This window comes from Megascapheus bottae, chromosome 7, assembly GCF_031878675.1.
Source record: "Megascapheus bottae isolate mThoBot1 chromosome 7, mThoBot2.hap1, whole genome shotgun sequence".
Classification (NCBI taxonomy): domain Eukaryota; kingdom Metazoa; phylum Chordata; class Mammalia; order Rodentia; family Geomyidae; genus Megascapheus; species Megascapheus bottae.
The window spans coordinates 59561182-59705360 of NC_143515.1; the positions used below are offsets into that span (position 1 = coordinate 59561182).

A 144179-nucleotide genomic window follows, 5' to 3' on the forward strand; every position below is an offset into this window, starting at 1 on the left:
GAAAACTTCACTGTGGAGAATTCTAGACCTGGAGACCAAAAGCAACACATTACAAAGACCTCTTGGTTTTGAAAGATTCATAGCCTGAATGAGTTTATGTGATTTTATTTAGAAATTGCCGTAGAAAAGGAATCAAATTAAAGTAAAATGAATTTTCTCCATTCCTAATATTTTCCAGAAAATAGAGATCTGTTTCACAGGATATAGAAACGAGGCTATATTCAGAAAGCAAAGCTAAAAGTATGTCCCTCCATGTGCTGCCTCAGGTGCTGCCTGGTGGGAATAGCTATCCAAGTGACACTAGCTTCTATGATCTGGAATTCCATGTGGCAGGATGCAAAACAGATCCAGCGAAACCTTAAAGTGTGTGGAGTTGAAGAGATGGTTCTCCATGGTGTGACTGAAAAGATGGAAGCCAGGGAAAGAGAGGAACTGAGGGTGAAGACGAGGGGAGGGAATGGCAGAAAATAGCCAGGTTGCCGTTCTGTACAGAATCTGCAGTCAGGAAGCCTGGGTTCATGGCAAAACTTTCCTTTCTACAGATTGTGTGAACTGGGCAACTCCCTGACCTCTCTGCATCACACTGACCTCGGCAAACAGGGAATACTAACTGAGGATGGAATAAGTGATAAACTGCATTTGACACACAGGAGACTCATGATAGTTGATGGCCGTGCAAGACCAGCCTCACTCCCAAAAGAGCATGGGAGAAGGTTGGTCCAAAGAGGCACATTGTATTCAACCCCACGGGCTTTATATACAGGGACTTCATACCGGAGGTCAATCATTGTTTATTGTTTGTTTGTTTACCGTGGTCACCAACCTTTCCCCAAATCTCTCCAACCTATAAATACCGTGTCGACTCAGTCCTATGGGCTTGTCCTCACCAGAATCCTGCAGGACTGGGCTTTGGGCCTTTCCTCACGGATTCTCCAGCTCTGCTGAGGACCAAGACTGTGGGCCCTGTCAGGTCAGTCTCGGCTGTTTCCTAGGTAGGCAGCTCTCCCGAGGCCCCGTGGAACTACCAGTGTTTGGTTTGTGGAGATCTTTGCTGTGGGCTCTGGAGGACTGTAAGTCTCCAGGAAGAAAGATGGCCTTCCCACTGCGAGGGGATGCCCCTGGCTGCGGGCAGAAGCAGCGCTCTGGATGTTTCCAGGCCTGGCACTTGGACCTTACACACTGGAAAGGTCCCATCTGTTTCCATGCTGATGATGTCTGCAGTTCAACACGAGTATTCTCTTAGGAGAAAACAAATTACACTGCCATGTTGTCTTTTGGTGAACTCTGTGTGCTGATTTCTTTTGCTTGCTGCATATCTTAGTTATTACCACGGTGGTGCGCAACTTTTTCAACTTGTCCCTGTTTAGTCTTTGGCTTTAAAATGCTACACAACCTTCCTATTGAGACTGTGAAAGAAACACTCTTACACTGAGGTTCCAACGAGAACTGGCAGGACATTCAAGCAATGAAACAAAAATCAGTATCATATCCGAATACAGGTTTACAGATGTCTTGGGGGTGTCAGACCAACAACAATTAAATTGATTTTGGGTTATGCTTGCATGTTGGCACAGTTCCTATGGTTTCTGCTGGGCCATCATGTAAAGGCTCCTTGTGGAGAATCTAGAATCCAATTTGCCACTAACCTAAATATACCCTGCTCACCTTAAGCGAGTGTGAGACTGGAGGAGTCATAGAAAGGAGCTATTCAGCAGAAATTATCTTTTTTTTTTTTTAAAGCGAATTCTGGGCTGCCCAGCTGAGTATAACATTTGCTTATTTGGGCAGCTCCCTGCCTCTGGGCCCAGTTTGTATAAAAGAAATGGCAAGAGAGAAAGTTCAGCTCAGTATTTTGCAATTAAAAGACATTTTAAAAAGCAGGCAATGTCGGCTTTGAAATGATGGTCTTTCAACCTTGTTTTCCATGTGGATGACGATGATGTAAGTAGAACTTTTCTCCTCAGTGAGACCTTCCCAGAGGAACAGAAGTAGATCACGTCCTTGTCCTTGTAATAGATAGTCTGCCTCCCTGACCATCCGAGGAGCTTCTCACCAGCCAATGGTGTGTCACAAGCAACATCTGGCTGTCACGGGGAATCTTACAGGAAGGCACTGGCTTTCTTAGACAAAAGCTTCCAAACCCAATGAAGGAAGACTACACAGAGCTGGATGGATATCATTCAGCCCAAACTCAGGAACTTGAGAACACATATCCATTGAAGAAACCTGAAGCTTCAAGAACTTCAAAAGCATGTGTTCCTGCTTCTGTCTTCATTCCATTTCTGAGGCTCTCCTATTTCCCCAGACTTGGGGTTCATAAGTGACTGAAGTTTCCCACCCTCAAGTTCCCCTTTGCTTGAGCTCCTACAAAGTTACTTACAAATGAGGTTTCTCTTCCTTTCATGCTAGGAAACCTTCATCAATACAGCCTCCCTTGGCCTGGTCCCAGTCTGGCCTGGTCTCCAGTTTTGCTTCTGGCTACTCTTGTTCACACTGTTTTGACTCCTTATCTCTGCTCCTACCCTTCCCTCTGCTACGCTTTTCTTTACCCAGATGAAATGGATTCATCTCTGAAAACCCAGCCCAGAAAGCCTTCAGTGACTGTCACTTTAGCAAAACATTGTCCGTGCATGTATTTCTCTCACACTAGTCTGAAAGCATGTCCCATGGGGCTTATGTCACATTCATCTCTGTACCCTGATGTATCCCAACGCTTGACCTCACACAGACTTAATAATGTTTGTTAAATCAAACTCAGGAGAGTAAATGGAAAAAAAAAAAAAGAATGTTCATTTCTGTGGGAGAAATGAGAAGGAGAGGACCAGAGGAGAGAACTCTCGTCCTAGACAGACAATGATTAGAAGTACAGTGGAGAGAGTGGTACAACCTGCATGAAATGAATTCTCTCCTGTCACCACTTCCTGCTTCTCCCCAAACTTATCTACCCTTCATTCCATCGGTGGGACTGTATCAGGGCTGCTATTATCAGGTAAATTCAAGTCAAATCTTTTATTTTTCTGGACTCCAAATTTTGATCGTGTATGAAAGTTTGTGTCCCTGAAGGAGAAACAACTAAGATTTCTGGAAACTAGATGGGAATTCTATAGCCAGAGAGCCTAAATTTATCTGGGTAAGTCAGAGAAGGGTCCAAAGAGGAGACGGCATTTGGTCTGAGACTTGAGGATGACTAGATTACCAGCACAGTTGGAGGGGCTGCATATGTTGAGGAATCCATGGGGTTGATGGAGTGTAGACGAGCATCATCTGTTCTTAATGACAGTGAGATAGCTGTCCAGGGAATCAGAGCGAGTCTTGGGGAATGTGCAGTTTACACTGGATATCTCCCAAGCTCTGTTCAGATTATATGTTAATTGTATTAACAGATGCTGGGCATACTTTGTGGAATGTGTATTTTAAGTGTTCAAGCTTACCAGATGATTCCCTAGACAACCATTTTGGTTATCTTGTGTAGCCCTTTTATGAGAAGCAAAGTGGATTAGTATGTAGACCCTGGGATTGATTTTCAGAGCAGTCTCTCACTAGCTCGATGGCCCTGGGCAAGTTAACCTTTGCCCTAATGCCTTCAGATGCATGTTCGGTGACATGGGATCTTAAAGATAATCTCAGCAAATCATGGAGGTGAGTCAATATGCGGGAAACTTTATGGCAGTGTCCAATCTTAGACAAACACTCAGAGTTAGGCATAATTACTGTTCTATTTCCCCTGATGATGTTTTCAATGACAAGTTATGCACTTTGGGCATACTCTCATGATAGTGACCATTTTAATTCTTCATTTCTTGTGATTTCCCACCAGTCTGTGAATTCCTAAAAGGCAATGTCTTTCTCCAAAGCAAATCATATTTTCAAGCATATTTCTACTTTTACCAGCTTTTATGTATTGAAATCTAAGGGGAGATCTTTTCTTAGGATTTTGGTTGGAAATAGCATATTATTATGATTATTTTAGGTTGAAAACTCCTTCGACATAGGAGCACTGTCTCTAAATTCATGCTGCCCCCTGAGACAATGGGTGGGACAGTTGCTTTATTCAGATTTTGTACTGTTCAAAAAGGACTATTAAAGAGTCCCAGAGAAATAAGAAATATTTGAACTTTGTCATATTGGCCAGAATTTTTTATTTTTTATTTTTTTTTGCCAGTCCTGTTTTTGAGCTCACAGCCTGAGCACTGTCCTTGGGCTTTTTCAAGGCTAGAGCTCTATGACTTGAGTCATGGCACCACTTTTGGCTTTTTCTATGTATGTAATATTGAGGAATCGAACCCCGGTCTTTGTGCATACTAAGCAAGCACCCTACCACTAGGCCAAACTCCTTACCCCAGAATTTTTTTTAAATGATATCCTTTATTGCAAAACTTTGACCCGAAGAGACAAAGTGGGAGAAATTGAGAATGTACTCATTACCTTACAAATATAACTGTAACCCCTCTATATATCACCCTGACAATAAAATTAAAAAAAAATAAACAGAAATTAAAAAAAAACTTTGACCCTTAGCATAGAAATTTCTGTCAAAGGGCCTTAATTTATGAGATGTGGGGAAATGAAGCTGAGTGGAGTTTGAAGAGTGTAGGTCTCTGGAGATGATGGCTCCCCATTCCTTGTCTACTTTGAGAAGAAAGGGTATTGGAGTGATATTTCTATTGAGACCACAGAGCGAAAGATAGGATTTCCTTAGGAGATTTGGTCTAGAATCTGCAGTACTCAGAGAACTCTGCCAAGGCCAGACCAATGCCCAGCGGTGTGCAGAACAAGATAGGGTGGGGAAAGGTTGGGGTGGATATTCCTACCACTACAAAAAGTGATCAAGAGCCACTTGGACACATCATTTGGCCCTCCTTGTCTGTGTAGCCGTCTGGCCTGTGGCTCCTCTTTTGCTGGTGGAGAGGTTGACAGTCTCTAAGGATGGATATAAGCAGCCCTGAGCAGAGCTTAGGTTGCTGAGCAGTAGTGGAAGCCCAGACTTCGACGCCATCCATCAGGACCTGCAGGTCCAAAAGGCTCTGTGCAAACTCAGGTTCCATAACCCTGCCTTTCACCCCAGCCCACCCCCCATCCACCAGAGTGGACTCAGGGGGTGCTTCTCTCTCAGCAGCAAGGTCCCAGAAACACCAGCACCTTTACCTTCTTACTTATCAAGCCGAAGACTGGTACCAGGCTACTGGTGTCTTGCTGAAGAATTTCCCTTTTAAAAAGTTTTCATAATTGGACACACTTTGAAACAAAAATGATTGCAATGGCCTTCAAAGTGAAAGTTGGCTGCTTTAATTGAGTCTTTCCTACAGATCATACATTATAAACTGGTAATGTATTCTCTCTCCAGGTCCTCAGAGCTTAGGTAGGCTCTGATCAAGTTCTGTTTGATGACACCCTCCAATGTATTTCATGCAAATAGCTGGTCCCAGGAATAGACATGGCCTCTATTTTTTTTTTGTTCTTCAACACACATCTTTATAAGGCATAACAACGAAGTTGTCTCTGTCTATAGCATTCTGTTGAATGGTCCCCTTTGGACATGCATTTTATATGCTGAAACAGATGTGTCCTTGGGCAGAGGAAGTGAAGGTTAATCAAATTCCTCCCAGCTTATTTTAATACAAAAGGAAAAAAATGAGAGTACTTAGCTACTATTGACAAATCTAGAACCCGTGTTATAAACTAGATAGCCCCAGGACAGCAGACACAGAGCTTCTCTCAGGAAACTGCTGCATCTCTAGCTTCTCAGGCAGAGTGGGTACTTTTTCCTTCTGGCTACACAGAAGGGCCAGGAAGCTGTTCAAAACCTGCTCAGGTTGCAATTCCAGAGAGTCAGATTTCACTGGGAAGGGTGAACCTGGAACGTGATTGCAATGAGTAGCCAATGTACTGCGTCTGCTGGACACAGTTTGTTTCAGGGTCTTGAGGATTCAGGCAACTCTTGTGCTGTAAGGCATCTCTCTACTTCCTGGTGAAAGTGCTGTCACCCTAGGCTGAGAAGAGCCCCAGGCCGCCCTCACACAAACCCCGGGAGCACCCCACATCACTCAATCAAAAACGCTGCATCCTTCTATCCTTTTAATTAAGCAACAACTCTTACATTATTGTGACCAAACTGAGGGTTACAGAATTCTAATGAAAATGAAAACTTCTCACCAAAGCTCCACTTTAAGACTATCCTAAGGGCCGCACTCTCAATCTGTGTTTTGCAAACAATCGTTAGAATATCAACTTCTTCACATCCTCAAATGGCCTGTGGTTTCAGTTCACTCTACACATGGCTGGTCATCTTTCTAACTCCAACTATGAACACCATACCAGCACCACAATGGCCAAGGGGAAAAAGAGAGAGTAACAACACGTTTTGTTTTCTCAAGGCGTCCCTGTGCCTGGGAAGAGAGGGAGATGGGCCCAGAATCAACCGGGGAGACAGTACCATCCCTGAACTCAGTTCCGAGGCTGTGAGTTGAACTCGGTGCAAATGTTCCTGATGATCTTGGGAACTGAAGTGTAGAGGTGATCAAACTCGTCCACAAAGAAGGCGTGGTCCCTGGCGGGGCGGGTGGCTATGATCTCCAGCTCTTCGGGGACAGCCCACGCCACGCCTATGGCGTAGGTGATCACTCCTGAGGGGGACGGAGAGCAGGTGAAGCCTAAGGAAAGGCATCCTGAAGGCGCCTTCCCCTCATGTCTCCTGGTCCAGAACCCAAACCAGAACTGCTCCAAAGCACACGATGCTCTGGGCCTGTCAGTTTGAGAATTCAATTTACTCTGCTCAGTCATTGAGCTAGCTGACCTCAGCGTACCTGGCATTACAGTCTTGAGACCCCATGCCCTGCTTGTTTACCTTTATTCTTATTACTATCTGCCCCTTCCAGAACCCCCCCGGGGTCCTCCCCTGAGCCCCCCGGTGCCCCCCACAGCCCCCGGAGCCCCGGTGCTCCCTGGTGCCCCCCAGAGCCCCCTGGTTCCCCAGGGCCCCCCAGAATCCCCCAGGGTCATCCCTGGAGCCCCCGGTGCCCCCCGTGACCCCCAGAGCCCTCCGGTGCCCCCGGGACCCCCAAAGCCCCCGGGTGCCCCCCATAGCCCTCCAGAACCCCCTCGGGGTCCTCCCCGGAGCCCCCCGGTGCCCCCAGTGACCCCCAGAGCCCCCCGATGCCCCCCAGAGTCCCCCGGTAACCCCCGGTGCCCCCCAGAACCCCCTGGGTCCTCCCTGGAGCCCCCCGGTGCCCCCTAGTAACCCCCAGAGCCCCCTGGGTCCTCCCTGGAGCCCCCCGGTGCCCCCTAGTGACCCCCAGAGCCCCCTGGGTCCTCCCTGAAGCCCCCCCGGGCCCCCCCGCCCTCCCCGGAGCCCTCCCCAGAGCCCCCCGGAGCCGCGGCGTCCACTCACCCTTCTGATGGGCGGTCATGGCCGGGATGCGCACGTCGTCGTAGGACCTGCCGTCGGTGATGAGGATCATCACCTTCCTCTTGCTGGGCTTGGACTTGTGGAAGAGGCGCTCCAGGGCGTACCGGATGGCAGCCCCGGTGCTGGTGCCGCCGCTCCAGTACCCGACCCTCGCGATGGCGCGGAGGAGGTCGGCCTTGGTGCTGTAGGCGTCGAAGCCGAACTCCAGGCGCTGCTCGTAGGTGTACTGGACGGCCCCGACGCGCGTGTCCGTGTCCGAGACCTCGAAGGCCCGGCTGATGTTGGCCACGAACTGCAGCACGGTGCGGAAGTTGCCGGTGCCCACGCTGCTGGAGCCGTCGATGACGAAGCCCAGGTCGGCCGAGTTGAGGCAGGTCTTGCTGCAGGCCAGGCGTCGCGCCGCGCACACGCGCCTCGCCAGCGGCCGCACCGCCGCGCGCAGGCCCGGCCAGCTGGGCACCGCCAGCGCGTAGAAGCCGTCGGGCCTGCACACCGCCTGGATGGCAAGGCGCGGGGAGCGCATCGGATGGGGCGCCGGTCCTCCCGCGGACCCCCCCGCACCCCAGCTCCTGGGCGCCCGGGCGCGGCAGCCTCGAGGACCCCCTCCATCCCCGCGTCCCTGGGCACCCGAAACGAAGCTTTGGCTAAGGATTGCTGGCCAGGGAAACCATGGAGCCTGTGTTTCTTTGGGTCTGGCTTATTTCATGGAACATGATTTCTTTTCCCAAGTCTTTCTCTCCCTCCCCACCCCGAATAAACAGGGCGGTGTCATCCTTTCTGATGGAAACGTGGAATTCCATGACGCCTGTGCACCATATTTTCTCCACCCATTTGGTATCGGTCTAGGAGCAACCTAGCAGAGGATCATAACAGCTCAACAGCTGTGCACATATGACCATTAAAAAAAAAAAAGGTGTTAATCGAAATGAGCTTCAAAATGTGGAAATAAGAGGGGTTTTTTTTTTTTGTTGTTTTTTTTTATGTACTGTGTGAAATCAATGCTTCTTTCCTTCCTGCCCCACCCTTTGGTTTATCCACTGTTGTCACTGTGTATTGCTTTGGTACCCTGTGTCTTGTGTATATGTTTGTCTGATTGGAAGGGGAAAAACAAAATGCTGAGACAAAGGACAAAGGGTGAAACAATGTAACGGCGACACTCACAAGAAACTACGTCAGAAATGACCTATACAGCGTGGGGGGCGGGGAGGGTTAGTGGGAGGCGGAGGGGGAGAAAAACAAGAGGGGGTTCAACATTTCTTGTTACTACCTGACTTATGCAACTGTAACCCTTCCGTACATCCCTTTTACAATAAAATAAAATACATTTTAAAGCTTTTTCATTCAAAAGGAGAAAGCAGAATGCATGTGTGCATGCACACTTGACAAAAAACAACAGAAGTGACGTTTCCACAGCAGCCATGCACCTTGTGGAAAGACTCACAGCTTCCCACTAGAAGCTCTTGGGGGAGATTTTCACATCAAATCCCCCCTGACCCTACAAGGTAGAATTATACCTTACTCTCTCAAGGGAAGGCTGACTGCAAAAGGACAATCTGAGCCTCTGAGCCTGGAAGACAAATCTGTTGGCCTTCCAACCCCAAGCTCTACTCTCCACTTAGCCCTGCTTCCAAACAAATGAATATTTATTTAGTTGTGCCTATGCACATTCCAGAGAAAATTGAAGGCAACTACAAATAAATATTAAACAGATTGGTTGGCATTTTCTTGGAAGTGAGTGGACTAGACTCCATAAGGTGAGGGTTTCTTCATTGTCTCTGCCTCTTGGTAGGGAGTGGGAATCATAGACCACATGACTGCAGATGAACTTACAGAATTAGAAAAGTTGTTTTGAAACACAAACTAGCCAGACATTTTTCAGAGTGGCTTATGAAAATTTAAACGGGGCATGCTGCGTGCACAGGTCCAGCCAGTGGATGGAGAAGTCCACGCAAAGCCATGGAAGGAGAAGGAGGTCATGCTGGCTGAGGACAGGGGACCAGTTGGCCAGGGCTTGTGTGTGTCAGGAAGCTGTGCTGATATCCCACTCCAGAAGGCCTCATTGGCAATGGGGATCAGTAGAGATTTGGCACCAGCACCTCACAAGATTATGGGAATGCTTTGTAAACTCAAGATGGGCCTCACTGTGAAATCTACAGAAAACTAGGCATATCCAGGAGGGAAACAGATGGGGAGGCAGCCCTGGGGATGGAAGGAGCAGGTGAGGGCAATGAGTCCTCAAGGAATTGGGGGCTGCCATGGCCTGGGGATGAGTGTGAAATAGTTCAGATAAAAGGAGGCAGTTTGGATAGAGAAGGCAATGAAGTTGGCTCTTTGTTGGATTTAAAGTTCTTACAGGACATCAAAAAGGGAGGAGAGGGGCCGGGAGTTTGGCCTAGTGGTAGACTGCTTGCCTAGCATGCACGAAGACCGGGGTACCTCGGTACCACATACATAGAAAAAAACCAGAAGTGGTGCTGAGGCTCAAGTGGTAGAGCTCTAGCCTTGAGAAAATCCAAGGACAGTGCTCAGGCCCTGAGCTCAAGCCCAGGACTGGCAAAAAAAAAAAAAAAAAAAAAAAAAAGGAGGGCAGGAGGAGAATCAGTCACCTAGGCAGAGATGTTATAGAGCTCAAGAGATGAAGGGAAAATGGATCCTGGACTCTGGAGGGAGAAAACTTCATAAGAAAGGAGACACGGGTTTAGGGTACTAGACAAAAAAAATGAACACAGAAAGGATTGGAAACAGAACAAGAATTTCAGGGATCCAGAAATGGTCAGCAGTTTAGTATACAGTACCCTGTTAGCTCTGAACACATAGAATATTAGAGTCAGAAGAGCACCAAAGACAGAGCCTCTCCAGGTCAAGCTGGCTGGCCTCCTTTCCTCCCTCCTTTCTCCCTCCCCCTTTCCCATCTCCCTTTCTCCTTTCCTTCTAGTTTGAGGAACGTTTCCATGGAGTCCACTGGATGCCACCCTAAGATGACCTAGGAGGAATGCGAGCAGGAGGCCCAAGGTCCCCCCCGTCTGTCCTGGCACATCTCCCAGGACCCCGAGCCCCCTGGAAGCATCACCTCCAGGAGCTACTAACCTCTCCTCTCATTGATCAGGTGGATTCATTCATAGTCAGTGTGTGTGAGGCAGTGTACATGTGTTTGTGTAGGTGTGCATACACGTGTGCCTGCTTGTGTGCTTGTGTTGAAGCCTCCCTGGTCAGAATTCCCTGGATCTGTAGAAAGAGAAAGAAGGGCCTCAAATGAGACGTTAGGGGTGTTGCTCTTCCTCTCTGTCCCCAAGTTCCTGGCCTAGGGATGGACTTAGGGCTTGCTTGAGGAAGTAATTCAAGGTTCCAAAGGGCATCATAACTTTGGAGAGTACAGGGGCCCTGTGTTGGGGCTCAGGCTACTTATCTACCTTGTTTGCAAAGTTGGGCTCCACAACATACTGCTTCTCATTTTCACCAGGGCCTTCGACAGTGATGAAGAAGATGTTGATTCCTGTCTCTCTTGCAAATCTGGATGTCTCCTCCACCTTGTCTGTGGGCCAGCCATCCACCATCACCACCACCACGTTCGGAGCACCACCTCTGTTTCCATTAGCTTTAGAAAAGAAGTTCTTGGTCACAAAGGAGATGGCCCGACCTGGAAGAAAAAGAATACCAGTACATAGAATGATGGTGGCAATTATAAATACAAGAATAGATCATAGCAGCACAAAGAGGTGCAAAAAAATATCATGCTTCTTCCCCCGCCCCCGCCCATCACTGCTTTCTATTTTTTTTAATCATCATAACTATTTTTAGATGGATAATTCAGTGGCATTTTCAGGAGAACAATTCAATGGCATTTGGCACAGTCAGAATGTCGTGCACCTAGTTTCATGTTAAACTTGTAGTTTCCAATTGTCTTGATTTGGGAAAAAAAAAGTTGTAGGGATTAGCAAGTAGTGGAGAAAAACTTTTACCTAAATGGTCCCCTAGGAATGAAAGGCTGAATTTCCATCAAAGGAACAGGAAACATTGTCCATGCTCCCTGGCATCTAAATTCCCAGTTTTGTTTTAGCTTCATGATTTTTTTAAAAAATGGGATTTAGAAGATGAAAGCGAGGCAGAGGCTCTGCTTCTGTTGTTGCTATTTCTGCTGACAAGGCTTTGTCAGGGGCACTGTTAACAGAGGTGCTGTGCTGAGCTGCTAGTTTTGATGGTGTTGAGATGGATGGAGGTGAAGATCCCTTTTGAGGGTGTAAATGGAGTGTGGAGCGGGGCACATAGATCTGGAGCTATAAGCTGTAGAAGCAGCTTTCTGATCATGGCAGCTTCCTGCATGGGGCAGGTTCCTGCAGAAGCTGTGAGCAGTGTTCAGAAAATGGATTCTTGATCTTGAAAGAGTTGGAGGCTGGTTTAAAAAAAATGCCTAGAAAATGGGGCCGGGAGTTTGGCCTAGTGGTAGAGTGCTTGCCTAGCATGCACAAAGACACAGGTTTGATTCCTCGGTACCACATACATAGAAAAAAGCCGGAAATGGTGCTGAGGCTCAAGTGGTAGAGCTTTAGCCGTGAGAAAGCCCAAGGCCCTGAGCTCAAGCTCAGGACTGGAAAAAAAAAAAAGCCTAGAAAAGTCAGCTCTGAAAGCTCATCCAGTAGCTGAGCTGCTTCCTTCAGAAATAAATCACTTAGTGCTTCAGTCAGTTAGCTGGACTGTTGTCTCTGAACTCAAGCCCCGAGTGATACAGAGCCAGATTTAGAACATATCACCAGCGGGAAAAAAAGGTATACCAGTTGGTCAGATACCTCTCTGCTCTTATCAGGAAAATAGGTTACCTTCTGACATTTTCTTTTCTCATTGGAATTTTGTAAATGTAAGTATTAAGTTGAAAACAAATCAGAAATCAACTCTGTCATGCTTGTGTGAAAGTCCATAGATTCAGAGGCACTAGCTGTTAGTATTTACTTAGCATAAAAGGCTCTGTATTTGCCAAATACTAATGCTTGTGGCATTAGAAAGATGTTCATAGGGTGGAGATATTCCAAGGACATGCCTTTAAAGGACATGCCTCCTGAACCTATAATACTTCAGAAAATAGTATGTGAGTCATTTCTTAATGGATTCTTTTTTCCTCTTACTTCTACCTAGAATGATAGAAGATAACCAAGGAGAAAGAAAGTCATGGTAACAAAATAGAAATGATCTGAATCTGGGTCACATACCTACATTAGAAAGTCCTCCCCTCTGAGTAATTTTCTCTATCGCTATCTTCAGATCTTGAGAATTCATGTGAGTTTTCAGGTTGAACTGGGTGGCGGGATTGTCTCTGAAGAGTAAGAACAGGAAAGAAAAGCAATGTGTTGGAAAGTTATTCCTTTTGGGAGAAGACAGAAATCAAGGTGGGTCCTTTGGCATGGAAGCTGTATCAAAGATGTCCATTAGGTTCATCAAACACCCCACTGTGGAGAGATGATGCAAGGTAGTAGGATGGCATCCTTATAGTACATTGGAAGCAAATTAGGCTGTTTTAGAACTCAGAAAGAACAAACTCTACTTTTTACTGATCCATTGCCCGGCTGTTGAATCTTGAGAAATCACCTAACCATTCCCAGACTTTGCCTTCCTTATAGAGACTAAAAACCTTACCATGGAATGCACGTTGCTAATGAACAGAAGTACTGTCAAGAGGAATCCTGGGAAAAGAAGGATCTCATCTATAGGGCAGCTGGTTCCCAGGCTACCCTACACCCTCCTCTCCAGGAAGAGAGTGCCTGCTGCTAGCTGCTCCCAGTGGGCCAGCCCCAAAACTGCAGAGCAGTAGTGCAATCAAGAAGGCCACTCTACCCTTCTTACCTCATGGCTCCAGTAACCCATTCCAGTAACAGGATGCTCAGTGGGCAGCAGGATGAGGCTCCTTCTCAAGAGATGAAACTCAGCCTGTAACCCTAGCTACTCAGGAGGTTGAGATCTGAGGATCAAGGTTCAAAGCCCGGGCACAAAAGGATCTGAGACTCTTATCTCCAATTAACCCTGAGAAAATAGGAAGTGGGGCTTGGCTCAACGGTAGGGTGGTAGTCTTGAGCTGAAGAGCTCAGGGACAGCACCCAGGCTGAGTTCAAGTCCCATGACGCTCCCCCCCCCACCCCCAAAGCTGAAACTCTGTGCAGAAGCCATGAGAACAGGCTTGGAAACTGTTGAGCAGAGGGCATAGAAGACTTTTTACGTAGTGATGTGCTAGAGGAATGAGAACTGATGGGGATGTCTGTACTCAGCCAGGCTCCAGCGGGTCTGGGTGGAGAGGGGATGTCTCATGAAATGCTCACAGTGAGTGAGTACGCCCATGTCCTCTTGTCTCATCTCCAGTGAAGATGAGTCCTGCCTCCAAGCTCCCCCCCCAAACCCCTCCCCTCACAGCTTGCGAACAAATGCATCTTCACGGGCATATAGTCGAGATATTGATACATCAATTGAAAGGGTCCTTTTCATGTCACTTCATGTCATTTCTTTCTGTTTATTTTTTTTTTGCCAGTCCTGGGCCTTGAACTCAGGGCCTGGGCACTGTCCTTGGGCTTTCTCTAGGCTAGAGCTCTACCACTTGAGCCACAGCACCATTTCTGGCTTTTTTCTATGTAAGTGGTACTGAAGAATCAAACCTGGATCCTCGGGCATGCTAGGCAAGCACGCTACCACTGGGCCAAACTCCTGGACCCTCATGTCATTTCTTTTTTTTTTTGCCAGTCCTGGGCTTGAGCTCAGGGCCTGAGCACTGTCCTTGGACTTTCTCAAGGCTAGAGCTCTACCACTTGAGCCTCAGCACCACTTCTGGCTTTTTTAATCTATGTATGTGGTACCGAGGAATCGAACCCGGGTCTTCATGCATGCTAGGCAAGCACTTTAACCACTAGGCCAAACTCCCGGCCCCCCTCATGTCATTTCTTTAAGAAAATTTTGCCTCCTTAACTGGCTTGTGAAATCCTGAGGAACTGAACTTATTTATGGACTGAGCAGACCGAGAAGGGGTGTTTTAGGGGATCTCTGAAACCCTTCCTAATGGCTAAATTGGCGGTAATTATGATTATGGGCAAAAGCACAGAGCTCATCTTTGATGAGGGTCTTATAGGCAAATGTAACCAAACTATGTGGATGGATTTTTCCATCAGTAGCCACTACAGTCAATACAGTGCAAAAATGCCTTAGACTGTGCCAAGTGTTTCATAAATCTTTGTTTAATCCATGCAAAGTAAATTGTGGGGCTGCATAAGTAGTTAACCGGCAGAGTGGGAGAGTTCTTTAAAACAGGACACAGTAGCAATCCTAGAGGACAGTAATTAGGTTGTGAGGTCTCTGTCTCAGGAAGGGATTAATGCAGGTATTGTGGGACTGGACTCGTTCCTTCAAGACTGGGTTGTTATAAGGCTATGTGGCCTCCCTTGAGACCTTTTTGCTGTTATTGTTGTCATTGGTTGTGGGTCTTACACTCAGGGTCTGGGCACTGTCCCTGAGCCTCTTTGTGCTCAAGGCTAGCGCTCTACCACTTCTGGTTTTTGAGTAGTTAAATGGAAAGAGGAGTCTCTTGGGGATTTTCCTGCTGAGACTGGCTTTAAACCTTGATTCTCCAATTTCAGCCTCCTGAGTAGTTAAGATTATAGGTGTGAGCCACCACACCTGGAGAGATCTTTTAAATGTATCGTGCATGCTCTTCCTGTGTTCATGAAGGACTTTCTACTTCTGTGATACCAACTGCTATGAGATCCGCACCAAAGCTAAACAGAAGCTTGTACTATGTGTTTGAACCTTCAGAACTGTGTGTGAGCTAAATAAATTCTTTTCTTTATGAATATCCAACCTCAGGTGTTTTGTTACAGCAACCCAAACCAGAATAACATGGAGACGATTTAGAAGTTTAAAGAGATTTGCCACTAATTTTTTTATGTAAGCAATTTTTGGAAAGAAAATGCATTTCCCTTTGGGCAGTATTTAAGATTTCTTTTGAAAATAAGAAGAAAATAGTTTTATAAGTCCTATGAAAAACTATAAAATTGGTCTATGTTGGGAAGAACTAGGATTCATGAAAAGAAATGAGAGGGAGCTAGAAGTTGGCTATACCTAGAAATGGGTAATACATGTGAGAGGAAATGTTTTTGTGTTTTTAAAAAAACAAGGACACCTGCCAGAGATGGGCAGAGATAAACATGGGGCAGAAGGTTTAGAAGTAGGGTAGGCAACAGCATTTCCAGATCTCCTGGGTGGCACATTCACCAGGGCACAAATTAAACTGTGTAGGTTACCAGGCTTCTGTCTGAAGAAACCCAGTGGGTTTCTGGGATTTTTGTTTTGCTTTGTTTTCAATGATTCTTCATCACTCTTTCTCAGCTTTCCAATTACCTTCCCAAGCCAATCTCTACAAGCTTCACTGTTTCATTTTCATACATGAACATGAAGTATTTTGACCCTACTCACCTCCTTTACCCTTTCCTACTAGTATCTATACCCTCAGAGACGTGCTTCAGAGTCCTATCTTTCTTATTTGTTTAATGTATGCTGATTATTCAATGGTTTCATGTATGCATGTACAGCATTTTAATCAGACTGGCTTCCTCACCTCCTTCCCATCCTCCCCCCTCTATTATTCAACAGTCTTCAGTGAATTTCCTTCATTCACAGATGTAGGGCATTTCAGGGGGCCCAGGAAATTCTGAGATAAGGAATACAGATAATTCTTATTTCCAGGAAGTTTGATGAGTCCTGGATTCTAAAGGACCTCTGAACCCATTTTGGTCTTTACAGTATGATTCTGCTAATGCCCCTATTTCTACTGGCTTACTAGTAACCCTTTTGTCTTGTGAAATGAGGCTCTCAAAAAAATTTTTTTTGTCAGTAATGTTAATTAATAGAAGGCATTACCTATGAGTTTTAATAAAATAATTTATATTTAATCAGCTCATTTTTGATACTGGCTAAAATATGATTTACAGATGAGGCATGCTGGCACCCTCAGATGAGGCACCAGGGGACATTCCATTGGCTGCAGGGGACTTAGATTTGTCCCCTGAGGACATACACTGGCTTAGACTGAAAAGGCATCTCTCAGTCCATCTGCTAGAACAGCTGTGACCAGTTGTATGTCCTAGGCCTACCTGTTAGGGGATACTGAATGATCCCCTGTGAATGGACACTGGCCTTTTACACATTTCCTGGCATCAGAGAAGGAGAGAAAGGAACTTTTTTTTGGGGGGGGAGAAGGGAGTAGTTTTGTAATTAGCAGCAATAGTCCTACCTATCCATCAAAAAAAAAATAGGGCCGGGAGTTTGGCCTAGTGGTAGAGTATTTGCCTAGCATGCATGAAGACCCGGGTTCAATTCCTTGGTACCACATACATAGCAAAAAGCCAGAAGTGGTGCTGTGGCTCAAGTGGTAGAGCCCTAGCCTTGAGAAAAAATCCAGGGAGAGTGCTCAGGCCCTGAGCCCAAGCGCAGGGCTGGCAAAAAAAAAAAAAAAAATAGAAAAGGAACCCATGTTCACCTGTCCCTGCTGGAGCATGAATGATCATTCTGCTGATCTGAGCTCTGCTCCAGAACCAGCTGGTTCACCAGCTGCTAATCTCCTGCTGTGGTACTGGGCTCTGATGTCTTCAAAATGGAGTCTGCCAAGCTGAGATGTTCATCGAGTCACCTATGGGTCCATACGATGTAGATTCCACTGTTGTAGGACCAGAATGCCATCTGAGGCTCTGGCTCTCTTAACAGCCTCCCAGAGGACTCTGTAGATCCTGGTTATGGTAGCAATGTTTTAAAAACTAAGAAGAAGCAAGAGGAATAAGATGTGTAGAGAAGGAAGACACAGAGGAAGGGGAGTAGGGAATGGAGTGATTGGTTTTCTGATTGGTTACTTGAGCAGAGGTAGTAGGGGGAGGAGCATGGGATTCAATGGCAGCCCAGGTCTCTGGCTGTATTCATGCTTTAACTCTGGCTGCATAGTAGAATTACCTAGGGAGCTCTAAAAAAATATTAGAATGATTTGAGATTTGGTCGGGACTTTGGGATTTTTAAGAGCTCCCTGGGCAGTTCTAATACACATTGGGCTGAACATTGGATTCTCAATGGGGAGAATTATCTCAGGGAAGCCCTACATAGCCCAGCAAGTATGTGCTGGAAGGTCAAGAATAATAGCTGGTTGGAGTCAAATGAGGCCATTTTGTATGTATCTCTAGAGAAATGCATGGGATGGAAAAAGCCACGGCCCGTGTACATGGTGTGCATGCTGTATTAACAGATCATGTTGTCTTTCTCAGGTACATGCTTGCCTACTGTCTCTTAGACAGGGTGGGATCTTTGCAAGGATCCAAACACCCAGGAGGATAAGTCCAGACAGGTGAAGGGAGGGTGGCTGTGTGAAATCCCGTTAGTTTCTGGAAAATCACCAACATAGAGGGGGGATAAAAGAGCAGGGGGCAGAGCTGGAGCGCTGAGCTCTGACAGGCTGCTGTAACTCTGTACTTGGAAGCTGAGCTCTGCCCTCTCTCCTTGAGGAGAAGATGAATCTCCACCTTGCAGGCAGATTGGAGTAAGATATTACCACACCATAGGTCTAGGGTGTAGCCCAGGTAGTAGAATGTTTGAAAAGCTGCTTGCTTTTGTGGAATCAAGACTCAAGTGGTTCTCTCCTGCTCTGAAGCCCCTGGGGTGCTGTGATCCCCTCTGCAGCCCCATGTGAATTGTGTCTCTTGTCCTACCCCCTTCCATCCCTTCCTTCAGGATCAGGAGATGCAGCAGAGAGGCCCTCCTGCATAGTGGAATTAGTTTCCTGTTGCTGCTATAACCCATGATCACAAAGGAAGTGTTAGAATGGGAAGTCTGAAGTCTGATGCAAGTCTTCATGGAATTATCCCAGAAAGACCTTTTGGCAGGGCTATGTGGCTTTAAGAAGCATCCAGGGAGGAACTGTCCCCTCCACTTTTTTTTGGTGCCTGCTTGGGGCTTGAACTCAGGGTTTGGATGCTGATCCTGAGCATTTGTGCTCAAGGATTGAGCTCTACCATTTGATCCACAGCTCTACTTGTAGGTTCTTGGTGGTTAGAGATGAGACTCTTATAGACTTTCCTGACCAGGCTGGCTTTGAACTGTGATCCTTCAGATCTCAGCCTTTTGGGTAGCTAGTAGCCATGAGGCCAGCACCTGGTTTGAAATGATTTCTTTTTGCCGGCTTCTTGGGATGTCTGAATCCTTTGCTTATAGTCCCTTCTTTCATCTCGCTATCTATTCTTGGGAAACGTTGTCTACTTATATAGACAGGTGATTAGATGGGGACAGGAAGATGACAACCTGGTCGTCTTAGGGCAACTTTCATGAATTACTTCAGTAAGTCTTCTTTCATTCACAGATACATGGATTTGGACATGAACAGTTTTCTGGGCCATGATTCTGCCAGACACACTTCCACCTTGTAATCCAGGGCCTGGGGATGGAGGGCTGAGAAATTAGAACATGTAAGAGATGCAGCTCTGGTCAGTGACATTCCCTAAAACAGAAGGCAATAGTCACAGGTCCAGGAACAGTCTATGAAGAAAACCCCACATTATGGCTTATACCAAAACCTTTTCCTGTTTTTGATATCCTATTGCAACTGATGTGATTCAAGAGAATGTATTTGATTCTCTTCCGTTTATATTGAAATTGGGGCATAAAACCAAATCATATGGAAGCTCAAGAGGGTGTTTGGCACACATGGATCTAGGCTGTTTCCATTCCATTTGTTAGAGGTTGGTCACCCAACAGTTTCTATCTCCAGCTGCTTTCAGTGTTCCCGCTGGTTTGAGGTGCAGTTACAAGCTTGTTAGTTACATAATTTTTATTTAATATGCATGAGGAATATAGAGGCTTGATCCTTGGTACCTTGTGTCAGTCTCTGGGCTGGTGGAAACGTCAATTATCAGCAATTTTCCTGGCAGGTGAGCAACGTGTTCCCTCTGAAGTCAATTTGGCTTGCCATTTTAAGGATTAACCCAAGATTCACCTAGGGTTGTACATTTTGCTGGAGTTCTTGGGAAAGTCAGTTGATGTCTCTGAGTCGGAACTGCTCTTATTACAGAGGTGCAGTGATTGTGGTAAGATTGATGGTGGCTGACAGGGCTTCATGAGGGTGGGTTGAGGGCGGGAGTGTGCGAGAGGGTGTGGCTGAGACCTTCTCTGGGAACTCAACCAGAATTGTAAGCAGAGCTACAGAGGTCAGCCAGTGCAAGGAGAAATACTGGAGGATCCTGGCCTGTCTGCTGGTCTGCTGAAGGGCAAATCGAATAGATGAACTGGAGTCAAAGAAGATGCCGGAGAGGAAGGCCAGGACTGATGACTTGTCAGTCCTGAGCATACTCCTTGTCCCTCCTTTTGTAGGGCCTTTTGTCTACCCTCTACAATGAGGTGTCAGTGACGATGCTCTCTGAATTCTAAGGCTCTGTGATGTCAGGATACCTCATGATGCTGAGGTAGGGATACGGGGGAGTGCATGCGAGCACTCTTACCACTAGGTCAGAGTGCTTGCCTAGCATGCACGAAGACCCAAGTTCGAGTCCTTGGTACCATATACATAGAAAAAGCCAGAAGGGGTGCTGTGGCTCAAGTGATAGAGCACTAGGCCTTGAGAAAGCCCAAGGACAGTACTCGGGCCCTGAGTTTAAGCCCTGGGACTGGAAAAAAAAGAAAAGAAAAAGAGAATCAGAAAATAGATTTCTGGAGGTATCTAGGGAAAAAGTTTCCAGTGAATGGTGTGTGGGTCATTGAATTGATTGGAGAAGACTCACTCTGAATCTAGACTAGATTCTAGAATAGACTAGAAGGTCAGATGGGTCATTGAATTGATTGGAGAAGACTCACTCTGAATCTAGGCATCACTATTCAATAGGTCAGATGGAACGAGAAGACCGAAGGAGAAAATGTGCTATACTCTCCTTGAACAGCGGTTTCTCATGGGCCTCCAGCTTCCTCAGCTATTGTAGAAACTTGCACCAGCAGCTCCCAGAAGCATTTAGGCCTTAAGCCTCGGTCACTGGGTTGGAGCTGCATCAGCAGTTCTCTTGTTAGGAGACTCTCCCTCAGCTGCCCTGGCCATTCAGCCTGCAGCGGCCATTGTGGTCTTAGCCAGTCTCAGATTTCATCAGTCAGTCCTAACCAGTCCCCTCATCATCACACCTATTCTGCTGGTTCAGTTCCTTTGCAGATTCCTGACCAATACAGAGTATGATCAAGTGTGGTGAGAATCTAAGATGCTGTGAGAGGATTCAGATTCCTGACAGGCCTAGCTTTCCCTTTCCCAGGAACAGTTCCTAGGTCTGCTTCTTCCTTCTACCCCTTCCTGCCCTAGGCCTTCCTTTGTACATGCTAATACTGTTTGATGGAGAAAGGCTGGAGGGAGCTGCCTCCCTGTGAAATGGGGGCACCTGAAGTCAAAAGCAATTTCAGCTGGCTAAGCATGCTTCCCTCCTGCCTCATGGAGCAGACTTCCCCCTTGTCTGATTCCACAGATGAAAGGGAAGCTCCCCATGGATACTCCCTCCAGTCAGGGCCTGAACTGGAAGGAAGAAGGGAGAAGCTCACTCAGCAAGTTAGTCCAGTATTCACTTATTCAGTATCTTTTGATTACAGAGCCAGGCCCTGCATTATAGAATGCCAGAGCTGGCAGAGCCTTAATAAATCATCGGCTGACCCCCAGCGCTTATAAGTGGCAGCACTTCCACGGAGAGGTTAAGTGACTTGCGGAGGTCACACAGCGGGACTAAGGTCAGGATTCAGATGGCTCATCAGCAGCTCTTTGTGCTTTCCTCTTCACCTCCTTGCTAAAGCAAGGTGAAGATGATGGATTACAGTATGTGGGCATAAAACGGAGGGAAATGAGCATCTTCTCCTAAAGGCCTGCAAATTAAGACTTAACCCTGGCTAGACAAAAGGCAGATAACCAGAAATGTTTAGGAAGCAAATGTGAAAAGCAAGGAGGTCAACTCTTTTCCCATTAGGAAAACAAAGGAGGAATTTTTGGAGGGCTCTCATACTTCAATCTGCATTACTCTACCGGGGGACTGGGTCATTATTGGGGGCAAAATGCTTCCGGTTCTGGAAGTCAGGTCTAATGTTGAGAAGCCCATATCTGGTGAGATGTATCTGTCATCACGGCAAAAGCAAGGAGGGGCCAAACTCACTATAACAAACCTGACTTCTTGGTATCGAACCCACTTCTTAGTAACTATGCTATTCCTAATCGCCTCTTCTAGATCCCACATTCCAACACTGCTGAATTGGAAAATAAATTTCCAGTACATGAATTTGGGGGGACACATCGAAGTCACAGCTGGAAGTAGGACTCTTTTACTAGTTTTCCTTTCCTGCCACATTTATTCTTCAATGCACATCAGCGCACACTATTATTCTTATGCCATTTTTCTTTTACTAGACATACTCATCACCTTATTATCATATTGTCCTATAAACCTTGGTACACATGAGCTTTTAAAGCAGCTATTTTTAATGCAACATAACACACCAAGCTTTGAATCCTCCAATAAAAATTGATTGGAGGACATCTAGCACTAAAATACTTACATTTTCTTCCTGTGGAAAGCCTGCTATCTATTTGTTATCTTAAAAAGCAACTCAGGAATGAAAATGGGTTGACATTTTGCAGACAAGAAAACAAATAACCAAAAAGAATTTTTTTCTTATTTTGAGTAAAAGCCTTCAAGATGGATTATTTGGTGTTCAGAGATGGCATTTGTGATAACTAGTGTTTTTTTTTAACATATTTGACTTTGACTAATGTATGTTACAGTTAACTAATAATTTACACTTTTTTTCCTCATAGGAAGAGAAGCTAGAACTAAACATACCATTGAAATCTAATTCTAAACACACAAATGTGATAAGTTCTTTTGGAGATAAAATATTTTTATTTACTTATCTTGATAACTCAAAAATGGATTTCTAGTGTCTTTGGCATAACAACCTGGTTTAAATTCTATTTTAACTGCTGCTATGGAAGCTGGGTGCTGGCATGCACATCCACAATTCTAGCTACTCAAGAGGCCAACCAGGGCAGCAAAGTCTGTGAGATTCATCCCCAACTAACCACCAAAAAGCTAGAAGTGGTGACATGGCTCAAGTTTTAAGTAGAGCATTAGTCTTGAGCAGAAGAGCTCAAACAAACAAACAAACAAATGTTATCTTGGGAAGCTCAGAGGGAATGGAGTACTGTTGTGAATGAAACATATTATTTATATTATTTATTATGTTATTGCTTTGGAGCAAGAGGTATTAATGTCTCTGTTGGTTGCCATTTTCAAGGGCTAATCCATGGCTTCATGTGGGGGGGTGGCCTTTGTCTGCTGATGAATGTCCATCTGAACATGATATTGTAATGCTCCTGCCCCTAATATTTATTGAACAAAAGCTCACCTACTTATATATATATGCATAAATACAAGACTTATACATGCTTTCTCTTTTGACTATTATCTGGCACCTTCTATGAACTTTTCTTTGAGTGTGTAAGTTCCATTCCTGTATCTAGAATATAATTTATCTCACTACAAATAAGAGAAAAGAAGGTTTAATTTGGAATGTTAATTTTCATCCTAAGTAAAACAATAAAATGGTTTGAAGAGAGTCATTTCAATACTCAGCTGACTGATGGGGCTATCTCTCTCTATGCCTGCCTTTCCCCACTACCAGGTAAGACGTCTCTAGTAACCATGCAGAGGCCCAGTGGTATTCAGAGGAAAGAGAAAGCACTCTCTGAGGCACAGTGCAGTGTAGGCTTCTCACCTGTGTGGGTAACTTATAGCTCAGAGTGGAGCCCTTCAAACAAGTGAACAGCCAAGGTTGAAAGGGGACTTGGCCCTTGTTTTCAGATAACAGAACTGGCAATAAGACTGAAGAAAGCCTAGAACAAGGCCAGACTATTAGTATCTGAGCTAAGGCATGTGCCCCATGTCCATGCTAATCAGGGTTGCAAATGCAGTTTCCTTACAGGTGCGGATTAATCTACCCTTGACTTCAGGAGGGCTCAGTCAACTTGCTTGCATTTCATTTACATTGAACGTGGACTGCACTTACCCATACTGTACGACTCCCATCAGGGGACCGTCAGGGCCAATGTCAAGAGCCTCGGCAACATCAACCAGGAACTGCTTCTGGATTCGAAATCGACGTTTGCCAATGCTGGAACTCCCGTCGATCAAGAAGGACAAATCAACCTTACAGTCTGAGGAGTAGGAAAACCTTGTTATTCTGGTTATCTTTCACTGCGTGCCCTGGGCAGCTTGCTCCCTGCCTTCTTTCCTGTCCTCTGAGATTCCAGCAAGAAGCAAGTAAAAAACAGAAGCTGGGTATAGCTGGGTACACCCATCTACTTATAGCCCAACAGAGTTTCCCAAGGCGCTGGACACTTGGGCACCATCTTGTTTCTACAACTGTCTTAGAACTCTATGAATCTGGCCACAGTGATAGACTTCTTCAAAGGCAGTAAGTAATATCAGTCCAGCCTGAGGAGATTCCCAAGCTCTCACATGTGGAAATTCACCAAGACTGAGTCTTAAGAAATTGTGAGCCTTTTGTTCTCTTCCTTCGTAGAAATATAGGCTAGGAAACACTTGCAAGGCCATTTCTGAGAGTAGGGCAAGAATTGGAGAATAAGAACTTGATACCAATTGTCTTCGCTTCCCTGAGTGTGACAACTCTGTGTGTCTATCTGGTATCAGTGCTTGTTTGTGACTGTGTTAGCTTGCTTCCCCACGCCTTCAGTTATGAAAAGACTAGTATCATTGTTCTGTTCCCTTAGGATATCTAAGGGAATAGAAATACCCTTGCGAATAGGGAATGCATTCCAAGACCCAAATCCTAAAGCCCAACAAATAAGACCCAAGGCCTAAAACCATAGATAGAACCAGACACTCTCTGTACTGTGTATTTTTCCCTAGCTGCCCATCCCTATCATAAAGTTCAGTTTACAAATTAGACATGGCAAGAGATTAAACCTTGTTATCAGTTTGTAAACTAATAACAACGTAGAACAATCGCAACAATATAAGGCAAAAATTATTTAAAAACGTGGGCCAGGAGTTTGGCCTAGTGTTAAGGTGCTTGCCTAGCATGCATAGAGACCTGGGTTTGAATCCTTGGTACCACATACGTAGTAAAATCCTAAAGTGGTGTGGTGGCTCAAGTGCTAACCTTGAGAAAGCCCAAGGACAGTGCTCAGGCCCTGAATTCGAACCCAAGGACTAGCAAAAAAATTATTTAAAAACTCATAAAGTCTTTGTTTCTAGAGTTTTCCACTTGATATTTTCAGATCATAGATGATGCTGGGTAATTGAAACTGTGGAAAACCACAGAAGAGAGAGGGATGGTGATTGTTAAATTCCTTTCAACTTTCCAAACACTAGTTAGTGAGAAACCATCCAGACGGACAGAAATGGATGTCTCCTTCACGTTCTATACAATAGGATCATCTCGGTAGGATAAAGCTGATCGTTCAGTGCCAATCATAGGATCTTCTTGAGAGCAAGATATCCTTGAGATTAATAAAATATGAAGAATAAATTATTAAACCATTTGTATGTTGGGAGATAAGAATGATGATTTCCATGCAGAATAAGAGAAAGGCAAGTAAGGAACCCTGGGGCTGGGGTATTTAAGAAGACTCTTGGGGACGGTACTGTCCTTGTGAGTAGGGGAAGAGTACACAGGCAAGCCCCCATCTCCCTCATCTGTTCTTAATCAACATGTTCTCTACGTGGCATTACTTCCCGGGGGAAGGAGTTTGGCTGCCTCAGGAGACAGGCTCTGTAGGCAAGGAGAGTTGCTGCTGCTGCTGCTGCTGTTTTTAGTAAAAATAATAACTAGACATGAGTTGAAAAAGTTCTAAGCAGGGGAATTGGTGGGAGCTACTTGCTAATGAGTGACTCTGAACAATTGGTGGATGAAGCAGCGAAGTTGTGTGGGAGAATATGCTGTATTACCTAGTAGCCATGCATGGTGTTTAAAGCAGAGGAGAGAGTTTTGAGGAGATGAAAGGAGCCTCTTGGGTCTATCAGCCTCTGCTCCATATGGAAGCCTGGTACTGGATTGTGCCCCAGGCTCTTCAGTGAACCTCAAAGCGTTGTTTTTTTTATTACTTTTTAAAAATTAATTATTATCTTTAAAATAGTTGTACAAATGAGTGGCCATTTAACAAAGCAGTTTATGAATATGTATATACTCATTTTTTTTTGTTCAGTCATTGGGCTTGAACTAAGGGCCTGGGTACTATCCCTCAGGTTTTGTTTTGCTCAAGGTTAATGCTCTACCAATTTGAGCCATAGTGCTACTTTTGGTTTTCTGGTGGTTAATTGGAGATGAGTCTCACAGACTCTCCTGCTGGGGCTGGCTTTGATCTGAGATCCTCAGATCTCAGCTGCCTGAGTAGCTAAGATTACAGGCATGAGTCACTGGTGCCCAGCTACAATATATCGATCAAAGCCTTTACATCTAGTGTCTAGTGAATATCACTGCTGGATTGGTTCATCCTTCGTCCTGCTGTTTCTGTGATTTCCCTTCCCTTCCTCAGATTAAGTAAACTTATATACAAGACAAAGGGTACAGAATTAAAAAAGCAGTGACAACAGGGAATAAAGGAGATAAGAGGAAGGAAAAGAAATAACTAAAAACAGTACAATTAAAAAAAATTCTTGTTTACAACCCTTGGGGTTCATTTTGATAAGTATCATGTTATAAGGTCATAACTCTTGAGCCACTGTGAGCCTCTCCTAAGAATATCCTCCCTTGTTCTCACTGTGTGATACTTAGAGTGCTGTTGAATTAATCATATCCAAGTATTATTATTTGTCTTTTACTCTGTTGGATTAACTAGTAGATTTATATTCTAGTTATTACAAACAAGGGAAACCATACAGCCTGTATTTCTTTGGGTCTTGCTCACTTTGATTAATATAATTTTTCCAAGTCTTTCCATTTCCTTATGAATGGGGCCTCTAGTCCTTTTCTAGACTGCATGTTTAGTCTAACCCTTCTTATTCGTTTAGTGGTATGCAAGAATTACCCTTAGATAAAAGTTGAAGAGAGAAAATAAAATCCATAGGTGGAGTTGAAAGAGACAACGAAAGCCTAAAATATAGCAGAAGATGGGTAGAACTGCCCTCTGGCTTCTCTTGTGGTTTTTGTCCCCAAACAGGGCCAACTCATGTTTTTCTAGGTCTGGCCTTGCAATGTGAATTGTTTCCAGCAGGTGGCAATCATGTGCTTCACAGCTTTCCACCCACCAACACCTACAGTTTGCTGGAAGTATGGACAAAAATCACAAGAAACAGGTTATGAAAGTGAGGAGCTTCTGTTTCCTTAGTCCTCTTCACCCTGCTGGTGTGTGGCAGATATGCCTTTTCATTACGTAATAATAACGATACTTCCAGCTTTTTGTGTGTCTTTTGCACTGAAATGAAAACATGATGATCTGAAGATGGCTTCAACACTTGTAGATAAAATCGGGCTGTGAAATGTCCAGTGTGAGTGATCTATTATGGCCACAAGACAGAGGCTGGAAGATGAAGAAAAGAAGATTAGATATAGGGTCAATTTTTTCTTTCTTTTTTTTTTTTTTGTCTGTCCTGGGCTTGGCCTCAGGGCCTGAGCACTGTCCTTGGACTTTCTCAAGGCTAGAGCTCTACCCCTTGAGCCTCAGCACCACTTCCAGCCTTTTTTCTATGTGTGTGGTACGGAGGAATTGAACCCAGGCCTTCATGCATGCTAGGCAAACACTCCACCACTAGGCCAAACTCCCGGTCCAGGGCCAATTTTCTTAAGATGCTGCGGTTCTATGGAGTGTACTCTGTGTTGTCTAACACATTGTGATCAGCGTTTCTGCACCCTGGATACCTCTAAGAGTTATGCACCTATTGGGGTGCTTCAGTGACTTCCACAAATAAAGATGCTGACGAATCACTCTGGGCAGTGATTCATCCTCAAAGGTTCATACACAAAGAATCAGTAGTTCTGGGGTAGATCCTCAGATGCTCCATCTGTGGCAAGATCCTAGGAGAGGCTGATGTTGATGTCCAGGCCATACTCAGATTCTCAAGGCGCAGGGAGAGTTTGATATAGTCAGTGTGAAGCAGGAAGTAGGCGTCTTTGTTGTAAAAATGTCTTCTGGTGATTCTCCCATGAAGAAGAGCCAAGACTCACAGCTCACTGGTGGCTGGCCGGGAGCATCTTCCTAAGGGAATTTCCGTGACTTCTTCCTGTAGCTTGAAGAACGTGAAACTGTTCTGAGTTTCTTTGCTTTCTGTAGTATTCTCTCCTTTCTGGTACTCTCAAATTGACTTTTCCTCTACCTAGTGTGTTTCTTCAGGTTTCACGCCTCCATTTCTTTTTATTCCATCTTATTCCTGGCATCACATTTTTATGTTCCAGATCCTCAGCTTTCGTTATCTTTCAGCTCCAATTGTATTACTATTTTTAAGAATTCTCTTGTGTTTTCATACCTATTTACTTTATTATTTTTTTGGTGAAAGGACAGGACAATTGTGTGGCAGGCAACCTGATTTCCTCAGCCACTGTGAAAGCAGAGTGTGTGTGTGTGTGTGTGTGTGTGCATATGTGTGTGTGTATGTATATGTGTGTGTATGTGTGTGTGTATGAATGTATGTGTGAGTGTGTGTGTGTATGAATGTATGTGTGTGAGTGTGCATATGTGTGAGTGTGTATGTATATGTGTGTGAGTGTGTGTATGTGTATGTGTGTGTATGAATATATGTGTGTGTATGTATATGTGTGTGAGTGTGTGTATGTGTGTGTGTATGAATGTATGTGTGTGTGTGAGTGTGCATATGTGTGTGAGTGTGTATGTATATGTGTGTGAGTATGTATCTGTATGTGTGTGTATGAATGTGTGTGTGTGTGTGTGTGTGTGTGTGTGTGTGTGTGTGTGTGTGTAGTGCTTGCTGTGTCCATAGGAATATGACCATCAAAGCTTCTTAACTGTCATCTTGCAACTCCCCAACTCTATACTTCTGACTTTGTTTGGCCATCTAATATCAGACCTAAGGGAGGAAGTGGCCACCTTATTAGACACAGTGTCTTATGGGAGATGATAGACACATGTAGTCTTTCTGACCCCCCCCCCCGCCTGCAGTACCACCAAGCTGCACAAAAACCGTTTTTAATTGTTCCTCCCCTCCAGAGATCCCCGCTTCTCTATAGCTCTGAATCTACTCATTTCTCTCCACCTTTACTTCTAATCTCAAGCTCTGGCTACCATCACCTGTATGGCAGGTTGACCAGCCTCTTATCCACCCATGTCTCCCCATCTTCTTCTGTTCTTCACCCTATTGCCACAGTGATATTTAAAAAAAAATCTGATCCTTTCCCCCTCATACATGCCACTTAAATCCTTCAAAAGCTCCCCTTTCTCCTTAGAACAAAGTGACAAGAGAGAGGAGATGAGTAGATCCCGAGTTGGGTTTAGGTGGGAGTTGAGTGGGTAGCAAAGGCTGAGAACAGATCTGATGTCAAAACCTCCATGAGATTCTAGTTGTCGATTAACTTACTTGAGTCTCCCAGGGAGACTGGCTCCAAAGACGGTGTGCTCAATTCTTCTTTTGGAACAAATCCTGGAAAGAGCAGTAAAACTTGTGGTGACTGGTAAGCACAGGATGCATCTGGCCTTTACCCAGGGAGAAGGCCAGAGAGATTCACACCCAGCACAGGGACTTGGCTGGGAGCTAATGCTGATCCACACCACCTTCCTCCACAAGGAACAGACACAAGAATAAATGAATACATACCACAGTACTAACCAAAGTACTCCTGAAAGGGTGCTCAGGAAGATTTGAAATCAGATTTGTGTGCTGTTCCTCATTTGAACTTATTTTAACTAAGCCTGACTTTCCTCAGCTGAAAACATGAAGAACTTAGCCTGTGTGCGTTGTCCTGTTAATCTTGACATGGGGAAATGGTACCTAGCTGGTGTGAGCTATCCATGTCTGGTGATTAAGGCCATGGACAGAGGAGTAAAGACACTTACTTGGAGAGGATTCAAAAGAGGGCTAGAGGTAGACAGGGAGGTGGGGAGAGCTCAGACAGAAATGGTCCAGGGTCCTAGGCTGGATGGTCACACCTGTCCTAGCTACGTAGGGGGCTGAGATATGAGGTAGAAACATCCATAGACTCATCATTCCCTATAAGGTAGCAAAAAGCCAGAAGTGAAGGTAAACATCTGTTGACTCATCATCTCCAGTTAACAGCAAAAAGCTACAAGTGGATGTGTGGCTCAAGTGATAGGGTGCTAGCCTTGAATGACAAAAACAACAACGAAAAAACAAGCAAGAACACCTTGTCCTGAATTCAAGTAACTCAAGTAGAAGGGTAGAGAGTAGTTTCTTCCAGGTAGTTTGAGATTCGAGGCAAACAATCTGAAAACACTCATGCTGGGCGGGGTGGTGTGTGAGGTGTGTTTTAGTGTGGCAGACATGGGGGTGGTTCACTCTTAGAACAAGTTTTCCGAGAACTACTTCAAGAATGAATGCAATCATTTTTAAAAATAATTATTTTTTTTTTTGCCAGTCCTGGGGCTTGAACTCAGGGCCTGGGCACTGTTCCTGGGCCTCTCTCTGCTTCACGCTAGAAGTCTACCACATGAGCCACAGCATGACGTCTGGCTTTTTCTGTTTATGTGGGACTGAGGAATTGAACCTAGGGCTTCATGCACAGGAGACAAGCACTCTACCATTAAGCCACATTCCCAGCTCTAATTTAAATTTTTTTTTGTTTTTTGTTTTTTTTTGTGAGTCATGGGGCTTGAACTTCATCTGGGCGCTGTCCCTGAGCTCTTCAGCTCAAGGCCTACCTTGAGCCAAGCCCCACTTCCCATTTTCTAGAGGTTAATTGGAGATGATAAGATTCTCAAGTGCTCGGGGCTGGCTTTAAACCTTGATCCTCAGATCTCAGCCTTCTGAGTAGCTAGGATTACAGGTGTGAGCCACCATGCCCTGGCTAACTTGTAAATTATTTTTTCTGCAATAATTTTTTAAATGTGTGTACAATGGCACTGGGACTGGAACTCGGGCCTGCAGATTGTCTCTTGGCTTTTTTTTCACACCTCTATTTCTAGTTTTTTGGTGGCTAATTAGAGACAAGGATCTCAAGGAATTCCATGCTGGCTTTGAACTGTGATCTTTGGTCCTCAGCCACTAGAATACCTAGAATTATAGGCATGGGCCATCAGCACCTGACTAATCAATGAGAACTTTTAAAACTCTATAAGACCAAGAAATGCAGAACAAAAAATGTAGCACTGCCCATGAATACTTCCCTGTAAGTTTCTGGACTTTTGAATGCTGGGTGGTAGAGAAAGACGCAGGCGTTTATTCTTCCTTAGCTGCAGTCAGCTGTTTCCTGCCTTGTTATTTTTTCCAGTTTGCAAAGCACATGATTTCATCTTCCCACTAAAGGTCAGATCGCTCGTCCCACTTCCTTACATCATTAAAAAAAAATTGCTTTGGGTCTTTAACAGCTTTTCTCAGTCAGAAGTCTCTCAGGAAAATACCCCAAAGCTCCAGTTAGTTGAAGAGGAGGGGAACATAACAAAGTTTAGGGGTCCTTTCCTCCTGTACTACATGTTTTCCCCACCTGTAAAATCTTTTTTTGTACCAAGGGCTGGAAGGCTTTGTTGTTGGAGTTTCAAACATTCAATTTCAAAACAAAGATCCAGTGGTTGGCATAAAGGGGTGCAGGAATACCACTTTTGAAAAGAAGGACGGGGGAAAAGAGCATGTCTAAGTGTGCTTACAGAGTGAGGGTTGAGAGCTAGCTTCCTTCATGCTTTTTTCCTCCCTGTCATTAATTCAATGTTGCCCCTAGGAAAGTTTCAAGGTGTCTTCTTCAGGTTGGGAGTGTGTCTGTAGGACATCTTACAAAAGGCCATGCAAGTATCCAGGTTATTCTGATCCCCCTAATTCTGCAAGGCCTGTGTGTATCCTTGTGCTTACCACTGAGAATCTGGGCTGTATAATTACCTGCATCTGAAAGGACGGATCCAGGCTTCCACAAATCCGGTTCTCCTGCTTTTCAAAATCAAAAAGAAACAAATGGGTTACTTCAATGCAAACAGGCCAAAGCTCCCCAGAGAACCGCCAGGATGAGGTTTCTTGATGGTGGCAGGAAGTTCAGGAAAGGAGTAGGAGACCAAAATTTGGACTGAAGCAATATGGAAGCTGTGTTATTTCCCATCTAAAGCTCTTCAGTTCTGATGCATAGGCATTTGTGCTTGCTCTTTCCATCAGCATCAAGCATCATATGTAATTTAAAGCAATAATATGTATTTAAAAAGTCTTAAAAGACTCATATTGTACAAAGTACCACCAACCTTCCTCTTCTGTCTCCTTGCCAAATAAATAAAAACTTCAGAGACAGAGTATTACGTATATAGCCAGAGTAGCATGTATGTTCTTCTTCTCCCTCACTTTTTTTTGGGTTATTAAAACTGTCAGAAAATTTCTTTGTAAGGATATGGAAAAAAAAGGTTTTTTTTTTTTTGTTTTTTTTTTTTTTTTGCCAGTCCTGGGGCTTGAACTCAGGGGCTAGGCATTGTCCTTGGACACTTTTTGCTCAAGGCTAGTGCTCTGCCACTTGGGGCACTGTGCCATTTCTGGCTTTTTTCTGAGTATGTGGTACCAGGGAATTGAACCCAGGGTTTTGTACATTCTAGGCAAACACTCTACCACTAGGCTAAGCTCCCATCCCTGGGATATGAAATTTTTAGACCTAAATTTTCATCCATCCATCCATTCATCCATCCATCCATCCATCCATCTATCCATGTTTCCACCCACCTATCCATTCGTATTTATTAAGAACTCAGTATGGCATAGTAGGTATAGTAAGCATTCTAGGTAAATTTGTCCCTCTTATTTGTTTGAATAATCTTTGCTGCAACTGTTCAGGACAAATCTGTCCCTTTCAAGAAGGGTAGATTTGTTCACTCTTTTTCCTAAGGTCCTGCTTCTTATACTGTGCCTTAAGAAAGAAAACAATGAGGTCCCTGAAGAGGGTTGTGGGGAAGGGAGACCCTGGCACAATAACCCCTGATCTCTCTGGGAAACTCACCACTGAAAGGGACTCAAAGGTCTCATAACACAGAAAGATGTTTCTTTCTCTCTCTGTCTGTCTCGCTGTCTCTGTCTGTCTCTCTCTCCGTTTTTATTCCCTCTCAGAATGCTGACAGCAGGGTCAACTATTTCATTTTCTGAAGGCTATTTGCCTTGTTGCTTGCTGAAATCATTAGCATATTCAAGTGGTTTTTTTTTTTTTTTCTTTCTGTACTTGATTAAGTCACTGCATCCTTTGAAAAGGCCGTTCAGGCGCTCCCACATTCTGGTGTAATGGCAACACTGACTTGACTCAGCTTTTACTGAAGTGTGTGACCTTGAGCAAGTCCTTCAGAGGGCCTTGTCATCCTAATAACACTGGGAGGTTGAGCCAGGTAGGTACCTCATTCGAAATAGTTACATTTTTGAATCATTTAACCATCTGCTTGTCTAACTTTATTCTACTGCCACCTACTGGTGAATGTAAGCCCTTCATTCGTTTCCTAGAAAAAAAAATGCTGCTGCTGATTTATCTCAGTTCTTGCCCCCAAAGCCTCCTCTCCCAGCACCGACCCCAGCAGGGAACACCGAGTGTCCTTGACATCGTGTAGGTCATTGTCTTACAGGACATAAACAGTTCCCTGAAATCAGAGATTTCCAAGCCTGTCTTATTGTCACTTGACAAGTTTGGACCAATTCATATTTATCTAAGAACCAAAGGCTTGAAAATGTTTGGATTCCTAGGACTTTGTGTCTTGGTTGTCATGAGGCCTGAATTTGTGAAGATGTTTATGTTCTGGAGTCAGAGAGGAAGCTGGAGGCACAGGGAAAAGCCAGGAGGGTCCTGTGGCCACCAAGCAGGGCCCTCCTTCCAGGAGGCAGAGGTACCTGAGTCTACATTTATGGAGGAAAGAGCAAGGAATGATTTGTGTGGCAGTCTTTGCCCGGCTGTCTCACAGATGAGTCAGCCAGCTCCAGTACAAAATGGTCTTGGAGTGACTTCCTTGTAGAAAGGATTACCATGTATCTAGAGTTCGCTCAATGTCAGGTGTCAGCGCTTCGAGACACTGGGTCACAACAATTCAGAGCTCAGACCAGAGATGACCCCATTTTATAGCTAAGAAAATCCATACACCAGGGTGGCAGACCAGAGCTTCCCTTCACCACCATCTCAAGGCACTCAGGCCATGCCAGAACTTGGCCAAGCACAGATATCCATAACTTGTGCTCATGTGGAAGCATGGCTGCCCCTTAGACCTCAGCGACAGTCTTTCCACTGCTTTCAAATCCTTCTGTTCTACTGCACCTCTGCAAGTTACCACCCGCACAGGATCCAAGCAGATGCTGTGACACTTGACCCTTAAGGCCGCAGATTTTAGTTTTCCAGCGGGGGTGGGGGGAAGCCTGAGTAACAGTCAGTTCCCAGGTTCCCTTGAGGGGAAAGTGACATTCTGAAAGTGTACCAGGCCTCCAGGTGCCGGGGGGGACGGGGCCAGTCTCCAGCCTCCCTCCCTTCTCCTGGCTCCAAGTCCCAAAGGCAGTACACTTTCCTTTAAAGAACTTCCTTTGCTCAACAGAGACAAGACACAGGAAGAACGGAGCCCTGCAGCTGTGCCTGAGGCATGGGCTAGCAGCTGCTGCCTGCACTGGCTGGGCTGGAGCCATGACACCAGCATTGGATCGCCAGCTCCAGGTTTATATTTGAGTTTCCCTTTACAACTCTGTGTAGGATGTTTATTTGGAACCTGGCAGCCTTTATTCATGGAAATATCCTTACTTCCATGCTTGAGTTACCACGCCTATGAAAGTTAGGTGACTCAGGCACTGCTTGTGGTATTGTGTGTGGTATTCCTGTGTGGGTCCCTCAACTCACACACCTAGGTGGGGTTGGAGTGGCCTGCTACCTGCATAGCAGGGGGGACAGGGGAAGGATCCTGGGGATAATGAGCCCATGGTGAGATCGAGCTTTCCTCGGCTTGTGTCAGGATGTTCTTGGGGTGCTGTTCCATGCACATGCTTGGAAGTGCAGCTAGATTATACACAGCTAAGCCATGGAGAGGGTCTATTGGAGGGATAGGAGCAGTTCATTCTGGGAAAGATATAACATAAAAGTGGACACAGAGTTCAGATACACAGACTGAAAAAGTCCTCAAATCTGAGAGTCTCTCAGGGTCTCAGCCTTCTTATGTTCTTAAAAGGATATTTATTATTAAAATTATTATGTTATTAGCATTATTGAAGAGCTTCTCCGTGCATGGGCTCAATGCTCTTGATGATAGTTATTTGGAGTGGAGAAGTGTGACGTTGGATGTGGTGGTATATGCCTGTAACTCTTGTACTTGGGATGTGGAGGCAGGGGGATTTTGAATTCGCCAATCTGGGCTACATAGAAAGTTTCCAGAAAACCTGAACTTATATAGTAAGACCTTAGCTTAAAAATCCATCAGACAAACAAGTAAGACTAGAATTCAAATGGGGAAGGCTTGGGGAGAAGGATGGAAGCAATGGCGTTGATCAAGATGCATTGTACTTGTAAGAGCCAGGTGTCAATAGCTCGTGCCTATGATCATAACTACCCAGGAAGCTGAGATCTGAGGATCATGGTTTGAAGTCATCCCTAAGAGGGAAGTGGAGCTGTGGCTCAAGTGTTAGCCTTGGCAAAAAATAGATCAGGGACAGCACCCAGACCCTAGGACCAGCACACACACACACACACACACACACACACTCAAAAAATTAAGCATTTTCTCATGTGAAACCTTACCAACTAGCACTTAACTGGTCGTTCATTTAAAATAATATACCTAATATGCTTTAACACATACTTTTATTTATTTACTTTTACTTTCTTAAACAGAAGATTGCTTAGGCAGCAAAGGTTGTGATCTGTTTTGTTGTTGAAGGACATGAAGAGGATCTGGCCCACGCTGCTGTACTCTACGGATGACCCCACAGAATTTTTGTAAAAGAAGGATCCTTGGACCCACTGGTCCAGACAGCTTAGGGACAATAATGGGAATTGCTAGTAATTATGTCTTACAATGCCATCCTCCAGGAAAAGCGGCTAGGGCACTTCCACAACATGAAGTTTTTGGATAGAGGGGAAGGGCTTTTGTCTTGCATTCCAGAACAGATTTATTTAATTCATTTATTTTATTTTTATTTTTATTTTTTTTTTGTTTTGGTAGGAAAGTGGACCAGATGTGTGCTATACAATCCTTTTGCAGTTCAAAGCCAGCCTGAGCAGGGAAGTTTGTGAGACTCATAGCTCTATTCAGGTCCCCCAAAAGTTGGAAGTGGAGCTGTAGCTCAAGTGGTTCCTCTGAGAGAATCTTCTTTCAGGTTTGTAAGAGTCTGGTTGCAGAATCCTTAGGAATGTCTACCGCAACCTGCAAAAAGAGTCACCTCAAGGGACCAGATAGTGGGCGAGGCTTTTCTTATTTACTGATTTCTACTTTCCTAACAAGTTTCCTTATACACGTGGGTAGTGTCTTCTGTTGGCCTATCTGGTTTAGTGTTCTATTCAGTTATAAGTCAAAAAGCACAAACTTCATATAGGAGGCAATAAAAAAGACAGCTCCAGTTCTTACCTGGACTGGCACTGGAGCTGCTATGGCTAACTATGTAGGTGACTACCTGGACTAGGGATCTGAAATCACCTTGGACTGGTCAGAGCATGAACTGTAATCTAACTGTTCATATTCTTCCCATGATCTAACCTAGTAAGACATTATCAAGGTTGGAATGAGGTACAGCTTTGTCTCTGGGCCGTCTGAACCTGCCCTGGAGAAGGTATTGAAACGGGTGTGTGTGTGTGTGTGTGTGTTTGGGGGTGGGGGTGGGGAAGAATTGATTTCATAACCCTGACTGGAAAATTCCAGGTACTAATCACCCTTGGATTTCACAATTGTCAAAATAAGTTTCTTTTAGGAAAGTGTCATATTTCTTTACAGTTCATTATTCTTAAAATCATTCTGCTCAGTTATGACACTCATGGGGAGATTTAAGTAATCCTTCAGTAGAAATGTCACTTTGTATTTAGCAATTTACGTATACTGTGTTAACACAGTGTTCATGCAAACAGCATTATTCTCTAGCATTTTTACAGTTACACAATGGCTTATCCTTAATTATACTGTGAGAGAACCAAATATACGTAGCGTTCATTATTTATTGGGAAATTTCTCTAAGTAAGGTTTTAATAGTGAAGAGGATAGTTGGGTTGCTGATGGATCATGCCTATAATCTTAGCTACTTAGAAGGCTGAGGACTGTGGTTCAAAGCCAGCCTGGGGAAGAAAAATCAATGAGACTTTTATCTTTTATTAACCAGCTAAAAGGTCAAAAGTGGAGCTGGCTCAAGTGGTAGAGCCTCCAGCCTTGAGTGAAAAATGCGAAGCAAGAATATGAGGCCCTGAGTTCAAGCCCCTGTATATGAGAATGTTCTCATACACCTCTCATATAAGAATGGGATGGGGGCCTGTGCTACTTTGTAGCATTCCAATGGGCCAAAAGTTTCAGTATTTCAGCACCCACATGGTAATTTCAATTGTTCTTCTAATGATGGGTAACTAATCGCTTCCACTGATTTTTTTTTATTATTATTATGAACATCTGTGTCTGCACTTGAAAAATACTTCTTACTCTTCTATGTTTTAAGGAAAATCTTCTCCAGACATTCTAAAGAAAACTGTATATATGAGAGAAATGTTCCTAAGCAAGGAAATGGCATGAGGAAGCTACCTTCAACTCCCACGGATTCCTCTCCTTGCCTTGCCCTTTGCCTTGCCCTTGACCAGAGGTAGATGAAGAGATGAATATTAATTCACTACCACTTCTTGCCACTAGGGAGCGCACTCCTCTTCCTCTGGTCTATGATTGTAGGTAAGGTTAGAATGAATTAGGGAAAAGTTCTTCTTAGAATGAGGAAATGCTGCATGAATCACTCCACCTTCCAAGCCTGAGATACACCAGAGCCTGTAGGGATTTTCCATGTTTTCTACAACTTGCTTAATCATATTTATGGATCTTGCTCTCTGGGTGGCTCCCTCTCTCCCTGGGTGAAGTGCTGAGGTTTCTGGTCTTCTGGAAATATACTGGTGTCACCCTTTGGCCTCTCTCATAAACAGCCTCACTCCTGTCCCCATGAGAAGTAGTCTTTGTTGCTCTCGCTCTCAGCTCTCTTACTCCCAGCCTTGACTTGTTCCCTTCAGTCTCACTGGCTTGCATATTTGTGGCCCAGTGAAGGCTTTCTTACTATTTATTTCTCTTCACTTTCTTCGTAGACTAAGAGAACTTTGTCTCCCTCTGCCTCCAAGCTTTACTCTCCATTGACCCTTCCTCCATGTTTTTGTGTCCTGTCTTAGAGGCAACTTTTGATCTTATTGTAGGGCATAGACCTCAAATCAAACACAGATAGCTCCTTTCCCAGCAACCCCCTAGTCAGGTGTCCTAAATTGAAGTGAATCGCTAATGAGTTGAAGGAACCCTAATGAGGTGTGTTCCCTGATATAGTCCAAGGGCCTAGAACACTGTCTGCTTTGATGTGTGTGTCTGTGTGTGTGTATACATGCGCTATTACTAGGTCTTGAACTTAGGCCTGGATGCTGTCTGTTAGCTTTTTCACTAAAGAACTAGTTAAGGGGCTGGGAGTTTGGCCCAGTGGTAGACTGTTTGCCTTACATGCATAAAGACCTGGGCTCAATTCCTCAGAACCACACACATAGAAAAGTTGAAAGTGGTGCTATGGTTCCAGTGGTAGAGTGCTAGCCTTAGGGAAAGCCCAACGACAGTGCTCGGGCCCTGACTTCAAGCCCCAGGACTGGAAAAAAAAAAGAAACCAATTGAGCCACAACTCTTCCTCCTCCTTCCTCCTCCTCCTCCTCCTTCCTCCTCCTCCTTCCTTTCCCTCCTCCTTCCTCTTCCTCCTTCCTCCTCCTCCTTCTTCCTCCTCCTTCTTCCTCTTCCCCCTTCCTCCTCCTCCTTCCTCCTCCTCCTCCTTCCTCCTCCTCCTCCTTCCTCCTCCCCCTTCCTCTTCCTCCTCCTTCCTCCTCCTCCTCCTTCCTCCTCCTCCTCTGCCTCCTCCTCCTCTTCCTCCTCCTCCTCTGCCTCCTCCTCCTCTTCCTCCTCCTCCTCCTCCTCCTCCTCTTTTGCTGCTTAATGGGAGATGGCTTTCCTGCAAACTTTGAACTGCAATTCTTATACCTCAACCTTTCTGAATAGCTAGGATTACAGTAGTGAACCACTGGCAATTGGGCTGAATTCATTCTTTAAATGGGTGAATTATAAGAAAGCTGTGGGAAAAGACACAGTCATTTAGACATCTATTTTGACCTTTCCTTTTTCTTGCTTAAGGAACATCCCTTTGGTGTGCCATGAATTTTTTTTAAGTCCCTCTTCCTGCATCCCCAGTTTGGCTCCTGTCTTAACAGTTATGGTAGCTGGTGCCAAGGCTGGGCATTGGTTCAGTAGAGTGTGGGTCACATGGAAGCAGGTGCTGGACAAGGATGAAGAAGGAATCCTGATGGGCTGGGAGGCTGTTGGCCAAACACCCTGTCCTCAAGCCAGGAAAAATGGTGCTCTGCCAGGTGGGAGCCACTGCTTTAGGTTTCTTCAGGTTTTCCACAAGTCCAGTCCAACTGGCAACAAGATTTCCAACTTCCCAGTGAGGCCAAATAAATATGCCACATATTTAATTATCTTTGTTATATAAGAATTGAATTGAAGTCTTCTAGGAGCACTAAGTGTGTGTGTGTGTGTGTGTGTGTGCATGTAACAATGGATTCAGATACTCAAATATATTTTGAAGGCTTAATGACTGTAAAGATAAGAGGTTGAAATTTAATCAGGAAAACCTGTGGCTTGAGGACCTCTGTAAACCCTGGCCCAGGGTTCTGGACTAGTTCTCTTTGTCCATCAGGTATTGTGTGACTGACGTAGCATTAGCTGGAGTTAAACAGGAGTAGAATGGTGGTGGGGAGGGAATGTGGTGTATTTGAAAAATTTGAAAAGGCTGGACACAGTGGGATACACCTAGCTTCTTGGAAGGCAGAGGTCAGGAGGGTTGAGGTTCAAAAAGGCAAAAGGGCAAGCAGTATCTTAGCCTCCTGAGTAGATAGGATTATGGGCGTGAGCCACTGCACCCAACTAACAGCTCCAGCGTTTTGCTAGTTAATTGGAGGAAAGAGTCTCTTGGATTTGTCTGCCTAGGTTGACTTGGAACCATGTTCCTCAGCAACAAGCCCCTGAATAGATGGATAGCTGGGCTCTGTGAGGAAAGGGTCATGCTACTTGACCATTAAGATTGGCGGATGGAGGGGACGTGTAAAGACAAGTCCTGTGAACTTCTTCCAAAAAGGAAAAATGGTATCAGAGAGGAAATAGTCAGGAAATATTTCCAGAACAATAGTGGTCCAGCTTCAAAATATTCCATACCTGACACCCCCACTTGAAAATCTGAAATGAGACAGGTGCTTCTTAGCTGCCCAGAATGACATGGCTAGAAGCCTGAGAAAGACTGAATTAATGGATGGGATCTTGCAGCCATTTTTGATGCAGGTTGTACCAAGACTAATTGTATAAAGTGGACCTTGATAAGACCTAGAACATAATTTAAAAAGAGGCTAAAAGTGATCAAATAAAAAGCAATCAGGAAAGGAACAAACTTAACTACTTGGATTTTCCTAAAGAGTTTATTTGGTTTTGTGGCCAGTATTTGAAGAATTCCAAATGTCTATCACCTGTCACTTAAAAAAAAAACAACCCACAGTCAAAATCCAACCAGGATCACATAGAAGCCTACTATTTCTTCAACTGAGAATAGAAATGGGGATTTTTCAGTGAGAAAGTTCCACATAATATCTGACCTTTATCTGACACTAGCACCTATTTGAAGAAATACAACCTTGAAGAAATACAACCTGAACTTGAAACTATCCCTCCTAAACCTTGTGCTAACGTCTTGACTGCCAGCTGATAATGGAATCTTTTGGAGGTGAGGCCTAGTCAAAGGAAATGGGCCACTAGGTATCTGGAAGGGTATATCTTGCCCCGGCTTCTCTTCTCATCCTCTTCTCCTTCCCTTTTCCTCTCCCTACCTCCTGCTTTCTCTTACTTTCCTACTCCTTTCTCTCTTTCCTTCCTCTCTGCTTCTTTCCCCTCTCCCTTTCCTGGCTGTCATGAGGTGAGCAGCTTTCTTCTGCCATGTGCTTCCACTATGCTGTTCTACCTCACTGAGGAAGCAGTGGAGCCAAGAGACAGTGGACTGAAGTCTCTGAAACCAGGAATCTTTCCTAAGTTAATTTTCCTCAGGTTACCATAACATGAGATGACATAAGCTGGCACAGGTCTCAGATGCTTCCTATTCTTTGGTTCAGAAGGAGTCGACTCAACAGGACACACTGGTATTCAGGCAGCACTCAGACACTAAAGGCCCCGCACACCACTCTTGTAGTTAACTGAAAACATGGTCTACCTACTCACCTGTCTCCTGATGCCTGTGGCCCACGGGCTGTGGTCTGGGGGTGCTAGTAGAGAAGACTGAAAATGGGGATGGCTTTGGCAAGGTGGTGTGGGTAGCCTCAGCTGTGGAGATGGTCCGAGCCTGCCTCAGGGTAACTGGCTGTGAGGTCGTCCTTGGAACTAATGGTATTTCATAGGACTTTGTGGTCTCACCTATAAGAAAATTGAATTTCCATCAGGGTCTACAAAGTAGCCTGTAGGTATTTAAGAGAAATCAAGTAAATGTCTCCTGAACTCTCGCCATGAGTAGAGACCTGTATTGCGGAATCCTCCACAGGATGATAGCTAGATAGAGTCCATCTAGAGAAAAATGATTCTTGCTTAAAGAAAGGTCTGTCTAGCTACAATGGCTCACACCTGTATTCCTGTTCCTTGGAAGGTGGGAGGCAGAAGGATTTCAATCTGAGGCCATCTGGTCCCACTAAAAAGCTAACGAGACTCCCTTTCCATCTACATCAATAAGCAGCATGTGAGAGTTCACACTTGTGATCCTGGATATATGGGAGGTTGTAGTAGAAGGTCCAGTCCAGTCCAGACAAAAATATAAGACCCTACCTGAAGACTACAGCAAGTAAATGGCTGGAGTGTAAAGGGCTCATGTGGTAAAATGCCTTCCTAGTAAGACTGAAGTACTGAGTTCAAACCCCAGTACTGTAAGATACAAAAAAGCAAGACAATGAAAAAGGGCAGCAACAAATCAAAGATTCCTTTCCTCCTTCCCTCCTTCCCTCCTTCCTTCTCTTCCTCCTTCCCCTCTCCCCTTCCCTCCCTCCTTCTCTCCATCATTTCCTTCCTTCTTTCCTTCTCTCCTTCCTTTCCTTTTTTCTTTTTCCTTTCTCCCTCCCCCCCTTCTTACTTCCCTCCTTTCTTTTCTCTTAGTACTTTTGGCTCTTGTGATGATTAGTCTGAGAGAATGCATCCTAGCTGTTCTAAGCTGAGGTTGGCTCATGACCAGTTAACTCCTCTGGCCCAAATTGCCTCCTCTGTCTAATGGCAATGGGATGGGTAAATGGTAAAAATCATTCAAGTTGAAAATTGGGGATGGAGGTGGGGACAGAGACATAATGTGCCTGTTTCAGTTGCTCTCAATTCTTTGTTGAATACCTCACTTTTGATCTGATCCACAGTGAGTTCTTCATGGAAACAGATTCTTTCTGAGCAATTTGAAATGAAACCAATGGAATAGGTTCTTCTTGCAATTTCTGATATGTGGAAGTTGGGTCTTTTCAAAAATCCTCCTGGGAAAACATTTGAAATCTTATGTTCCGAGCACATCATTATTTTAGACGAGGAGGAACTTCTCACATGGCCTTCTCAATGGCATTAGGCAGAGCCTCAGAACTCCCTACATTAGTCACAGCAAAGGTATTAGAAAAGCAAATTCCAGGGCTCTGCTCATGGGCTCAGGATTGTCAATATGGGTAGGAAATCTAATATTCACTGAGCATCTACTACATGCAGGCACTTTGAAGGCTTCCTCCCCCCTGTCCTTAACCAATAATGGGGCCTAAACTCAGGGTCTGGGTTTTGTTCCTGAGCTTCTTTTGTTCAAGGTTAGTGCTCTACCACTTAAGTCCCGGCTCCACTTCCAGGTTTCTTTTTGGTAATTTATTGGAGATAAGAGTCTCAAGGACTTTTCTGCTCAGCTGACTTTGAACCATGATCCTCACATCTCAATCTCCTGAGTAGCTAGGATTGCAGGTATGAACCATTGGTGCCTGACTTAAAGGCTTTTTTTTAAAAAACAAATAAGCATTCATATTTAATATTTATCACAATCATGGAAGTCAATCCAAATATCCCAGGTTAGGAATCATTACTCCAAGAGATCCAAAACCAAGTAAATTCACAACGAAATAGGTAGAAGTCAAGATTTGGATTCATGGATTCCAGAGACATGAATGTTTTGTTTTTGTTTTTTCCCCCAACAAAAATGGAATAATGTGGGAAGCAAGCTGTGAGGGACTTCAGGACTCCCTATTGTGGTCCAAAATCTCGGGAGATCTTGGTAAAGTTCCATCTTGAGAGAGAGCTTGGGCTTGGCCTTGGTGGGGTCAGCCTTGAAGGACATGAGTTTTCTAGAAAGCTTCCTTCAGCTGAACTCTTTTTCCAGAGCAAGAGATTCTCAGAGGAGGCAGGATGTAGTGTGCCTGGCACTCTCACTGCATTATCTCTAATATTGACTTTCTCTTCTCTAGCCACGGTACCCAAAATGTGCCTGCCCAGCGGAGTGTGTGTGTGTGTGTGTGTGTGTGTGTGTGTGTGTTTCTACAAATTAACTATTACCTGTTTTTATTTAGCTTGGAGTAGCTGGAAAGCTCTAGGCAAGTAACAGCTGCCAGCCTAATGTCTGTTAACTGCCCAGGGGAATGTGGCTTAAATCTCAGGTAATCTCTGTCCTCAGCATGAGCCATCCAAGACAAATCAAGAAGCCTTCTATTTTTCAAGTGAACTAATTTTCCATGAAGGGGGTTGTTATGCTTTGGGGGGTCATCTTAACCTGATGTACCTGTCAGAGCACATTCTTGGAGAGACTAAGAATTATTTTAGGCAGGCTTGCTGAAACTTGAACAAAGGTGTTCCTGCACCTCTGTCTCTTCTGTTTCATTCAATTTCTAAAGGAATCTAATCACTTCAGGAAGAACAGCAAAAAGGGAGGGAGGATACTCTCTTTGGGTTCTCACTGGTGTTTTTTTATTTGAATTGGTGAAAATTCAATCCATGGCTGTCATAGGAGTTTTAAAGACAGAGGTTCCTTTATCTTGACACTACAATGCTTTTCACCGTCCCTCAAGGTCTGGTTCAGAGGAGGCACACAAAATGTGGTTACTCATCGAATGAATGCATGCATGCATGCATGAATGAATGATTTTTTTTTCAGATGCTCACAGCTCAGTGATCTAATAACAAGAAAGCTGATAGTCTCATAGAAGGTTTTGAGAGGGTTTGGTAAAGGAGACAGGGGACTTCAGTAATGACTGTATCTTAATTGTAATTTTTTTTTGTTGTGATACAAAAAAACCCCCAGTAATTTTTAAACAAAAGCCTCCCCCTCCCCCCTTCTGGATGCTGGTGATTGGACTCCCAGTGACTCCTAGAGGGGCTACAGTTCAGCTTTGATCTTGTGCTGGAGTACAGGAAAAGCTTTGGAAATGATTTCCATGAGGTTATAACCAAATGGATTAAAACAATACAATGGAAGGCTTTATTTGGCTCTAAGTTCCTCTGAATTTTCTCCACAATCACAGTGAGTCCTGTACTGGGTGCTTAGAATCACAGCCTTGGGCCACTTATTAAACGTCTGTAGGGTCAGCTTTCTTGTCCAAGAATCTGTCTTGGAGTGGTCCTTATCTCTCTTTCTCCCATGTCAGTGAGAAGAGGAGGAGCAGAGGGGAAGGGGTCAGGGGTCACATCATGGGGAGGGAGGTCCTGTTTCCCCTTCCTTCCAATGTTCTCCTCCCTAAGCCAGAAGCAGGAGCCATTCATCAAGACACAAAACCTGAGGGAGGGGGAGGTGACAGAGCCTCCCCAGGCTCCTGGTTCCTTGAGAAGTTGAGGGAGTGTTCTGAGCATCTAGGCATTCTCTGCTCCTCGAGTAAAAAAAAGGACATGACACATGGTCCATAAATTGGGGAAGTTGACTGAGGCCTGGGGGTGTATGGGGGGGAGGGGTCTCTCCACTCCTGGCATTTCTGGGAAGAACAGGAACGTTCCTGGCCAGCTGACCTCAGCCACGGACAGTTAAAGATGATGTATCCACCTTGCTGAGCGGTTAACAAGAACCCCAGAGGTTCCCATGGTTCTATGTACAGGGGCTGCATGGAGGTGCTGTATCCAGATAGGGGATGCTAAGGAGGGGAGAAAAGGGTGGGGACCCAGCAAGAGAGAATTAGGGGAAAGCAAACCCAATTATCCACACAATTCCCTCACTCAGAAATCCTTGTGTGAGCTGGTGCTGGTGGCTCATATCTGTAATCCTAGCTACTCAGGGGGTTGAGATCTGAGGATCACAGTGGAAGTCAGTCCTGGCAAATAAGTCCAAGAGACTTCTATCTCCAGTTAATCAGCAAAATGTCAGCAGCGAAGGTGGGGCTCAGCTTGTAGTGACAAAAACTGAGAGCGGGAGGTCCTGAGTTCAAGCCCCGGGACTAGCACAAACAAACCAATAAACAAAATACAACACTGCATGCGCAGAGACAACTAGGCCTGTCGCTAAGTCTCTCCTTGTGTCCACACCAAAGGAGGACTGGTGATAGCTCAGAGACCATCTTGAAGGTATGATCACCCACTGCCAGCTTGTGGGCAGGCAGGGGAACAGCTGTCTCCTTGTAATTAAACAAACACATCTAGACCACGATACTAATTAAAAAGTCACTGAAGATACAGATGAGGCAACCAGGAGGGGAAAGAACAATAAAAAAAAATTCGCTAGTTGTGTATCAAGGCTCGTGTTACTAGGACTCTGTGCACTGATGTCAGCATAGGAAGAACTCTCAGTAACTCAACGAGAAGTGTTTCAGAGTCAGATTGGGTTTGGCTCTCAGCTCTGCCACTTCCTAGCTATTTGGCAAAGGGAAATGACTCAACTGCGGTGGGCTGCATTTTCCTCACAGTATACATTAGGGCTAAGAACATCGTATACAGATGGTATCTTGGTGGTGACTAAAGGCAATGATTAGGCAAAGATCTTGGAACAGTGCCTGGCACAAGCAAATGCTGTCAATGCTAGCGTCTCTCGCTGTTCTTAAGCCATGTTTGTCTTACATGTATCCATGAATAGAATTCTAGCTGACTCTGCTAGCCTACCAAATTTCTAGAAGCAAATGCCAATCCTATTAAATAGCAGCTCACAAGCCAGGTGAGGGTGGCTCACACCTGGAATCCAAGCCACTCAGGAGGCTGAGCTCTGAGGATGCTGCTTAGAAGCCAGCCCAGGTAGACAGAGATTCTTATCTCTAGTCACCCACCAATAAGCCAGGAGTAGAGCTGTGGCTCCAGTGGTTGTGTGCTAGCCTTGAGTGCCAAAGCCAAGGGAGAGTCTGAGGCCCTGAGTTCAAGCCCACAGCAGCTTTCTTTGATGATGTGGGAAATCAGTGTTACCGCACCCCCCCCCCCCAAGACACAAGCATGCAGGAACATAGTTCTTCACGTAACACAGATACCCAGAAAGAGACATTTCTTGGCATGAGGGCTATTATGGTTCCTAGGCAAGCTGGGTCGGCACGGCCCCAGAGCAGTGTACTCTGCCTGGCTGACTCAGATTAGCTGTTTTCTCTTATCTCAAAAAGCCACACACTGTTCTCTTTGCTTCCTTTCATTTCATGTACCTAAGTTGGTCCAGGAACATTTCCAGACAGAACGTCATGTCATCTTCTAAAGTAACAGTACAAGAAAATTTACAGATGAAAATGACAAATGCAGAGACAATCTCAAATCATGAAAACAAAATAAATAAATAAATACAAATAAAGCCTTCACTCCTCAGCCATCACTGTCTGAGCTCATTGATTTTTGTGCCATGTTCCTAGCATGGGAGAAACTATCGGAGCCAGTGGGGCTTGACCAGTTAAGATGTTAATTTCTACACCATCTCTTAAAGCACAGTATTTGTTGTTGATGAACTCTGAAGGTTTAGATTAAACCATGCATGAACACTTGCCTGCTTTATCAGCTGGACTTTTCGATGATGAATATGTAAGAGCCGTGGGGTAGGGTACACCCTTCTGGGGTTTTCTTTCTGCAAAAAGAAAAAAAAATAAAGGAAAACAAAAGGGAAATTTATTGCTAGGGCTGGAGTTTTTAGATGGTTCTGTACCGATATGTGGGTTCCTCTTTCCTAATTTATCTCTCTTGAGTTCAATAAAATCCCTTTGCCAAGTTGTTGATTACAGTAAAAAAAGTCAAGTGGCATGTTGTTGTTTTTCTATACAGATTCTGTTTTATTAATATTAGGATGTGAGCGATAAAATCTCCATGAGTCAGAGTTGGTTAGTATTAGCTAGCTATCCTTTTTATTTATTTACTTGTGTGTGTGTGTGTGTGTGTGTGTGTGTGTGTGTTGGTTCTGGGGCTTGAATCCAGGACTTGGGCACTGTCCCTTAGCTTTTTTTTGTTCAAAGCTAGCACTCTACCACTTGAACTTCAGCTCTACTTCTGCTTGATGATTAATTAGAGACTCATTGACTTTCCTGTTAGGCTGGTTTTGAACTGTGATCCTGGTATCTCAGCCTTCTGAGTAGCTGGGATTACAGGTATGTGCCACTGTCATTGGGTGGGCCTAGCTATCCTGATTATGATACATAAGCTATGGTTTTCATTCTGTTTTGTAGGTTGTGGGGCTTGAACTCAGGGTCTAGGCACTGTTCCTGACCTGTTTTTGCTCAAAGCTAATGCTCTACCACTTCAAACCACAGGGCCACACTTCTGGTTTTTGAGTGGCTAATTAGAGATAAGAGTCTCATGGGGAGTTTTCTGCCCAGGCTGGCTTTGAACTGTGATCCTCAGATCTCAGCCTCCCTAGTAGCTAGGATTATAGGCATGAGCCGCTGTCTCCCAGCTAAGCTGTGGTTTTTATACAAATGTCTGGGAATGTTTAATTGGAAGAACATTCCATAGCTGCCATCTGGAGGTCTTACGTCTCCCCTTACTGCCACAGACACTACAGGATCCACTTGAATTTTAGCAAGAGTACCTACCTGAAAGTAGGTAAATATGGATCCATTTTGGAAGTAACCATTTATTGTCACTCAGGGACTAGGGAAACAGTGGAGGTGTAAACAAGAAAGAACTCAGGTGATGGGAGCTAAGTGCAAGCACCCAGCTTCCAATGACTGAAATTGTCTTTTGTAGGCCCAAGTCCTCTTCTGATCTTGGGAAAGTGCCTGACATTCCACCCTGGAGCTCTGTTCTGCAATTAAACTGAAAATAGAAAGTACCAGTGGAATGCAGCAAGTGCCCCAAAGGCAGGTAATTTGCCTGAGTTGGTAGCTGATGAATTCTCAGGGCCCCAAGACATGTCTGACATGGAGTAAGGGCTCAAGATGTTATTATTCTGCCAAGGACTAGCTTAATGCCTGGGCCTCTGTTAGGAGGCATGTCACTTGTTATCCTCAGTTACACAGGATAAGAAAAGCATTGCTGTTCTCCACGTGAAGGAAAACTTTTAGAGGATTGGGAGGGGTGCTGCAGGGAGAGCTGAGGCCAGTGAATAGCGATAATGCTAAATATTCTGTTTGCACAAAGGACTATGGGGTTTCAGGAAGGCTGGGGTCTGGGAATAAGAAAAGCTAAATATCTCCCTCCCACCCTGCTCCCTTCCTTCCCTCCATCCCTTTTTTCTCTCTTTCTGTGGTTTTCATTCTCTCCCCCTCCCCCCTCCCTCTCTCTCTCTCTCTCTCTCTCTCTCTCTCTCTCTTGCTTCTTTGCTGAGATTCAAAGCCATAGCCTTGTATAAGCGAGGCACATGCTATACCACTGATCTGTATCTCCAGCCCTGTTTTTACCTTTTCTGTTCTTTTTTTTTTAGTCAGAAATATGAATAATGATATGGCCATAATTTACTGCATGAAATTGTAGGGAGTCTATTGGAACAACAACAAAAAAAAACAGGGAAATGTTTTTGAGACGTTATTGTAAAAAATTGCAAAAGTTGATTCTGGTGTTACCTATAATGCCACTCAGGCAAACCTTTGGGCTTTTTGGCAGTTGTAAAATCACCTGGGGAACAGAACTCTGGCATTTTCAAGTTCTCTTCATAGTCCAGGCTTGCTCCAACAGACTCTTAGAGGAGCCTCCCGCTGCAGACGGCATTTTGTCAACAGAAAGTGAAGCAGAGACATGCCTTGCTCTGTTTGCTATTCTCACAGCTAAAAGCCAATGGTTCATCTTGTTTCTTTTGAGGAGACAAAGGAGCATCAGCTTGACTTTCTTCAACAAAGAATGACTGGGCCGTATTAGGGGCTTCCTGGCTGACCTCTCTCACATCCCTGTATTGACCAAACAATGCTTGTCTCCTTCTCCTCTCTCCCCTTCCAGCTTCCCAAAGCAAATTAATTAGTGGAGCATAGCAACTTGTTAAACTTAGAAATAAAACTTAGAGGAAAGGCCACAGAGGCATCTGAATCTTCCTAGGAGAATTCTGGCCATGAACCACTGGATAAAGGGGTGTACTGTGACTGTGGACTTAGTGTGCAGGTTTGCTTCTGAACTCATCCGTTTGAAAGAGGCTTTCTCACCATGGCTGAGGCACAAGTACTTCTTATCACTGGCGAAGTACATTTTCTGTGAAATGGCATGAGGTGGAATATGGGGAGATGGAGCGTGTAAGGTGGAAAAGCTTTTGTTTTGGCCAGGAGTAAAAAACTTATGTGGAGATGGTATTTCCCTCCACTTCAGTGTACTTGAACTGTAGCCAGCGGCATTTCCCTATAGCTTCTGTTCTCAGTACCTTGTAGCAAAGTCCTCATCCACAGCGTCATAGCTGATGTCTTTTACCTACAGTTAATCTAATTTGAAACCAGTCTAATTTGGCAGGCAAAAGGAAAGGGGAATTACTCAGTTTGAAAAGAGCCTTAAAAGTTCTACTGTTAGCTACTCAGCTTTGTTCATCTCTGCACTACTCACAATAGCAAAGCCATGGAAAAAACCCAGATGCCCCACTACAGATGAATGGATATAAAAAATATGATCTACATATACAATGGAATTCTACATAGCCAACAGACAAGATAAAATAATGGCATTCGCTGGGAAGTGGATGAAACTAGAGGGAATCATGCTGAGTGAGACAAGTCAAGACCAAAGGAACAAAAGGCGCATGGTCTCCTTGATATGTGGATGTTAGATTCAAACAGTACAAGATCTATGACTCAATATTTGGGTACCCAAGGTTATGGACATGGTCTTGGAGATATAACCATAACTACATAGACATAAAAATCTATGATGGGATATATAATCTATAGACATAATGTTATATAGATTGATATGTATCTCTGACATACAAACCCTCAGCTTAAATTTAATTATGTTCTAAAATCTACGTGCCAGTGATTGCATATAGAGATTCCCTTCTTGAATACTTTGAATAATTATTAAACATGACATTTGAAATATGACGTAAAAATCAGTGTTAATAAAATCTTTCAAAAAAAGAGAAACATGTTCTCTAAAGAAAAACATTCCAGCAATGAAATAAAGCATGACAATAACAACAACAGTGCATCTTTTAGTTTGAGGGCATCTGTGGAGTACAATTAGTACATCTGCATGGAGGGCAGGAATGGGAGGGGCATCAGAGGCCTAATTGCATCAGAAACCACTCTGACTGCAAGACCTACTATGGTGTGAGAAATTTCCTTTCCTGTCACCAACAGCTTTCCATAGGTGGCTCCTTCTCAGAGCAAACTCATGGCATCTAATCTTGTTGGGATGCCAGAAAATAGCATAAAATATCAAGGGATTGGGTTGCTGGGAGCTCATGGCTGTAATCTTAGCTACTCAGGAGGCTGAGGTCTGAGCCCAGTTAGGAAAATCCATTAGACCCGTATTTCCACTAAACTACCCAAAGAAAGCTGAAAGTGGAGCTGAGGCTCAAGTGGTAAAACACTAGCCTTCGGTAAAAGAAGCTCAGGGACAGGCCCTGAGTTCAAGCCCTAGGATAGGGACAAAAATAAATATAAAATAAAATAGAATGTCATGGAATCTCCATTGGGAAACTTGGAGATTCAGGTCCCAAGCATAGAATATGAACACCTTGTGGTTTACAAACACAAATGTGGACATTTCAAAAGGATAATGATGATAATGGATTATAGTGTATTATTTTTTAAAGACCATCTGTGACTCCATAGTCAACATTTAAAAAGGGGTGCATGTAACATCTTTACATAAAAATATACATTATTATGTATCAAAGGAATGATCAAATTAGGACAAAGTTTAGTGAGAGTTGGCCCCATTTCTGCTGTAAATCTGTGGATTCAACTACAGTCCAATAAAACACTAGAAAAAAATTGTATTGAACATGTCCATATTTTTTTCTTGTTATTATTTCCTAAATAATACAGCATGGCAACTATTTACAAACATTTACATGATGTCAAGTACTGCAAATCATCTAGATAGAATAAAAAGAATCTGAGAGGTTACACACAAAGAGGACACTGCTGTATATAAGCAACTTGAACTTCCTACAAAATATGGCATCTAGAGGGGAATCTGGACCCAATGTCCCATAATACCAAGAGAACAATGAACTGACCCTACAAATATCTCTCTCTTGGAGAGAAATATGGTAAGTTATCCAACTGATGAAACTCAATCTCACTAACCATTAGAATCATAGTCTGTTGATGTAGCCATTGTAGTATTCCTTAATGATGAGGCTGTGATGTTATCTATCCCTTAAAAAAATACGTAGCCTGAATTCAATCACAGGGCTGTAGGTAGACTTGTTTTAGGTCCATACTGCAGGACACAGTATGAGACAAGCATCTGGGCTTCACAGATGTCAATACCATTCAAGATAGAAGGAGGCAGTGTGGTAGATATGAGGGGATTAAAAGGAACTGAACAGAGGTGACAACTAAGGACAGTGCTCAATCTCTGATCAGACTGAGGAGCTCCTTCTCCTTCCCTCCCCAAAGGGCAGGGATTATTACAAAGAACATTGTGACAATAACTGAATAGGACCTCTTTTATTAGATAATATTGTTGTATCAATGGTATTGATATCGTTGCTTAGGAAAATATTCTTGTTCCTGTAAGATGAATATAGGAGAATGTACAGGTATAATGGCATGCTGCCTACTGCTTATTTTCAGAACAAATTTTATATCGATAGATAGTAACGTACAGGAAGGTAGAAAAAATGTGGCACAAACGTTGACAGCAAATTTAGGTGAAAGGGATGCATAGTATCATTGTACTAGTCTTATTGTCTTTCTATAAATCTAAACATTTTCAGAATGAAAGGTTGGATTGAGGAAATCCTTTGAAATAAAAAAAATATCGATGAGAAGGAAGGTCATAATGATGCAAAGACACTTGAATGCCTTTTCCTGGTGAGAATGCACTATACTTGTAATTAGATCATCAGTATCTTCACTGAAAGAGGAGGAAGTAAGAGTAAACGTGCAGTCTAAAAAAATCCAGTAGACCTGGAGAGAATTGATGGAACAGTAAAACAAATAATTAAAAATCAAATTGCTGCTCCCTTGTCTTTTTAAGTGCATGCTTGTATTCACTGATCAGAGATCTCAAGGGATGAGTAAGGTTCTTGATATGGAAGGCATTTTGGCTCCATTGAAAAACTAATTAAAAAACCCAAGTTACTGAAGGCAATTCGCTTTATCAAAAGCTAGACTGGACCTACAGATAGGGCAGTGTATTGAACAAAATATTCATGTAATTAATCCTTTTAATAATCTGAGATTTGACTTTGTAGTGATTGTTCATGTCATTGTAGTTTTTTTTTGTGTCCCAGGATCCTGTCAGAAGAAATCAGGTTTCACAGCTTTGTGAAATGAGGTGGGCCATAATGAAAAACCAAAGAAAAACCCAAAATGAATCACAACGGAAACAAGACTATTTCACCCAGGGAGACTATTTCCCCCCAAGTCCCTGTGCTGGGCAGTGACTCTCCAGGGTGTGGCCATACCTGAGACGATGAAGGAGTCTCTCCATCGAGGTAGAGATAGTGATTGGACACCATTGGAGTAAGTCCCTTTGTAACCAGACTGTCCAGCAACCTTCCGAACAAGTATTTTTCCTCCCGAGTTACCGAGTACACCACTATTTTTTAAAAAGGAACAAAGTACAGAAGTATGGCTTAATGTCAACGCACCATTGAATCAACCTCTTTCCTTATTTATTCACACACAGAAACAGTGAGGTTAAGGAAAAGTTCGCCTTGACCTGCAGCCCAGCCTTCAAGGCTGCTGCTTCCATCACTCAGCCTGACATCTGTATTTCCTTATGGCAATTGATGGTTCTGTCAGTCAGAAATTTCTCCTTGCTACCACCCTCTCTCCCCTCAAATTTCTCATTCTCAGTTGGCTTTGACTCCCATGATCCTCCTGCCTTGGTCTCCTGAATAGCTGAGGGTACAGTCATGCACTATCACACCTACTAGTTCTTTGAAGAAAAATTTGTTCCAGGAAATTTCCAAGTTGGATCATGAAGGACATTCTTAGCATTCTACCAGGTTGTGGGGCCTGACATGAGAGTAACAATCTACCCAAGGTTTCTCCTCTATCAAACAGGTTTCAGTGTACCACTTATACAGTCTTTTCCTTGCCCCAGAGTCTTATGAGAGTCTGTTGGATAGCTGTAATTTATCACATGGAAATGTCTAGAAAACGTATGTATATTTGTTCCTTGCCACCAGAAATTTCCTGCTCCTCTTCAGTGTGAAGCAGCAACCTCAGCACTCAGCCTCTCAAAGGTTCAGAAGGAAAGTGGCAATAATTCTTGATAAGTGAGGCATTAGCTAGCTTTTAAAATCGTGTTGCATGTGGTGTCTTTCTCTGGATCCTTCCAACAGACCTCTGAGCTGTGGAGTGGAGGGAATGCTTTTATTCCCACCTCATGGAAATAGGCTGTCGCCAGGAGTGATTCACTCAGTAGTTTGTCACTGGTGAAGTGCAAGAGAGATTTGAACCTTTGTCTCATTCACCTCCAATCTTGGGGTTGGTCCCTTTGACTTTGGGGGGGGGTATAGAAGCAGAATGATTATGTTTTTTGTGAGAGTTTCCTATTGGGAAACAGGGATAAGTGTCCTCTGTGGGTAGACCTAACGGGAGGAGATGGATATTTCCAGTGCAGGGGGACTTGACTTCCAGTATAGACACACTGGAGAAGGAGGGAGAGAGCCAGAAAGAGACTGGAGTTTCACTTTGGAAGCAGAATTGCTCTGGTGAATAGAGAATTTGTGTAATATCACCCCATTTTGTATTCTCTGACAGAGCAGAACGTGTTTCTTATGCTCCTCAGACATTGCACGGCAGTGTGTACCTTGCCAGGATGTTCACCTCATGCCTGGCTCCGAGTTGCTAGAATTACAGGTGTGAGCCACCAGTATCCAAGTTGGACCTGGCTTTTAATGTTTTTTGTCAGTCCTGGGGCTTGAACTCTTGGCCTGAGCATGGTCCTTGAGCTTCTCAAGGCTAGTCCTCTACACTTGAGCCTCAGTACCACTTCCAGCTTTTTCTTTTTTTTTTTTTAATAAATATTTTTTATTGTGATTAATAGAAGAGTTACGTTATATTCAGCAGATAGGAAGGTGCATAACTTCACAAACATTGATACCTTTTCTCATGACATGGTCTCCATTTCCCTCTCCCCCTCTCCCCCCACCCCGGCTTTTCTTGATTCCCCCCTTCCCTATCCAATTTCAAATAACCAATTAAGCACATATAAAATATATCGGATAACAAGGTGAAAAATTGTAACAATATGAGATAACCAAGGGATGGCAAAAGAGATGAGAGATAACAGTACATTAAGGACAACAATCACTCATTATATGGCTTTTGTTTCCTTATCCTGGAGGTCCTTACATTTAGTGTCGTACTGTTTGGCCTAATGTCTCTAGATTTTGTTCTATTGTAATCTCTGCTAGGAGAGCCAAGGTTTCTTAATCAGTTTCTTAACTTTTTATCTCGAGGCTGAAGGACCTCTAGGATATTGAAACAAAAGCCATATAATGAATGATTGTTGTCCTTAAGGTACTATGTTATCTCTCAGCTCTTTTGCTGTCCCTTGGTTATCTCATATTGTTATAGTATCTCACTTTGTTATCTGATATATCGGATATATTTGTATTTGGTTATTTGAAATTGGATAGGGAAGGGGGGAAAACAAGATGAGGGGTGGGGGTGGGGGGAGGGAAATGGGGACCAAGACTTGTGAAAGGGTATCAATTTATATGAATTAATGCACCTTTTATCTGGCAAATATCATGTAACCCTTCTATTAATTACAATAAAAAATAGAAAAATTAAAATAAAAAAATAAAACGATTTGCAGTTGCACTAGAAATAGAAAAAAAAAAAAAAAGAATAATCCTGGGACAGGAGTTTGGCCTAGTGGTAGATTGCTTGCCTAGCATGCACAAAGACCCAGGTTTGATTCCTAGGTTCATAGAAAAAAGTTGGAAGTGGTGCTGTGGCTCAAGGGGTAGAGCTTTAGCCTTGAGAAAGCCCAAGGACAATGCTCAGGCCCTGAGTTCCAGCCCCAGAACTGGCAATAAAAAACAACAACAAAAAAGAATAATACAGGTTATCTCATATTGTTACAATATTTCACCTTGTTAACTGATATATTGTATATATGCTTAATTGGTTATTTGAAATTGGATAGGAAAGGGGGGAAATCAAGATGAGTGGGGGTGGAGGGGTGGAGGGAAATGGGGACCATGACATGAGAAAGGGTATCAATGTTTGTGAAGTAATGCACCTTCTATCTGGTGAATATAATGTAACCCTTCTATTAATTACAATAAAAATATGTGAAAAAAAGAATAATACCAGCCAGGCACCAATGGCTGATATCTATAATCCTAGCTAATCAGGAGGCTGAGCTCTAAGGATCATTGTTCAAAGGTACCCCCAGCAAACAGATTCAAGAGTCTCATGTCCAATAAGCCAGCAAAAATACCAAAAGTGGAACTATGACTTCCAGCTTTTTCTGTGTATGTGGTACCAAGAAATCGAACCCAAGGTTTTGTGCATGCTAGGTAAGCACCGTACCACTAGGTCAAAGTCCTGGGCCCTGGAACTATTTAAAACACAGAAATTAGTTTATGAAGAGACTGTGCCAACATAGGATGCTTCAAAGCTTGTTTATTATCCCTTTGGATTGAAGAAATCAAGGAGATGATGTGTAAGAAAACACCTGAGTATGATGCAGTACGTGAATACTGAATTCTTTAGTTCAAACGAACCTGTATTTCTAAAGTAAAGCTCTCTCTGACCTCTCTGAGTGCCCTCCAGTCCTCTGACAATGGGGGACTGTGGCAGGAAAGCCACTTAGGTACCCACCACGCTTATGCTCATGTCTTCCATGTCTTCAGTCTCACCTTCTCACAAAAGACCTGCTCTTCTGATGAAAAACAAAGCTAATAGAACCCCAAATCCTTGTTTTCCCTTAAGATTTTGATTTCCCTCCCCATGGACAGTGATTCCTTTTTCCAAATGTGTTTTCGGTCCTCCCAGTTCCTGGTCCAAGAAGCCACAGTGACATTCAGTTGCTCCTGTAGCCATCTTGTTTTTCTGCATTCGAGTCCTTGTCCTTTCCTCTCATCTGTCTTTTTTCCCCTGTGCTAGGAATACAAGTGAACACCCTTCTTATTTGTTTCTCAAGGGGAAGTCCATTCTTCCTAAAGCCCTTTTTAACTCTGAAATTTTTATTTCCCTCTAGTCCTTAATTTGTCCACTAAGTGGTGCTAGGCCTCTCAGGTTCTTATGTAAATGTGTCATTTGGGCTTTCTGGTAGAAGTCCAAGGACAGGAGTTCTAATCTTCAATGTGAAACTAATGAGCAATTTAATTAGCTTCCCTGTGCCCGATTTCTTTTTCTAATAAATGGAGATGCTGCCACAGTCTCCTAGGATTGAAACAAAGCTAGAAGAATACCACAGTGTGAAGAGTTTCTTGTCATTTTGATAACACTTTTGGTGAGAGTCCAATGTACCATTGCAGCTCACTTATGCTTAAGAAACAGGCAGGGACAGGAGAGCAAGGAAATGCCAGAAGCAACCAAGTATCGAAATACCAGTCCTCCTAGGATCTCAAGTGGGAAAGTGCAGATAAGTAATTTAGGTCAGGCTCTGCCATTGTCCTCACAGACACTGGAGTGTCTACAAAGACATAAATTGGAGTGCCGGAAGTGTTGGCGGGGCTGCACGGGCATGTACATGTATGTAAGGATGTGTATGAAGGTGTGTAGTGGTCTGTGCAGGAGGCACACATGAGTGTGCAAGCCTGTATATGAAGACATGTGAAGGTATGCACGTGTATTTGTGTATGTATGGAGGCAGACTTTCATGCTTCTTTCTGGGTAAGAGAAAACTATGGTTATTCCAGTTAAGTGTTGGGTGTTTTCCTTTCCTATTCCCTTATTGGCAGTCCTGCTGCCTTCACATCGCACTGGTCTGATTATTCCTTTGCAGCGGCAGCGCGTTAAAGAGAGGAGTGCCTCATTAAAACTACTGGTCATTTTCCTACCATATCTTATGCAGTTTTTTTTCCTTATTGTTTCCAAAATATCTCAGAGAGTACTGACTAGCTAGCCACCTAAAAAGGGAATGAATTTTACATCTCCTCTTTGTCTGGAAGAGACAAGACTGTAGAACCAACCAGTTTCCATAAAAATAAAGGAAGTCACACCAGAGGTTTATGCCTTTAATCCTAACTACTCTGGAGGATAGGATCCATGAGATTCTACCTCCAATTAACTAACAGAAAGCCAGAAATGGAGTTGTGGCTTAAGTGGTAGAGCCAGCCTTGAGTGAAAAAGCCAAGCAAGGTTCCAAGTTCAAACTACAGTCCCAGTATTTCTTTTTTTCTTTTTGTGGGCCATGGGGCTTGAACTCAGGCTGGGCGCTGTCCCTGAGCTCTTTAGCTTAAGGCTACTGCCCTACCCTTGGACCTGGAGGTTGTCTCTGAGCTCGTTAGCTCAAGGCTACCACCTTACCCTTGAGCCAAGCCCAGCCCCACTACCCATTTTTTAGAGGTTAATTGGAGATAAGAGTCTGAGGTTCTTTTGTGCCCCGGCTGGCTTTGAACCTTGATCCTCAGATTTCAGCCTCCTGAGTAGTTAGGATTACAGGCATGAGCCACCACACCCAGCTCCAGCATATTTTTTTTTTCTGGTATTTGAGCATAGACTTTGGGAGCCACGACCAAAGCATTGCATCAGCTGTTAGCACATAGGCCCTGCAGGACAACTGGACCTGGGTTTTAGTCCCAGCCTCTTACTTTTAATAATGTGGCTTTAGAAAAGCTTTTCAGCCTATCTTCTTTGGTGTGTGTGTGTGTGTGTGTGTGTGTGTGTGTGTGTGTGTGTGTGTGTGTTCGAGAGTGCACATCACAGGTTTTGTTTTGTTTTGTTGATTAAGGCTAGCACTCTACCATTTGAATCATGGTTTCATTTCTGGCTTTTTGTTGGTTAATTGGATAAGTGTCTCATAGATTTTTCTGTTGGACTGGCTTTGAACTTCAATAATCAGATCTCAGCTTTCTGAGTAGCTAAGATTATAGGTGTGAGCCACCAGCACCTGGCCTATCTTCATCTTTAAAAAGCATCTAACAAGAATAGGAGCCATACAGGGGAACTGTGAAGAATTTACAAGTAAACATGGGAATATGTCATAGGCCTTGTCACCAAAGATGCTAAGGAAACGTATTATTCTGTGCATCATTGTAAGTAAAAGCTCTGTGGGTAAAGGTCACTTTTGCCTCTTTTCATTCAGGTAGTTCCTGAGTCTGAAGCACATCCAGGCCTCCTGGAATCCCCACTGACAGCTGGCCCAGGGGTCCTGCCTGTCCTCCTTCTTCTCCCTGTCTGTCTCTTTCCCCTCTTCTTTCCAGCCCATCACTTTAGCGGTGATAGGTTTTCTTCTAAACATCTGGGCACTCGTGGCCATGTTGCTATCATTTCCTTGCTCAGCGTATATATGCCTGAAATCCTAGCTACTCAGGAGGCTGAGATCTGAAGACGGCAGTTCAAAGCCAGCCCAGGCAGGAAAGTCTGCAGTACTCATATCCAATTAACCACCAGAAAACTAGAAGTAGAGCTGTGGCTCAAAGTAGTAGAGTGCTAACCTTGAGTGGAAATAGCTTAGGGACAGTGCCCAGACCCTGGGTTCATTGCTACCACTGATGACAAAAAAAAGAAAGAAAGAATTTTGGCAACTCTGCTCTATGTCTACCTAGGGGCATTTTGGTGGCTTGTTATTACGCAACCCAGAATCACCTACCTGTGCACCCCTGCGCCACACACGCTGGAGTAGGATGCATAGACACCTGTGCCGTAAACGTGGTACTTGGGGTCTTGGCACCCAGCTGGACATGTCACAATGAACTCAGGATTGATGATCTGTCCTGCTTTGGTATCACAGTCGATCTGAGGCACAGCTGAGAAAACAAAGCAAGGTCAAAATTACCCTCACGATGCCAGCTTATATACGAGGTGACTCCATTAGGGCTCAAGTTTTCATTTACTTTATCTTAAAAAGTCAGAGATGGTGATGATCCGGCATCCCTTCTTAATAACGAAGAAGGACGACAGAACGGAGGACTCTTATGCTTATTTGAACAATGAATTAGTTGAATGGGAGAACTGGATGTGTGTGTGAGTGTGTGTGTAAAACTACCTCAGTGAAATATAATCATGGGGAGAAGGGTACTGGATTTTCAGGTTCTCTGCTATTACCCAAGGAACACAAAACTCTCAAATTTGGGGGAGGAGGAAAGGCATTCTAGGACCGGCAAGCAAGGGGAATATGGCTCTTCCAGGCAGGGTGTGATTGGGACCAGGCCGTACACAGGGGCCTGAAGGGAGAAAGGTAGCTGGGCAGGAGTGGGCCAGATTCAGAGGGCTTGAGCACTTGTGTTTTGGGCAGCATGTGGAAGACTGGACTGGGGGGAGATGCAATGAAGGTGATCTTTTGTCTTGGTTCTAAAGGATCCTTTCACCACACTAAGTGGAAGGTTGGGGACTCCCCTGGGTACTTCTGTCCCCCTTTGCTTTGCCATCTCTTCCTTTTGCTTTGTCAAGGCACTGCCCCATTAATCTTCTGCCAAAGACAGCTTTCTAGAGCTGAAGAGAATATGCACTCCTAAAAAGAGTGGGACTGCATCTTCCTTGCAAAGATTTACCCTCATAAAGGAGGCCTGGTAGTGCAATGCCTGTAATCCTAGCACATAGGAGATGAAATCCGGTGGATTCAAAGTTTGGGACCAGCTTGGGCTTCAAAGTAAAACCTTGTCTCAACAAACAGACAAAAAAGAGTGCTATTCCCTCGATGACACTGAGTGACATTGTCACCGGGAATGTATTCAGTCCAGGGTCCCGTGTTGCAGAAGGAACTATGCAACATGAACACAGTTGAGATTGACAGGCTCAGGAGGGGACTCCAAGCCACTAAATAGAAGGCCTGGCATGGCAAAGGGTCATTTCTCCCCAAGGAGACACAGATCCCAAGGCAAGGGACAGCTGTCTTCACAAGCAGGAGTGTGTGTTTGATGCCAGGGGCCCGGAGAGATCTTCAAGGGTAAGCTTCCCATAAAAGCACATTGTGCCAAGAACTTTCTAGGAATTGCTGTTGCCTCGGCAGGGATGGGCTGTCTCGGGAAGCAGTGAATGAGCCGTTGGTGGAAGAATGCAAGCAGAATAGCTGGAGAGGGGATTTGTCCACAGAGCAGGAGGTGGAAAGAAAACCCCTCCCCGTGCTAAGAGTCTGTGATTCCACACATGGCTCTAGGAGCTCTGCCAGGCCACCCACCCTCTCACTGAGTTACCAACATGGTCTCAGAGCTGTTAATGGATTCCAGCTGTACCCCAAATGCACACTCTCTCTTTCTTAACCCTTGCATACCCAGGAAAGCAAGTTTCATTTCATTCAGGCTAGAAAGAAGTTAGAACTCTTCTTTTTTTTTTCTTTTCTTTTTCCAGTCCTGGGGCTTGTACTCAGGGCCTGAGCACTGTCCTTAGACTTTCTCAAGGTTAGAGCTCTATCACGTAAGCCACAACACCACTTCCGGCTTTTTCTATGTATGTGGTACTGAGGAATTGAACCCGGGTCTTAGTGCATGCTAGACAAGCACTCTACCAGTAGGCCAAACTCCCCGCCCCTCTTGTTCTTTTCTTACTTTTCACTCCCAGACAAGCTTTGCCACTTGGGGCTAAACCAGCATGCCCTTCTCCAGGGAGCAGGGTGGGTTTAATCACAGACTTGAGCAATTTGTGGTGTGCCTTAAGAAGCAGAGCTCTAGGCTTGAAATGCTTTGCTTTCATGCCCTTCACTTACTGAAGTTATTTCCTTTATACCTTTTGTTCTTTTAAACTCTGATATTGAATGATTTTATTTACTACTATTACGACTTTGAGCCTTGGAGGCTTTTCTGTGCCAGCGGGGCTTGAACTAAAGGCCTGGGTGCTATCTGAACTTTTTTTGCTTAAGGCTGACACTGTACCATACAAGCCGCAGCTCCACTTCTGGCTTCTTGGTGGTTAATTGGAGTTGAATCTTATGGATTTTCCTGCCTAGGCTGGCTTTGAAGCGCAATTCTCAGATCTTAGCCTCCTGAGTCACTAGGATTTTAGGCATGAGCCGTAGGTACCTAGTGAGTTTTCTTCAAAAGATTATTTTTTTTATCAGCATGTTTTAGTTGTTCAAGGAGGATTTCATTTTACATAGACATACATACATATACGTACATACATCACACACGAACATGGTGTGGAACTGCGTATGAACCTCAGGACCTCACACTTATTAGGCACTCTACCAGTGAGCCATTACCTTGGCCCAAATTTCATTTTCTTAAAGATAATTTGGGAGCTAAGACCTTAGTGTTGTCTCTCCTCAAATGAGCTCCTTGCTCAGTTTCTGAATGTGACTGGATTCAAGCTTCCTTTCTTCTACAAATGACTCATACATTCACAAAACCAACTCCTCTGTTAGAGGTGAAGAAAACCAAGTACTTCTTTGGTGGGTCTTAGTTCTCTGAAACAGAAGATGGCCAACTCCAGGATCCCAGTTTGAGGAGACATTGGCACACTGAGATAGTGAATCTTCTGATAGGTCAACCAAGCCTTCTGGAGTTGAGTAAACAAAAGCGCAGAGTGCACACAGCCCACCCCAGGCAGTAGGTATTTCCGTGCAATAATTAGTCTAAAACACAAGGGAAAATGCCTCATGGAAATGTTTTTCACCCTGCTAATGGAAATGTTCCTTTTCTTTGTAAGTGATGATTGTTTTTTTGTTTTATCTGTTGATTTTTTTCTCCTTTCTTTTCTAAGGACCTGCCATGTATTTCAAGTATGATTTTTGCTTTCTCTGCAACTCAGAGGATTAGCAAAGTTGGTGGATGAACTCATTCATGAATTTGTCCCACAGGGTGAAAGAAATGAGTCCACACCCATGTGCTCCTGCATTTTGGAAAATAAGGAGCAGCGGCGAAGTGTGGCTAAAGGTCAAATGTTTGTTAAATTTGTACAGATAATTAAGTTGGAGAGAGCAAACTAATTAAATTTTGTAGAGTAATTGCCCAAATCATTGGAAAGTGCACTCTGTCTAGCCAGGAAAAAAACAAACAATTTTTGTGTTTCTGTCAGTAGTTCTTTCAATATATGAAACCATAATCTATTTCTTCGTAGCACTGGCTGGGTTATTTGTGAAGTTGTTTATCTTTTGTAACCATCAAGAATCTTCCATAGCTTTACCTCAGGTCCAGATGAAAAGATTTGTCTTAGCATTTCCTTGGAGTGTTTTTGAACAATTCAATGCTTAGATGTTTTATCCCCCCCCCCTCTCTCTTTTCTGTCTCTCTCTCTCTGTCTTTCTTCCTGTCTCTCTCTGTCTCTCTATCTTGATCTTTCTCTCTCTTCCTCTTCCTTCTCCTTTTTCTCCTCCAGTTCATATGATATTTTCTCATTCCCTCCTCTGTATTTTATCCCCCAGATACAGAAAGCAGACTTGTGTAAGAGGACAAGTCAAGGTCAAGGCAGTCCCTCTCAGGTGTAAGCAGAAGACCGTGCCTCTGCCATTGCCCTTAGGTGAAAACTTATTTAGAAGTACTAGAAAGATTTATTCTAGACCAGTGAAAACCAAACAAAGGCCTCTTCTGTCCACTTCTAAATGGACAGTTGCTTTTGTGATAGTGAGGGAAACAAACCCCAGAGTGAAGTCACTGAGGACAGGGGAGCCTAGACCTGACTCAGTGGAACCCAGAAGCTTATGCTCAGGGGTTTGGTAGTCTGCTCTGCTTCTCCCTTTGTGCCCTCACCTGTTCCTGTCATGGGGCCTTAAGTTTGTCTCCCCTTATTACAGTCCCTGTCACTTTTATATCAGAGTATCTGCCTAGGATTCCTTCTCTGAGACTTGGAATCAGCCACGGGGAAGAAGAGAAGAACCAAATCTGATGTGGGTAGAACTGTGGCTTGATCTTAGCTGTTGGTCTCGGATGGCCATGTGCCAGGTATATTGATCTCCCAGGTCCCATCTCAGAACAGAAAACAGATAGACTGGAAGTGCAATGAGAATCTCAGAGGCAGAACTACAAATATTTCTGGGCCCCACACACAACATGCCAGGTGTGAGCCAAGCAAGTCCTGGTGTATTCTCACGTTGTACCATTCATCTTTCCAGTGATTGCAGGCAAACCACACTGTTTCTGGAAAAACTTTTGTATGATTAATTGGAGAAAGGCTTTGGAAGCTTGCCTTATGGCAGTTAATGAGGAAGAATTATTGGAAGATAAAAAGCACTTATGCATGAAAAGTTTTGATATATTAAGCTTGATGATGTTGGACTGTGATATTCAACTAGTGTAAAAATCTTATTTTTTAAAGACAATTATGCAAGATGTTATTTAGCTTAATGAAATAAAAATGATTGCTAATTTGAAGAGGAATGAGTCCTTTGTTCTGACATCCAGAGAATAGGTCATATGGTAATTCTTGTAGAACAATTTCCTTTGGAAAGCATTCTTTTGCAATTTTTACTCAACAATCTGACTTTTTAAAGTCTTTGCTCCAAAACCATCCAGAGCTTTTATGGCCTTTAGGAAAAATTCACAAATCCTTACCCAGGGCTTGTCAATACTCTCCTGCTATAGCCTTTGTGTATGGTTTTTCTATTTGTTTTTGTAGTATTGGGATTGAACCCAGGGTCTTTTGCATGTTTTCTACCACTTGAACCATACTCATGTCCAACCTTTTTTTGGCCTTGGGTTGGAACTCAGAGCCTTGGATTTGCTAGGCAGTTGCTCTAGCTCTGAGCCACATCTCTGTGCCTTTATTCGTGGTGGTTATTTCCACAATAGGAACTGACTTCCCAGTCCCTTTGAACAATGTTTAAACTCCCTCAGATGGTCTGCAAGACATTGAAGGCTTTGGCTTTTGCTTTCTTCTCTTCCTAACATCTACTATGGTACATGGATGGTGACAAGGTGCTAGTCCCCAAGGGCCTGGATTAAGGAAGAACCAGGGCAAAAACCTTGATGTTGAAATGGAGTTAGTAGGCTGGGGAGGTGGCTTAGTGATAAAGTGCTTGCCGAGCATACATGAATGGAGTTGGTTGTACCTGGCACTTCATGAATGAGCTGGAAAAGAGGTCGTGAAGGAGTCTGGGAGATTGGCAAATCACATGGAAACATGACCAATATCCCACTAGGATTTTTTTTTTCACTAGAATGCTTTCTAGGACTGGGAAATAGTCGTTTGAGAAAACACATCTTGGGCTGGGATGCCTAGAGCAAGTGTACATGGGTTTGATCCCCAGTACCACAAAAAAGACACAAAAACCAGTTTAAAAAACAAAACAAATCAATGCTTAGACTTGACGAGGGGCTATGTGAAGGCTGGACTGTCTAAAAAGACAGGAGATGGGCTGTGGAATGGGCTTGCTCCATAGAGAAGGAATGCAGAATGAGATGGGAGAGGAAACAGGGTGATTTTACTCAACTGAAAATCTACTTTCTTTCTATCCACATATCAGAAGGCCTAAAATAATTTTTTTTTGTTTGTAGCTGAGTGCTGGTAGCTCATGCCTGTAATCCTAGCTACTCAGGAGGCTGAGATCTGAAGACTGAAGTTCAAAACCAGCTCAGGCAGAAAAGTCTCTGTAAGACTCGTATCTTCACTTATGATCTGGGTAAAACACTGGTTGATGTTGGCATAGGTGTCTAAGAAGTGAATGGAACACTGGAGAGTAGTGTGTATATAAATTACTACAGATGAAATTGTCCAAGAAATCACGTGTATACTAAATGCTCCAACCACAGAGAAGTATTTTTCTTCACCCGTGTCCAAGGCACTAAATCACTACGTTCCAGAACAATAACCTCTGCCTGGACTCAGAGCACGTGTGGGATCATCCACCCTCTCAAGGTTGATTGCAAAAAATCTTTCCATTCCATAGATGGTATTAAGGTTAAGTTGCTGGAGAGAATTATGTGAATGAAAGGCTGTACGTTTGACCTCAAGTTAAGCCTGTTTCAACAGACACAGATGTCATGGGAACTATTTCAGAACCCAGAGCTGCTGCCTGCGGAGAACATCTTGTTCAGCCTATTGCTTGGGTCTCCATTGTGTGCATTTCCTGCTCAGGATCTCCACCCTTCCACTGTGGGGAAGGAAGCTGTGGCTCTCAGGTCACCATGGTCTGTGGGTCCCATCCCTCCTTTCCATCTCCCAGGACTCCACACTGCCGTGCCATTGATCCCATTGTTTTCCTGACCTTATGTCACACACACTCCCTGTGAAATGAGGGCCAGTCTGGTCATCAGTGCGGTCTATCTACCTTCCCCTGTGATGTTCTGGTTTTTGTTATTTGTCTTGCTGGATAGCCCAAAACTGGCTGGCTTCAAACTCATCCAATCTCACCTCCTGAGTGCTGGGATTAGAGATGTGTGCCCTCACACTCAGTTCCTCAAGTTTTTTTTTTAAACATTATCATTGTAGTTTCTGCTCTGTGAGAGTCTCTAAATCGGTAGGCAATGCGTTAATACCTTATAGTCGCCTTAAAATTTCATTCCATCGAATCAGATGCTCAGGTCTTATTTTCAGTTTCTTTTATAAAATTGTTACTTGTTTCAGTGGCTCTCGGGTGTGGTGGCATTGTAATGAGCTTGGGTCTTTGGCTACAATGTCTAAAATTAGAACAGTCTAGGGGAAAAGGAGAATAAGCTAAGACAGGAAAGTACAGATGAGAAAGAGAAATTTATTGTAAAGAAAGACCCTTTTTTAAAAAAAAAAAAACTTATAACTAGATAGTACTGCCTGCTGAAGAAAGATGTTTAAAGGTCCAGCTGTGTAAGGTGACAGTAAGACTCAAGGAGGAAGTGAGCAGTGAGGAGAGGACCAGGCGATCCTGAGCTGACCTTGTTATGAGCCTTTGCTGGGATATGTGGTGAAGTTTTCTATTAGCCTAAACTATGGTGCACACCTTTAACTCTGCCTCAACAAGTAGGGCGTGGCCACGTGTTTCCTGACTCGCTGTGAGGTCCTCTGCTAGTTCATTAGGAGCCCAGGGAGGTTGTGATAGCCAGCACGTCTCAGGTGTAGAGGTGGGGCCCATTCCACTCAAGTCTGACTACCGTCCATTGCAACACGACCGATATGAATTCTATTGTAGACCTCTTGTTTTGTTGTTGTTGTTTTCTGTTTTATAGGTTGTGGGAATTGAGCTCAGAACTGGGCTCGGGGGCTGTGGCCCTGAACTCTTTTGCTCAAGGTTAGCGCTCTACCACTTGAGCCACAGCACCACGTTCCATTTTTCAGAGGTTAATTGGAGATAAGAGTGTCATGGGGACTTTTCTGCCCAGTCTGGCTTTGAACCACAACTCTCAGATCTCAGCCTCCTGAGTAGCTAGGATTACAGGTGTGAGCCACTGGTACTTGGCCTCATTATTCTCTCTCTCTCTCTCTCTCTCTCTCTCTCTCTCTCTCTCTCTCTCTCTCTCTCTTGCTCTTTTAGTTGTTGTTATTTGTTATTCTCACATAGCACTTACATTTTGCTTAATTTTATAGTGGCTTTTGTTGTCCATTTGTTTGTCCAGCAATCCAGATAGCTCACTAATTACACCTCCCTGGTGCTTTTGTCCTTGCTTGGCAGACAGATGACATCAAAACACTCAGATTTAAGAGTCAGAGGAAGTGCAGCACACACCCGGTTATCTACTGCAGTTTTGTGTGTGTGGGAGAGATGTTATTGAGGGGTTACATGCTATTATGGGGGACATGCTTTTCTTTTCTTTTCATGTAGACCTGGATGTTTACTAAAATCAGAGACTTTCAGATGGGCCTCTAGTCATGACTTTGGCAGAGTTAATTCTCCCGGAGACAGTCACTTGCATCATGGTCTCTCTTAGTTGGCTTTGGATTAAAGCTATTGCTTCTGGAGATCTTCTAGGGCCTCCTCGTGTAAGGAAAAACTGTTGATGAGATTTTACAACTGAAGACCCTTAATCCCTCCTGCACAGACTCTCTACCAGGTAGAGATTATTCTAGAATGTGTTATATATCATTTTGAATGCAGAGGATGTGTTTATTACAGGATGGGCTGAAAGTCTCTTGAGCTGAAGAAGAGGCCTGTTTTGAATGTGTAATCTCCACAGAAATGCAGCTCCTCCTTCAGAATTTATTCCCTCCATCATCATTTGTAGTCCTAAACCAGCAAGAAAAACCATGCAGCCACATTTTGAGAGCTTTGGTGTTTGATAGGTTTATGCTGACTTAGCCTACCTCGAAGATGCTTCTGGAAGGAGTTAGATGTTTGGGTCCTAAAAGTATCAGAAAGCTGAGAGTGAGCCCTGAAAAGGTCATCTCAAAAAATAAAATGAGGAGCTTGGAGTGTGACCTAGTAGTAGAGTGCTTGCTAGTATGCACAAAGACCTAAGTTCAATTCCTCCATATCACATACATAGAAAAAGCTAGAAGCGGTGCTGTGCTTAAGTGGTAGAGCTCTAGCCTTGAGAAAGTCCAAGAACTGCTCAGATCCCAAGTCCCAGGACTGGCAATAAAATAAAATAAAATAAAATTACAAAACTTCATTAGTATAGAATAGGAAACTCTGGTCCACACAGCAGATTAATTCTGTGATAACTTCTGTTTTGTTTTTGTTTTTTTCTGTGTAGTGGTACTGAGGAATAGAACCCAGGGCTTTGTGCATGCTAGGTAAGCACTCTACCACTAGACCACACTCCCAGCTCCCAGATTAATTTTCTAACGTCTTTAGCATGTTAGTTCTCACTGAATTTGTTTTCCTTTTAGTAATCTAAGAAGATAGTGAGGTCTTTGTGATCTCTCACCTCTAGAGTTTAAGGTCATAGAGAAGAGGACAAAGTGGCCCAAAGATAACCCTCCCACTGGGCTTTAGAAACTGTAATCCTCTAATTGGAAGAGACTGTGTGCCCAAAGTATAATGACACAGAAATATAATAATTTCACATGACATTTAAAATACCTTCACAGTTCCCTGTAAGATAGATTTTGAGCCAGACACTAGTGACTTTCACCTGTAATCCTGGATATTCCAGAGATCAGGAGGTTGAGATCTAAAGATTGAGGCTTGTAGCCTGCTGGGAAGGGAAGTCTGTGAGACTTCAATTAATCAACAAAAACTGGAGGTGTAGGGGTGACCAGTCACAAATGGTAGAGCCAACAGCCTTGAGCAAAAATCTCCCAGACCCTGGGTTCAAGCCCTAATACTGGAGTGTGTGTGTGTGTGTGTGTGTGTGTGTGTGTGTGTGTGCATGTGCACACACAGATTTTGAGATCACAGTTGTAAGAGATAGCTAGATGGTTTTTGTTTAGTGACAGGAGAGATGGATTCCCACTCTCTGAGGATGTCTCCTGGGAGATCGGATAAGTCAATAAAAGGTTGTTTGGTTTCTAGTACAAGACCTCCTTGTTTCTTTGAACCCCTAAACACTTATCTTTAGAAATAGCTCAGGGTCTATGGTATACAAGCACAAAGTCCCTGGGTCTCCCTCTTAGGGAAACAGAGGTAGAGGTTACCAACACATTTGTGACATTCTGTCCAGACTTTGTAAGCACTTTCATGCAGGTAAGTCTGTAATGCTTCTCACAAATAGCTTACTCTATGTTTTCTCCTCATATACTACTAGTACTTAATTTTTGTTGTTGTTGTTGGCAAGATTGTGTCATTTTTTGTTCCTAATGCAATCTTAGCCACTTTCCTCCCTCCCAGGGATGGACTCTGTCCAACTTAGGCTGATGCAATTAGCTTCTTTCTCCTAGCATTTTGGGATCAAGAGAAAGAGAATGAGAGAGATGCAGATGTGCAGAAAGAAGCAGAGGTGTTGGTTCTTGTGACCTTTCCATCTGGGGACCAATCCCAGCTGTCCTCCCTGCCTTGGCTTCTGCAAACGACTCCAAGTCCCTTTGTCTGCTTAGGCAAATTGAACTTGGATTTCTGCTAATTGCAACCACAATTACCTGCACTGAGATACTCCCGAGTGGCTCATGATAGAGTCCAGAGTCCCAAGCACAGTAGTAAGGCCCTTCATAATCTAATGCCTGCTCATTCTCCAGCGTTCTCCTCAACACCTTCACTTCAGGCTCTATGTGTCGTCCAAATTGGATGAGTCATTTTGAGCTCTTTCTATTCTTTAGGGCTTGAGCATGATGTATTTTTTTTTTTCTTTTTGTACCATTACTCTCTATTGGGCTTTATCAGTGCTGGTGTGTTGTTTCTCCTTGGAAGTCCTCCCAGGTGCAATTTCTTCTCCATGTCCAGGGAGGTACCTTTAACCCCTTTTCTCCCAGCGCTTACATATGATGTAATTGCCTGTCTGTCCATCTTTCTTCCTGCCTTCTGTGAAAGCAACATCTTGATGGCTGTTCCATCTGGGCATCTAAGTCAATGCCTGCTACTTGGCTAGCACCTAATGACTACTTGTTGAAGGGACCGTATCGTTCTTTGGCCTGCCCTCACCCACCCCAGCTACAGACAATGTTGGATGGGAAAAATGAGAATTACTTTGGCCTCAAGCTATTCACTGTGATTGGATTTACTCTTAAAGAATCCAATATTTCCCTGGTTTGGGAATATCCTATTACTTTCATTGTATCTCCCCCCTTTCCTTTATTTAATGATTGTGCCAGAGTTTCTAATTAGAGAAAAGACCTCAGGCATTTATTGATTCAAATGTGCTGCATCACTAGGGAGATTTTGAGAATAAAACTGGAATTTAGCATATCAGAAATTCAATCCATCTGTGAGATCTCTCAAAAGGGTTTGCCCTTGGGTCATTTAGCACAGACTTTCATAGTCACAGAAAACTGTTGTCATGGTAATCGTGGAACCTTTCATGATTTCTGTATAGGAGTTAATGAAGATACTGGAAACAGCCCAATGGAATTCACACTTGGGTGTGCATTTGTCTTCATATTAACCCAATTATTGTTTTCAACACACATCTGCCCGGGGCCAGTCCTCTTGGCTCTGGGTCCTGACAGGAATAAATAAACAGCTGATTCCTTTTTAGTGTGTCAGCCTAGGAGGCCTGTGGGTGGCTGCCCTTTTGGTCTAAGTCCAACAGCAAATCCCACATGGGAAGTTGAAAAGAACAGTGGGGGGAAAAAGCGTGGTTGTGTGAAGCAAATCTTATTAATGTTGCTGATTTCAAGACTTGTAAATTTAGTGCCTATAAAGAAAGCTTTAGTTGTGGAGAACACAGAACACTATCTCTAAAGCCTTTATTATTTTATGGTGGTTTATTAACACACCTTAATTTAAGCCTCCAGCAAGCCTACAAATTTGGATTCAGATGTCCCAGTGCGCTCATGATTCACGTGAGATTTACCATCTGTGTTCACTCTGCAAGTCATTTCCCAGTATCTATTTTTCGTTTTTTTCCTCGTAATGGAATCTTTTACTTTTATTGAGGCATGCATCCTGGTGGTGTTTAAGCAGAAGTGGTGTTCTCTTTTCTTGACTATCTTTAGAAAGAGTTGGTGTGTATCCTGTGCCCCCTTTCTCTCTGGCTGGAATGAAGGAGGGAGACAGGCAGTCCTAAACCCTGGAGGGCCTGTTGAGAATGGCAGAATGACAAAGACAGAAGTTGAAGATTATAGAGCTTCCTTAAAACTTCCTTAAAATGCTTATAGGAGAACATAGGCAAAGAAACTTCAGTCTTGCATTAGTATGGAGCATGTGGATAGCATTTCGAAGGCAGGGAGGAATTTCTTTCCATATAACCATAGATTCTTAGGGATGCCTAGTCTTTGTATGTTCATTTTGAATTTTTCTAGTGCCATGGAGCTACATATCTTTTACTTTAAAATCAGGACTCTTATCCCAAATGCTTTCTGGGGTGGTGGTGGTGGTGGTGGTAGTGGTGAAACAGGCAATGACTAAGAATCATCATTATTTAGTGTGTGAGCAAAGCAATTGAAACAGACAAAAGCCTGACCCAGCCCAACTCAGAACAAAAGCACCACCTTCTATGGCCTTGGAAATAAGTGTAATAGATTTCCTCCAGAGAGGAAGTCCAACCATACAAGGATACCTGCAAGAAAGTATAATTTTACTTACTGTTTTGGGGCCTTTTAATCTTCTTTGTTATTTCTTTATTTGAATGGATTCCAGTCACGAGTAAAACTACATGAAGGAAATAAAGATTTATACAAGAATCAACATTATTTTATCTAAGTGTTTTCTCTCTTTAGATTCTGATACCTGCTTTGATAATGCATTAAGTGTTCTCACTAGTGGAACTGATTTTCCCTTTATATTAAGATTGGGAAGGTCACTTCTCTCCCTTTTGGTTAACTGAAGATTGGGAAATACATGTGATTTGTGTTTCTTTCTCTTAGACCCTGCTGAAAAATACCTCTGGAATACTTTTTCTTTATAGTCCAGCACATCAGTCCTATGAAACCAATTTTTTAAAGAAGGGAATATAGCCTGGAAAAAAAATCTCATAGTTTCCTTGAATGAAGGATGGGGTAAGAAAAGCACCCACATCTCTTGTGTGTCTCAAATGGACACAATTTTCCTACAGCCAGAGAACTGCTCTTGTGGTGTTCATGTGTGTACACCTATGAGCATAAGTGCATGTGCACACAAGTATGTGTAGGTGTGTATGTGCAAGGATGACCCAAGAAAGCTGAATGCATGGCATTGAGTAAAACACCTCAGCAGAGAGGACAAAGAAGACTGAGGTGGGAAAGAAGTGAGGAGTGATTTGAGGGTCCCCTTGTGGTCTCCCCAAATAGCCCTGGTTCTATGCCCACTTTCCAAACATAAACAGAACCTCCAGCAGTATTGAGACACTGGCCCCCTTCAAGAAGCAGGGAGACAGGGGAAGAAGGAAGAGCTCTTCAAGGCATCTTGACCAATGTCATCCATTCCACGGTTCCAGGAGGCCTTTTTTATCCTTTTAGTGACCTTTACATCCCCAGCTCCTTTCCAAGCACACTTTATGAACTTGTGCTTAAAGAACACTAATATTCACTGTTTTCATTCTTATTGCCAAACAAACTCATTCTCCCTCTAGGAAAATGCAAAAGCACAAAATCAGCACAGAAAATATGGGTGAATCCTAAAGTTTAATTTGCCAAGCTTTTTCTGTATGAATACATGTATTCACACGAGTACTCTTAAAAGAAGCATTGAATCATATAGTGTTTACAATGTTTTATCAGTTGTTTAGATTTAATAATAGATACTGACATTTTTTTTGCCAAAATCTAAGCATGTAGAGCCATTCTGGAAAATTTGATATTAGTTTCAAGGGCCTTAAAAGTTATATCTTTCAATTAAGTAGACTCATAGGAATAGATTCCAAGTTATAGGTTAAATGTTCTTCTCACAATAATTTTTAATAGCCCACAAAATATTATGCTACACGGATGCATTGTGACTTAGCTCATCCTTCATTTAGTATAAATAGCTTGGTTTTTCCATCAATCCATTATTATTTCCTTAAAATAATTTTCCAAATAGAATTTCTTATCTGAAGTATATATCCATTTGAAAGTTTGACACATAGTACACCAATTTCTCCTGGAGATAGCTTTTAATACAAAACGATGGCTTCTCCATTTTTAGTGGATTTAGTGGTTTAAAAAAAGTAATGTTTTCTCCTTTTAAAATGCTAGTCACGTTCTCTATCCTTTTTTCTTCCACTCAACACATTCTCCTTTCCTACCCTTGGGTGGCATGGTTTTACCTAACCTCCACGATAGCCACTTTTCTGAGAAACTCACTTTCTGGATAAAGATGAGGTGGGAAGAAATGGAGCCAATAGATGGGGAGAAATAGAGTAGGCATTTTAGTTTTTGTATTTGTTTTTAACAGAATACACATGCTCAGTTTAGCTGTACACACACCTTTGAAGGAAAACATAGTCACATCATATGAAACCAAGTGCTTAAGCAAACTCATGATTGTCTGGCTACTCTCCAATGAAAATATCTCTCCAGCACTGAACTCAGCACCCAAAACCATCATATGACAATGTGGATTTTATGGTAGATCAATAGGCCTCAAAACATAGAGCAGTCATGGATGGAGTTAGTGTTTTGATAAAGAGGCCGCAGAGCCTTCTTGTCCTTTCTGTCATATGAGGACACACAGAGGAGGTGACTGTCTATGAGCTGAGGAAGTGGGTTGTCCCCAGAGAGAGAATGTGCTAATGCCTTGGTCTTTGCTGCCTCCAGAATTTTGAGAAACAACTTTCTGTTTTTCTTGAGCCACCCAGTTTCTGGCAGTTGTTTAGGGCTTCCTGAACAGCCCCAAGACACCAGCTAGTCTGTGCCAACCGTGCAGCCACTAAATTATCCTCAATTTTGACTAGTTGAGGCGTGGGTGGGTGACATGCCATGGTCTCCCAGGGCGGGCACATGAAAGAGGACTCAGTGAAAATCAAGGGAGAGCCGAGACACCAGCGAAGGAGAATGAAAAAGGACATTTTGTAGGTGTTATTTACTTCTGGGGTTTGGGTGGGTGTAAGTATCCCGGAGGTCTGGCTTTTATAGTAGCCCCTGTGCCACTGAGCTCTGTACAAAGACCACAGTTTCATTTTGTATACAAAAATAAACATCTAGAATCCTAGGATAGTTCTTTAAACACAAGCACAAAGTAGCTAGGGAAAAAGTTAAGCAAATGAAGTAGATAGAGTAAGTGAAATAATACATTTGAGTGGCAACTCTTGGAAAAGCTAACTACTACCCTTGGGGGCCTGTGGGCCTCTGACAAATGGTTGATATGTCCTGAGATCATCTTGAGCTAAAAATACCTTAGAAATCCATCACTTATTTGGCCACCCAAGACTCACCAGCCTGCACACATGCCTTGCTTGTTGAGTTTGCCAGCAGTTTTAATAAGATCAATGCTGTCTGCGGGTCACCTCGCTTTATATGCTTCTTAATTAAGGCTTCCTTCCAACCACTTCTCCAGAAGAGAAGTTAGTCAGTTCTGCGCCTGCTTGTGTGCCTATGTCCTAGAGCAAGTCTGTCATGTGCTAGCCGATGTGCGATCAGCAAGACCTCTCCTGCTGTGTTGGAGATGGTGAATTGCATGTTGAACTTGGGGGAGAGGGAAATCAGTTTGTATTTATTTTTCTAGGAAGCCTAGTAGAGCACCAGGATGGATGGCCGATGCACATCCCCATACAAAGCAGAAGACAGAGAGTCCCTCCGTGTCCTGGAAGTAGGTAGTGATCTGAAGTGGACGCCATTCCAATCTACAAATCTTGAGGAAATGCAGTTTAGCATCGACCAATTTAAGGCAATTCTGGTTTGCCGACTTTGTAGCATATACCCCTCAGCTTAAAAAAATCCCATTGTAAATTGGATAGGGAAGGGGGGAAATCAAGATAAGCGGGGGGAGGGAGGGAGGGAAATGGGGACCATGTCATGAGAAAGGGTATCAATGTTTGTGAAGTTATGCACCTTCTATCTGGTGAATATAATGTAACCCTTCTATTAATCACAAGAAAAAATTATTTAAAAATTCCCCATTGTAGTTGGGTGTGGCGGCTCACACCTGTAATCCTAGCTACTCAGGAGGCGGAGGTCTGAGGATTGCGGTTCAAAGCCAGTCGGAGCACTAGAGACCCTGACACTCTTATCTCTAATTAACCACTAGAAAACTAGCAGTGGTGCTGCGGCTCAAGGGACAGGGTGGTAGCCTTGAGCTGAAGAGCATAGGGACAGTGCCCAAGCCCAGAATTCAAGCCCCATGATTGACAAAAAAAATCCCATTGTTCCAATTTTGAATAACATAAAACTCTCATATTTAAAAGTACTTAAAAGCTCAAAAGCAAATCGTACATTATATATGTTTGTCATATACATATATGTATATATGCATATGTATACATCTACAAATCCATATGTATTCATGTATGTATTACTAGGATTAGGTTTAGAGCCTTAAGCTGGGTAGGTAGGTGCTTTACAACTTGAGCTACATCTCTAATCCCTTTCTGTATTGGTTACTTTCTAGGATCTCTATCTACCATGAGTTCAATCCATAGTGCCATCAAAAATTTAAAAAAAAGTATCTGAGCTATAATTATTTTGAAATTCAGTCTAAAGCACTGCATACTTAAAGCAATGTTTGTTGTAACTAATGATTTTAAAGACAAGTTAATCCAAAATGAGGCGATGCTTTCCGCTATCCTGCTGGTAAATAGGCCATACTGCTCCTGGCAGGGAGTGGGTGCCAGGGTGAATTGCTTCTATTGCTGAAATGTAAGCAGATAGAGCCATTCTGAGAAAACAATTTGATAATGGTTTCAAGAGCCTTAAAAATTATATCTTTCAACTAAGCAAGTAGACTCTTAGGAATAGCTCCCAAGTTACAAACCAGAAAGATTTATGTTAAAAGAAATGCCCATTGTAGCATTTCAAATGACAATCTGGAAATAATGAAATGTTGGAAATATCCCAACCTCAGGGAAGTCCTAAGCATTTATTACAAATGGTGTGTAGAGGAATATTAAATTACCTGTGAAGCGCTCAGGTCCAACCTTAAGAATGATTCTGATGGTTAAAATATGCACAGAGAAATAACTGGAACAATGTACCAAAATGTTAATAATTATGGAATCATGATTTTTACTTTATATTTTCAATATTTCCTTCTTTTATATTCTTTATATATAAAATACAGTATATGTTTCATTCACAAATAAGAACAGATAACATAATGATGCTATTCTTAATTTGGTCATATTAAAGTCAGACTTCAAGTCTGACTTTATATCTCCAGTGTTATTGGCACCATTGTGGCAATATCAGAGGTTTTCTAAACAAAGATATGACTGTTAACTTTGCTACAATCACTTAAACATAAAAATAGGTTCCAAACCATAGGATTCTAGGAGAGCATTGAAAGTGGTTCCTTTATTTTATGGAAAGAAGAACAAGGTCAAAGTCAACACCTTGACTAAATCTTTGGTCATCTAGAGGAAGAGCTTAGAACCAGAGTGGAAGTTTGATAGCAAGTCTTGGCCTCTTCACTGCACATGACGATTGTACATAAACCTCCCAAACAATCTGTAGACACTAGACTGTATCATGCATTTTAAGGTATTTAAAAGAAACATGCTGGGGCTGGGAGTTTGACCTAGTGGTAAGAGTGCTTGCCTAGGATATATGAAGACCCAGGTTCAATTCCTCAGTACCACATACATACATAAAGCTGAAAGTGCTGCTGTGGCTCACATAGTAGAGTGGTAGCCTTGAGAAAGCCCAAGGACAGTGCTCAGGCCCTGAGCTCAAGCAAACATGTTGATGGGCACATAGATCTGTATACTGTGTGTATATATATATATATATATATATATATATATACATATATATAATTTTATCTACAAACCTCACTATTGACATTAATTTAGAGAATTGGAAGGGAATCATTGGATGACTCTGATATGCCAGGATTACTAGAGTCAAGCATGTTTTGAGTGCCTTGGATTTGTAGAAAGTACTGGAAATACACAATGGGTAAGAAACAACCAGTGTCCAGGATGATTTTACAGTTTTGGGGGGGCAGGCTATGGATGAGGCAAATACCATGCAGCCAAGATGAGAATAACTTCATGCATCCAGGAAGCACAGAGGAAGGTGGCCATCTAATGGGAAAGGCAGAGAGGAGCTTCCTGAAGAATGCAGGGGGACTTGTGAAGATATAGTCTACTGGGGGAGGCAGAGCAGGAAGAGCCACACTCGAAGGCTTGGAAATGAGAAATGCTGCAGCCCTGAGGGAAATTAGAATTCAGTGGCAGGCAAGATGGGGGCTGTGGTGACAGAGGAGAGCAGGGCTGGACAGCTAGAGCCACCCCAGGAAGGCTTCCCATGTAGGACACATCACTTGGGCTCCATCTTCAAGTGAAAGGGGAGCCACGTGAGGAGAGTTCTCACATGGGGGGCGGTAGGGACATGAACTAGGTCATGGTGGAGAACGGTGGAGCAGAGACGTGAAGATCTGGGGCAGGGAGGCTGTCACGATACCCAGCAGTGTGGGGGGAATGAGAGACCAGCAGGCAGAGGAGATGCCGGAGATAGAGATGTGTGAGGGTGTAGAAGAATTTGAAAACTGGAGTCTTCTCTCTAGTTTTATTAAGATATAATTGACAAGTAAACTTGGTGGCGTGCATCATCATGTTTTTTATGTACGTGTATTTTGTGGAGTAATTGAATCAATCGAACACATCCCTCACTTCGCATAGGTGATTTTTTTCATGTCTGAGAACATGTCAGATCCACTCTAACATATTCCAAGTATACAATGTAGCAGTAGAAACTAGAGTCCCAATACTGGGGTTTAGACTTGCAAGTATTTTCTTCCACTTCATTGCTGGTCTTTGTACTCTATTTCTTGCTCCCAGTGCTGGGCAATGGAACAAGTTTTAGGAGACTTTAGTTGTCTGCTCTTGCTTTTGCTGCCTTGCTTTTGGGATCATATCTGAAGAGTCTATTGTCCAGGCCGAAGTTAAGATCTCTGTTCTCTATACTTCTTAATTTTTAAGTAGTTTTATAGTTTCAGTCTTGTGTTTAAACATTTAGTCCACTTTAAGTTGACTTTTATGTTTAGTATAGATAAGGATCTAATTTTGTTCTTCTGCATGTGGATAGCCCATCTTTCTAAAACCATTTATTTAGGAAATTATCCTTTATTGTCTGTTCCTGGTATCCTTGTTAAAGATCAGTTGAATATAAGTGCATACATTTATTTCTGAACTTTTTCTTTTATTTCTTTGGTTGGTTGGTTTACATGTCTTTTTAGTGCATTTTTATGATGCATATTTATAATATGTATTTTGACATCAGGTATTGTGATGCCTTCGGCTTCATACTTTTTGTTCAAGATTTGTTTGGTTATTTGGGTTTTTTTAATGGGTCCCTACAAACTTTAGGTTTTTTAAATTTCAGTGAAAAACATCATTGGGATTTGATATTGATTAGATGGAATTTAAGATTGATTATGAGAATAGCAATATTTTAACAGTATCAGCTCTCTCAATTCATGAATAAGAGTTAAATTTCCCTTTGTGTATTCTGCAATTACTTTTTCAGTGCTTTATACTTTTTGGTGTATAGAACATTCATCTCATGATTCTTTATTCCTCAGTTTTTCTTTGCTTGCTGATATTGTAAATGAGAAACCTAAAAGTTTCTTTTTCAAGCCCTATAACGAGTGATTGTTGTCCTTAATGTACTATGTTATCTCTCATCTCTATTGCTGTCCCTTGGTTATCTCATATTGTTACAGTATTTTACCTTGTTATCTGCAATATTGTATATGTGCTTATTTGGTTATTTGAAATCGGATAGGGAAGGGGGAAAAACAAGATGAGGGGCAGGGGTGGGGGGAGGGAAATGGGACCAAGACATGAGAAAGGGTGTCAATGTTTGTGAAGTAATGCACCCTCTATCTGGTGAGTATAATGTAACCCTTCTATTAATTACAATAAAAATATGCAAAAAAGAAAAAAGTTTCTTTTTCAGATAGTTTACTTTGAGTATACAGAATCACAACTGAATTTTTATATGTTGGCTCTGTGTCCTGTAACTTTACTGAATTCACTTCTTATAACAGATTTTTGATCTAGTCTTGAGGGCTTTCTGCATTTAACAGTCAACTGCTACTCTTCAAGAATTTACCCCAAACTATATTCTCTGGTGATAAATAGCTTCATGTTTTATCTCTTAAAAGAGAGTCACGAATAGTGCAAGTAATCAAATGCATGTCAATGATAAAAATTTCTTTTTTTTGATAAATTGAGAAACAAGATTCTTAATTTCAGACTCGTAAAATTCCATATCTCAAATACTTGCTGAAAAACAATATTCCAAGATGTGTGTGCTGTGTGTAATATATGGAGACATATACTTGCTTTATTTAAAAGTATATCTAGGACAGGAATGTGGCCTAGTGGTAGAGTGCTTGCCTAGTATTTACGAAGCCCTGGGTTCAATTTCTTGGTACCACATATACAGAAAAAGTTGGAAGTGGTGCTGTGGCTCAAATAGTAGATATCAAGCCTTGAGAAAGTCCAAGGACAGTGCTCAGGCCCTGAGTTCAAGCCCCAGGACTGGCAAACAATGTATATCTACATAGGCATACTTTCTCACTTAGACTTCAAAATATTTGTCACAAAAAGATGCATTGTTACTGATTCTGAGCTCTATGTTGGCTTAAAAGTTTGGGGTTTAGGAAAATGTATCCAGATACACGTATAAAAGTACTTACCAAGGAACATTTCAATAACAGATGCCTTCATAGTGACGACAGCAATCCCCATAAATATTAAAATGGTACCTTGGAGAGAAAGACACAATATCACCATCATGTTTCAGCCATAGGAATTATGTGTGGCTTCCTTTTATATTGGTCTCTGGAGTCTTTGGAGTCTAACCTTCAGCTTTCTGTAAAGAGTCCATGGAAATGGTAAAGAATGGCTGTAAGGCTACCCAGATTCTCTATTCTCTGTTGGAAAACATATTCTAGTCACTGGCCTGTGGTTTTTCAGAGGTCTGGCCTTAGAATTGAAGAGGTTAACAACTCCCCAATTTTGAGAATATGTCCAGCTAGTCTTCAGATTTGGACAAAAGCCACAATTGTAGTTTTAAGATTACAAGTAAACCATTTATTCATCATCCATTCAATAAATATTTATTGAGCTCTTTTATGGCTAAGTTTTATTAGGAAAAAGGTGATAAAAGATTTGAATTAAAAACCAGTTCTTACTCTTAAAAGATGTGGAGTTTAATAGAGGTGGGAAACACAGGGACACACAAATAACCACATTAAATCATAAGAAAGCTTTAGGACCTCAGAAGGGGGTGGACAGGGAAATTGATACAGCAGTGGCTCTTACACTTTGCTGTATATTAGTATCATTTGACATTTTGAGAATCCTGATGTTCAGCTGTACCCAGATCCATAGAATAAAAACTCTTGAGGGTAGGACCTGGGATTAAGCTTTGTAAAAACTCCTCAGATAATTCTAGAGAACCAGCAAGTTCAAGAAACAGCAGTTTTGAGTAGGGCTTCAGAGCCTGGGTGCTGTTCCTGAGCTTCTTTTGCTCAAGACTCTACTACTTGAACCACAGTTCCACTTCTGGCTTGTGGGTGGTTAATTGGAGATAAAGAGTCTCATGGACTGCCTGTTCTGGCTTCGAACCTTGACTCTCAGATCTCATCCTCTTTAGCAGCTGGGATTATAGGCATGAGCCACCAGTGCCCAGCTGCAGTTATCTTTTTGTTTGTTTGTTTCCATTTCCTGGAGCAGTTAGCCTCTTAATTAGGCTTACCCTTCATTTGCCCACTCCAGTCTGCCTAGCTGCCAACCTGACCCTGCTCAACATTAAATCAGCTCATGACTTTGCTGTGTTCAGAGCTCTATGATGGATCCTCTCCTTATTGAGAAGTCAGTTTTTACAGGTGACTTAACATCCTTCTTGATTTGACTACCACTGATTTTTTTGACATTATTTTTCATTATTTCTCCCTTATAGTCAGCAATCTCCCTGCCTCTAGGCTGTTTCTTCAACATGCTTCTCATCTCAGGGGATCTGCACTTTGTATTATTATTATTAATTATTATTAATTTTCTCTGTGTGAATGTTCTTTCCCAAGAGGAATATGTTTTTAAAAAATCCATTCTCTCTAGAATAACGTTATATCATTTGTAGGGAAGTGGATGGATATAAAACAAATCATGTTAAGTGAGGCCAACCAAGCTCAGAGAGACAAACAGTCCATCTTTTCCCTCATGTGCAGCCCACGGGTCATGATGAATTAATTATATAGGGTGTTGGCACACGGTGAAATCAAAGGAGGACATGCTTCGGGAAGAGCACAAAGGCACAATTCCTATGGGCATCTGATCATATGAAGTAATATTTGTTGACCTGAACTCCAGAAATGGAAACAAGAGGGTTTTTCTTGCTATTTTCTTTTATTTTTGTCTTGTTTGTTTACCTAGTTTTAGGAGAGTAAGTGGAGGTACAAAGGATAAAACATTGAAAATAAGCTGTATACAACTTCCAGGCAGAGATGACAGAGTGAGGAAAGGGATGACATGGTTAAAAAAGAAATGAGTTCTTTTTTTTTTTTTTTGCCAGGACTGGCTCTTGAATTCAGGACCTAGGCACTGTTGTTGGGCTTTTTCCCTTAAGGCTAATGCTCTACCACTTGAACCACAGCACCATTTCTGCCTTTTTCTGTGTATGCTGTACTGAGGAATTGAACCCAGGACTTCGTGCATGCTAGGCAAGCACTCTACCGCTAGGCCATGCTCCTAGCCCAAGAAATGTACTCTTTACCTGACTTACAAAACTGTAACCTTCATAACAACAATACAAAATTTTAAAAATATTCTTTCTAATCTTTGATGAAGTGTTGTCTTTTTATGAGATATTACCAAACTATCAACTTTAAGTTGTGATCTCTCTCCTGCCTCGTACCAATAGACATATTGTACTCTTTTCTTACTTTTTCTGTATGTCACTTATTGCTCCTGAAATACTTATATTTACAATATATTCTAGTTTACACATATTCACTCATTGTTGGATTCCCTACTAGAATGTAAATTCTAGCAGGATAGGAATTTAAATGTGAAGTTTTTATGTGCTTTGTGAATACTTATTGGATCTGTTTGTGAGTCCTGAGGACTGTCTCTTTTACCTAGAAAATTAAAAAAAAAAAAAAGAAAGAGAAGATAATCTGTAAAAGCTTTAAAAACTACTGAATCATATTATGGTACCTATTATGGTCTGTGAGCTATGTTCAATAAAAATTAATCTAGTTTTACACCAAGGCACTGGCTCTAGTGGTGTATTCCTCTGATCTTATCTACTCAGGAGGTGGAAGCAGGAGGAGATCCAACATTAGTAGTAGGGGCAAAAAATGATAATTATCTGAAAAAGAAATAAACAATTATATATGAAAAAAGGACTTGGAGAATGGCTCAGATTGTAGAGTGCCAAGCAATCATAAGGTCCTGAGTTCAATCTTAAGTACTGTCACAAAAAATGAAGTTATTGTTAGCTAACACATAAACCCAAAGAGGAGAGAGAGAACAGTAAGGAGTGGTCTCAGATATGCCTACTGAATTTAAAAGTTAAAATGCACAAATGGATAACAGACATGAGCAGAGTTACTCTAGTCTTTGAGTCTTTCTCCTTAATATACCATCTGTCCTTGCACAGGCCACCTAATGCATATACTTTAAAGGCAAATGGTATAGCGAGAAAGCTTCAAACCCTCTCCCAGCCACCCCCCACCCCGCAGTGGCTAGAGCTGAAGGCTAGCTCCCTTAAGCTGTTTCTACAGGTGGTTCTGAGGTGCACATTCACCTCAAAGTTTCAATTCCTCATGAGCTTATTGGGTTCTAGCAAAAAACCAAACAAGAGGGGCTTTCAAATGAATGCTTCTCATGCATCTACACTTATTGTGCTGTGAGGTGTAATTGCAGAATCCCAACTATGCCGTTCTGATGAGGCAAGGGAAATCTTGTTATAGAAGGAAACATATAGCTTACTGTGAGTGGATTAGTGTAGCCGATCTAATTAGACTCATTGTCCGGAGGTAGAGGAGAGCAAGCTGGTAGTGAATAACAACAGCATTTCATATGCTCTTTCTGTGTGTTTTAAATAAGGAAACTTCACGTGCATTTCCACAATATGAGCTCTTGTCTTTTTTTTGGTTATGGTTGGTTTTTTTTTGCTATTTATTTCCCAAATTTTGGACTATTGCTGGGCCTTGGAGGCCATAAGAGTGAGAAATCAGTAAACACAGGTAACTTTACAGTAAACTTGCCTAGGAGCTGGGGACTTGCATCATAATTCACATTTTCAAAGTAATGTAATTGAGGTGTGTGGTAGGTGAGTGACATGTTCAAGGTCATGTACCAAGTTCACAGTCAGATTTCTTGGCTCCTGGCTCGGTACTTCCATTTCTACCCCTATTATGTATAAAATGAACTTCTTCTTGAGATGAAACAAAAATTGATATTTTTTCTTAAATCTCCTTATTAGAATGCTTGAAATTTTCAGATAAGAAGTCAAATTGCTCATTAGTTAAAGATATAGGCGGGGACAACCTTTGTCAAAGGTGGAAGACAGAAAGGGCAAATAAAGCTTAGAGTTACTTGATCAAGATGTGGAAAATATATCATGATTTCCTATTCAAATATTTAACCTGTGCAGGTTTGCTATTAAGAAATTAGTAAGAATAATGCACGTAGTACCTGGCGAATGTAACTGTAACCCCTCTATACATTACCCTAGCAATAAAATATTAAATTAAATTTTAAAAAGAAATCAATAAGAAAAACAAAGCAATGATAAAATTCCCTAATGGCAGAAACTCTTAGAAGAAATTGTGGTCACTCCCAATTTCTGCTACCAATTTATTTTTATTTTTATTTTTTGTTGCGGTAATGTATAGAGGGGTTACAGTTACATTCGCCAGATGGTAGATGCATTATTTCTCACACATTGATATCCCTTCTCATGGTTTTTTGTTCCCATTTCCCTCCCCCACCCTCAGTTTCCCCCCCTTCCCTTTCCTATTTCAAATAAATAAATAAACATATATACAATATTCCGGGTACCAAAGTCAGATACAGTAACAATATGAGATTAACCAAAAGGCAACAAAAATAGAAGAGAAATAACATAGTACTTTAAGAACAATAATCACACAAGATAAAGCTCTTGTTTCCATATCTGCTACCAAATTTAACCATGACTCAATAAGCACAGACCGAGTGGAGACCCAGACACGCTCTGTTGAGAAGATCTAACCCATACAGATAATTTAATAACAAATGAGGGGCTGTAGCCATCTTCTAGACCCTTCCTCGTTCCTTCCTGTCCTGCCCTCCTGTTAGAATAAATCAGCTTACTAAAGCACATTGACCTGCTTCACAGTTAACTGTTGTATGTTCACCTGTTCAGAATTCTTCTCCACAACCTACAAACTTTCTACAGAAGAAAGTCCAACTTCATGAGAAGAAATATTATAAACTTGACCTGGTCCAATTCTTAGCACCATCAAATTGCAGTTCTCCTCCCTGATTCTCTCCCTGGCTCCTGCTCCCTCAGGCTTTTGATTATTTCTCTACACCCTGGACATGAATGGCATGGCTCTTTATCTACTAGATGATCTCACTCCCCCTCACCTGCCTCTCACAAGTCTAGCCATCCCTCAAGTGTCAGCCTGAGTCAGTCCTTTTACCTAAGCTTTATTTTCTAAACTAAAACATATCTTCCTAGCTGGGCCCAGGTTGTTCATGTCTGTAATTCTAGCTACTCAGGAAGTTGATATCTGAGAGTCATGGTTCAAATCCTAGCCTGAGTAGGAAAATCAATGACACTCTTTTCTCCAATTAAATGGTCCAAAAGCCAGAAATAGAGCTGTGGCTCAAGTGGTAAAACACTAGCCTTGAGCAAGAAAAGCTCATGGACAACATGCAAGCCCTGAGTTCAAGCCCCCAGGCCTGGCTTTAAATCTTCCTTTGTTTATCTATTAGTCTTCTTTAAAAAAATATATGTGGGCATGTTCTGTGTGTTAGGCAGAGAGATCAAGAGCATAACATGTAGTAACTTAGAGTCTTCTAGAAGACTAAAACATGTATTTATCCTAAGCAAAATGTATGGAGTATGTTCTGAGTGTCAGCAATATATGAACTCATCTATTTTCCATGACATCCTGATAGGGAAAAAGAATTTCTTGCCTTAATTAGAGGTAAAGAATTGCCCAGGTAACAAGGCTGCAAAAATGAGATGCTGAATTCAAGGCAGCATTTCCAGTTCAGAAACCCTGCCTTCCTTTCTCCACTGGCCACTTTTCCATAAGAAGCAAATGCACTTTCTCCATTTGGATTCACTTGGCCTGAGTTGCTATCGGCACTTGGTGCAGCCAGGACTGAGACCATCTGTTGCCCAGGGTACTAGGAAGGCAGAAAGGGTGGATGACACAGAGACTCAGGTGTGGGAACTAGATGGGACTTGAAGTTATTGAACTAGCAGGTTGGAAAATGATGTCAGAGGGGTGAAGAAAGGCTAGGACCCAGGGACAGAGGAGCTTCAGGGACTGGGAATTGCTCAGTCAGGCGTGGAGAGGAAGGAAAGGGCTTTGGATGTCATGCCTGAAGAATGTTAAGATTGATCTTTTAGGCGCTAGGGAGACATGGAAGGCTTAAGAACAAGTTTTTTTTGCATTCATCATTTTTAATAAGCCCCCTAGAGGCCTACTTGAGTCAGTCACTTAGAAAAAAAAATCCTGTCCTGGTAGATGTGCAGATTGATGTAGTGTTGGTGTTTGTCTGATCTAGGATAGAGCATGGGGGAGCACCCACCCGAGCTCTTTGTCCAGGAGGTGGGAAGAGCCAGCATGCATCTGGAAACATTTAATATTATGAGGAGGTTGTGCTGTATTTCCAAAATGCCAAAAATCCCTTGAGGACAGACGTCTCTGCGTGCGGAGAGGCCACATCTGCAGCTTTGCTTGCTCCATCACTGCCTGTCTATAAAACAGGGTGGGATGTGGTTTGATGTGCTGCAGATGGACAGTGGAGGCTGGCATGATGAGGCTGGCACTTGGCAGGTCCTTTGCAATGCAGAGGGAGCCTCCATTTGTACACAACCCTTTAGATAGATCAGGTTGCTCTGTGTAAAGAAACACTGCATTGCTTGTTACATTGCATTGTGGCCACCTTGAAGTCAGTATTACACTGCTCTAGGATGCTGAGAAGTAGGAAAGGAGGAAGAATAGAAGGGGGAGGGAGGGAGAGAGAAAAAGGGAAAGAGGGAGAGCTTGAGGGCGGGATGTTGAATTGAGGAACTGAGACCTCTGTCATCATGAAGTGCTGGCAGAGAAGTGCAAGTTAAATGGGCAGGGAAGGTACAACTTGCCCAAGGAAGCACAATGCTAAAGCTGTGCTGAGTCAGGCGACACAGTAGCACAGAGCATCCAGCCTTTCCCTTCCCATTGAACTTTCTAAGTATAAATTAATTGCAGCATAGTAATGGAAATAAATACAGCTAGGGGACTCAGAGGAAACTGTCCCATTCTCAGTTCCTCGGGTAGGTCCCACTTCAGATTCTAAGCCAAGTTGGTGAGACACACCCCTTACTGATGATGGCTTTAGAACCCAGGTTTGGACCCCTTCCTCACCAAAGCGCCCTGTCCAGGTCATCATTACAGATTGAGCATCTCTGATCCCCAAATCCTAAATCCACATGCTCTGGCATCTGAATCTTGAGTTTTACATGACTCCCCAAGTAGAAAATTCCTATGAGACTTTATCCTATGCACAAAATTATTAAAAGGTATTATATAAAATTATCCTCAGGCTATTTGTAAGATGTGCATGAAACCTGAACTTTTCTATTGTAGATTTAAATTCCATCCCAATGATACCTTATTATAGCTGGGCCAATTGGCTTAGGCCTGTATTTCTAGCTATTGGGAGAGGTGAGATCTAGAGGACTGGATTCAAGTCCAGCAAGGGCAAAAAGTTCACAACTCTCCCATCTCTACCAATAAAGGCGACATGCCGTTCATCCCAGCTATGGGGGAAGTGTAAATAGGAGGATAATGGTCCAAGTAGGAGGACCTAATTACCAGACCAAGTGGGCTGTGACCTGAGTTCCATGCGTTGGGGACAAAGTTTTCTCTCTTGTTGGAAGTGAACAGGGAGCAGGTAGTTCCAGGTCTGCTGCCGTTTTGTCTTGTGCCTGTGAAGTCAGGTGAGGATAAAGCTAACAGAGGCAGTCTAGAATATCACAGAAAATTGAAGCGAAAGGTTTGAGCTTTTGTGTCTGGGGCCTGGGCCTATCTATGAACTACATGATATATTTCAGTTCCCTTGAGCTGAATCTTTTTGTTATTGTTATTATAAAGGTGATGTGCCGATGTACGTAAGTCAGGTAATGAACACATTTCTTTCTTTTTCCTTTCCTTTTTTTTTTTCTGTTGGTCGTTGGGTTTGTACTCTGGGCCAGGGCAGTGTCCTTGAGCTCTTCAGCTCAAGGCTACTGCCCTACCCTTTGAGCCACAATGTCATTTCTGGTTTTCTAGTGGTTAATTGGAGATAAGAGTCTCAGGGTCTTTAGTGCCTTGGGCTGCCTTTGAACCGTGATTCTCAGATCTCAGCCTCCTGAATAGCTAGGATTACAGGCGTGAGCCATCGTGCCCAGCTAATACATTTCCTTTTGAACAGTGTCCCCTCATCCCTCTTGTCTCCCAGTTTTTCCCTCCTGGCCCTCAACCCCTGCAAGTTGTGTAGCCCATTTCCAACAAAAATGACTAGTAAGTCACTAGTTGCATTACTTCATCCTTTTTCCCACCATTTCTGTGCTCCTCTCTGTTCTCCCCAAATGAGATAAGCTTACACACAAGACAAAAGCCACATAAATAAAAAAAACAGAGCTGAAGATGAGAGGAGGGGGGAAACAAGCAAAATAACAACAAAAAAAACCCGCTCTTGTTTCAATTTCTTGGAGTTCATGTTCATAAACCTCAGTTTATGTGATCCTATGCACACAGTGATCGAGCCTTTGTGATCCCCTCCTAAGAATATCCATCTTCCTCTGTCCTCATGGTGTGAGTGTTTAGAGTCCTGTTTAATTTATCATGTCCAAGTGTAATTTTTTTTGCCATCCCTTATGTTTACTTGTAGATTTACAGTCACATTCTAATTACTACAAATGTGAGAAACAATGCAACCTTCATTTCTTTGGGTCTGGTTTACTTCTCTTAATATCACTTTTTCCAAGTCTTGCCATTCTCTTACAAATGGCTCAACATCATTCTGAAAGATCCTTTTTAGCTATCGCATTGTGTCTGTCTAGACAGTAGTTTTTAACTAGAAAAGATCCTAATAATCCAGGTTACATCAAAATTGCAGCATATTTTCCCAACAAACCACCTGTGTGTTTCTTTCTTCCCCTCCTCCTCCTCCTCCTCCTTCTCCTCCTCCCCCTCCTCCTCCTTCTTCTTTGCAAGTAGAGGAAAGTTAATTGGGGTAAGCTCCCAGGTGAGCCCCCTGGGCAAACCCAGAGAGGTCCTGCCTGGTCTGGTTGCAGCAGGGCATTTAGGGTGGGGTAAAAGCAGAACTGTTAATCAGTAGTTCTTACTCAGGGCACCTTCCTATCAGCGCCCAAAGCTGGGAGGTGGTATTTCTGCACAAGGGAGTGGTGTCTGCCTGACATCTCGGCATTTTTGCTCTGGTAGTAGGGTTATTTCCTGCTGGCCACCTGTGTGTTTCTTATGTGAACCAGTAAAGGGCTCCTTGAGGAAAGTACAATCAGCATTGTAATATCAACATTATAATTCTTAGAATTCTGAATAGTAAAGTAACTTGCCCCAAATCACACAACCCTGACCTTCTTCATCTTAAGATTATATGTATGTTTTAATGGTTGGAAGCTCTTTACCTCACCGTTGCTTTACATTTCAAACTATTTTGTAACTTAATATTATTATCATAAACAATTCTATCTTATGTGCAGACCAGTTTCTTTTTTTAACTTTTTAAAGCCTGATTACATCTAAAACTTGTGTCTCACAAGATCTCTGAAGCAAGCAGCTCAAACACAGATGCAAAGAATCTATACTCAAGTTTAGGTGACTCAGCTGGTCCAAGGCTATAATCTAGCTAGAAAAGACACTTTAGACCAATCAATGTCTCCCTTGGAACTCTACCAGCCTTGAAAACTGTCAGTGCTAAGCTGCAACCCTATGGAGCCTGAGATAAGATATGCAAAAGAAGGGTAAAAAGAGTGAGGAGACAGAACACATGGCCCTGGAAGAGCAAGGAAGGAGGATGTCTTAGTTTCTTTCTGTTCTGAAAGAGGTCCAGTTGGACTCAGTCTCCTGCACAAGATATAGAGGGTTCTGGATACTTTTACTCAAGTCAGTTGGATCTGGTTTCTAGTCCTTGCAGGTCTGATTAAAACCTTTCTCTTGTTTGTTATTTTAGTTATGTCCCATTTCCATGAAATGTTGACCAGTAAAATGAAATCACATAAAATGGAAAGGATGCATGTGGTTTTCTTTTGGTAGCATCAAAACAGGGATTTCCCAGAGAAGCTGAATCTAGACTCTGGGAGGAAGTGTGGTAAGAGATCCTGTGTGCCGTGGCTGCCATTAACAAGTCAGGGATGATTTGAGAGTAAAGAAATGAACGTGACCTTGACACTGTGCTGTTAGAATGCTGCTGTGGAGTTTCCCCAGTCTATTTTGTGACAATGCTACATAACCAGGAAACATCTGATGATTTCTGGTCTGCACAGCTCGGGTGGGGTCAGGGGAATTGTGATGCTTCTGGTTTGGAATGGTGAGAGGCCAGGCAGGTGTCTCAGCATCCCACAGTGCACAAGCCAGGCCTTCACAATACAGAATTGCCCCATCTCCCACACCACGGGCACCCGTTTCCCAACTCTGATTTGTGAAAAGAAAATGTTTATTTTCCAACATATTTATGAGAACATTAGGCTTACTGATGTTCTGATCTAGAATTTTCCATAAATGTGGCCTTTTTGGATGAATAGGGTGTGAATTACTGAAGGATTTATCATTTTTCTCCAGGATGGTGTTTGATCACCGCCTGTAGTTAGGAAAATCCTACCACAAAGATGAGTACTGTATGTCATGGCTATGTGTGGGGTGAGAGTTCATCCATGAGTCCAGTGATTGATCTGTGCCTGTGCTATTCAACCATGTGGCATGTTTGGACATGTCAGAAAACCCAAAAAGGGAAAGCCTTTTTTGGTGTGTGTGTTTCAGACCATCATTTTGTACCTTGTTAAGAACCTGACATATGGTAATGCTTACCACATCCACAAAGGCTTTGACCAATAGTGATTTCTAGGGAGACTGCAAACAGTAATTACATTTCTGAAGTGGTAGTTTAGATCTTCTGTAGCCAGTGGAAGAAATACTGGTTTGCAGGCATGCCCCAAATGAGCTCTACAGAGCTCCTCCCAAGAGTTATTCATCTTGGAGAAGGGAAGAGGCAAGGAAAGTAGGAAACTTGGGGAAAGAGATGGGGGTCTCTCAGAGGACTGCATGGACCAGAATCTCTGCTGCAGGTCACTGAGGGAATCATTTGTGGCTTAAAAGATTCTCTTGGAGCTGTGGAAGGTGAATGTCTCTCATCAGCAACTTCCTTCCCTAAGAAATTTGATGCTGTGGATTAATGCTGCCACTTCTCAGTGAGTTTTACTCCCAGAGTAAATCCTTGACTTGCCATAGGCTTTGGATCTGGGTAACTGGCATTCAACTGTCATCCCTTCAGCATGAACACTCTGTGTTTGTTTGTTTTTTTTTAAAATCTGACTTCAATTCTGAGGCACAAAATAAAACTATGGTCCACTTACAGATGAGATAGGATGAGAGTGTGTCTGTATGACCTATGCTTTCCTGTTGTCTACCTCTTGGTAAAGAATGGACTCTTTTCAGATGATGGGGCCCTGCTTTCTCCCAGATCCAGAGACTGGCATTGATTAGGCTAGGGGTTGAAGTATATTCTTCAAATCACAACCATTAGAGGCTTGAGGGAAGGGGAATGGAGGATGTGGAGAAGTGTGGAGGAGTGACTGCGGCTGAGGAATTGAAGGCTGTAGAGGAGTAAGTCCTGGAAATTGCCAGGGATCTACGGAAACAGAGTCATTAAGAATCGAGTGACTGATGGGAGACACCCAGCCACATACTCTAGAGCCCTGCTGGGGCATTCCCTGCACTGCAGGAGCCCTCACGCCCTCCTGTGGGTTCCTCCTGGTGACTCTGGCTCATTATATGAGGTGGGGCTGGCCCCTTCAGTCTTCTTTTGGAAAGCTTCTTTTCTTTTTGTGTTTTTGATCTATTGATTTGTTTGTTTTGAGACAATCTCACTGTCCCAGGAGGGCCTCTAAACTCCTGGATTCAAGAAATTCTTCTACCCCAGCCTCTTTGGAACTATAGGCATGTGCTACTCCATCCAGCTCTTTGTGGAGAGAAGCTTCAAGTCTACTCTAGTATCAACTATCATTTACTGAATGCTCATGTGATGCCACATACTGCAGTGTGAGAGCCTCTTTAAGCCCATAAGCATCTCCTTTCCACCCTAAAACAAAGTTCCATTTCCCCTTTTCCTCGAGGTCTATACAAAGGGTTTGTGAAACACTTGGTTGACAATAATTAAATTGAAATCTCGAACTACATGCTGTCTGATAAAGTTGTGTTATATATAAGGGTAGGACAAGTGTTTTCAAGAGTCACATTGAGGTCTGAACTCCCTAAAATCTGTCTGTCTCTCTCCCCCCCCCCACAGAGAGAGAGAGAGAGAGAGAGAGAGAGAGAGAGAGAGAGAGAGAGAGAGAGAGAGAGAGAGCTTAAAATAATGTCCAGAGATTTAAAGCAAGATTAGCCATGCATAATCCATCTATCTAAACAATATCTGTGTGCAATATCTGTGTGCATGGCATGCTAAAATGGGAGAGCCTGTATCTTGATTTCAGTTGAGAGGTCCTAAGACAATGGCTCCCAGTTACTATTATTGAGCTCCTCGAGGTTCCTTTCATTACTCTTGACAGAAATGGGCCTTCCTGCTCCCCTCATGCTTCTGAAGAGGGGGAGGAAAGAAGGAAGATGCCAACAATTTTCCTTCAAGTCTTGTTTTCTAGTGACTAAGTTTGTCTCACAGCCTCTGATGTGCTCTTGTATAGTCTGGAGGAAGGGAATCAGCCTGGGACTCTGATTTCGCATTGCCGCCTTTAGAAAGCGAACTTCGATACCCAGGAACTCCACTGGAAACGACTGCACGATTGTGTCTTTGGGGATTGAGGCACTGTGGGTGGATGGCACACTCATAATTCAGTCACCTACTGAAGTGGGGAAGATTATGTGGCTACTGAGACCTTCCTTCTTACTAGGGTTGCTTCAGATGCTGTCGGATCAGGAGGAGTCATAGAAATCATCTGAATGCGGCTCGTCAGAGACTCAAGGCTGAGGGAGGAACTGCCGAACCCAAGTCAGAGCAGATTCATCTGGCAGCATTCAGGGAAACCGTAGATAAGAGAGCCTGAGGATGTGTGGGGCATCTTGAAAGAATCCACAGCAGGGCATTGTGGGAATACAAACAGCTATGAACCCTGTTGCAGCTCAGAGAAGCTGGATGACAGCTCAGAACAGCACTACCCTAGTAAAGCCTTGGTGTCACGTGTCCCTTGCTTTTCCACACCCACTTCAACTCTAGGCACCACTTGGCTACTTCTCGTGGTCGAGGGGGAGGGAAAAGAGTAAAGAGGAGAAAGAGAATTCAATCAGTAGAGTTCAAACCTGGGCACAACTCTTAACGTGGAGTGCATTTTCCAGTATTGCTGAGGATCACGTACATCTTGCTTAGAGGAATGACATTGTTTGACTTGGAATATAGTTGAGAGCACTTTACAAACTTTGAATGTAGGCTGAAAAATGAAGGGAACTAGATTTCATCCAGGGTAGAAGCAAGAGCTGCCCCACAAAAGGAATATGAGGGTGAGCGGTGGGCGTGTATGGAAGAATCTTGAAAGATGCTTGGAGGGTCCTTGTGTGTGTACCTGTCCACAGTGAACGCTTGATTTCACCTGGCTGAATTCCAGCACATCCCTTCTCAGTGCCTTTGTGATGGCTTATCCTTCTGCCTGGAATGGGCTTTCTCAAGTTGCCCCCTGATTTCCTTCCTTCCTTCCTTCCTTCCTTCCTTCCTTCCTTCCTTCCTTCCTTCCTTCCTTCCTCCTTCCCTCCCTCCCTCTCTCCTTTCCTTCCTCCTCTACTTTCTCCATCTCTGTCTTTCTCTATCAGCTTAAATGTCTCTTTGTCAGACACCTATCTAGTCGTGATATGCAAATAATCACCAACCCCCACTCACAGCTCTGTGTAGCCCTCTCCTCCTGCTTTCAAATTGTTTTGTAGCCTATACATGTATTTGTTAGTGTACACCTCCAGTTGGCAACTCTACAAAAAGGGGAATAATTTTGTTCACTCTTCTCCTGCATGTAGAATTGTGAATGGCATGAGAAGATGGCTTAGTAAACCTTAGTGGCTGTAGCTGTCATATAATATTGTCTCTGCTTCCTTTTACCTCTTAGGGGGCAGATTTGTTCACTATGCTGTGCAAGCAAAGCCAGTCTGGGCAAATTGACTTGCATCTTTATAATCAAAGCATGTTTTTCCCTCTGGGAGACAAAGAAACCCAGAAGAGGGAGGGAACTCACTAAGATGCCAGTGACCTGATCCTTTGGAAACTATATATTCCCTGCCAGTGCCTGCATCCATGGAATTGGTTTTTCTTTGCCCACTGTATCCCCCCTTTTGAATCTGAGAAGGAAAAAATAAAGAGGCACAGTTCCTTCTCACAATAGCATGAAGCATGCTTTATATGATTTTTTACTTTATTTTTTGCTACATGGCCACACCAAACCTTAGCCTTCTTTCAACTAAGGGAAAGAATTTGAGATGTTTGTAGTGGAATCCCATCAATGTAGAGACTCTTATCAGGGAGAGGGGCTTTCTGAAGTAATGTGAATCATAAGGAAGTGTGATTTGTCTGTGTTTATCTGCCAACTTCATTCTGAGTGAGAGAAGACCTGGGGAATTCCCTGAAGGGAGGCTAGTCAGCAGATTTCATGATGGCATCTAATTGGGCCCCCCAATGTCAGCTCATCTCAAACACTGGAAACTGGTTCTGAACTTAAGAGTATTCAACACCACTGATGACAAGACCCTCCTTCCCAGCAACCAAACCACCTCCTGCAAGTTCTCTGCCTCTACCCTCTGCCATCACTATCACTAAAGTGTATCTACTCATGATGAATATTGTTCTAAGGAATTTCACATTGTTGGCAAATGCCATTTTCAGGATGGTGAAGATGAATTCCCTGCCAGGATAGAAAAGCTTAGACCATGTGTCATGGTTAAGAACGTGAGCCTAGAATTAGGATTTGAATCTTGGTTTGAGCTCTTATTAGCTAATGTGACCCTTAGACAACTTCAACATCTTAGTGTACCATCTTTTTAAAAAATTATGGCTGTTGTCACAATCCACTCCACATGTTCATTGTTAAAATTGAATGAGTCAGTATATGAAGGGATGTTAATAGTTTTGTTGTTGGAATAGTGGTTAATAATTCTAAGCTCCACCGTCATCTTGTGAAGGATGACTCATCTCAACACTAATATAGAACCTAAAAGAGTAAACAACTGAATTATCTCAATGAAATGCTTTGAGGATTAGCAAAAATCCCTTGATTCTTTTTGGTAATGGAAACTGCTCTGGCTTGGACATTTGTTTTTCCCAAATTTGATACTTTGAAATCCTAATCCTCGAGGGAATAAAATTAAGAGGTGAGAATTTTGCAAAGTGATTAGTTCATGAGGACAGAGCCCCAAAGCCTGGCCCTGCCATATCCAATCTGCCAGTGGCCTTGATTTGGCAACTGTAGATACAAATTTGGTGGTTCACAGACCACTTGATCTGTGGTGGCCCAAATGGGATAAGAGAATCCTGTGGGGTATGTAATGACCTTTTGGCTAAATCCTTCTGCGGAACTACTATAATGGTTGGAAGGTTTGTGTCCCAACAGTGTGATGGTATTGGAGACCTTTGGTAGGTAAATAGGTGATAGAAGGAATTGTGATAAATAGGGCCATGTCCTTATGAAGGGACCCCAGTAATCTCTCTCACTCTCTTTCTGACATGTAGGACACAGCAAGATGATGGCTGTTTATGAATCTCAGTCTTGGACTTCCAAGCCTCCCAATTGGTAACAAATAGTATCTATTATTTAAGCCATTTTTCAATAGTAACTCCAACTGACTAAAACACCTAAAAAGGCAGAGATTGCCGTATCACTATATTCTTTCTTTTAATAGTTGTGGGGCTTGAACTCAGGGCTTGGGCACAGTCCTTGAGATCTTTTGCTCAAGGCTTGTGTCCTACCAATTTGAGCCACAACTCTACTTCAGGTTTTCTGGTGGTTAATTGGAGATAAGATTCTCAGGGACTTTCCTGCCTGGACTGGCTTTGAACCTCCATCATAAGACCTCAAACTACTGAATAGTTAAGTTTACAGGCATGAGCCACCAGCACCTGGCTATATTTTTGTTTCTTCTTTCTCTGCTCAAGGATTTGTAAGGCTCTTCAACCCATTCCTAGAAAAAAGAAAAAAGATCTCTTTTTTTTTTCTAGTCCTGAAGCTTGAACTCAGGGTCTGACCAGTGTCCTTAGGCTTTCTCAAGGTTAGAGCGCTATCACTTGAGCCACAGCACCACTTCTGGCTTTTTCCTTGTATGTGGTAGCAAGGAATCCAACCCGGGTCTTCTTGCATGCTAGGCAAACACTCTACCACTAGGCCCAACTCCTGGCCCCTAGGGAAAAAATCTACACAATTACCAAAACCAAACAAACAAACAAAAAAAAAGGGATATCTCTCATTCCATTTTCAAGAAGAATTGAAAAATAGATGTAGTGAAAAAAATGAACTAGAAATGGACTCCAATATTCTTCAACTATAAGATCACACTAAAACACAACCATAAACCTATTCTTGAGATTAAATCTAAAACACAGTAGTGTTTCTGAGTTGCAAGACTGGCCTGTAGTTTACACTCAGGACAGAGGTTTGGCACTGGTTCTCCTTTGTCCCTGGGGTTATAAACGCTGCAATACCACAATGGATTTCTGCCAAGTTACAACATCTGTGGTGGGTGGATTTGTCCTTCGCTGGTTTGTGTAGTGTGTGTAGATGTATAGTTTATATAGATGGTTTCACTTGGGCATCGTCGGAAGCCTGATCTCTTGTACTTCACAGGCAACTAAGAGCATTTCAGTAGTCTCTCACAATTTCTGAAAGCTTTGCAACCCAAGCAAAGAGACTTGTAGCTGATTAAAAACAAATTCTAAAGCCAGTATCCACCACTGTTTGTTTTATGCATGAGGTAACCATGGAAAATGCAATAAACAAAACCGAAATAGTCTTTACTTCACAGTAAACATGTGACTCTGGACATGTTGTGAAGTTTTCCTCGCCTTTCAACCCTGTCTCTTCTGATCTTCAAGTGGGAGTTCGCCTGAGTCATCACAGCCCATTTAAATGTGTTTATGTGTGTATGTGTTATTTAATGAAAGCTGTAACAACTAGCACTGTTAAAAAGTTGCCTCTGACAATGTGTCTGGTCTCTTGCTTCTCTCTTGAAGCTTTATTCTCCACTTGCCTAAAGACAGCCATATCTGTGAAAAGCAACAGCTTCTACCATACTTTCTCTTTTTCCCTCCTGGGTTTCTGTGTTCAGGGTCAGGGCAGGCATTTCCCTGTCTTCTGCAGGCCCTGAGGTAGACACATTCGGAGGCAGTGGGAGGGGGGCTGTGGGCTTTTTCAGATTACAACCATAGCAGGAGCTGTCGCTCTTGCTTATTATTGGCTGGATGATTTTTTCAGATCCTCTGCATGAAGAAGTGACTAGTTTCTAAGAGTTACATGAATATCATCTATATTATAGGTTCTGCTCTTGTTTGATATATGTGCGTGCTTACTTACTTCCTTTTGTTAAATATACACAATCACAACAAAGAAATTGTCCTGGGCAGTCTTGACATTGGAGATGTCTTAATGCATAGAATCCTAGGATGGAGAAGGGAATTTATGACTTTTTCATCTCATCAATGAGGAAATGGAGAAGATCAAAGACCTGAGTCCCCTCCTGTTGACAAAGAGTTCTGTGTTCTGTTCTATACCCAGTGTAGCCCCTACCTTTCATATCTTCAGATAAGAGCTGCAGGAAAAGTTATATGGGGGGAATATGTATTAATGAGAATATCACAGAGGGTAGAAGCATTTACTCTAAGACCAATAACTCCTCTTAAAATAATTTTTCTTTGGATATATGAGCAAGCCACCTTTCTGTAGAAATGTCCACTTTTCCAAACTCTGTTGGAGCTGAGAATCCGAATTGGTTCTCCTAACTGGAGGGAAGGAAGGTATGCTGGAATGGCTGTTTCTATTTTTCAAAAAGGGAAACAAAAGTTAAGAAATATGCCATACCTTTCTCAAGATAACACAACTAAGGAGGTGGCACAGCCATTTCTGTACTTTAGGACTCCTGGTTTGGCACGGTGCATCAAACCACAGCATTTTCTGGCGTTCAGTGTTACAGGATTAAAGTCAAGAACAGCACAAGGAGTTTTGTTTGCATGATGCTATTCATAAACCATTTTCAATCCTGCTGTAATTTCTCTGAAAGGAGCTAGTCTTCATAGGATCACTAACTTGTTGGAACAATAATCCAGTCTAAAAGATACCTGCATATGCTATTTCAGCAGAGATACTCAGCATTCCCAATGTTTCATTTTCAGTAGTGGGGTGAGAAATATATTTTCATCCAGAAAACCAGCATATTACAATTGGACATCAAGGTCCCCGTAGTCTTGTAATTCTTTGTCTAAAGAATTTTCATTCAATAAATTAAAGTGGGCACTTTCAGACTTCCTACTGACTGAAGCTACCAGTTACAGTAGGGTGGGGGGCAGGGAGAAGGGATGGAGGGAGGGAGGGAGAGAGAAGCACACACAGAGTTTGATCTTGTTTTCCTGCAGGGCATTTCATTTACCAAGAGACTAAGGAAAAAACAAACTCAGAATGTTATCACCAAAACTTCCAAATTTATTAAAACACGACATAATGGCAAAATACTATTTCTTCAGCACACATTGTTTTTTGTTTTTGAACCATCACAATGGCTAAGTACCTGGTTTTGCTTTTACAGTAAACTCCCAAGAAAATCATGAAGTCCGCTCGATTTGGGGAGAGCACAGATACCAAAGCTTGTTGAACACAAAGGGTGCAGTCTAATTATTCCATCTGACCCTCTCAGTTTAACCAGCACTTGAGGCATCTTTTTCATGTTTATACTAGTTTGACATAAATCCTGACTTAAAAGAGAGGTGTATCTTGTCTTCCTGAGCAAAGCTGAGCTACAGTGGTAGGTTTAACAATACCAATCACATCAGTAGCAGAGCCACTCAGCCTAAGAAAACACTTCTAGTGTAAACAACCTGTCGATTTGCACATCTAGATACAATCTACTGAGATCTGTCTCAAGAGAGAACAGTAGAGATTCACACTTAATATTTTCTCTTTTAATTTAGCATCAGTGTGTGTCCATTTCTCATAAGGCTTTTTTTTTTTTAACAAGTTGCTATTTTGCCTTTGTATTCCATGGAAGAAGCAGAGTTGAAAAACAAACAAAAAACCTACCCCAAAGCAGGCAAGATATAAATTACTTCATAATTCTACACAACTGTCCTACTTTTCAGCTCATTCTAATCACAATTAAGTTGCCTTAAGGAAACAGTAAAGACTCAGTTTCAACATTAATATCTTAGCATTACTTATTTATAACCAATAGTCTATTTATAACTAGATATTTACAAGGATGCCAAAGTACCACTCATTTCCACCCTAACTCTTTTTAAAATGAAATGTACACAGATTGATTAATTGATTATGGTATGCATTCCAGCTTCTTAATGACAGATTCTAATGTTTTCATAATAATAATGGAAAGCTACTATCTGCGTAGTTTAGTAATGGGTCAGACTTACCTTGGTTGAAAACAGCAATCTTCTTTTTTTCCAAGAATTTTCTATCACACAGAATGGATATCCTTGTTTTCTTTAAGCTTTCTGCATCACAAATCCTACCCAAATTATTCCAAAGAAGAAATAAGAGAAGATTCCAGCACCTTTTCTCTTCTCAGAGAAGCTAAGCAAACATTCCTAACCTCTCCTCGGCCCTTTGAAAAGCTCATTTTGCACACACACACACACACACACACACACACACACACACACACACACACACAGCTTCTCACACTGGTTTTAGTGCTGAATTAGGCGGTCTTCTTTCAAATTTCCACTCCCACTTGCTTTTTTTTTTTTTTGGAAGGCATGTCTAAATACTCTTTTCTAACCCAAAGCACACATTTTCCAGCGAGCAAATTCTACAACTAGATATTCTGAAAATCAGACATGTTGTTAGTTAGGTAGAAATTTTAAACAGAGGTAATTAATTTGTTTTCTTTCCTTGTCCAATTAAATTTTTAAAAAATCAAACTTTTTTCCACATTAAAACAGAACACTGAAAATAGTAGGTAGTGTATGTGTTGGGCTGTCTGTCCCTCTTGCTTTGAGAACACTGACTTTTCTTACAGGTATGTGCAATGTGTCTGTGTTTGCTTCTATCCTGTCTGTGTTTTGGCAAGTTTTCTGAAATAATGAATATCCACGCTCTTGACAATACCTGATGTGTGATGACAATATTGGAAAGCAAAACTTCACTCCTGTTCCAGAAAAAGACAAAACCAAAACCAAAAACTACTGATGAGGATCCAACATCATCAGAGAAGCCTGATGGTAGTCGTTGTTTACATATTACACTTGTTCACTGGATCAGTGAGATCAGATCCGAGATGTGCATGAGTTTATCTCAGAATTAATGTTTTAAAAAGCCACCAAAAATATATTCAGGAGTCCCTGAGGTTCAATGTCTCTCTGTGTGACAGAGCATCTTTTTCCCAGCAGGGCAGAGGGTAGCAAAGAGCCACTTCTCCTCCTGCTGGGGAGTGTGTACTCAGGCAGCAAGGCAGGACTTTCCTCTGTTCCTTGTCTGTGCCCTCATCCGTGGGCACTGGAATTGGCCCAGAGTTAAGATTGTTCTGTCTGTGCTAGGTAACCTTTTCTTCTCTTTTTTCTTTTGTCTCTCCCGCCCTGTCCTCTCCTTTAGATTCCTTCTTTTCTTTTACCTTTTCTAATCTTTCTTTCTTTCTTTCTTTCTTTCTTTCTTTCTTTCTTTCTTTCTCTTTCTTCTCTTTTTCTCTCTCATTCTTCACATTGAAATTATTCTTTTGAAATTATTCTTCAACTGACACTGAGGTCTACTTGGGGGCAGTGTTGTCACCTGGAAGGTCACTTGTTCCACCCTTGTGTCAGGGTAAGTTTGGATAAAATGGCAGCTAAGCATGAATACTGACAACATTAACATTAATTATAGAAATGCTAGTTTCTGGTCATCAGTCACTTTCACTAGAAACACTGATTATCCTTTGTGTATTTCACCCTATTTAATTCTTGGAAGACTCCAGAAGAGTCAGCACTAATTATCTCTACTCCACAGATAGGAAACTGAGGCTCACAGAGAGAAAGTAACTTTCCCAAAGTCACCCAACCAAGATCCAAGGCTTCCTGACTCCAAATCAATAGTTCTGTATTAGTACTTAGAACTTCTTCTTTGTAGGTTTTTTTTTTTTTTTTTTTTTTTTTTTTTTTGCCAGTCCTGGGCTTGAGCTCAGGGCGTGAGCACTGTCCTTGGAATTTCTCAAGGATAGAGCTCTACCACTTGAGCCTCAGCACCATTTCCGGCTTTTTTCTATGTATGTGGTACCAAGGAATCGAACCTGGGTCTTCATGCATGCTAGGCAAGCACTTTAACCCCTAGGCCAAACTCCCAGCCCTGTAGGTTTTGTTTTTTTTTTTTTTTTTTTGCATTTTTTTATTGTAATTAGTAAAAGGGTTACATGATATTTGCCAGATAGAAGGTGCATTGATTCACATACATTGATACCCTTTCACATGTCTTGGTACCCATTTCCCTTCCCCCCACACCCCCCACCTGTCTTGGTTTTCCCCCCTTTCTTTGTAGGTTTAATTTGCTTTACTTGGGTAGATAAAAATAATGAACTCTGAACATATTGAAAAGCATACAAAGCCATATTCAAAGATAATGTAAATTTAAAAGTGATGGTAAGAAGCTTTTTAAAAAGTAGTAATGGCTGCACAAGGTAACAAATATAATTAATGCCACCAAAAGAATGGCCTATTTTTAAAATTTCATATTCATTTTTATTGTAATTAATAGAAGGGTTACATTATATTCACCAGATAGAAGGTGCATTACTTCACAAACATTGATGCCCCTTCCCATGTTTTTGTCGCCATTTCCCTCCCCCACCCCCTCCACTCATCTTGTTTTCTCCCCTTCCCTTTCCTATTTCAAATAAACAAATAAACATATATACAATATACCAGATAACAAGGTAAGGTACTGTAACAATATGAGAATAACCAAGGGACAACTAAAGAGATGAGAATGTAGTACATTAAGAATAGCAATCACACATTATATGGCTCTTGTTTCCATATCCTGGAGGTCCTTTCATTTAACCTCAACCTATATGGCCTTATGTATCTAGGTTTGCCCTATTGTAAACCTCTGCTAGGAGAGTCCAAGGTTTATACTAATTATGACATATGAGGGAAAGCATTGAGCCTATGGTCCTTTGAGTCTGGCTTATTTCACTTAATATGATTTTTTTCAAGACTTTCTATTTCCTTACAAATGGGGTGGTGACATTCTTTCTGATGGCATTTAGACACATTTCATTGTGTCTAAATACCACATCTTGTTGATCCACTCATCAACTGAGGGGCACCTGGGTTGGTTCCATATCTTTGCTATAGTAAAGAGTGAACATTGTGTTAGTGGGTTTAGTATGTCCTTGTTTCTGGATGATTGGGTAAATGCCAAGTAGTGGAATTGCTGGGTTATAGGGGAGCTCTATGTTTTGTCTTTTGAGGAGCGGCCATATGCTTTCCATAGTGGTTGAACGAGTTTACATTCCCACCAACAGTGTAGTAGTGATCCCTCCTGGCCACATTCCTGTGAGCATTTGTTGTTATTAGATTTCTTGATAATGGCCAGAATGGCTTATTAAAATGGCAAATTTAGCAGGGTGCCAATGATTCATACCTATAATCCTAGCTGCTCAGGAGGCTGAAATCTGAGGATCATGGCTCAAAGCCAACTTGAGCAGGGAAGTCCATGAGACTTTTATCTCTAATTAACTAGCAAGAATTCAAAAGTGGAGCTGGGGCTCAAGTGATCAAGCATCAACTTTGAGAAACAAAGCTAAGGGACAGTACCCCAGTACTAGAACAATGCCTCCTCTCTCCCCAACCTCAGCAAATTTTATGTGATGTATTTATACTATAGTCAAAATACTACAAAAGAACAATTCCTTTAAAACACAATGCAGTATTATTTTATTTTAAACACATTGTAAAAATTAGAAATCTAGGGCCTGTGGCAGAGACATATTATGGCTCCTTTGGGTTGGTTATGGTAGATAAATATGGCACTTTAGAGGATAATCCGGAAGTAATGATTGAATTGCATGTCTACCCTTAGCACACATCAGACTCTTCCTGGGGTGCATTCTCTTCTGAGAAGCTCACACTGGGCCTGGAGAAGTCCACTCCTGAAGAATACACGAGCTAAGCATGGGAGATATATATATATACTCCACAGTGGCTAGAAGCAAAGGCCGAGAGCCTTTCACTGCTGGGACTGCTGCTGGGCTCTCATGCTCGCCTTCTAGTCTGCTAAAATGCCAGCCACCTCCCAAGGGAGACCTTTCCTGCCCACCCTGTTGAAAAACCATATCACTGTTCCTAGGTGTGCCTCTTCTTCTCTGCTTCCTTCTTTTCCCCTCCTTCTTATCGTTTAATAAGACAGCAGACTGAGGTAGAGCATCCAGATGGGTCTATGGTTCCAAGGAGGATACCCAGGAGGAATAACTACAGATGCTAGACATACGAAGGTGTCAGGAGTGTTTGGCAGATGTTTGATTTCACTTCTCCCACAATGCAGCTTCCACCAAAGACATGCTGACTTTCAACACATCTGTAACTTTGACTTTATCTCTTAGGTTAAGCACTGCTTTTGGGGTACCACTTTGCCTTTGGGGGAGGGTACACTGTCACAAAAATAAGGGCAGGAAAACAAACCACAAAGTAACTTAATCATAACTGATGATAACACAGGCCTTGCTGAGAGCTTCCTCACACCAACTCAATGGTGGAATGTATGCTAGGGATTGAGGATTTTTTGTTTTTGGAGTATCCATCCATCCGTCCACACACTCATTATTTTTTTTAACCATACTTGGTCAAAATTGCGTGTAATAAATTTTCCTGCTTAATTAAAAAAGAAATTGAGCATCCCACCCTAAAAATAATGTAGGCCAGCCAGGTGTGTCATTTCCACCTGTGTAATTCATGGATGGATTTCTAGGTCATAGAACCAATATATAATGAGAATGCAGGACATATTAACCAAATGCATGATATTAGAAATGATGCCTACAGAAAAAGTGAATGAGTGAGGGAAGCATCCAAGAGAAAGTTCTAGAATTTTGTGCCAACCTGTAGTGATGGAACATGATCTTACATTAACAGGAATATTTTCAATAGTATCATTTAAGTTCATGACCTTAAGAGACTCCTTAAACTCTTCAGAGTAGAACAGTAACACCCTTACTTTCCAGTTGAGTGACCTTGAACTTGCTACTTGTCATTAACTGAGCTACATTATTTGTAGCCAAGAACAAACGTTGTAATGGACTCTGCTATCACCACTTGAGACTGTTTTGCTTATAAATCGTTCGTGGTTGTTTGAAAACATCTGCTTTTTCCTAACTGACTGTCACAACCTAAGCTTGGTGTCCTAGTCTTATATTGTAGTCAGCACAAAAACTCAAATCTCTTTTAGAACATTCCATATTAAAACTTTTTATTGTTGTCATAAACACTGAACTTGATGGTTCTTTAAAATACTGCCTCATTTTTTTGTTTTTACTCCAGAGACAGAATATGGGGAAATCAATGCACTCTTCATATCACAAATCCATTCTTTTATGTGACTTTTAAAAATGCAGGTTCTATGTAATGAAGCAGCCTTTCTAGACACCTCTGATACTTTTATTATTTGCAGGCATAAAACACAAGAGTTATACCTTCATAATATGAGCTTACTGAAATAGCTCAGGCTGTATTATGTTTGATGCTACATCAATTTTTCATAGAAATATGATTTGCCTTGAACTTCTCTACAATAGTTTTGAGTCTTTCCCCCCTCCCTTCTCCTGTACTTTGGAAGAAACTGACTACAGCGATCAGATGTTATTTCCTTTTTTTCCTGGATCTTATTGAATACTGCTAAGTGAAAATGTTTCACATGCTGCGTCCAGGCGAATGGGAAATTCACTAACCCAAATTAGCCTTTCATAAATTTGCATCATCATTATTTGCCATAATCAAGAGGTTTAGACAAGAAAAGTGTATCTAATCATGGAGGGACCTAGGCGTAAAGCATGGGTAACTTACAGATGGGCAAAGAATGAATGAACAAAGAAGATTATATGGAGTAATGTAAAAGCACCCACAAGTATAGTAAAGAGGTTCTTAAAGAATATATCAGGTTGTGGTATGGTTTAAATAATCAGTGCCTACCTAGCAAGCATAAGACCCTGAGTTCAAACTTTAGTACTGCCATATACATCTATATATCTATAGCTGAGATTTAAAATGCTTAAATATTAATATCTATTCTTTATAAATAAAAGCCAAACTCAATGGAGGAAAATGGATGGTGGATTAATAGAATTCATCTTCTTTCTTAGGTTCTTAAAAAAATAAAGATAACTGTTGAAAACATCAAATGCTCCCCAATTTTTTCCCTTATCAAATGAACTGGAGCTGCTATGTCATGTAGTAGTTAGCACCAAAGATATTCTAGATGAAACTGATCAAAACAAATACAGATAAATCAGGGTGAATGCAAGAGCATAAAAGAGTCAGGAAGACCCAAAGGATAATAGCAGGAATTGGTGGCTATCCCATCGATTCTAGCCTCACAGAGCACTGTCTGGCAGATTAGCAAAATACTAAAGTACCTTGGACAAAACAAGAGTTCAACATGGCAGGCAGGAGATTATAGGCCTTAGAGCTCCTTATTATACCAAGTCAGCATATGGAGTCTAAAATAAAAGATTGGCTCACAGAACGCGGGGCAGCCAGGGCTCTGCTGATCTAAGCTGGGCTGGATTGTGCTGGGCTGGGCAGCTTTGCTTCTTGTTGTAGGCTTGTACATTGGCCAAGGGAATCTGGATTCAAGTGTTCTAGTGTTGATGCTACTGGGACAGTGGCTGTGCAAGAGAAGAACTTCTCATGATAGTGACAAAGGTAAACCTGGGCAAAAAGTTTGCCAGACTCCCATCTCAACCAATAAAAGGCTGGTTGTGGTGCTGCACCACAAAATAATCAAGTGCTGAAAAATGATGGTAGCATGTTAAAAGGATGCAGGGACCAACTGAAAGAAATCCCCAAATCGAGGGCAATTTCACCACAAATGGAATGTGATACTAATTAAATTACGTCATGTGGGTCCATTCTGAACAATAATCAAACGACTAAATAAATAAGGGCTAGGGGACAGTTCATCCTTACAAGGAAATTCCAAATAGTAAAAAAGAAAAATTGGCAAAAAAAGATTAGTATTCAGCAAATAGCCTAACAGGAAGTGAAAGCAGATGAGGAAATAAGATACGGATAACACTTATGTCTTATATATTATGAAATGAAATATTTTTCAAGAAAATATCCCTCGAGAAAGCCTTGCTTTTCCTATTTTATGCATATTTTTTATTTCTTTTTTTTTTTCAAACATGGTTTTGCTGGGTAGTCCAGGCTGGCCTCACCTTCACAGTCTTCCCATAGGGGCCTCTCAAGTACTAGAATTATAGCCATATGCCACCACACCAGGACTATTTGTTAGGGAGGGGAAATAATATCCTTATAGTGGAGAAGGCTGGAAGAGACCATATAGACAAGTGGGTAAGTCATGAAAAAGTAAGAGTAAGAAAGATTTGTTACATATAAAAGAAGTGTAAAGTGGTTGGCCAGGAGCTTGACTTAGTTGAAGAGTGCTTGCCTAACATGCACAAAGCCCTGGGTTCACTTCCTCAGTACCACATACATAGAAAAAGCCAGAAGAGGTGCTGTGGTGCAAGTGGTAGAGTGCTAGCTTTGAGAAAGCCCAAGGCCCTGAGTTTAAGCCCAGGACAGGCAAAAAAAAAAAAAAAAAAAAAAAAAGAAGAAGAAGAAAAGAAAGAAGAAGAGGAAGAAGTATAAAGAGGTATGGCAATTAAACACAGCATGGAATCTTAGAGTTGAATAAGACCAGCAACTAGTGAACTGCAAACCAAGTCTATAGATTAAGATAAATTAAGTCTATAGATTAGATAGATGTTAAATTTTTGCTTTGAAGTTTATATTAGAGGTCAGAAAATGTTAATGTTTAGGGAAGCTAGATGAAGAATATAAAGAAATTCTTTGTACTATTTTTTACAACTGTTTCTTGGGGAGGGATAAGTCTGAAATTATTCCCATACAAAAATAAACATTGCAAAAGGGGAAAAAGCTAGCATCATGAATGGAAAATTGCACTCGAAATAAGAAAACAAGTTTAAGCAGAAATGTCTTTGGGCTCTTGAACACTTAGTTTCTTCATTTGTAAAAGGAGAAACATAATGTGTCTGATTCTTCTCTTCAAATGGGGTAAAGTCGCTAAGTAAAACACTTATTGTCTGTAAGTGTGGCATGAATTCTTTGTATCGATTATGAGTTTACATGTCTTTTCTGGATAAGAGTATTCAGGAATTAGATATTTGTCTTAATTTTTACTGACATTACATTGCTATCATTGTTGCAACTATCATCATCATCATCATCATCATCATCATCATCATCATCATCATCATCACCACTGTTTAGGCCTATGCATCACATATAAGTGAGAACATATGCTATTTGGCTTTGGAGCTTGATTAGTCTTTCATCATTTGATGTTCAATGCCATCAAATTTCCTGCAAATGACATGATTTCCTTTTTTTTTTTGCCAGTCCTGGGGCTTGAACTCAGGGCATTTTTTTGCCCAAGGCTAGCACTCTGCCACTTCCAGCCTTTTCTGTGTATGTTATGTGTTTCCAGGAGAATCTTAGGGCTTTGTGCATGCTAGGTGAGCATGCTACCACTAACCACACTCCGGGCCCATGATTTCCTTTTTATTTATGGCTGAATAATATTATGTGTATACACATATTCATGAATATACATATATGTATATATGCATGCATGCACACGTATCTATCTATCCAGCTCATATTTTTTATTTATTCATCTAATGTCCAGCACCTTGGCTGATCCCAGAGTTTGACTATTATGAACAAAACTGCAATGAACACACGTATCCAAGTATCTCTCTTATATATTGATCTATACTCCTTGAGATACATGGTCAAAAGTGGTATGGAGGCAGGTGGGAATATTAATACTTAAGGAAGAAATTCATAACAAATTTTAAAGATTTCCAGTGTCATCCAACTATTCTGGTTTGTAAATCTACATGAATAAGAAGCAAATGGCAGCTAGTCTTTGGCGGAGAGCAATGGAATGTGGTGTCTGAGGGAAAACAAGTTCTCCTCAGTATGCATGAATGGAAGGCCTGGAGTGCCTTTTCAATGACACAATAGAAGCCTGGGGTCTCATTCTAGTGCGGATTCAAAGCCTGGGTCACACAGACCCTAATGTTTTAATATGAGGGGAAGAAAATGGCAGCTTGCCATTTGGAGCTGCATGCCCAGGTGACCCCTGTGTCTGAGTGGAGGGGGCGGTGGCGGTGGTGGTGACACTGTGAGGAGTGGTGGCCGAATGCCATCCACAGTGCAGTGAATAGAATCTCTGTTTGGAAGGGCCCCAGTCTGGAAGAGAACGTGACTGAAATTGCATGAAAGTCTTCGACGAAATCACAAAAGAACAGAGCAATAGCTGAACAACATTAGCATACAAGCTCTCATATGGCTTAACAAAAATTGTCAAAAGACAAATGTCCAGTGGGAGAATGTATTTGTATTAAATATGATAAAGACTGAATATTCTTAAACACACAAATTCTTATATAAATCTTTAAAATCAATAAGAAAACCTTAAAAAAAACTACCAACGAGAAAAAAATAAGCCAATAGCATAAAGCAATACATGCGCATGCACAGCGGGCACACACACACACACACACTCACACACACTCATACACATTCACACGTACACACAAAGATGGCCATGAGCATCTAAACGTTAAAGAAGTACAATTTATAAAGACAGTGAATACCATTTTCATGTGGCCTATTTGACACTGGGTATAATTACTGTATGACCAGGGTATAATTGACATATGATAATAAAACCATTAATCAGAAAGAATATTCAACTCCAGGACAGGTCAAGGTTACTTGCCTCATGCACTATTCACGGCTAGCAGGCAGCAGAAATTGCTAACAAAAACCTCTGCCGAAAGTGGTTTGGCAAGTGTACTATGAATGCTCCCCTAAAAAATGTTTGTAATCTTTGACCCCAATAATTCCTCTTTGGGAAATCTGACTTAACCTAAGTTGGTACAGTTTTTTTTTTTTTGCAGCTGTAATAAAATACCACAGTCTGGATACTTTATTTTTTAAAAAAAGAAATTAATTTCTTAATTTCTCACAGTTCTGGAGTCTGGGAAGTCTAGCAAAGAGAACATATCTACCTAGGACCAAGTCCAAGAAAGGCTGATAGAGGGAACTTTTATTCAACATCCTGTTTTCTTGAGGGACAGTCCCCATAGCATAGCCACCTTTCCTAGGTCCCACCTTTTCATGTGGTTGTGTTGGGAATTACATTCCAAAGCCATGCTGCTGGGGGATGCTTTAAACCAGAGAACTACCTTCACGTGAAAGCCGGAGGTGTGTCACAGTGAGTGCATACCCAGCAGGTAGCATGTGCTGTGTCGCTGAGCCAGAGGGACTCAGGGTCCCTGAGTGACAGCAAGCTTGCCTCTCACACAAGCGAGTGCTAAGGCGCTCTTCCAGCATTTGGTTAATGAACACCACTTGGTGCCTTCTCTCGGTTGTGTGGCACAGCCCTAGTGATTATTGGCACCACAGCAAGGTGGAAAGCCTGAGTGCTAATAGAGGGAAACAAGAGCCCAAATTTTGCTGTATCTTACTTGAGCATTTTTCCTTTCTGTGCCTCTGCTCTCTGGATGAATGGTAATTGCATTATTTGTACTATTTACTATTGTGTCTGGCAAGTTCTATTTATTTATTTATTTATTTATTTATTTTTGGGGTCATGGGGCTTGAACTCTGGGCTTGGGCACTGTCCCTGAGCTCTTCAGCTCAAGGCTACTGCCCTACCCATTGTGCCACAGCCCCACTTCCCATTTTCTAGTGCTTAATTGGAGATAAGCATCTCAAGGTCTTTAACACCTGGGGTTGTCTTTGAACCTTGATCCTCACATTTCAGCCTCCTGAGTAGCTAGGATTACAGGCGTGAGCCACCATGCTTGGCAAGTTCTAGTTATTTTATCTTCGTGAATTTGTTTAATCCCCAGCAACCCTAATGAGTCATAAACATTAGAAATGAGATAATAAACGAAAGGACAAAGCAACATGTTGGTGATAGCAGCTAGGACAACACAGTCAAATTTGACCATGAACAGTGTTTCCTGACTCGGGGGTCACTGGGAAGGCCAAGGCAGGTAAAGTCAACACAAAGGATTTAAAAAAAATCATAAAGCAGAATGTAGACACAAGGCCAGTCTTTTCCTAGGCCATAAGAATAAAGGACACAGGCCTTAGCATATGCCTTGGCAGAACTGGCAGAATTTGCTTTTGCCCCATTTACAATTCAAAATGAAGAGCCAGACGTTAGTGGCTCAGGCTCATAATACTAGTTACTCAGAAGGCAGAGATCTGAGGATTATGATTCCAAGTCAGGCCAGGCAAAATGTCCGTAAAGACTCTTATCTCCAATTCACCACCCAAAAGCTGGGAGTTGAGCTGTGATTCAAGTCTTGACCTTTATTTAGCCTTGAGCCAACAAGCTAAGGGAAACAGCACTCTGGCCCAGAGTTCAAGCCCTAGGCCTGGCATGAACACACACACCCCCACACACATACACACACACTGCAAGTAAAAAAGTCCTAACTAGATATGAAAACTAATGAGCTATACTCCCTCTCCCCCTTCTTTCCTCCCTCCCTCCCTTCCTCTCTCCTTCTTTTCTTCCTTCCTTCCTCCCTTCCTTCTTTCCTTCCTTCCCTCCCACAAGCTAATTGAAAAGGATACCGCCCTGAGAAGAATGAGCAAAGTGTGGTTTGGATAAACTTGCTTTTTCTTCTTTTCTAAGCCTAAATTTTAATGCAGACCAGAGTCAATTTCTTAGCAGAGTTCTATGACCTGATGTGATTTCCTCCTTCTATCTTACTCTTAAACTGAAGAAGCTTATTTTAATTTGTTGGTAAGGAAAATATTTTGCTTTTACATGTATTAATGTATAATATGAAGATTAAATAGCATAGGAGATCAATTACAAAGCACTAGAGCTAAACCTACTGCCATTAGGATGATAGATGAACACAGCACTACTCCATTAGCAGATGAGCAAGAATGAGCCACCACAGTGAACAGAAGCTACAGGCATGGACAGGTAAGCAAACACAGGATGACACGGTTTCCCGAGAGCCCCAGAGCCTGTGGTCAGCGCCCACTGGAAGCCCCCTCACTACATGATGACAGTTGTACAGAGTCCAGGATAAGCCTACCTGACACCTGAACTTCCCCGAGTCAGCAAACTACTGTTTAGAAGTGCTTCCGATTGTTTCAAAACACAATTGGTGATTATTGGACTTGGTCAATTGAGTGTATTTATGTTTTTTAATTTAAAAATGTATGCATGTATGTGTGTATGTATACATGTATGTATGTGTGTGTGTGTGTGTGTGTGTGTGTGTGTGTGTGTGTGTGTGTATGTATGTCTATGTGCCATGGGGCTTAAATGCAAGGCCTGGACACCATCCCTGAACACCTTTCTTTTCTTTCTTGTCATTTCTGGACATTCCTGTAAATGTGGTGATACAATGTATAAACATTGTGATCAGACACCTTTTTTATTTAGCCTAAAGGTGTCGTAATTCAGCCACATTACAGCAGTATTTTGGTTCTTTTCAAAGCCAAATGATACTCCACTGCTATCTTCTCTTATTTGGGCAATGAATTCCCAATTATATTTTGAGTCTTACCCTCCCCAATGTCTCTGTAAGAGTCTAATGTAAACTGGATCTTGTCTTGTTCAAAATCTTCTAATGGCTTCTTACTGCTGGCAGAATGAGGACATATCATGTTAGTTCTGAGATGGCTCCTGTGCTCTGCTCTTGTGCCCACAGCATGTCTGGAGAGTATCGGTTCTGCTTGTTGAGTTAGTTCCTTTAACAGGAGTATTCCCCCTCTGATCTGACCATAGCACACCCCTCTGACATTTTCTACTTACATGCCATTTCCTCTGGGTCTCCCCAAACCTGGAAAACAATTCTGTTAGGGCATGTATCACTTGCTTTAATTGTTAGCGAATCTCTGTTAACTCCTTGAGTCCCAGAGCTATGTTCTGGGGTTGGAGTGCAGAGCTTGAAATACAAAAAACACCTGATAAATGTTGAGATAAATAAATAAGATCAGGGATAGAAAAGAAAGATACCATCTAACCTATTCCTGATAGTGGACAAAATAAACAGTTTGATGATTTTTATCTGAGTACATGTATAAAAATGGAGGTAATCAAATACTGGTCTATTTTGAGATAAATAAGAAACAGCAAAGCTACCTTTAAAGTGGATCAATGTTTTATTGCCTGAAAATGGCTTAGTACTTATCAAAAATTCACTAGATGAACTGCTGACCACTCTATTTTACCTTGACACTAAGGGCTCAAGGATCTCATTGAAAGAGCTTGTTTTTGAATTTCAGAGTGCAAAATGCCTTTCATCATACTCAATGAACTTTCAATAACTGAAGAGGTTGAGTAGAGACTGTTGCCATAGGATAAATCCAAGAAGACAGAAGAGAGTTTGTTCCTAGCACTGAGTGACTGGTCCTGGCTGAAGTGATGAGTGTCTACTCAAACCTGGACTTAATTTCATGTCCTGTGCTTATTTTTCCATGAAGACTTTAAAAACTTTTGATTTTGTAGAGTTGGTTAAGTTTACAGAAGTCACAGTAGAATGTCCTCTTGGAGTCCTCATCATGGAATTATGAAAGCTAATTCTTTTTTTTTTTTTTTTTTGCTGACAGGTTCACAAGATATGTGATTCCCAAAGATGACTCAGAGCTGTCCCCTTAGTGACATGATAGTCTCAAATATCCACTGCCAGACAGATGAATGACAAAGGGAGCAGGGGATAAATACAGTCAGAGTACTCGGTATACATAATATAGGACTATGGGAAATACAGTCTGAATACTCAATGTGCATATGTGATACAGGAAGCAGGAAATGGGAAATGAGTCTTAGGGGAAGAGTAGGTGGGGTGTGGAGAAAGATGAAGGGGTGACACTTACCAGGAAATATCGGATACTAGATGGACATGTTAAACTATAAATTCAGAAGTTCAGAAAGTGAATAAAAAAGATTTAGTAAAAAAAACCATGGTATTTATAAAAATAATTTTTCTCCTTTTCTTTGTGTCTTTTCATTCTCTTTTGGAAAATTACTTGGGTTAACTAATTGGATCTTAGAATTCAACTTATGATCAGTAAATCTTTATGTATTTCCCTCCAAGGCAGCTCTAAATTCACCCAAAATCTTTCTTAAAAGTTTGAAGGTACAGAAACAGTAAGAAAGCCAATAAATTTCTGTAAAGAATCTTGTTCTTAGTGTACCAAGCAAGCGGCAAATGTCTACACAGTTTTCAAGATGGATTATCACTCAACAATATACCATTAGACCATCTTAAAAATCCTAGTTTTCTGGTACATGAAAAATGATAATGACAGTCAACTTTTCAGAAATCTATGCCCCTACAGACTCTACCTGAAGCAAAGAATTTTCAAGAAAAGGATTTCAGTGATAGCATAGAACCCGATGTGCTTAAGAGTACCAAGACTGACTAGAGATCGGCAGAAGATGGCGGCGGTTCAGTGTGAGTTGTTCTGAGCTCCTGCCAAGATACAAGTTTTGGCAGCGTAGGGGACAGTTCTTTACCAGAAATTGATCCTAAATAAGCTTTAGCCCCACAGAGATCTCAGTCAGAGAGGAAAAAGGCAGAATACAGCGTGGAGCTCCGCCAGCCGCGGAGCGGCCTCGGAGACCAAGCTCTTCTGAATCTGAGCAGACAGTGCTTCTTTCCCTCTTTGCAGATGACATGATTCTGTATTTAAAGAATCCTATACACTCCACTCCCAAGCTCCTTGAGCTGATTCAAAACTTTGGAAAGGTAGCAGGGTATAAAATTAACCCTCAAAAATCAACTGCCTTCCTCTATGCCAACAGTGAGAGGAATGAGGCAATAATCAGGAAAGCAACTCCTTTCACAATAGCCTCAAAGAAAATAAAGTACCTAGGAATTAGCTTAACTAAGAATGTAAAGGACCTTTTTGATGAAAACTTTAAAACCCTGAAAAAGGAAATTAAAGCAGAACTGAGGAAATGGAAAACCCCCCCAGGCTCCTGGATTGGAAGAATCAACATCTTGAAAATGACAATCTTGCCAAGGGCTATCTACAAATTCAACTCAATACCCATCAATATTACAATGTCATTCTTTAAAGATATAGAAAAGGAAATCCAAAATTTCATATGGAATAATAAAAGACCCCATTTAGCAAAAACACTTCTTAGCAGAAAGAACAGTGCAGGAGGAATTTCAATACCAAACTTTAGACTCTATTACAGAGCTATAGCTATCAAAACAGCTTGGTACTGGCACAAGAACAGGCCTGAAGACCAATGGACTAGAACTGAGGACCAAGATATTAAACCACAGACCTATGGCCACCTAATCTTTCACAAGGGAGTCAAAAAAATAGAATGGAAGAAAGACAGCCTCTTCAACAAGTGGTGCTGGCAGAACTGGTTAAGCACCTGCAGAAAACTAAAGTTGGATCCTTCTTTGTCACCCTGCACTAGAATTAACTCCAAATGGATCAAAGACCTGGAGGTAAAAGCTGACACACTGAAAACTTTACAAGAAGGAATAGGAGATACACTAGGCCTCCTCAGCACAGGTCAAAACTTTCTTAATAAGGACCAAGAATCACAACAAATCAGAGAAAGGCTGGATAAGTGGGACTGCATTAAACTGCAGAGCTTCTGTAAGGCAAAGGACATAGCTAGCAAATTAATTAGGAAGCCTACAGAATGGGAGAAGATCTTCACTAACCATACAACAAAGGCCTCATATCTAAAATATATCAACAGCTCAAAAAATTAAATCACTCCAAAACTAATCTCCAAAGAAACAACCATCCCATTAAAAAATGGGCCAAAGACTTAAAGAGAGTCTTCTCTGAAAATGAAATAAAATGGCCTATAGACACATGAAGAAATGCTCAACATCTCTGGTCATAAAAGAAATGCAAATCAAAACAGCGCTAAGATTCCACTTTACTCCAGTTAGAATGGCCAGGATCAAGAAAACTAATAACAACAGATGGTGGAGGGGATGTAGACAGGAGGGATCACTACTACACTGTTAGTGGGAGTGCAAACTCATTTAATCACTAGGGAAAGCAGTATGGCAGTTCCTCAAGAGACTAAACATAGAGCTCCCCTATGACCCAGCAATTCCACTACTTGGCATTTACCCAATTGTCCAGAAAGAAGGACATACTAAATCCACTAGCACAACAATGTTCATTGCAGCACTATTCACCATAGCAAAGATATGGAACCAACCCAGATGTCCCTCAGTTGATGAGTGGATCAACAAGATGTGGTATTTGTACACAATGGAATTCTATGCTGCTGTCAGAAAGAATGACATCTCCCCATTTGTTAGGAAATGGAAAGACTTAGAAAAAATCATATTAAGTGAAGTAAGCCAGACTCAAAGGAACTTAGGCTCAATGGTTTCCCTCATTCGTCATAATCAGTAGAAACCTTGGGCTCTCCTAGCAGAGAATTTGCAATAGAGCAAAACCTAGATACATATGGCCATACAGTGGGACGCTAAATGAAAGGACCTCTAGGATATAGAAACAAAAAGTGATTGTTGTCCTTAATGTACTATGTTATCTCTCATCTGTTTTGCTGTCCCTTGGTTATCTCATATTGTTACAGTATCTTACTTTGTTATCTGATATTTGTATTTGGTTATTTGAAATTGGATAGAAAAGGGTGGAAAACAAGATTAGGGATGGGGTGGGGGGAGGGAAATGGGGACCAAGACATGAGAAAGGGTATCAATGTATGTGAAGTAATGCACCTTCTATCTGGCGAATATAATGTAACCTTTCTATTAATTACAATAAAAATATATGGAAGAAAAAAAAGCAAACAATAGTAAGACCAAATTGGGACTGGGAACATGGATCATGCCTAGTGAGCAGGAGGATCTGAGTACAAACCTGATAGGGAAGGGGGGAAAACAAGATGAGGGGTAATTTCTTAAGGTAAATGCGGACAAAATCATGAGAAGGGGTAGCAATGGTTTTTAAGAAATGTTACCTTCTATCTGGTGAATATAATGTAACCATTCTATTAATTACAATAAAATTTATTAAACTTCTATGTAAATAAAAAAAGAGTACCAAGACTGAGGAGCTTAAAACTTAGTAAATAAAGTAAGAATTTAGCAAGTTTTGGCAGGTGCTCAAAGGTAGCTGCATGGGATGAGATTCCAAGAAATCCATAGGCAGGCAGGTGTTTGCAGGGGGCAGTAGAACACTTCTGTGTGTGTGTGTGTGTGTGTGTGTGTGTGTGTGTGTGTGCCAGCAGGAGAACTGAGATTTGCAGTTACTCACTGCTGGGAGATCAAATTTGGATTCTGTGTCCTATCAATTTGTATGAGCTTGGTAAACATCTCAGGTTCTCCATTGAATCCACAGAAGGACAGAAATGCCTTGCCAAAGAATTTATTTAAAAAAGTCAACCAGGGGCTTGGGTGGGGGGAGGGAAATGGGGACCAAGGCACGAGAAAGGGTATCAATGCATGTGAAGTAATGCACCGTCTAGCTGGTGAATATAATGTAACCCTTCTATTAATTACAATAAAAATATATGAAAGAAAACCCACTAGGATAAATTGAATAATCTGTGTATACAACAAAGACTGAATCAAGTTTTTAGGAGATATTTGTTTCATTAGTATTTTTTTTTGCCAATCCTGGGCCTTGAGCTCAGGGTCTGAGCACTGTCCTTGGGCTTTCTCAAGGCTAAAACTCTACCACTTGAACCACAGCTCCACTTCTGTTTTTTTTTCTATGTATGTGGTACCAAAGAATCGAACCTGGGCCTTTGTGCATGCTAGGCAAGCAATTTACCATTAGGCTAAACTCACAGCCCCTCATTAGTGTTTTAATAGCTTATACACACAGTGTTCTTCAGAAAAAAAAACTGAGCTGATAAAATCTATCATAAACAGTGTTCATAATATCATTTTGTACCACCAATAAAGAAATGGAAAGACCTGGAAAAAATACATTAAGTGACATAAGTCAAACTGAGAACGACAAAGGATCCAGGTTTTCCCTTATATGTGGAAACCAGATTTATCTTACAAAACCGTAAGTAAGTAGGTTAAGTGATATGCAAGTGTATATCATTGTATTAATTAAAATATGGTAGATTCAAGAAAGAACTCAAATAATATTACTCCTTAGGCAAGGTCAAAGTTCAGCAAAAACAAAACACCAGGAAGTGAGTACTCAGAATGAATATGGTGGGGTCAAGGGGAAAGGAGTGGACAAATGAAGAAGAGGAGGAGAATGAAGTCAAGAATCCAATGTGTATCCTATGAAAGGAGTAAGGGAATGGGGTCAGGAGGGGATGGAAAGGATAGGTGAGAATGTTATTAAGAAGTGATATTGATTAAGACACACTGTATTCATAAACTGCTTTGTTAAATGGTAATTCCACTGTACAACTACTTAAAGGCAATAAAAATAAAAGAAAATAATGCCACACAAATGAACATCATAGGAAAACACAGTTGATAGACAGGAGGCATGGTGATGATACTGAACAGCCAAGAGAAGTAGGCAGACAGACAAACAGATCTCAGGAACAAGTGGATGAGGACTACAAAATAACTCTGATAAGTATGCTAAAGAATCTATAGAAACATGTAGATTAGAATGTCAGACCAGGTAAAACATAGTACAACTGAAAGAAATTAAAAGAAACTAAACTGAAATTCCAGAATTGAAAAGTCCAGTACCTGAAATAACAAATTCATAAGTAGGATTAACAAAGATTGCACACAACACTTGAATAAGCTTTTTTTTCTTTTCTTTGGTTTATTCCCTTTTGTCCCTGTTTTTAATTTCAGCTTGGGGGAGAGAGGGAGTTGGGAGGAAAAAACCTAGGAGAGAATGACAGAGGGGATGACACTGTTGAAAAGAAAATGTACTTATTACATGACATGTAACTGTAACCCCTCTGTACATCACCTTTATGATACAATTTATTTATTTTTAAATACGTGACTAGAAAAGAGTGAGCCTGTATTGAACCCCAGTGGCCAGAGGATTTCTCACACACTTCACAATGATAGAAGTTGTCCCCTGTATGAATTTTCATGGGTGCTGGAAGGGTCCTGTGACAATGGTAGGTTGTATTTCCTTCTATGTTTTATGTTTATGGGATCTTTCTAGTGTGAATCAGAGAGAACTGGATTGCGTTAAGGTTTTCCCCCATTACATACATGGATAGAATTTCTCTCCAGTGTCATAAGACCCAGAAAAAGTAAAGATTTTCTCATGTGGTTTACATCCATGGGTTTTTCTGTACCATGAATCTTGTGTTTTCACAGGGAACTGTGACGAAGGGAGACTTTTTCATATTGGTAACATCCAAGTTTTTCTCTTTAGCATCCCTTTAAGTTTTTGAAACAAACTATAATGAGTGGAGAGGTTCCCACATTCCTTCTATTCTTCTTTTTACATTCTTGATACCTATATTGTTTGTATCCAATCCGAACTACCTAGACACAAGCACACCTAGGAAGGAATGAACAATGAAGATTTCTACACACACATGGCTTTCACATGGCCTAAATCCAGGAGCAACTATTCTGTCTGAAATAGCTTTTGAATAACAGCTCAAGGGTTTTTTTCCTCCACATCGGCTACCTTCTTTATGTTCACCAAGTCTCTATACCACTTGACTTCTGTACAAAATAAGAAATGCATGACATTGAGGAATACATTGTCTGTTAATGAATACCAGGAGGCATTGGTTTTATGTTCTATAATTTTTTTTTCAGGCCGAGAATTTGGCCTAGTGGTAAGAGTGCTTGCCTACCCTGCACGAAGACCTGGGTTCAGTTCCTCGGTACCACATATATGGCTCAAGTGGTAGTTCTAGCCTTGAGAAAGCCCAACGACAGTGCTCAGGCCCTGAGTTCAGTCCCCACAACTGGCAAAAAAAGGAAAATTTACAGGGTAGCTTGAGGACTGTGATAAGAGTGGCATGTGTATTGGTCTTCTTAAGATCATTTTCAAGTTAACTATAAACACAGAATTTCTATAGCACATCTAAATACAGCTGTTTTTTTAAATTATTGGGATAATATATAGAGGGGTTACAGTTGCATTTGTCAGATAGTAGGTGCATTACGTCTCACACATTGATACCCCTTCTCATGTTTTTGTCCCCATTTCTTTCTCCCACCACCTCCCAATCATCTTGTTTCCCCCCACTTCCCTTTCCTATTTCAAATAAACACATAATGTATATACAATATACCAGGTAACAAAGTCAGATACAGTAACAATATATTATTAACTATAAGGGTTAAAAAGAGAAGAGAAATAACATAATACATTAAGAATAATAATCACACAAGCTCTTGTTTCCATTTAGTCTCATCCCATGTGACCTCATGTACCTAGGTTCTGAGCTATTTTAATCCTCTGCTAGGAGAATCCTAGATGTGTACTATTACAAATGAGGGAAACCATTGAGCCTATGTTCGTTTGGGTCTGGCCTACTTCACTTTATATGATTTTTTCCAAGTCTTTCCATTTCCTTCCAAATGGGGAAATGTCATACTTTCTAATGGCAGCATAGAATTCCATTGTGTGTAAGTACCACATCTTCTTGATCCAATCATCTACTGACGGGCATAACAAAGATTTACCATATCTTTGCTGTGGTAAACAGTACTGCAATGAACATAGTTGTGTGAGTGGCTTTAGTACATCCTTGTTTCTGGACATTTGGGTAAATGCTAAGGAGTGAAATTTCTGGGTCATAGTGGAGATCTATGCTTGGTCTTTTGAGGAATCGCCATAGTGCTTTCCATAGAGGTTGAAAGAGTTTGCACTTCTACCAACAGTGTAGTAGTGATCCCTCTTGGCCACGTCTCAGCCAGCATCTGTTGTTATTAAATTTTTTGATCATGGCCATTCTAGCTGGAGCAGGTGGAATCTCAAAGTTGGTTTTTTGTTTTTTGTTTTTTGGGTTTTTTTTGCCAGTCGTGGGCTTGAGCTCAGGGCCTGAGCACTGTCCTTGGACTTTCTCAAGGTTAGAACTCTACCACTTGAGCCTCAGCACCATTTCTGGCTTTTTTCTATGTATGTGGTACTGAGGAATCGAACCCGGGTCTTCGTGCATGCTAGGCAAGCACTCTACCACTAAACTCCCGGCCTCTCAAAGTTGTTTTGATTTGCATTTCTTTTATAGCCAGAGATGTCAAGCATTTCTTCATGTGTCTACAGATGATTATTTCCTCTTCAGAGAAATCTCTCTTTAATTCTTTAGCCAACCTTTTAATAGGATGGTTGTTTCTTTGGAGATTTGCCTTGGAGAGATTCAATTCTTTTAGCTGTAGGTTTTTAGATACGAGGCCCTTGTCTGTTTTATGGCTAAAGAAGATCTTCTCCCACTCTGTGGGCTTTCTATTCAGTTGGGTATTTTTATATAAAATGGTTAGGACCGAAAGTGTTCTGGATTTTGAAATATTTGTATACACATAACGAGATATCTTGAAGTTGGTGTCAGGAAAGGGAAGGGTGGAAAACAAGATGAGGGAGAAGGTGAGGGGAGGGAAATGGGGACAAAAACATGAGAAGGGGTATTAGTGTGTGTGAAGTAATGCGCCTTCTATCTGGCAAATACAACTATAACCCATCTATTAATTATAATAAAATATATGAAAAAAGAAAGCCCCCCCCCCAAAATCCTTCAAGATTCTTTCATATACTCCTTGATACCCCAAACCTGAAGGCTACATTTTTGACAACTGTATTTATGGAACCAAGTTTGTATTTATTGAATCATCCAAATATGTACAATCGGATACTTTAGTATATCATGTTGCTGCCTCGGGCATTTCCAGTATTGAAACATTTTGGATTTAGGATTTTCTTTTCTTTTTTTTTTTTTAAGAAATATCTTTCTTATGTTTAAGTAGTTGTACAAAGGAGTTGCCATTGAATAAAATCAGTTTATGAATCAGTACCTCTTGGTCAGTATCATCCCTTTCACCATTTCTAATTACCTCTCCCAGCCCACCCTTTCCCTCACTTGGAGGTTATGCAACAGTTTTCTTTGGCCATTTAACAAAGTTTGTATACAAAATATATCTTTATCTGTGTCATCCCTTCAACATCTTCACCCCCTCTTTGGCTCATCGCTTCCCCTACTTTCCTCAAGGCTGTGGTGCATACAATGAATTCTTTCCTGCATTTTACCCTGTTACTCCTTTCATTCTTCTAATCCTCTCCCCTTGCAATCTGGAAGTTACATCTTCATGTAGTTTTGGAGAAATACCTTTGAGATTAAATCCATTTGGGGTTAGGATTCTTGTGTCATTAGCCTTCTTTTCTTTTTTAATCCTATAATGCCAAGATTCTTGAGAGATATTGGTTTCTCTTGTGAGGGAAAATTGGCTCAGATTTCTCTGTGAATTTTTATAGTTACTTCAGTGTTCAAGTCTTTGTGGTTTTTGTTATTTTTTTCACCCTCCAATGTCAACATATAGCTACGTTCAAAAATGTGATAAACACGTCTCTGAGCAGCTTGTTTTGAAGCAAACCCCACTGAGAAGTGTGTAGCTTCACCCTCAGGGAACACTGACTGCATGAAGTGGGAAGCCAGCTTCTACTCAGTGGGAGATTTAGGATTTCAGTGCCTTCTAATGGCTCTCTGCTGTGATTGTCCTGTGTGGACTCTGGCCACTGGACTCTTAGTCTTCCAGGGACACTCAGCAATTGAGATAAAGTCCCAAGTAGGACTGTAACTCATTCTTCAGCATATTGGTACATTAACTGATTACAATGTTGAGCTTCTATTTGCATTGTTATGCCAGGGATTTTGTGCACGTGGGATTTTTAATGGTATTAGTAAATATCTGAAAATGGAATTGCTAGATCATAAGGTCTAAGTTTATAAACTGTTTTCAGTTCTTTCACGACACATTTTGGCCTTAGCTGTCTTATCTGCAAAAGGCAAGATTCAGATTACTTGATCTCTGAAGACCCTACTGTTCTTTGGTTCTGTAATTGTCCTTTTCAGTTATTGTTATTTATTGTTAACAAAATTTGTTTTTAACCCTTTATTTGAAAATAATGAATAATGAAACTTGAAAAAAGAAAAAAGGAAGCAGAAATATTCATGCTAAAGGCTGACTATGAAAATATTCCCTACAGGTTTGTGTGTTGAATGCTTGGTCCCCAGTTGTTGATTTATTTTTGGAGGCTCTTATAATTTTGGGAACTAGAGCTCAGGTGGAGTAAGTAAGTAAGTTCCTAGAGCTGACCCTAGGGCTTGTCCCTTGGCTGCTGCCTTTTCTTCCATGGGGGCACTTCTATCTTTCCACAGTGCAATTGACCAAGTATCTGCGTGTAGAGCTTTTCTTTTCTTTTCTGTCTCAAAAAATTGTAGCTGCTCTTCTGCCATCTGCTCCATCTTAAATACTCCACTTTTGCCATTATACTCTTTTTGCTTGACAACATCACATTTTCTTCTGATACATTCTCATTTGCTTACTGGAAGGTTCTAGGATCTCTCATCTTGAAAAACACACCCAAGAAGCCTTTCTCCTATGACTTCATATTCTCATCTAGCCATAGCTCAAATTTTGGCTCCTCTTCAACACAAACTGGAGGTGTTCTCTATATGCAAGTTCATTTTCCCTTCTGCTTCTTGTCATGGGGCTTTAATTCTCCCCATGCTTTTGCAATTGCCCCTGTCAGGGTCCCTCAGAACCCACACAAGCTGGGGTGATGGACAGCAACATTACTGCCTACTTCTTACTTGGTCCTTGAGTTCATTTAGCACAGCTCTTCCATTCTATTCTCCCTGTCCGGGTACTCTCTGCAGCTGTTCCACCTCCCTAGTGACTCCTTTTCCATCTCCTTTGCTGGTGTTTTCTTCTTGGCTTCCTCTTTGTTGATGTGCTCAGGGCTCATTCCTGGGGACATTTTGTCTGTATTTTCCTTCCTTCCTTCCAGTTGTGTCCTACCATTGATTGCTGTGTGTGGGTTTCCCTTCACCTGTTCTCTTCCACATGTGAGGCTCTCGAACCCACCCACAGGCTTCTGATCCCAGTATCGGGGTGTTTAGGTTGTAGTCTCTTTTCCTCTACCACAACCACAAATATTCTGCCTACTTAACAAATTAGGATCTGCCTTGAGACATTACTTTGGAAACCCAGTTAAAAAAATAAGGCATTATTTTTAAAGATTATTACTTATCATTAAGAAGGATTTCTTATGGTGAATTGGTTTATGATTTCAAAAGGTCATTTCCTACCACATACAGCCACATTTTTCCCATTTGTTTTACTTTCAAGCTTCCTGACTCTAAATTTAAAAGTGAACTCAAGTCAACCAGAGAGCAAATTCTTCGTGTGTGGCCCGCCCTGCCTCTTCCCTTCATTTTTGTAGTTGGAAACACCTAAAAAGGAAAAATAACTTCATGGGCAAAGTAGAGGGAAAATGTAAAGCCCTTCTAGGCTGTCTTGAAGAAGCGTACATTTTTGGTCATTATACTCCATGGCTCAGAGTCGAGTCTTGAGTGAAAATGGAATGGAATGATATGGAATCGAACAATATCAAAGCACACACACATATATGTGTGTATATATATATATGTATGTAAAATACATATATATGTCCAGAAAAACAGAAGAGAGGGTTGGGTGAGAGGCTATTGAGAAAAAGAAACAGTAAACTAAATCTAGTTAGCTCTCAGGCTGGCTGAATTTATAGCCTTTCTAAAAATAGATTTGTAAGTTTTTTTTTTAAACTAGACTTCTCCATTAAAATTCCCAGGCTCCACAGAATTCAGGTTGCATTTTTTTCTCCAGCTCTGTATAAGTTACTGGATTTCTTCAGCCAAAGTTCCCTTTGCTCATCATCCTGCAGTGACCACTACCCTTCCTTGGGGGCACTGCTGAGGCCAAAGGAGAGAGGCTTTCTCTCCCTTTCTCCAAGATCTGAGCTAACAGTTAAGTGAGATTCCTGTAAAAGTGCCCAAGAATGGAAGATGCAATCATGTTATAAAACAGATACCATTTAAATCTTGTAGGGTAACTAAGTGAAAGAATGCTTCTTATGTAAGATCAGTGTTTCAGAAATGGCACATCCATTAAAATCTGTCATCCAAGTTGTACAGTTTACGGCCACAGTCTGTGACAAATTATAACCTTTGAGCATATTCAAAGGTTTATGAATACCCCATAAAACAGCAACACCCATGCCTTCCTGTCCTCAAAGACTTAGCGAAGAGGCAGGCAGTGCAAAGAAAAGGCTGTTAAACAGTGAGAGTCTAAGGGGCACGGTAATAAATTGTTCTGCAGAGCCAATAGTGCAGAGCTGCATGATCAAAAAAGAATGACTAAAAACTGATGGACACATAAGTGCTGAAGTAAGCAGCAGTTTAAAGAATGAAGTGGAGGAAGAAGGGGTGCAACTCGTGCTATTTGGAGGAAAGTGTCAGACTATTCTTGAGTCAATGAGAGAGATTTGGATATACATAAGGATGGTACCTAATGGAAAAAGAGACTTATTTAAAAAAAAGTGAGACAGCCAGGCTCTGGTGGCTCATACCTGTAGTCCTAGTTACTCAGGAGGCAGTTCAAAGCCAGCCCAGGCACTAAAGTCCATGAGACTCTTATCTCCAATTAAGTACCAGAAAACCAGAAGTGGTGCTGTGGCTCAAAGTGGTAAAGTGCTAGCCTTGAGCTGAATAGCTCAGGGACAGCACCCAGGCCCAGAGTTCAAGCCCCACAACCAGCCCATTTTTTTTATTATTATCTTCAAGTAGTTGTATAAAGGAGTTGTCCATTCAACAAAGCAATTTATGAATCCAATGCATTTTGATCGTCACCCCTTTTAACTCTCACCCTTTATTCCTAGCCCCTACTTCTTTTAATTTTGTAAGAAATGCATTGAACTTTTTATTACATTCTGTCCCTTTCGTCTCTTCATAAATGTATTTGCCTCCCCTTGACCCCACCCTACTCCTTTCAAGTACTTGTTTCCCAGTGTTCATACTACTTTCCAAGGTGGTTGAACCAGTTTATATTTCTACAGTGTTTTCTACAGTATATTCTGAGAGTGTACTAGTGCTTCCTTTTGTCTATATCCAAGCCAGAATCTGTTATTGTTTGCATTCTTTATGGCCATTCAAACTGGGTGAGGTGGAATCTCAGGGTTAGTTTAATGTGCATTTCCTTTATGACCAGAGATGTTCAGATTTTCTTCATGTATCTGTTAGCTATTCTTACTTCTTCTGAGACATCTCTATTTAGCTCATTAGCTCATTGATTAGTTGGGTTGTTGATGATCACTTACATAAGCATAAACATCAGAGTTTTCTTAGTGTATTCATAACCATGGAAAGATCACAAATTTTAAGCATTTTTATTATCATCAAAGAAATTTCAGTACTATTTTCTCTCCATTTCTCCTCCACCCCATACATCTATTAATCGACTTTCCATCTGACAATATAAGTGGAATCTGACATGTGTTTTTTTAATTACTACCTTTTTCAGTGCTTATAAGTCTTATTGAAATACAATTGTACTCCTTCTTTGTGTACTGTCTGTGGTTAATCACTGAATTCTTTCACTAGACACTGTATTCACAAGATGCATTCATGTTGTTGAACTTGACAGTGATTTTTTGAGGGGGGGGTCAAATAATATTCAGTTGTGTACATGCACCATAAATTGTTAGCTTATCCTGTTATTAACTATCAGCTAAGGAAGTTGTTTTCATATTTTGGTTAGCGTGAATAATGCTGCTATCACATTCATGGAGAATTCTCAAGTGGATGTGTTTTCATTTCTTCTGAGTAGATACTTAGGAGGGGAATTTATGTGGCAGCTCTGTTGCTTACCTTTGTTTTTGAAGCTCTGTGTAGTATTTTGAACTGGCAGACCCTTTCTTAAAGTTTCTGTATAAATTTACATTTCCACCAACAAGTATCAGAGTTCTAATTTCTCTACTTCCTCAATAAGGCTTTATTTTAGCCATCCTTGTAAAAGAGAAGTGGTTTTTTCATTGTGGATAATAAACATTGAGTATCTTTTCATGTTCTTGTCAGTCATTTTTTTCTGTCCCTTTCTCTTCTATAAGTGGGTTTCTTGTTTTTTTTAGACTATCCTGTTCTGGAAATCTAGCACAAACCTGGATAGTTAGAACCTGTATTGAGAAGTGATTTTCTGTGCTGAAAGTCAAATGTCAATGAAACTCAAAGTCATGAATGTTGATTTTAAATGACTAACATGACCAGTTTTAGTTTAATTCAAGCCAAACGATCTTTATTAAGTGCTTTGTTCAGATTAGCAGAAGCTGTGATCTTACTGAGTATTGTACTTAAAATCTAGTAGAAAACACATTAAACCTATCAAGAAGTATAACGAGGAAATAGGCAAATAGTAGGCAAACAAAGAGTGCTATCTGTAGTGGAAGTAAATGACTGGAAAATGTGCATAGGCTTCAACTAAACATTTTCCATTACAATAAGTGCACATTTCCACAACATTTAGACCTGGAAATAGTTATTCAAGTGTCATTTGTAATTATAACAACATCAAGCAGCTCAGTAGGGTGAGAAACACATTATGAGACATCTAGATAATGATTATGAACCTATTTTAAATGATGCACAAATATATTGTATAGGCAGAACATATGGGAACTCTACAGGAACCGAAATTTTAAGAGAAGATGAGGGGAGTGGAAGAAGGAAAGCCAGAGTGGGGAATATGGAGGTTGATATAGCAACTGTCCTGGTGATGTAGAATCAGGAGGAGGCTCTGAGTTTTTAGGAATGTAAGCTTTAATACATGGGAACTGGAAATAAGAAGCATACGGTTATTAAATGTTCTATTTTCCTAGCATATAGCCATACTTCTTGCAGGACTGTGACCTTAGGCAGAGGGTGAATTCAGATTTCTGCTTTGCAGCAGACGTGACATTCAACTCTGTCTTGGTTTAGTCTCTGGGTAGGAAAAAAAAGAAATCTATTTGGAGAATTTGTAATCAGAAACCTGTAACTCTTGTAGGTTTGGGGCACCGATTTATACTGCCAAGGTAGGAAATTAATGGGGAAAAATCTGCTAGCTATGAAGCTCCTGGGTACTTGGGAGAAAAAAAGTTCAATCTGCTTTGGGGAATGAGTCAGCCACACAGACTTCACAGGTTGCTAAGCTGATCAAATTCACTGAAGATTCAAGATTGGTTTCTTCCTACATCACGGAGGGAGGGGGTCCAGGGGAAAGTGAAGGGGTTGCAAAATAAGATCAAAGAATGCTACCCAAGTGACAGCAAAAATCCATTATTTTGTGTCCCCATTAATAGAGAATATTTGTTTCTTCTTCCAGATATTTTTCTTCATTTTTGTCCAAATGTTGAAAATAAAGTTTCAGATTTAGTCTCTGTTACTTCCATCTTTAATGTTCTTTCCTTGGCCCTTCTGTTAGCTCTGAAACTCCTGCCCGGGTGGAAGTGTGTGGTTCTGATAAGGGTTATGTCAGTGAGGATTATTTGAACTAAATAATGTTTATAATTTGAACTAGATGTTGTTTGCTTTAGTATTCTAAGTAACTACATGCTGAAGCCAACCTTTAAACCAGGGGTCCCAGGTCAGCTTTGGCCTTGTATTTTTCAAATTTCCTTGGCATGTTTTCTACATGGATAATATTTTGAGACTTTTCTAGTATACTATGATCTACAGTTATAGGTACTTTTTAGCTTTTGTTTTTTAATCTTCTTTAACTATGGGCATCTCTTGATTAGTTACTTAGCTGTCATGTTTCGAGGTGTCAGCATGTTCTTGTGATTCTTTGCAACTTTTTCGATTTTTTTACTGCCTTCATGCTTCCAGTCTCTCTGCAGTATTTGAGATTGCACATTCTTTAGCTATCACAGCACACCCTGCTATGAAAGCTGCCTATTCTTTTGAAGGACTGTGCTATTTCATTCATACCTTGTAAAAAGCATATTACTGTTGGTCTTGACATAGTGGTACACTCCTATAATCCAGGCTATGTTGGAGGTTGAGTGGGAAGAGTTACAGTTCAAGGGAAGAGTCAGCCAAATCTGATCTAAGGACAAAACAAAACAAACAAACAAGCAAAAAACAAGGTATATATGGTGGCCTGCCTTTGTAATACTAGCTAGGCAGATGGTGAACACAGAAAATCTTTGAGGCCAGTCTAAGCAGAAGTTCAAGAATTTGTCTAAACTAAAGCATAAAGGATTGAAAGCATGATTTAAGGGGTAGAGCAATCATGTAAGGTTCTGCATTCAATCTCTACTTCCATGAAAAGAAAAAAATAGTATTTCTTTCTCATGAGACTACCTTAAAAAGCTTCCCTCAAATATCCCTCAAACTAATTATTTGTCACCATGCAACACAGTGACACATACTTGACATGAGCTACCTCAAAGGAGGAAAGCTTCATCTCATAGTTTCAGTCCCTGGTCAACTGACTCCTTAGCTTTTCCACCTGTGGAAAAGCAGAAACATCATGGTGGAAGATCAGGGTAGAGGAAAGCTGCTTATCTCATGGCAGCTAGAGAGGGAGGGGGAGAGAGGAAGAGAGAGGGAAGAGTTAGGAGGAGAGAGAGGGAGAGGGAGAGAAGGGAGGAGGGAGGGAAAGGGAGAGAAGAGAGGAGGGAGGGAAGAGAAGGGAGGAGGGAGGGAAGAGAAGGGAGGAGGGAGGGACAGGGAGAGAATGTAGGAAAGAGGAAGAGGGAGAGGGAGAGAGAGAGATGGAGAGAGAGACAGATGGAGAGAGAGAGAGAGAGAGAGAGAGAGAGAGAGAGAGAGAGAGAGAGAGAGAGAGAGAGAGAGAGAGAGAGAGAGAGAGAGAGTCCTTATAACCCATGTCCACCATTAAGGCATCCCTACGAATAGACTATTCAGTATAATATTCATTTTTTAGTGGATTAACTCCTTTTTACTCCTTTTAACGTCTTACAATCTAATCACTTCACCATAGTACCAGATTGAGACCTTAATAAACATTGAGAATCATTTTTTTAAAAATCCAAACCACAACATTGCAGTAAAGGAAAGAATGAACAACTTTCAAGGATATATACCCCAAGTTTCACTCTCATTTGATGCTGCATAATATATATCCCATAATAGGAATAAAAATGAGTGTGTGAATTATATACACACATGTTCTCTTCACGTTTAACTGATTTAATCATGAGAGGAAACTTGGAAATTGAGTGTCATTATATTTTATGCTCATTTCTGTCCCTTGCCTTTAGAAAAGAAATATATTTTTCTGTGATGTCCCTTAACATCTTTTTCATTATTTGAATATCATTACCTTTGGGACTTCATGTGTGAAAAATATAAGACAGGACTTTGGACAAATAGTTTTTATCTTCTCTTAACTCTTTGGGATAGTCTTGCAAGTTTATCTGTTAGGAAGTGCAAATGGTGTCCTGTTTCTGTGGTCGTTTGTGAATACACTCCTGGAGATGATCAGTTCTTCACATCTGTCAATGCTTAAGAAACTTAGTTGTTGTTTCTAAACTAGAGAAAAGTTATCGTAGAAAAAAAGGGATCATTATACAACAAAATGGAAATTTTGGATCAAGTGTTTGTTGTCTCCATTTCCACAATGGGGCACTATTGAGTTTCGCAAGTTGCCCTTTGAGTAGGTAGGAAGGGAACCCTGATAGAAAAGCCTTCTGAACAGCAAAACTTTGATTTCTTATGAATGAATGATGCCATATCTATTTTTCTTTAATTAAAGATAACAAGTCCTCACTAAAATGGCTGAGTATAAGTATTTGAATTATCTTACTTCAAAAGTGCCACAATGTCCTACAAATTGCCAACCTATCAATTGGACTTGAATGTTTAAAAGGTCAACCTGCATAGGGAAATCTTCAAATATGGTGCAGGATTAGAAATCCTCTTCTAGGCTTTGCCTCTACGACTGTGGAGAAGATTATTGGATTTTTTTTTTTTAGAAATAAAGCCTAAGATCCATTAGTTGGTATTTCTTTCAGTGCAATGCTTTACCCCAGATTAGATTAAGATGATGTGGGTATAGCAGCTAATGAGTTTCAGAAATGCTTTGAAAACAGCTCTGGGGTGTGTGGCCTTGTGTATGGAGACCAAATGACAAAATGATTGGTTTTGTTGTCTCTCAAAGTTATTCTTTTGTCAATATTAATGAATTCATACATGTATTTTTTGTTTGTTTTTGGGTGAAATAGCTGATCTATGAGACAATAATTTTGAAAAAAAAAAGCGGGAATGAGTATACTGCATTCTCATTCTTGTATTGCTTCAAAGACGGGAGATATGGACCTGGCAGGGGTTTGTGCTATCCATCTTTACCTGTTGGCAAATCACTCATTTAGTGAGGAACACAGGGGAGGAATACATGGCACAGTCAGTTAGGAGAGAACAAATAAAAATCTAACTTCGTGAGAGACAGTGGAGAGAGTTCACAAATCCGTTTCCCACGACGGGCAATATCACGTTCAAGAAGTCTTCACAATCTTCCACGACCCATAGTGAGCTCAGGGAATAAGAAGACAAGGTCAAGATGTGCCCCAGGGATCGGCGAGCTCATCCACGAGTCAATGCAGGAGGCAAGATTCATAAGTGGGATAGCAGAATGCACTTTAATAGTTAAAGCACAACAAACTTTAAACCAGATAGAATATTGGGATGCTCGCAGAGCCATGAGAAGAGCCAGAGAAGTCTCTATCCCACGGCTTCAGTAAACACTCCACTGCCAAGATGGTTGCCCATCTAATAGCCATGGGCCATCTGCCATGTACAACTCAAACCAGTTGCACTCAGGCCTGGACCACTTCTTGCCTCGAAGAGCCCAATATGTCTCCCACCTTCCTTGTTCAACCAGAGGAAGTCATTGTCTTCCTTTGACCTGTTTTAAACTGAAATTCACTTATCTCTTCAGGTTGGTGCTGTCTATGTGTCTGCTTCTACACAGCAGGTGTGGCAGGAGATTGAGTTCTGATATTTCACCTTACAGTAGACCACGGAGATTTCCCAAATCAGAGGACGTACATTCATAAGATAATGAGCATCCGTGTGCACACAGGACAGTCTGTACTTGAAGAAGAAAGGAAAGCTAGTTAAGCAAAATAGAGCAAGTAAACCACCTTTAGGGAATACCGAATTGTTGAAAGCTGGTGGAAATAATGATACTGTTAAAATTTTAGGACTTATTATTGTGTGTATGTGTGTGTGTGTGTGTGTGTGTGTGTGTCTGTGTGTCTGTGTGTGTCAGTGGGTTTGAACTCTGGCCCTAGATGCTGTTCCTGAGCTTTTGTGCTCAAGGCTCGTGCCCTACCACTTTGAGCCATAGCTCTACTTCAGTTCCTCAGGAGTTAATCGGAGATCAGAGTTTCAAGGACAGTCCTGCTTGAGACATCTTTAAACCATGGTCTTTAGAACTCAGCCTCCTCACTTGCTAAGGTTACAGGCATAAGCCACCAACACCAGGCTTGGATTTGTCCCTTTTAATGAATACAGAACAATATTTATGTTTACCAAGTGCTATGTAATACATTTACTTGAGGCGTTTATGTGGACAATCCAGCAGAATCCTTTCTCTAATCTTAAAATATACTTGCACTTCATATTTACATGTTCAGAAAATTTGGCTAACCTCAGCCAAGATCATAAGGCTTATCTGGATTCAGACTTACTCTGGCCTTATACTCCATAACCTTAACAAGTGTACCGATATTTCCCAACACAGCATAAGACCATTTGATATGATGTAATCTCTTCACTCTTGGTGTTCTTTCAATGAGACTGTTGGGAGGAAAGCATCACATTATAGATGATGTTATTAGTATGTACAGCATTTTTTTTTAAACCATGAGAATTTTTTGTGCCATCTGGGCCTTGAACTCAGGGTTTGGGCATTTTCCCTGAGGTTTTTTTGCTCAAGGCTAGCACTCTACCACTTGAGCCACAGCTCCACTTCTGCAATTTGGTGGTTAATTGGAGATATAAGACTCTCATGAAGCCTGCTGGGACTGGCTTCAAACCATGATCCTCAAATCTCAGCCTCCTTAGGAGCCAGGGTTACAGGCTGCCTGGCAAGCATGAGTATTTTAATGGACTGTTGTTAAGTCTTTGTAGTGGAATCCTTTTCATAAGCATTTATATAGTACCAAACTCTTTTCCCAGCTCACTTGGCATTTGCTTGGTGTGGAAAACTCACTAAGATTTATAATGTGCTAGGTCTGCCTGAGTCCCAAATCAAGCCTCAATTCCTCCCAGAAACCTCTTGGGCTTCCTCCAGTTTCAAATGATCCTATGGAAATAAGCTATTTAGGGACATAAGAAGTTCAGGTGACATTTAATATTTCCTTGCTCAAAGAGAGAGCTAGGACAGTTGATATGTGATACCTGCACATAGGGAAGGTCAGCGCTTTGCCCTTCTTGACAACCTCATCAAATAGATTTCAGAAAAGTCTTTCTTCACTAGCCTTGAAAGGTTATATGCCATTTTTGCCTTGTTTCAATTTCTGAGTGCCATTATGGCTACTAGTTCACTGAGCATTTACCTGCCCTCCACACACCCCAAATATCCTGAAAGAAAAGACATTATTATATTCTTGCAAAAGGCCAGGCAAATAGTAACCCCTAAAGAAATGCCAGGGACTGGATTCACATTTCTAGTGGCTGGGATGGCTCAGAATCCAGTTTCTCCACCATCATCCTTTCGATCTCCCATCAGAGTATAGTGGAGCTGTTTATTCCTTTAAGAATATCAGCTGCATTTACAAATAAGCACGGGTTTAATGGGTAGGAAGAGACAGAGTTATGTCTGTCAGGGACTAAGAAGCTGAAATGCTAGCACTTTGAAGTTATTAAGCCCACTTTTCAATCCAAAGTAAAATTCCCTCCCCCACCCCAAATAAATATCATTTGCATCTGTCGTTCTGATAGCCTGTTTTGTGCTCCTCTTTGAAATTCAGGCTGTGTGTCTGTCTTCATCCTGAGACATTCCTCGTGTGGTCTGTGATCTTGTTACTCTCATCTGACATGGCTTTAATATGACATTGACAGGTCACTTTGGCACTCTGGTCATTTGAGCCCAGGATCAGCTCATTTGGCACATTTCCTTCACCATGCCTCTTGGTGAGGGCTGTATTTTCCATGTTGAAAAAGATTCCAGTAACTAAAAAGCAAGCGACAACCAAACCCTAGTTTTCCCCTGCCATCAAAGAGGTCTGTGTAAAGGCACACTGAGAGTTTGTTTCTTTGCTTTTCTTCCTCTTTCTTTCCCTCACTTCTCTCCTTTAGTAGTTTTGGAATTACAGAGTCTCTTGTGATGGTCAGATGTATCAATGTTTAAATGCAAGCATTACTTGGAAGAAGGGAAGATCTAATAAAAAAATGCAATCTGCCACCTCTTTTCCCTGCTTTACTTAAAGTACACGTAAGTTTGCTACTTATATTCTTTTCTGATGACACAAGTAAAATTGATTCACTGGAAAATATTTTGAAATACATGAGAGTACTGTGAAAAAGTTTTTTTGTCAGTCGTGGGGCTTGGACTCTGGATCTGGGTGCTGTTGCTGAGCTCTTCAGCTCAAGGCTACCACTCTACCCCTGGAGCCACAAAGGCACTTCCGGTTTTCTAATGGTTAATTGGAGATAAGAGTCTCATGGACTTCAGTGCCTTGGCTGGCTTGGAACTTCAATCCTCAGAGTTTAGCCTCCTGAGTAGCTAGGATTACAGGCGTGAGTCACCACACTTGCCTATGAACAAAATAAAAAAATACTTTTCTCTGAATTTTTATACTTCCGTGTGTGTGTGTGTGTGTGTGTGTGTGTGTGTGTGTTTACACTGTAGTGAGTTCTAAGAATATGCCTGAAGGTCTCCCTGAGTATGTGTCTTTGGAGGTGACAATATAAAAAGAAACCCAGAAATTCCTGTTTAAATTGCTTTTGAGGAATTATATATGCATAACGGATATTATGGGTGACATTTTTAAGCTTTAAATTTACTGATTTTTCAAGGACATACTAAATCCACTAGCACAACGATGTTCATTGCAGCACTATTTACCATAGCAAAGATATGGCACCAACCCAGATGTCCCTCAGTTGATGAGTGGATCAACAAGATGTGGTATTTGTACACAATGGAATTCTATGCTGCTGTCAGAAAGAATGACATCACCCTATTTGTAAGGAAATGGAAAGACTTAGAAAAAATCATATTAAGTGAAGTAAGCCAGACTCAAAGGAACATAGGCTCAATGGTTTCCGTCATTTGTCATAATCAGTAGAAACCTTGGGCTCTCCTAGCAGAGATTTACAATAGAACAAAACCTAGAATGTGAAATTCTAAGTGATAGTTATGATGTGTTAAAGGGATTGAGTCACTAAAACCATAAAGATTTTCCATAGAGTAAAACTACAATGGTGGATTGTTCTGAACATACTTTCTCATGAACCACATCTGGTTTAGCCAAAAGCCTATTTGTCCTAGCCATACACTCTGCCCATTTAAAAATTAGAGTAAATATTACAATCGTCTTCCTTCTTAGTTCAGAGGGAACTTCTTCCCAAGGCTTGTTCTCCACCTGTATGTCTCCACATGCGAGAATGAGGTCAATGAGCCTATATCTAGTGTTAGAAGAGCTCATCACTAGATTGTCCTCTCTTTTTAAGTCTTCGTGATTTTCAACACTTTCTAATCTTACCATCTAGAACAAAACCAAGTAACTTGTATGTTGTCTCAAATGGCTGCAGTGCTTCAGACTTGGAATGTGATAAAGATATATAATTTTTTAAAAAAGAACAAAACCTAGATACATAAGGTCATATAGTATGATGCTAAATGAAAGGACTTGCAGGATATAGAAACAAAAGCCATATAACGAGTGATTATTGTCCTTGATGTACTATGTTATCTCTCATCTCCTTTGCTGTTCCTTGGTTATCTCATATTGTTACAGTATTTCACCTGGTTATCTGATATATTGTATATATGTGTATTTGGTTATTTGAAATCTGATAGGGAAGGGAGGAAAACAAGATGAGGGCAGGGGTGTGGGGAGGGAAATGGGGACCAATTCATGAGAAAGGGTATCAATATGTGAAGTAATGCACCTTCTATCTGGTGAATATAATGTAACCCTTCTATTAATTACAGTAAAAAATATATGGGAAAACTTCAACTATGAAGTTCAACAACCTTAAAATATTAAATTAAACATACTTTCATTTTGAGGGGTTATGAGTCGTCAGATATTGCCTAGCATGGCTCCAAACCTTATTTCTCAGATCTCAGCCTCCTGATTACCTAGAATTATAAAAACGAGTCACCAGCACCCAGCTAAGTTTGATCATTTAAGTATATTCAATTTTTTTTACTATACAAAATTTTAAAAGTATTTTCTTTTAAAAAATAAAAGTATGGAGAAAAAAATTTACTGATTTTTTTTTTCCCCTCACAGTTCCTTTCGTCTCTGATAATTCCTCCAAAGATGACTCAGGAGACAGAGATCCTCTTCTGCAAGGGAGGCTGTCATGGAACCAGGAACAAAGGCTGCTTGCTCTTGCTTTTTCAATTCCAAAACTGGGAGATGGACAGATCAGGACAGAAAAAAAATCAGATGATCAGCTCAATTCTCATTACCTGTACCCCTTTTCACTAAAACTATGAGGAAATAGAAAAGAATGGTTTTTTATAAAACATGACCCAAAATGTCCTTAAAGTAATAACAATAACAAAACTTTTTAGAAATTTCCAGGAGTAACCTAAATAAAATTAGTGTACAACTAACTATGGAGGGTCAGAAATTAAAACAGGAATATATATGTATATATGTATATGTGTACATATATACACTTTGTTTTCAGAGTAATAGGAAGATTTCATATTACAGAAGTATTATTACTTTCTAAATGAATTTGTAAAGTCCATGCAATTCCAATCAAAATCTCATCATTATTTGTGGACTTTCTCAATATTGCAAAGACCAAAATGAAGCATAAACATGAAACAATATTCAAGAAATTTTGAGTTAGTGCTAAAGTATAAGAAAACTTATTTAACCATCAATCAAAATGTTTTCCTATGCTAAGGCTGGTATAGATAGCTTTAAAAGTTAAAAAACAAATTATTCAAATAGAACAGAGATCTCACGTAGGCTAAAGTTGTGTATATGTTTTTCTCCAAGATTTACTGTAATATTTCCCCCAATTTAAAAAAATCATAGCTGTTTGTCTTTATTAATTTCCATCTGTCTTTTCCCTCAAAACATCCAGAGTCAGCATCTAAAGACATAAAAGGGTTATATCAATCTTTGACTTGAAAGTTTCCAACAATATGACATTTATCTTTCTGTGTCTGGTTTATTTTACTTATCACAATGTTCTCTGCATATATCTATGTTATTGCGAATAACAAGGTGTCTTTCTTTTTATGGATGGAAAATATTTCATTTATGTGTGTATAACATTTTAAAAATGAATTCGCTATCAGTGTGTGTGTGTGTGTGTGTGTGTGTGTGTGTGTGTGTGTGTGTGAGTGCTGGTCCTGGAGCTTCAACTCAAGGTCTAGGTGCTATCCCTTTGCTCACAGCTGTCACTCTATCATTTAAACCACATCTTTGCTTTCTGCTTTTTGGTGGTTAAGCCTCACAGACGTTCCTATATGCTGGCTGGCTTTCGCCTGGGATCCTCACATCTCGTCTCATGAGTAGCTAGGATGACAGGTGTGAGCCACCAGCACCCAGCTACCACCATTCTTGTCTGAGTTGCTTTCGTGTGTAGGCCACTGCTAAGAGTGATGCAGCAAACATGTAGTAGCCATAGCATTTGATCGCTTTGATTTCATTTCCATTGGATGTATACTTAGAAGTGAGAGTTGTAGCTAGTGTTTTCCATAATGGCTACATTGATTTATGTTTCCACTAACACTGTGTAAGGTTCCCTTTTCTCCAAGACCTTACCAACATTTGTTATTAAATCTTCTTGATAGTAGCTACCCCAGTAAGTGTCAGGTAGTGTCTCAAGAAAATATACTTTACTTAAAATATATTTTAAAAATTGGTCTTAATTAGATTCTTTCCCCCTTTTTGTAACTCAAGGTTCAAGTTCACGCGGAGATGTGCTTTTCTTACTTTTATTATGTCTCCTCGTGTGTGTATAAGTTTATTCACCTGTGTTAGGAAGCCCATAGTCCTGCCAATGCAGATAATTTCACAAAGCCAAACTATGAGATTCAGCATTATCTGTGCGTCACTATTCATTTAAAAAACAGCAACAAAAAAACCCTTTTCTTCTCCCCAAAATCCTGTTTACTGATCTGATACTCTAGAACAAGGATCAGCCTTCCAGAGACGGAAACTATTTCAGGCTTCATAGGGCATTCATGGTCTCTGTCTTGTATTTTCCTTTGTCTTTCGAATGTAAAAAGCATTGTCATTTTAAGACTGTACAGACAGGCTCGTGGGATGGATTGGTGCATACATTGAAGTCTGCTGTCAAGCAATGAGAGTTAATGTGTGTCTGGGCATTTTTCTTGAGCAGGAGGGAAGTGGAAGTTACAGATTTGTGCACCAGATGGTGTATATCAAGAAACCATGAGGCATGTCTTGGTTCATCTGAGCAGTATGTGCAGATCTGTGGCCCTGGTATGGATAGATTTGCTTTGACATAAAAATTAAGATATTACTGGCACTGTCAAGCTTTATATACATTATATCATGTCTTCAGAGTGAAAGTCTAAGTTTGATACACATGTGCCGATGCCTTTGTCTTTTCTTTTCTTTTTTATTGTATTTCATTGACGGGGTAACATATAGAGGGGTTATAGTTACATTCATCACGTCAGGTAGTGGGTACATTACTTCTTGAACATTGATACCCCTTCTCATGTTTTTCTCCCACTTTCCCTCCCCTCCCTCCCTTCCAATCATCTTGTTTTTCCAATTTCAAATAAACACATAAACCTATATACAACATACCGGGTAACAAAGGCAGATAGAGTAGCAACATGAGATAAACCATAAGTGGGGGGGGGGAGAAAAGAAATAACTTCACATAGTACATTAATAACAACAATTACCAAGATAAACATCTTGTTTCCCTATCCTGGAGTTCATTTTGCTCAGCCTCATCCTATATGGCCATATGTACATAGCTTCTGGGCTATTGTGATCCTCTGCTAAGAGAATCCTAGATGTGTACTAACTATTACAAATGAGGGAAACCATGGGGCATATGTTCCTTTGGGTCTGGCTTACGTCACTTAATATGATTCTTTCTCAAGTTTTTCCATTTCTTTTCAAATGGGATGATGCAATTTAAAATGTTTTTATTGTAATGTATAGAGGGGTTACAGTTACATTTGCTAGATATTAGGTGCATTACTTCTCACACATTGATACCCCTTCTCATGTTTTTCCCCATTTCCATCCCCCCACCCTCTCCCAATCATCTTGTTTCCCCCCTTTACTTTCATATTTCAAGTAATCAAACGTACATACAATATATAAGATAACACAGTCAAGTATAGTAACAATATGAGACTAACCAAAGTGCAACAAAAGAGAAGAGAAATAACATACTACGTTAAGAATAGCAATCGCACATGAGAAAGCTCTTGTTTCCATATCCTAGAGAGATCCTTTCATTTAGTCTCATCCTATATGACCTCATAAATCTAGGTTTAGAGCTATTGTAATCCTCTGCTAGGAGAGTCCTAGATATGTATTAATTATTACAAAGGAGGGAACCCATCGAGCTACGTTCCTGTGGGTCTGGCTTACTTCACTTCATATGATTTTTTTCCAAGTCATTCTATTCCCTTACAAATGGGGCAATGTCATTCTTTCTGATGGCAGCATAGAATTTCACTGTGTATAAGTACCACAACATCTTGATCCAATCATCTACTGAGGGGGTGACGCCATTTTTTTTGATGGCAGCATAGTATGTAAGTACCACATCTTCTTGATTCAGCTACCGAGAGGCATCTGGGTTGGTTCCGTATCTTAGCTATGGTAAATAATGCTGCAATGAACATCGTTGTGCTAGTGGCTTTCGAATGTCCTTGTTTCTAGACATTTGGGTAAATGCCAAGGAGTGGAATTGCTGGGTCATAGGGGAGCTCTATGTTTGGTCTTTGCTTTTCAAAGAGGTTGAACGAGTTTACATTCTCACCAACAGTGTAGTCGTGATCCCTCTTGGCCACATCCCCACCAGCATCTGTTGTTATTAAAGTTCTTGATCATGGCCATTCTTACCAGAATAAAGTGGAATCTCAAAGTTGTTTTGATTTGCATTTATTTTATAGCCAATGCCTTTTGCTAGCCTCCATTCCAATCGCACATGCTTTTGTCTGAAGAATAGTGATGACGCCTTACTAGCTTAGGTAATAGGCAGCTTAGCAACGCTTTTTATTCCTACAACAGGTAGGAAAGTTCATGAGACTCTTACCTCCACTTAACTACTAAAAAGCTGGAAGTGGATCTGTGGATCAAGTGTAGAATGCTAGCCTTAACCAAAAAGTAGTGCACACACACACACACGCACACACACACACACACACACACACACACACAATCTAAAGATTACATTGTCTCTGAAATGCTCATTAAATCGTTCAGTACATAATTAATTAGTAAATCTGTCTTTGTCTAACATAAAACAGACACTGTACTAGAATCTGGGAATAAAAGTTTATGAACACAGTCTCTTCTCTCCAAAAGGGGGAGCTCACAGTCTGTGAGCGAGACACACACAATAAACAAAGACCTATATTTAAAACATGTAGGGTGCTGACAAATGCTGGGACAGTTAGGAAGGTCTCCAAAACGAGAGAAGAGTTGGGCCCAGTCAAAAAAACCAATGAGGGAGAAAGCTGTGCAGTAAGTAGTACCAAAGGGACCCTGCTGATTGGAGTGGAATTCAATGGAAGGCCTTTGGGTTTTATTTGAATTCTGTGAAGAGGTCCTGAGCCAAGAAAGGTTATGGTTTGCCTTTTTTATTTTCATTTTTTTGTGCCAGACCCTGAGACTTGAACTCAGGGGTCTGATGCTGCCCTATAGCTTTAATGCTCAAAGCTGGCACTCTACCACTTGAGCCAAACTCCCTATTTCCAGATTTTTGGTAGCATTGGGAGATAAGAGTCTCATACAGATTTTCCTGTGTAGGCTGATTTCGAACCATGATCCTTAAATCTCAGCTGGCTTAGTTGTTAGGATTACAGGCATGAGCCTGACTTGGATTTTAAGAGGCCATTCTGGTCACCAAGTGGAGAGCAAAGCAGAGCTAAATGGAACTAGAAATGGTAGGTGGGAAATTATGCTGGAGCAGGTGAGAGATGATGAGACAGGTGGTGGGGGCAGATGGAATGGTTTCATGTGGCTTAAAAAGTCTCTCCCTAATTGTATGTATTTTGTAATCCCAGAGAGATCCAATGGCATGCAATTGTCTTATCCTGGAATATGAGCTGTTAGCCCAAGCCTCTAACAATGGAAAACACAAGCTAATTAAACTAGGATTTATTATATCTCCTAATACCTGTCTGTTCAACAGAGCCTTTTTTCATCTAGGGAACATTTATTAAGTGCACTGTGGGTAAGGAACAGGACATCTTGCGTGATATCACAGCCTGATGCTATCAACTTATCTTCCCAGAGGAGAAACAGATGGAAGGCTTTGAAAGTTTCTTTCACACTCATAGGCATTCTTCCTACTACACTGTCAAGGTAATAATAGTATGAGGGAGAGAAGAGAAAAGAAAGAACGAAGGACAAGAAAAAGAATAAAACTAAATTCAAAGAGAAAAAAAATCCCATATATTTCCACTCTTAAAACAAATTCTAGGGCCTAGTGGTAGAGTGCTTGCCCAGCATGCATGAAGACCTAGGTTTGATTCCTCAGTATCACATACATAGAAAAAAGCTGGAAATGGTGCTGCGGCTCAAGTGGTAGAGCTCTAGCCTTGAGAAAGCCCAAGGACAGTGCTCAAGCCCTGAGTTCAAGCCCCAGGACTGGCAAAAACAAAACAAAACAAAATCTATTTATCTCACGGAATTATTATTCAATTTTTCTACTTGATTGAAAACTACAATGACAAGGAGATAATTGTTGTTTATTTCAGCTGTTACAATGTGATTTTCTCTGGGTCCATTTTGGAAGTAGCCCAGTGCAGGCTGCCTTTTATTCTGAAATGAGATACTAAGTCCAATGTCAATTGGATACATTGGGTGGGTAGCAAAATGTGGCCCAAGGTCAAAGCTTACCTAAGATAAACCCAGGAACTCAGGCCCCAGAAGGGACAAAAACGAATTCCAGTTCCATAGCAGTAAATCCTGACACTGAGCATCCAAATAACCCATTCTATTTTCAAAAGAGGTCAAGTCAGGAAACTGAATTTAGGGCAAGTAAAAGCCAATAATATTCCTGGCTGGAAGACCTGCCATTCATCAACATATCACGTGCCTACGACGTGCTCCGGCTCACCTAAATTCATGACCATGTTGGGAAAGATATGATATCTCCATAAAGCCTCAGACTTGCTCACAATGTTCTGGTGCCCACGCAAGGAATGGCAGGCAGTTGCTCCATTGTGAAGCTGACATTTTCTCTGCAGGGCAGGCTGTTCGCACCAGCCACAGCTGTTACCAAGAGGCCTATACCCTGGGTCCACATCAAGACACAGTATGCAGTCTACAGGGTGGCTGACTGAACTCAGCCTTAGCAAGGTTATTTCTGAGTCACTACAACTTTCAAGGTCTTTTAGTTGCATGCAAAGATCAGAAGAACTGAAATAGCTTTGCTTAGCCAGAGAGAACCGGAAAATGATCGTCTGATGCTTACACACCATTTCTGTAGAGATACATTTTGATACTTAACAAAAAATGATGGAAGTTTATTTAATTTCAAAAATCTTATTTCTCAGAATGCCACTTATGTAGAAGAGTATATTTATGTTTCATAAAATATTTGGAAACATAAATTTGAGATTTATCAGTCTACATCTCATTTCTTTAAGACCTGAAGCCAGGCACGATGGCTCACACCTGTAATCTTAGCTACTTAGTTGGTTGAGATCTGAGAATCAAGGCTCAAAGCCAGCCCGGGCACAAAAGAACCTGAAACTCTTATCTCCAATTAACCTCTAGAAAACAGGAAGTGGGGCTTAACTCAAGGGTGGTGGCCTTGAACTGAAGAGCTCAGGGACAGCGCCCAGGCCTAGTTCACCCGGTGACCCACAAAAAGAAGAAAAAAAAAGACCTGTGCCTACAATTTTCAGTTGATGATACAGAATGAATGTGGTTTTTTGGAATAACATCTATCTCTCATTTAGTTTTTACATCTTAATCATTTCTAAGTGTGGTCTAGAATGTACATTGTTACACAATATATGTCAACGGTTTTTTCACCTTGCAAAGCTAAAAGGCCATATCAAATAGCTGCTATTTTCTGCTCATATAACTGGTGCTCTACAACTTGAGCCATACTCCAGTTCTCAAAACTACTTTCCTCTCCTTCCCCCATTCCCCAGCTCTTGGTAACCTCATGCTATTACTGTAGACACTCCATATAAATGGAACTTATATGTTTAAATTGAGTTTTTGTGTTTTGTGATTTCACTTAGCATAAGACTCAGGATGCATCCATGTTTAACATATAACAGGATTTCTCTTTTTTAAAACTATTTTTTGGCCTTTTTTTGGGGGGGATACTGGGGATCGAACCTAGGACATAGTACTTGCTAGGCAAGTGCTTTGCCACTGAACTATATCTCTCAGATCTAACATTCTTCTCTCCCCCCCTTTCTCTCTCTCTTTTCTTTTTTTATTTTGTAGACCATGGGGCTTAAGTTCAGGGCCTGGATGCTGTCCCTGAGCTTTTTCACTCAAGGCGAGCATTCTACCATTTTGAGCTATAGTACCATTTCTAAGGATTGCTCTTTTACAAGACTGAATAATAAATACCCCCATTGTATGTATAGATCACGTTTTACTTAGCCATCCATTTCCTGAATATCTAGGCTACTTCAACGTCTTCCCTATTTTAACGCTGCAATTAATCTGGGTCTGAAAATATCTCTTGAAAATTCTACTGTCAATTATTTTGGATAAATATCCAGAAATGAGATTGCTGGATTGTGTGGGTGTTCTATTTTTAACTAAGAGAGGAACCCGCATGCTGTTTTCTATAGCTGGCAACCATTCTATTTTTCTACTAATAGTGCACAGGTTTCAATTTCTTCACATTTATTATTTTCTAGGTTCTTTTATTGTTTAACCATTTACTTTTTGGAAGTCACTATCCTAACTGGTGTGAGGAGATATTTCATTTGACTTTATAGCTTTTCTTTAAATAGAAAAACAAACAAAAAAAGATTAACCAAACAATTCTAAGTAATTCAGTTAAGGAGTTTATCAAACCAATCATCAAATGCTGTTGTCAAAAGTTATTCTTGGGCCAATAATACAACACTCTATTGTTCAGTACAAAAAGTCAATATATACCAGGCTCTGATGGCTCACTCCTATAATCATTGCTACTCAGGAGGCTGAGATCTGAGGATAGCGGTTCAAAGCCAACCCAGGCAGGAAAATCCACAAGATTCTTACTTCCAACAACTACTCAGAAAAAGCCAGAAGTGGTGCTGTGGCTCAAGTGGTAGAGCACTAGCTTTGAGCATAAAGGTTCAGGGACAATGCCCAGGCCCTAGGAAAAGCATATACACACATATATGGCTCAACTGCTATGTGCACCAAAAACATGTGTAAGAGAATTATAATAAAATGCATGGTTTAGTTCTAATAGCTCAAAACTAGAGATGACTAAAATCCAGCAACAAATAATATATAAGCCACAGTAGATTTACCTTATTCAATACCACACAGCAGTGAAACTGCGAAGTTCTATTATATGAGATAGTGTGGATAAGATGCATTAGATGTTAAGTAAAAGAGACTTGATGACAAATAAATACATACTATACAATCCCACTTATACTAAATTCAAAACTAGGAGCCGGACACTGGTGGCTCAAGCCTGTAATCTTAGCTACTCAGGAGGCTGAGATCTGAGGATTGTGGTTCAAAGCCAGCCCGCGCACAAAAGTCCTGAGGCTCATTTCCAATTAACTATCAGAAAACCATAAGTGGTGCTGTGGCTCAAGTGGTAGAGTGCAAGCCTTGGGCTGAAGAGCTCAGGGACAGTGCCCAGGCCCAGAGTTCAAGCCCCATGACCAACATACATACACACATATGCACACACGTACACACACACACACACACACACACACACACACACACACACACACAGACACACACACAAGCATAAACCTAGGCCTACAATGAAGACAGAGGCCTGCATGATTCCCACTGGTGGAACACTGACTCGCTGGACACAAAAGTGTTACTCTGGGGTGTTGTAAATATGTCTTATCTTGAATTGGTAGCAGCTACATGAGTGCACATTAGGCAAAGACTCATTGAACTGTAGATCATCTTTAAATCCA

At 41.6% G+C, this 144179-nt stretch overlaps 1 protein-coding gene across 1 annotated transcript; it reads right to left on the reverse strand.

Moving 5' to 3' along the window:
* Nucleotides 1–6278: 6278 nt before the first annotated feature.
* Vit (vitrin) lies at nt 6279–99044 on the reverse strand. The gene is made up of 14 exons (XM_090336173.1): nt 98866–99044; nt 79479–79547; nt 71307–71372; nt 58998–59154; nt 52678–52811; nt 46678–46755; nt 40980–41171; nt 31429–31473; nt 28963–29025; nt 23480–23627; nt 12607–12710; nt 10816–11042; nt 7388–7901; nt 6279–6623 (listed from the first exon to the last, which is right to left on the reverse strand). Exons 2-14 carry the CDS (start codon nt 79528–79530, stop codon nt 6445–6447), a joined length of 1959 nt encoding a protein of 652 aa, XP_090192299.1. The 5' UTR covers nt 79531–79547; nt 98866–99044; the 3' UTR covers nt 6279–6444.
* Nucleotides 99045–144179: the final 45135 nt, after the last annotated feature.

What these genes read in the sequence shown, in the direction of transcription:
- Vit (XM_090336173.1), bottom strand. Translation starts at nt 79,530, where the DNA reads ATGGGGATTGCTGTCGTCACTATGAAGGCATCTGTTATTGAAATGTTC. An exon ending in CCACAGGCATCAGGAGACAG is followed by an intron (nt 31,474 to 40,979) that starts GTGAGTAGGTAG and finishes TTTGAAAAGCAG; the next exon opens with GAGAACCGGATTTGTGGAAG. An exon ending in CATGACCGCCCATCAGAAGG is followed by an intron (nt 6,624 to 7,387) that starts GTGAGTGGACGC and finishes CGTCCCCCTCAG; the next exon opens with GAGTGATCACCTACGCCATA.